The sequence below is a fragment of the Antennarius striatus genome, chromosome 6 (genome assembly GCF_040054535.1).
Source record: "Antennarius striatus isolate MH-2024 chromosome 6, ASM4005453v1, whole genome shotgun sequence".
NCBI classification, from domain to species: domain Eukaryota; kingdom Metazoa; phylum Chordata; class Actinopteri; order Lophiiformes; family Antennariidae; genus Antennarius; species Antennarius striatus.
In genome coordinates this window covers 4598472-4724787 of record NC_090781.1, presented here as the reverse complement: position 1 = coordinate 4724787, position 126316 = coordinate 4598472, and the positions used below count along the sequence as shown (strand labels likewise).

Genomic DNA, 126316 nt, shown 5'->3' with positions numbered 1-126316 from the left:
GTAGCTGTTTTAAATGAACTGTTGGTATTAATCCATGTGGGTGATTTGGATGTGAGTCAGCGCTGAGCTTTGGCCACTATGGCTTACTGGATTACTTTACCTGCTGAGACATTTGGCCTACATACCAGACTATAAATTATGTTACAAAGAAGAAAGGATTCTTTTCATCTATGGGTACATTATCGTAAAGATTAAGCAATCAATGTAAAAAAGTATACGGAAATAAATTGTACTTACAGATTGATTATGGACTATTTCACTGCCTGCCTACCTAAATTTGTGTGTTGTGGGTTTAGTATGAACAAAAATTTGGTCATCTGCGGTGTAGTAGGGGGACCAATTGGTAGGCTGACAGCGAAAAAGACAAAATGAGTTGACTCGCGATATATAATGAGACTGGTAATCTTAGAATTGTTTTGTCGATTAACCACATTTCTATGGATGTCATCACAATAACTCATATCCCTTAGTACAGACAAAAAAACCCCGTAAACAATAGCAAAGCAACAGCTAAGGGACATTGCTTGTCCTTTTCCTTTGTGATCTCTACAGGTTTGTGCCTTCCTGAGTTGTGTGGCATTGAAAAGGGATATTATTTGCAGCCAGGGAGAGATACATTGGGACTATAGACAAACATTGTTTGATAGGTACAAAACCTTGTATTGTATGTGTTTCCTTGAGCAAGTTTTTAGAGCAGCAGGGTTCACTGTTATACTGTACTTCTTATCTGTCATGACTATGGACTGTGTTTATTGTGTTTCTACTAATTAAATTACAAAGTTTGTGTGAAGCATCGGTGGGTGTATAGCTCTATGTACAGTGAAGTATGACTGAATAATCGTTTAGCTCAGAAATCCCCAGGACTGAGCCTCAGACATGGCTTTTTCCCCCTGGGATTCTTCCTGTCTTCGTGGTGAAGGGGCTTGTTGTGCATTCTCAACCAGCCAGGCTGTGCTGATGAGAAGGGTATGGGCATGGGAAAGCTGGCTGATTGGTGAGCTCATGACTCACTGGTGGTGTGAATCTGTTGGCCCAAAAGGCATGGGGGGCCACTTGTTTGAGGGAATCCAATTCAAACAAAAACTAATGCTATAATGAAAACAGATGCAGTCCCAATCCTTTTTTTTTCTCTTTTTCATCTTCTTCCTTTACTGTTCAATGACTTCATCTTTTGCTCATCTCACCTCTCTGTCAGATGAACCAGGCATCTATTGACCCGCTTCTCAGACCTCTTATTTTTAGGCACATATTACCCAAAACATCTTCTACAGTGTTGTGTCGAAGTGATGTGCTGGCTACTGCAGTATATCAACAGTTTATTTAAGAAAAAATTAACAATTTTAAAAGATTCCTGGATTAAGAGAATGGCAGGTTAAAAATATCACACTGACACATCCTCTTTTTCCCCTGATTGCAGGATTTCCTCTTCCTCTACCCGAGGCACTGATTCCCTTTCATCAAAGTTGTCAGGTGACTCCTCCTCTTTGCTTGCTTGCTCTTCCTCTTCCTCGTGAATGGCTGTGATTGGATCGGTGAGGCTGCTGATGCAGTTTGAATCCTCTCTCTGGGACTCTTCATGGACTTCTGCAGCAAGGACTCTTTTCCACATTTCATGGTTTTCCAGCAGATGCTGCGTGATCTGACAAAACACTTTCGTCCTGCTCAGGGTCTTAGTTTCTCGACATTCTAAAAGACACAAAGCCAACAGACAAACTCCTGAGAACAATGATCTTGCATTCTTGCCCACTTAAATGTATATTATAGAATTAAACTATAATTAGTGCAGCTTATTAATAAGAGATCAAACAAAAAAATGCTGGTTGTACAAAGATGAAAATAACATACCCTCCCAAAATGAACAAATTCGTCAGTGTATGACATATCATACAGTCTTTTGGTGATCTCTGAATATGGATATTGTTTTGGATACAAAACACTTCAAACTCACCAAAAACATGTTTGTATCAAAAACAGCACACCATAAAGTTTATTACACTTAAATAATATAAAGACACAACTTATCAGACATGTATATACATCTTAATTTTGGTATAGCCAGAATGTATAGTTGAGGAGATCTGCTCCATGAAGAAATATAATGGACAGAGGGACAGTATGTGCAATATGGAAAAGGAACATTATGATTTTTTATGGATGTTATGGCTTTTGTTCAGCTAGAAGAACCATGTTCTTTATTTGGCTTGACTGTCCGTGGAATGAGGCTAGCTATCCCTATGTTTTTGGTCTTAAGGTTAGGTTAAGGTAATATTCCAGTTTCATATTATTACAGTCACATACTGAATGTCACTTAATCTTCTTGTGCTCATCTTAGAATTCATTTGGAGACTGTGAGACTCCAAAACTACTCCATTGAAAATGAATGGTGGTGTATATGATCAGTAAAGCAGATGTGAGACTGATATTCATTGAGTAACTTGCACTTTTCCTTTCAAAATCAACCAAGCATAAAATTGACAATCAGTACCACTAAAACTCTGAGACCGAGTGCAGTGATTTAATTTCCTTAAATCATCGCAAAAGATGAGAAATCGAATGTCGAATGTGAAATTTCTTAGGATCTCACCAAGGAACAAGCTGTTCACAATGTTAACTCTGATGTGGTGGGACTTAATACATGCTAACAAACCATCAACAGAAGACAAATAACTAAATTTTGAGAAAAGTTAGATAATTTGTATAATGTGAATTATTTAGAACCTGTCGTAGGGGAGTTGTCAGAGATTGTTGATGCGTCTTCATCCACCGTGTCCTCCTCTTCCTCAGTTTCTTGTCCTTCCTTTGCTTCTTCCGGATCCGTTTTTCCCTCAGGTGAGCCGACCCAGTATCCCGGCATAAGAGCAGCAGAGTTGTATGAAGAGCACAGAGGTCCCACTATGTGTGTGATAAACGATTCTTGCAGTTTAGCCAGTTGTGGAGCAGAACGGTCCATGAATGGGCTGATGGGAAGGCCAAGGCTTGCTTCTTCATCACCCTAGAAAGGTACAAATGAGTAAGATGTCAAATGCACAAAATAATGGCATTTGTTTTGAAAGAAGAACACATATTTTAAATTATTTTGAGATTTAAAGAGAGAACATCTTTCACCTCTGCTCTGTAGTTGAACAGCTAAATAGCAAAAAAAAGCATTGTTTACTTTAACTATACTGATTATAACTTTTATTAATTTGAATATGTCTACCATACATATTTGAAAATGATGATGAAACTCTTGGTGGGGAGAGGTGGGGTTGGCTGGGAGTTAATGTGTTTGCTCTGCTCTCAGTAAGACCCTCAGTTCCATTCTTGTGATTTATGAATGAGTGTGATCAAAGCCCCTTAAGGCAACTGTGATTCATGATATTGCATCGCATAAATAACCTTGATGTGATCTGTCTCCTCTATACTGCAAAACAACAATTTACACATTCTGTCTTTCATCCACTCTGTCATACTTCACCCTCCCAGAATTGTACGGAAGAGAATTCAAGCTGCGTCACAGTGGCTTGATATTATTTGTGGTCACCTAGAAATGGACTGGAATACATTATGAACACTAATAAAGAGACTGCTAATTTTAAAAGGAACCCTTTGATAACAAACATCTGTTGGAAAAAATGAATATTAAAGTACTACTGACTGCAGTAGCAAAATAGCCTTGATGAAGCCTTAAAAATGTAAATTGAGAGCAATTATTTCCACAAAATGTTATTACTAGGCATGTATCATATCTCAGAGGGTAATCAGACTTGATCTTTATCAACTTGCTCTGCACTAATTGCACTGACAATATGAGCCATTCTTGGTCGAGGACAGTATCTGTTGCTGAGCATTCATCTAAAACACTGGTAAACAAATGCATGAGCTAGTAGCTAAGTGCTCGGACTCCCGTATTCTATAAGGACCAAGGTGTATCAATGACAGAGCTGATGTTATGCATCTGACTTTGATGTTGGAGAAATCTTAGACAGAAGATAATTATAGGGTTGTTGTTTCTATCAAGGCTCCAGCGTACCCCTGAAACTGTAAGGTAGAAAAGCGTCTATAGAGATTACGGTTGTCTCGTCTACAAGAAAAATGGATGGATATATGGATGTTTCCTATTACTGTAATCAAGCATAACAGCAAATTCTTAACAAATAATATACAACAGACATCTTTTTGATTCATTTGGAAGTTTTTAACATAAAAAAAAATACTATAGAAATGAAAAAACAGGGCTTTGAACCAGAATTTTTTGCAAATCGGTTCGTTCCGAACAGAAACGGAATTATAACGTTTCCGGTTTTGCGCTCCACCCATAAACTGACATTCCGGGTTAGAACGAAATAATAAAGTTCCTGAACCGGTTAATAATGTACCTTGTAAATATAAATATGTAGGTGCCGTATTTTGCGCACCATATGACGCGCTTAAAAACCTTAAAATTTCTCAAAAATTAATGCTGCGCCTTTTAACATCAAGCGTCTTACGTGTACCCTGAGTTCCAAAATCTGTAAAAATGTTTTTGTGTGATTTTCGTCAGCGATTCGCCAGATTGGCCATTGTCCGCCGACATAGGACGTATTACGTCACTACGTACGCCGGCAGCGATAAACCAATTAGAGCACATGACACGAGGCTACGTCCGGCACACCTCCGGTAGGTAAAGGTATACAGTACAGTGTATGCCGGTGCTGTACCGCACAATTGTTTGGCTAAAGACCCCCGACGACAATGGAGTCAGCGAGGAGACACGCTTACAACGCAACATGTAAACTCCAGGTTATCAGTTCAGGTTGTTCCGGTTCACATAGAGAGACCGGGGGGCTTTTTTCACGCTTCACCATCTCTCTTGGTCTGTGACTCCATGCCCCCCCACACCACCACTTCTGTCAAGCAGCTGAATTCGAAGCTTGCCATCATTCTGGAGGATTAACGAAATAACTCCAACCTCTGGACATCGGTGTGAACAGAGCCTTTAAAGTTAAGCTGGGGCGTCGTGGAGTGATGGATGAGAGACGTGAACACACGTTTATCAGGACTGGAGGCAGTGCCAAGCGAGTTACACCCCCACAATATGTGGTGGATTGTGGATCCTGGACTAATGTGTCTGCTTCGACTTTTGTCTGATGTTTCGATAAAGCCAGCAAACGTGACGGTCAGCGATAGTGAAACTACTGAGATATTCAATGCAGACCGAAGATGAGGACTTCGAAGGATTTAGCACAGATTTATCAAAAAAATAAAGAAATAAAAACATATTTAAAAAATAATGTCGGTGTATTTTTTTTATTTAAATACATACTACAACACAGTTCAACTACAGTCACCTTTTTGCTTCTGTTAGCTAGCATGCACAGAACAATAAGGAGCGCTGTGTGTCCGGTTAAAGTACAGAAATATACTCTTTTATTTAGACTGCAACTCTTTGTACAATGAGCCGAATGGTGCGCAGAATACAGTAATTTAAGGACTTTAAATAGGCAACTAAAGCAATTAGTTTATATACTATAGACTATAATTATAGATATGTCCCTGCCCTACAGTAAACAGTCCCACAGCACTACACCTCTGCTTTATGACAGTTATATTACTGTAGTTAAGGCTTATGCCTCCTACTTAAACACTACATGAAATAAGACAAGAATAACTTCCACCATGTCATTTATTGCTGAACATCAGATCTTCATTGTGCTTCTCCCATAGCTCAATATTGCTACAAAGCGCTGGCAGTACGGGGACACACTGCTCGGAAAATGACTGCAGCCAATGAGTTAATGTCTAAATCAAACATTTTTAAGATTGACATACTGCAATGTTTACCTGTTATTAATAAATGGTGACTGGGAGACTGCCCTTTTTTAACTGCTGCTGATAGCCGCTACTTCTGTCTGCTCTCATCCCGCCTCCAGTGAATGACAGGAAGTGAAACATGAGCTCAAATATTTTTTTCAAGAACAAAAAAAACCCGGTATTCACCAGTTTACAATTGTTTTCTGTTCCGATTCTATTCCGGAACAAAAATACCAAATACTGTTCCTGCCAAAATACCAAAAATTTCCAGTTTTCATTTTCGTATTTGAAACCCAACTGACCCGTCCTCTGTTGCAGAGGCAGAGCTGGAGGATGATGGGGGTTCAGAGTCAATCTCTCGGGGCGAAGTCACTAAGGTAGTTAAACAACTGCACGGTGGCAAAGCCCCGGGTGTTGATGAGATTCGCCCGGAAATGCTGAAGGCTCTGGGTGTTGAGGGGCTGTCGTGGATGACACGCCTCTTTAACATTGCGTGGAAGTCTGGGACAGTGCTGAAAGAGTGGCAGACTGGGGTGGTGGTTCCTCTTTTTAAAAAGGGGGACCAGAGGGTGTGTGCCAACTACAGGGGCATCACACTCCTCATCCTCCCTGGGAAAGTTTACTCCAAGGTGCTGGAAAGGAGGGTCTGGCTGATTGTCGAGCCTCAGATTGAGGAGGAACAATGTGGGTTCCGTCCCGGTCGTGGAACAATGGACCAGCTTTTTACTCTCACAGGGATCCTAGAGGGGGCTTGGGACTATGCCCATCCAGTCTACATGTGTTTTGTAGACTTGGAGAAGGCGTATGATCGAGTCCCCAGGGATATACTGTGGGAAGTACTGCGGGAGTATGGGGTGAGGGGGCCTCTCCTCAGGACCATCCAATCCCTGTACGCCCAAAGTGAGAGCTGCGTTCGGGTTCTCGGCAGTAAGTCGAACTTGTTCCGAGTAGCTGTTGGCCTTTGCCAGGGCTGCGCTTTATCACCAGTTCTGTTTGTGATTTTCATGGACAGGATATCGAGGCGTAGTCGTGGTGAGGAGGCTTTACAGTTTGGTGGCCTGAGGATTGCATCGCTGCTTTTTGCAGGTGATGTGGTCCTGTTTGCGTCATCAGCCTGTGACCTACAGCACTCACGGGTCCGGTTTGCAGCCAAGTGTGAAGCGGCGGGGATGAGGATTAGCACCTCCAAATCTGAGGCCATGGTCCTCAGCAGGAAACCGGTGGACTGCCTTCTCCGAGTGGGGAATGAGGTCCTTCCACAAGTGAAGGAGTTTAAGTATCTTGGGGTCCTGTTCACGAGTGAGGGAACAATGGAGCGTAAGATTAGACGGAGAATTGGGGCAGCAGGAGCGGTATTGCAGTCGCTTTACTGCACTGTTGTCACAAAGAGGGAGCTAAGCCAAGAGGCAAAGCTCTCCATCTACCGTTCAATCTTCGTTCCTACCCTCACCTATGGTTATGAGTGATGGGTCATGACCGAAAGAACGACATCGCGGATACAAGCAGCCAAAATGGGCTTTCTCAGGTGGGTAGCTGGTGTCTCCCTTAGAGATAAGGTGAGAAACACTGCTGTTCGCGAGGGGCTCAGAGTAGAGTCGCTGCTCCTTCGCGTGGAAAGGAGTCAGTTGAGGTGGTTTGGGTGTCTGGTGTGGATGCCTGCAGGGCGCCTCCCTAAGGAGGTGTTTCTGGCACGTCCAGCTGGGAAGAGACCTCGGGGCAGACCCAGGACCAGGTGGAGGGATTATATCTCAACACTGGCCTGGGAACGCCTTGGGATCCCCCAGTCAGAGCTAGTGGATGTGGCCGGGGAAAGGGAAGTTTGGGGCTCCCTGTTGAAGCTGCTGCCCCCGCGACCCGACTACGGATAAGCAGTGGAAGATGGATGGATGGATTTGAATTTTGCCTTTGAATTTGTTTGTTTTACACATTTTTTTCAATTATGTTAGCAGCAATTCCACCACGAAATTTTAGTGTGTATTGGTAAGTACTTAATCACAGTAAATTTTAATCTAACAATAAGGTACTGTAGGTATACCTCAGATAACTTTGTTAATGAGGAGTCGAAAAACAACGTAACTAAAACAAAAATAACCATTCTCAATTCTGTAATGTATTTTATTTATGAATGCATTTTCAGTAATATATGGTGAATACTAATCTATTTCAATCTTACAAAATATCTTTTTTTTAATATATTACAGAAAAAACATTGCGGTCTTGTCACTTTTTCTGCATTGCGGGTCATTTATTTATTTATTTTACATTAACATGATATTATGCGCTTTTACCCTTTACTAGTGATTTTACCACTTCAATGTTTGTGGCAGACAGATGTAAAGTCAAGTAAAACAATGTAAACTTGATTTTTATTTTTCCATGTATGATTTTTTTAAAACCAATATGTAATTGACGTAACTCCAAACGACGCAAGCCATGGCATACCTAAATATGTTTAGTTAACTTTGAGAATGTGGTTTTTCTCCACAGAACACCTGTTCCGGTGAGAATATAGAGATTTATAATGTTACCTGTTCATAGAACTCGTTCACGATCCCCTCTGTCCACTGCAAGTGCAGTTCTTTACACTTGAGTGGTCCATTGACATCAGCCAGCTTGATGCACATCTGACACACCAGCAATCGGTCATTTTCATTTGTCCAGTCGATACCAGAAACTCCATCATCACCAACCTAGAGAATTGTGCAAACAAAGGTTTGCATACTGACAAATCCAGACATGGACTGTAAAGAACTCTCAACTGGTTGGTCGTCAAATTTCGTTAAGCAAAGGAGTAAGGAACATTTCTATTAGAACAGTACAAAAAATTGACAAGAGATGAGACAAAATAACCAGTTGGATGATGTATGCTCTCTTTACCTTTGCATTAAACTCTGCTAAGAAGTCGAAGTGCTTTTTGAGGTCAGTGGCCAGTATGGCTTCAATAACTAGGAAACGGAAGCGCTTGAACTCCACGTGTTCAAGGTTAACCAGGAAGTTATACTCAGGTCGAGACATGAAGAGGTTCCATGCAGAGGCTGCATGGTGATTTTCCAAGACTGAACGATCGTTGTATAGAAGAGCCTAGATTGGGTGACCAAGAGGAGAAACCATCTAAGCTTGTTTGCTTTCCACACAGGTTGGGTAACATTCATTTAAGTACTGAAGTTTACAACAATTGCAATTTACATTACAGTAGTATGATGTTGATGGTTTGTGCAGCTGTAATTTAGTTCACAGTAATGTTTTCACTATTACTTGCAGCCTTTATAAACACTTCATAACATTTAAAAAATAGAAATGTTCATCCTTAAGCCATGTTGTGAGCTTAATGTGCTGAAGATGATGAAGCTTGCTGTTGTGGTTAGTTAACTTTATGTAAATTTCTGCATCTACTCTAGATGAAAATGTGACATCCCTCAGTTGATTCATCCCCACCACCCCTGCTAACATTCATTTACCTGTGGTGCACTGGTAGCTACAAGAAAGGCGTTGGTTCTTCCAGGATGGTCATAGTCATGCATGGCAGCAGCTACATAAAGGGCCATTAACTCTAGGCTAGGAATAAGCCCAGCCAGGGAGCCATAACCTTCTTCCTGCACAGAGCTCATCTTGGATACCAGGTAGCCTGTTGAACCAGGCATTATGCCATTCTCTGAGTCTACAAGGAAAAAGAAACAGCTCAGCTGTTTGTCAATGTTTTCTTACTAATTTTACATCATGTAAAAAGCCATCTTCTTACTTGATGTAAATTTAGTTTTTGGGAAGATAATTTCAACAATTCATCTTCTGTATATTTGACGCCAGTGTTGTTGACTGTGAAATAGGTCATAAAAAGAAAGCGTACTAAATACTAAATCACTGAAAACAGAAATGAGAATATTTAACAGACCAACATGTGTTAACTATTTAAGAATTAACTTAACTAGTTATTCTCTGTCCGTCTGTCTCTCTGTCTGTCTGTCTTTTAGCCTTCTTTATGTATTTGCCTGTGCCTTAAAATAAATGTCTGTTCAGTTATCTTTTGTCATTTATTCATTGTCTTGAAAGCAATCCCTGTGAATGTTTTTGACACTTATTTGACTACTGTATTATTTTTTTTTTTTTTTTTTTTTATTTGGGTCAGCAGTGGCTCAGTAGAAGAGCGGGTCTTGCAATGATCACAAGGTCGGCGGTTCGATTTCTGCTCCTGACCACTCACCCAGAGTGTGAGCTGACACCTCCCACTGTCAGCTCACACTCTTCCCAAGCAATGCAGAGGCATCCTCGAGCAAGGCACCACCCCCCTTTACAAGTTGCTCATTAGGGCGCATTTATTTTGTCACTTATTCGTTGTCTTGAAAGCAACAAATGTGCGAGAGACAGGCTAAAAAACTTCATTCAGAGTTTAAACCACACACATGTAATTTAATGTAATTTATTGAACCCTTGCGACACAAGGGTGTGGCAAGGGTATATTTATTTGACAGTAAAGGGAGAAATTTTTTTTAAAAATAGTCTGTCCATAATTGACACCACTCAAGCCAACAATTAAATCGTCAATCAGAGAGAATGACAGAATGCATCTAAAGAGTGAATGTTTTTGTGCAGTTGTCTAAAGCCGTTGCTAAATGTATTAAAAGCTCTTACCAGTGTGTATTCCATTCTCAGTCAGCAAGAGGGGCAGGCCTGGCACAGGTTGTGTGGTGAGGTACCACACAGCATGCAGCACGTCAGTGGCATGGATCCGGTTGTGGTCTGAGAAGAGCAAAACATGCTTATTCCCACCAGTGGAGGGCAGTAAGACAACAGTGGAACTAGATGAATACACAACACAGTACACCTAAGCAAGTAGACAGACCAAAAAAATTAATAAGAGCTTATATTTTAACATGACCAGATATTAAACTGATAGAACCCTGTTCTTGGGTAGCTGTACTAAATTAAGGACTGGCCTCATCAACCTCTCAAAGCAAGCCAGCACTTACTCATTCAGACAATGGCAGTAGATTACATGAATGGTAGGTTATGTGTCTCAGGAGTGATACAGATTCACACAATCTAACCAATCAATAAAATACCCACAGGAAAAACTTCAGTTCAAAATCCTGCCCAAACACACAGACTGCAGGGACGATTGTTCAAGCAGAACCTCACCACAGTAGATTTAGTGAACAAGAGTATGTTTTCATCATGAGCCTGAAGCATCGTAGTTCTGCCATCACATCAATGATCAGGTATGTTGATGACACAGTATGACTCATGTAAGGCTGTGTTCTCTTCTTCAGGATGCACAGTGTTGGAAATTTGCAGATCTGATGTGTGAGTGATTTCAAACTCATTTTGGCCCATTGTTGATGCAGATATGTGGAAAAATATTTTTACATAATGAAGAGAACCTTTTCTGATGTTGTGTATTCAGGATATTATTGTACTTTCTACTCAATCTGCATCTTTTTCAGTCATTTCATCACAAATTTAAAAGGAAATTCTGAAATTGTATGTTAAAAGCCTCTCTAATATAATGCAGACTATATGCTGTTATGGTACTGTGTATCCCTCTTATAGCTCTTCCGAATGTGCTGCAAGGCAGTAGCTTTCCCTTTCAAAGTATAGAAAGTTTATTGATTGATTGATTTATATTTTTCACATTGGTTCATATTTATTATAAAAGCAGGGTCACCATGAAAAGTCTGTAGTTTTCTCATTAAAACTGAACTTAGTGAATATTAACTTCCATGAGTGACATAAGCATACAAACACAAATGACTGAAACAGGGAGACAAAGAACTTTTAGAGGGCTTGATTTCACTGATAATGTGATGCATCCACCTTGTGGTAGAAAAGAGTAACGCTAAACATCAACAATTCACTCAACTAGAATGGCACTCAGCAGACATCATGCCTCCACTAAAAGCCTGAGGACCCACCCTACCACAAAGATTTGTGGAAACTGGTTAATTAATTATGGCACAGTTCTGCTGATGAATAAACAACCAAAACCAGCAAACCATTGGATGGACATAGTGGAATTATAACCTCCTTGGCAGACGTTATGGAAGGAAAATATTTACTCACAAGGGATGACCCTGTATCCATTCTCCAAAGCTTGGAAGTAGTTCATGAACTCTTGCACTGGAATTTTAAAGGTCTCAAACAGACCTGTGTCTTTAAAGAGCCTATAGGAAACCTGGAATATGATATGATATGAATCAAATCTCATTTCCGTACATATTATCATTTACATTTAGTGTTGTTGTTTCAAGCAATACAAATTTAATCTCAGTACCAGAATCAGAGCTAATGCTAATTACATATGCTGTATATGATCACCACTGACTCCTTTTTAATGCATCCAGTGTTGATATGTTCACAAGACATAAATGTCACACCGTTGTTACCATTTACTCATTTGTTTGTGCGTACCTGACTGAGGATGCAGCCTTTTTCATTGTTGGTCTTCTCAACAAGACTGAAAATGGGAAAGTTCCATTTGTTGAGTTGAGTCATCAGTGGCTCCAGCCCTGGCATCACTATAGGGTCCAGGGCCAAGTTTGTTTTTTCCTGTCAGGTAAAGATACAGAGAGAACAACACTCTCTAAGAGCCACTGCTCTTTGCTCAGGCTGCATTTGTAAATAAGAACCTGTTCTTAATTGCTTGCCTGGTTAAATAAAGGTTAATAAAATAGAGACTGCATTGTTGCTTGTGGTTTATTAAATATATAAAGGTTAAAAACCATGACAACTTAAAATAACTATGGTAATTCGTACGTACTGTGAGTCAGAATAAAATGAGCTGCCATCTGTTCTTATTGCTGTTTTATGAGGGATTTTTGGCACATAACAACACGTTAAAGATAAAATTAACTACTCATCACCAAACTGTACCTGAACATTTGCCTACCTCTGGTGATGACAGGATCGGCTGAAGAATGATGTCCTCTGTCAGATATTTCCTGCCACGTTCTCTTGCTTCAGACTGCTTCTTCCCTCCCTCTCCATCGTCCTCATTCTGTGCAAAGTCGCTGCTGTCACTGTGGTTGGTCTCATAGGTGCTGTCATAGGTGCTGTCGTAGTCTGAAGACACTATGGCACGTTCATCTGGGAAATGTCACACATGATACACATTCATGAAACCATTTTATATGGTTATCCAATGAATCAGAGAGGGAAGCTGCTAAGATGGTTGGCATAAGTGAGTGGAAATATCAGCCTGGGAAATCAGCTGGAAACAGAGTCTACATTTATCAATCAGGTTACATTCTGATGATTTTCTTTGATATCACTTCAAGAAGATTCACAAATCAGTTCCTCGTGCTGGATTGCTCAATTATAACAGATTACAGTATAACTAAATCTCTCTTTTTTATAGAATGCGAATGAGGTTAGAATGTGAACATCAGGTTTTCTAGCTCAACCAGATGAACATGTCTAGTGTCACCAACTTGCTCTAGTTTACCTGGATGTGATATTCTATCTCCTATGTCAGAAGATTCCACACCATGACCCAGTCGGTTGTTGAAAGGCCTCCCACAGCTGAGAGAAAGATATTTAAAAAAATGTTGACACACTGAGAGGATACACTCTAATTTGATCAGCCAATCTCATCTAATTATTGAAGCAGCCCTGAGGACAAATAAGGACACACATGCAGTTAATATAGTTCATTTTGGGAATTTGAGTATCCAAATTGCTAATCAGAAGGTAACAGGAAATTAATTAAAGTCCAGGGCATCACCTGCCGCAGAGTGATGGAGGGCGCCAGTGTGGGGTGGTGGAGCTTGGGGCGCTCTGGCTATGAGTTAAGGCTCTGTGGTGACTTGTGGGGCCCACAAAGCCAGGGGTCTGCTCTGTCTGAACCCCGGCCAGCTCAGGAAGCTGCACTGAACATGTCTTTGTAGTGGGGCTTGACAGGGGAGTGCACTGGATGGAAGGAGAAGGGCACGGAGAGCCCAGAGGTGACACGTTGGAAGGGGGGAAACCTGAAAATAACGCAACACACATTAAAGTAGGTGTCAGACCGCACCTTCAAATACAAGTTTGATTTATCATTAAGAACAGAAAAATGAGAAGACAAGGGACAACAAGAAAAAGAAACACTGATTTTTTTTTATAATGACATCTAACCTGCTGCACATCCGTTTATTTTAAAAAAAATAGTTTCAGCGGACAGCACATTAGTAACGTGCAGTAGTTGAAGTTTTAGATATTTCTATAGTGATATGACATTAAATCATCGGTCCATGCTGATCACATCTTAGTCTTTTTTACCCTCATGCATTAACAACAAAAAGCAATTTTTCAAATGTGGAACTTGATAAGTGCAATGAATAGTCAACGTCATATTCAAAAACAAAATATATGTAAATGCAGACCTCTTTTATTCAACATACTCAACATACATAGATGTGCACACACACACACACACACACACACACACACACACACACACACACACACACACACACACACACACACACACACACACACACACACACACACACACACACACCTGGTCTGCCCAGTGGTTTGTTGTAGAGATGGTTGGAGGCAGTACAGGAGGAAGACATGGAGCGGCTCTTTGAAATGGTCATCAATGAGTTGTTCCATGTTTCACTGAATTAATATAAAAAACCATCACATAATGAATAAAAGGCTATGTTCTTGGTCTGTTACTGTTCAAAATTATTTTGCTAGGATTCACTGAAGCGAGTGAATGAGGCTTACCCGTCTGAATTGTGTTTGATGCTGGCTGATCGGTCTCGACGTGGAGGGCCAGGCTCGATGGTGGGCAGACCCGTGGCGGAGGTGGTCGTGGTCCAAGTTGATGAGATTCTTCTGAGCAATCCTGGGGGCAGACTCCGTCTTAGACGCTGTGATGCAGATAAATACATCCATTACACACTCACAGAAGCTTTAAAGAGATGGAAGGAAGGAAGATGCCATTAATACCACAGGGCTTTGGAATAGGCATCAAAAATGATAGAACACTACGTTGTACTTTTGAGTGATTACAATATGAAATATGTGTTTACTAGACACACATAAGACAGAATGTGATTTATTGCTCATAACTGGACATAAATTCAACAAGCAGACAGAACAATTGCAGTCAGACATCTATTTAAAGAAATGAAACAAAACTTCCAACTAGACAAAACTCAATGTGCCTCAGTCTTCAAAATTTCTTTATACCTTCCACACACAGACTCATGAATCCACAATCAGCTAGACAGAAGCAGCATCTCTGGATTTCAATACATTGGTCAGTCCTCTGAATGCCCTCACATGCTGTTAAAACTACTTGTCACTTTCTTGATATACTACCCTGGATTGCATCACACGCTTTACTTAGTTGCCAGGCCGCCTTAAGTGTCCACATACAGTACATGTTGAAAATATGGTCTTGTAAGACATTAAAAAAATAAAAAAAGCTCTTCTGGAGCTTGTGCATCATTGTTAGCTGCACGACAAGCAGCAAGGAAGAAAATGAGGCCAATATACGAAGTGACAGATTAATATGTGTGTGTGTGTGTGTGTGTGTGTGTGTGTGTGTGTGTGTGTGTGTGTGTGTGTGTGTGTGTGTGTGTGTGTGTGTGTGTGTGTATGTCTGCATGTATGCTTGTGTGAGTGGTTGTTTGTCTTTAGTGTGACCCTACGATGTGCTGGCAACTCATCCGGGGTGTGCCCCACCTCTCACCCATAGTAAGCTGGGATAGGCTCCAGCAGACCCACGGCCCGCAAAGTAGAAAAGCGGCTGTAATGACACAACTACAGTTGGCTTGTATACAAGAAAATGGATGGATGTATGTTCTAAAGCAGTTTTTATTCTGTATAGTGTTCCTTTGAAAGGTAATCAGATCAGTATTGTTTATTACAACCTGTTTTTGTTTGTTTTTTCCAAGGGGATCTAAGTGATGCTTTTAATTAATTAATCTTTCCTATGAGCTGGTTTGTGAACCTTCAGTTTATATCTTTAGGTTTTTGTAATTGAAGTTAGATGTTATTTGAAAACCAAAAACACATTTTAAATACAGGCACGTTACCTTTGGAATGGCCAATCTCTCTTTTTCTGGCCCCTCTTCTGAGTCAGAGCAGGTATGTGTGTCGGCAGGGATGCGAGGCCGGTGGAGTGGCTGGAGGCTGATCTGAGTGCCAAGAAGGTTTCTGACAGCTTTCAGAGAACTGCAGGTGTTTGGGGGCAGTGAAGGGTCTGCCAACAGGTCTGTGATCAAACCGTGGGCCTCACCCATCACTGCAATGTCCACGACCACACTGGTGCCTGTAGACTGGAGAGAGAAGACCGGAAAGGGGAAGTGATAGAATGAGCGTCTTTATCTCAGAACTGAGGAAAGGAAAGAAAAGCTAAATTTGACTGTGTATTGGAAGCTATCTTTGTAATAAACATTTCATAATCCTTCTATAGTGGAACTTCCTGCCTGTCATTGTATTCTATATGTTGTATTGTAAGTGTAAAAGTTTAGAATTTGAGCGGATGACTTAAGATTAAATTGTAACCTTCATTTATGAATCACTGTGTTACAAATGTCATGAAGAAAATAAATACCACATGCCTAGTGTATATTTGTTGTTATGTGCTACCATACATCATTGATTCAGATTATTGACCAATGTCCCTAAAGGCTGGTCTGTCAAAGGTCAACCGTGAATGTTTTCAACAATGGATTCCAGAGATAATGTCAACATGGGCTAATCAGCTCTTTAATTTAATATTGATTTTCTAACATTTTGAAAGACATGTACGCATAAACATACACACAACACACTCACACATACACATAGATATAGACAGTCTATGCATGTTTTCATCATAGGTCACTTTTTATGAATCTGGGAGAAAGAATACACAATTTCTAAATGAAAAAGAGCACAAATGATGCTGTAGGTTTTGAATTTGATCACAAATCAATGAACAATTCAGTACCAAAATAAAACATAGTCATTTTTAGCAGGTGTAAAATGATGTTAGTGTGCTCCTGATGAAGCGTAAGTGCTTAGCTATGACTCAGTAGTACAGCATCTGTTCACTTATCACAAGGTCAGGGGTCCGATCCCCAGCTCCTGCAGTCTATATACCAAAGTATGTAATGAACAGGTGGTGCCTTGCATGGTATGAATGCTACCACTGTGAATGGATGGATGCTGGCTTGTGTTTAAAGCACTTTAAGTGATAAGTTAGACTACAAAAACATTTATGTACAGTCCATTTACCATTAAAATCTAAAATAATAAACTGCTAATATTTCCAAAAGAACAAAATACAGACAATTGTACGTATCAGCAAAAGGTGATGATATAGTTAGTCTTTGAACACATAAAGCTGAGAAAAGATATGAATTACCTGACTGTTAATAGTACAGCAATAGTGAATATGTGAAAATGAACAAAAACGGATGTTTTTGCAGCTGAATTTAAAAAAAAAATTGGTACACGTTGGATTACAATCCATCAAATTGTGTTGCCTTGCAACACAATGTCTTTCTCTCTTAAAGAAACATGTGGTTTGCTTTGTTGTTTCATTTATAGAGGGATTCTTTAAATATTAAACGGATTTAATTCAGATATTGTATGAATATTCCAAAGGAATTGTCCGATGTCTGACAACTGTACTCTACATGAGTCCTCAATTAACTCATGCTACTGTGTCCATTGTTTACATACCTACAGCCTACAGTACATGATTGTTCTGTTTGTGGCAGAGCTTAATCCTGTTGAACCCCCACCCCTACCTCCACCTAATGCACTCAAACAAAGACAAAGAACATTTGCATAATTTGTTTTGTTTGACAGAATTATTAGCTCTGAATGTCAGAGCTAACATGTCAGAGCTCAGGGCTGTGAGTAGATGTCTCAAGTGAATATAAAGAATTCCTGGAAGAGTGTGTCTGTATATGTGCACCTGTGAGGATGTGCATGTGTGACCTCAACCTGAACAAAACCCATTAGACCACTACAGAGCTTTATGACATCCTGCTATTGTGACATTCAGCCATTACCTGGCAGTAATGGACTCTGTTCAGCTAATGTCAGGGACAGTGAGATAAAGGGAGCTTGGATGTGTGTGTGCGTGTGTGTGTGTGTGTGTGTGTGTGTGTGTGCGCTCGCACGCGTGTGCGTGTATCTGTGTTATTGTTGTTGTTGCTTTTATTGCACTTACTGTATCTCTGTTAGACTTCTGAATTTTTGACATAGAAAACAGCCTGGGAAATTTATGTTTTTGAAAGTACATTCTTTGTGACATCCTTACGCCTTTGTGCTAATGGAGTGCTACAGAACATGTCTATCGGAAACACAATGGACAGACCAGACAAATGGGAAGGTTATTGATTCCTCCAAGCAAAAGCGTACACAAGCAACAGCAGAGGGTGCGATGGTCAATGAGTAAATCAACATTAGACACGCACTCACACACGCACACAGACCTCTTTTATCCAACATACTCAACATACATAGATGTGCACAGACACACAGACACACAGACACACACAGACAGACACACACAGACACACACAGACACACACACACACACACACACACACACACACACACACACACACACACACACACACACACACACACACACACACAGGGACATCAGAATTGTCCCTCGGGTCCAGTCTGTCTGTCTTCTGGGTTATACAGTACATGCTGCACAAAGAAATCTGGATTCCAGTCCCTCGACAAAAGCAGTACACTGTAAGAGATTGAGAGGCTAAACACTGTTAGTTAGTAACAGCTGAAGCAAGATCTACAGTAAGTAAGTTTTAATTAATTTTTTAAAGAATAAAACACTGTTCCTATTCTTAAGTGGAAAGAACTGATTCCACTAAGTGGAATCAGTTGTTAAGCAACATCACACAATTTTTATCAATTAAACTCAATCAACTCAAAGCAGATAAGGCTAAATATGAAACATAATTATAAATGATAAAGAATAAAATGATCGTACTCACATCTACATACAATACAATACAATGACAATATGACACTGAGTGCTCTGGTACCAATTACTGAATAGTAAATACCCACAGTACAGTCTAAGATGTTAGATCGGGTGTTGTCGATGCACTGCTCTGTAATCATTTAACTAATTAACCCCCAAAATGTGAGAATGCTACTTCTAACCCTACCAACCCTAAACCTAGCCCTAACCCTAAACCTAACTCCAAACTTAACCCTAACTCTAACAGCATCCACTGGCCCTTCAAGAAACTTAAAGTTTGACTTCACACATAACAGCATTCTATACATAACAGCAAGTGACTTGTGTAGCATTTGTTGTTTGTTCTCTCTTATAAACATGACTATCAAAGAAGATGATTAATAGAAAATGATGTGGCATGAAAAAATATTTTTAAGCATTGATATATATTTATAAATTCTTATTGGATCATAATGTGGCAGACATGCAAGTTTAGGAATTAAAATCAGTATGAGGATGGAATTGAATGAATCATCACATTCATGGTATTGGGGTCAATATCTTTTAAAGAATCAATGAAGTCAGCTTTATTAAAGCTATTGCTGGACTATTTTATTGAATATACATTTTGTCTTTGATAAATACAAAAGACAACAGTAGTAAAGCGAAGTCATTCATTCCTTGAAAACCTATAGGCTTTAATTTTTTATCACTGAACCACAAACAATATTCCTGTCCAGTATATATATCATAGGGATGATGCTGCCACCAAATTCAGACATGAAGCTTATTCCAGATATAATTATTAAAAACGGAGATGACTCAGGGGGCAAATCAAATTCAGCTGACACTGGTTCAGAGAAACGATGATAGTTCATCATACTCTCCCTCCCTCTCTTGTTTTTTTTGTCACATTTCCAATTTCTCCTTTTCTTCCTCTCATATTTGCTATTTCCCACTTTACCCCCAACCCCCAGCCTATCTCCTGAGAAACAGTTAGAAGCTATGTAGGCAGATGGTGAGAGCAGAGAGAGAGAATGAGAGAAAGAGAACCAGAAAAAGAGAGATAAACATAAAAAGAGTGAGACAGAGTGAGAGAAAGATAGCATTGGACACAGAATGAGAGAAGCGGAGTCCACAGGCAGGCCGTGATCATTCAAGTGAAAAGGAGAACAGCTAGCATTAGTAGGCCAGCTGAGCTCCACAACCAAATCTCCAACAACTGTAAATACAGCATAACAGTGGGTCACTGCCCGTTATAAATAATCTGTAGTAGAGAAAAGTCTAAAATATGTATAATATTTAAATATGTATCCACCTCTGTTAGTGTTAGAATTGGTGGAGGCCAACATACTGTACCAAAGCCAGGGGACAAGTTTGTTTTCTGGATGCAGATATTAAAATTGCAAATAAATACAAAGCACCAACCGATTGGGCAATCATGATTAGAAGAACATATGCATATTTGGAACAAAAGTTAGCTGTTGCTATTTTTGATCAAAATGCATTAATCATATAATACATTTAATGAATTACACAAAGCAGCGATGAAACAAAATTTTGAAAAAAAATTAACCCTAATACATCCACATTTACAGGAGATTCTGCTCCACAACCCATTTATGAGCAATAGTGACACTGAATCTGGTAACAGTGGTTTCACTCTCCTACTTACTCTCACATGCATAACCTGACCTAAAAACTAGGCTGTATCAAGAAGCTTAATTTAGACATTGCTTCAAGTTTGTCCTATTTAAACCACCTCAGCATTCCTGTTAAATGGCTTTACTTTTTTTGTGACAAAGCTCAGGCACATACAACAGCATACAACCAGTCAGAAAGGGAGAGATTTCCATTAAATAAATACTGAACCTGTTTGCGAGGATGTGTTCTGTCCTGATGGTGACCCATGATACTCGTTGAGTGCCTTCTCTGCATCATGAACAAGACAATACAATACCTGGCTTCGTATCTAAATTCCAATGTTACCAAACACCTGCTTAATTCTCTTTCTTTAAGTCTGTTTAAATCTCACAGTCCCAAGAACCTCTTTCAAAAGCAACCATCATTTCAATAATGTAGCCCTGACACATTTCCTCACCCTTTCCTCTTGTCTGTTCTCTTCACTGCAGCTTCATGAACCTCCCTTTATCCCCTCACCCTCCCCTGCCTCTGTATCTACCGATTGCAATTGTTCACAAGTGCCTAGGAGAAAATCTGTGTTACACAGACATCAGATGTATAGAAAATACCTTGTTTCTAGGATACATTGGGACAAAGATCATAGTGACTTGTCTATGAATCATAAAATACTTGAGTGGGGCTAAGTTATCCATGGCTCTACTACGCCCACTACTTGTCAAGTATTTCTTCCTGTGATAGCAGATGATGCATGATAACCGGGAAGGAAGTAGCATGGATAAAACCGTTTTTTATTTTAATTTAATAGAACATTTGTGGCTGATACTGGTACACACATAAACACACACACACGCACGCACGCACGCACGCACGCACACACACACACACACACACACACACACACACACACACACTTGATTTTTGTGATTTTCTTTCTGGCAGATAAAATGATGTATATGTGTATCCCACAGTAACTCATATGATGCTACTACACCATACTGTAAAAAAAAGAAAACATATATGGGTGCATTCTTTCTGTCCTTCCCCTCTGGCCTGCACTGACCTGAGATCTGCTCAGTGCTCTCTTGTAGTCCCACTCTGGCTGGCATGTAGTCTGGAGATGACAAATAAAAACAGAAGCCTCTGTCAAAAAAATCGGATTTTTGAACGCTATAGAATGGTATTGAAGCACAGAACTTTTTTTCTCTATTACTGCTGTCCTTCTTTTCCCTCCTCCCCTCATCCCCCCCTCTGTCAAGCCATCTAAAAATAAAAGAACAGGCGCTGCTGATGAAGGAGAAAAGAACACGTCACATTTAAAGCTGGAAGGCTGATCTACACATAGTACAACGCCGCTCCTCAGCCAATCTGCAACTATTTCCCATGTTTGTGCAATATCAGAACTGCATATGTAATTTTAATTTTAGTAAGATGCCTTTAACAAAGTTATCTGTGTCAACCTGCTACCAATATTTGCATTGAGCTGGATGGCACATAATATTTCAGACCAATCTCTCTACTGGACAAGAAGACAGAGAAAATTTGATTTGAAATCCACTAATATTTTATGTGGTTTGTTTGAACCTCAGTGGCAGCAGGGAGTTAGTTTAAATTGTTCAAATAATGGTCTCTTATATATCAAAAGTTCACTGTCCTTTAATTAAAACAAAGGGACTGGGGACTGACCTGCACCACTTCTTTATAAAAAAAAACAGTAAAGATAATCCTGAGTTTTGGTTCACATCACGTAAAAAGATGTCGCATGAACCCACTCAAGTGTTTGACTCAGGAGAACCCACGCAAAGCAACTGAACTGTTACAGTGATATTTCCCAAAATGTTTATGGGGCCATTGAGAACTGGTTGAACCACATGACAGCAATACTTTTCTGTTTAATTTATGACACATTAAGGAATCATGGATCAAGGAAGAGGAAACATTAAACAACAAATTCTTTGAAAAGGATAAATATTTGGAACTTGAATAATTAAAGAAATTATTTTGTGTAAACAGACCTTTTTATGTATTCGTAAGTGTAATGGCATCTCGGTTGGACGCCTTTTTCTTCTGCATCCCCTCTGTGTGGTTCAGATTCATAAATACATTTATTTTTGTTTAGAAATCATCACAGCACAATCAGAACATTTTTTTGTTCATTGCCTTCAACAGCCTGTCACCAGAATGGAATACACAATTGGAATAATAACTGGTATGCGATCTTGTTGGGGTTCTGCCAGGAATTTCAGATGGAAATCACACTAAGAGCCTAAGACAAGTAATGTGTTTTTGCAGCTGAACAGATGCCGGGACATTTACCAAACCAGTGTGAGGGACTCAACACACGCACATGCAACTGTACACACATACATGCATGTGTGTGTGACGTAGCATATGTAGCCCATTACACACAAGTGCATGCACGCATGTGTGTGATGAGCTACATATACCACGACAATATCTTTTTATATGTACAGTTTGTATTGTTCCAAACTCTGACTATAGATAGAGTTAGGAACAATAATCAATACATTTCCTTTTCTGTGCTTTAAAATTATATCTCTCAGGTATAAATTCATTTTATATTATTATAGCAGGGCACCTCTTGTCCAATCTTTCTTTTTCTTTTTTTTATCATGTGTCAAATTTAGTCAGTGAAATGTTAACTGGATTCTCAGACCTTTTTATCGTTATGCCGCATATAAGAAAATAGACCCAAAGTTAGTGGGATTTTGTCACAATCTAAAATAATATCTGAAGTGAATTTTGCCTTTAATGTTTTTCTAATAAACAAATAGTCAGATATTGTTATTGTTTCCACAGTTGAACTGTTTCGTGGTTTTCTGGAAACAAAATGCTATAGTACAAAATGGTATTTGTATTTAAATAATATTTCTTGATTATTCCTCATAATAAATAATATGCATTAATGATGATAACTGGTCTAGGCCGAGGAATGTTTTGCATGTGAATGTGATGTCTGTGGACAGTGCTACTTATATACTTGTAGTCTATAGACCGTTGCGCAAAATGGCCTAAAATTACTGTACAACTGTCATCCTCTGGAGAGGACTTTGCATCATGAATGACAGATGAGATAATCTGCCTAATACTGCAGATTCAATATTATGTGAGGCTGTCAGGATGGGAGGAAGATTGTCTGGGGGAATAGAAAACACTGCTGAGTCACACTCAACTGACCATGTAAAATATGTATAATTCACCTTGAAATGCCTCACTACGTGTATATGAATATAAAGACAGCAGCCAGCCAGAAAAAAAGGTCAGAAATATGTTTCTGCAAACCACAAATGTGTTAGTTATGTGAACAGTTCTGAGGAGATGCTTCAAATTACTTGTATATGAGCTACTGATCTGTAGTAGAAGGGCATGGTGATGGTGTAACACCTAGAAATGACAGGTGCCAAGTATCTGACTGCTATTCTGTTCATGGTAATAGAAGAGGGCAGTTTTACAGTAATGACTGTCAGATCAGAGGCAGATGTAATTTGTAAGAATATCAAGTTGTTACATTTAGTCTCTTTCGTGAACTCCACACATCAGTTTCTTTCATTTACCCAAGCCTTTTAAAGTCTCCTTAAAATCCTATTGAGGTGCAAGGAGCTTGGTTCGCCTGAGACAAGTTACCAGTTTATCAGGGTGTCTTAAACAAAGAACCATAGTGCATATGAGCCGAATATTCTGCCAACTCTGCATAACAATGATTTCATTAATTTCTAATAAGCTCCTGCTTACTCCTGCCTGCACATACTAACATATAAAGTATATGCATGTGTTTGTTCAAACTAGAGTGTGCTCTTAATTTCCTTTCGGGGATTACTAAAGTATACTAAATTATCAGAGTTAAAATTAATGGTGTGCTGTCTTTCACCTTTAGTCCATCTTTACAGCTTTTTTTCAGTCGCTAACAAGCGCTTACCTATACTTCAAATACTTTTTCTAAACTCTTAACACAGACTCACACCTACAAAACGCAATTGACCAAATGGATAATTTTCTTCTCAAAAACACAGTTTGTTAAATATATACTAATTCTTCATTTCAAAATAGAACACATCTTTCTCTGCATACACTAACTTATATTTTATTTATTTTTTTGTTTTAGTCAGTTTATTTTTTTATTTCCAGACATGTTATTCCAGCTTCACTTCACTTTCATCAGTTTTGGAACATCAACAACATCCGAAAAGAAGGGTTCCCTTCAGCTGAATCAACAACATCTCTTTCATTACAACAGATCATCAACCAGATTCATACAGTCAGTCAGTCATCTTCAGATTACCACCGCTGTATCCGCCACAGCCGGAGCCGGGGGACACTCCGGGCACGACGCCAGTGCACCGCGGAGCCATCACATTTAAATTATTTGATTTTGGTACATTGTTGTTTTGAATCGTCCATTCATTCCAGTGGAAGGAACAGACATACCAGTCTTGGTTGGACGTCAAACCATGCTATTACTGCTTGTGAATGATGGAAAACCACATTGTCTCAGGTGATCGCAAAGGTCCTCATGTTTTCTCCCTCCTGATCCTGCTCTGGAACCAGGCGCTGGTGGAGATCACTGAGAAAATCAAGGAGGCGCTCGGTATTGTAGGGTCTAACCTGGCATCTGTGTAGGAGTAATCCTGCATTTGCCATTGCTGCACACATGGTAATGTTGGACCCTCTCTGTCCTGGCACATCAACTGTGGCTTTTTTCCCCAATTACATCACTCCCATGTCGACACCTTTTGGCCGAATTGAATCCTGCCTCATCGATGTACATGAATTCATGAGGGGTCTTGTTGGGCTCCAATTCCGTAACTCTCTGAAACAAAGTTTATGCAAATCTCATTACTGTATACCATACTGTGCTGTAACCTATTACTGTTTAGGTCACACATTTGCAAAGCGCAAAACTTATAGAACTGATCATTGAACTGCATATAGAGTACTATAGCTGGATATATTGTACCTTCTTTACTCTCACTGTTCCTCACAAAGGGAACCGTGTAGAGCTGCTTCATCTGGACTCTATTTTTGGACAATGTCCACGTAATGGTTGTTGGGCTGATGCTATTGATATTTTCAAATACCTCACGGTCCTCCACAATTCTGGTTTGAATATCATGCACTTTTATTGAATTATTTGCAACAACCATTCCTACAATGGGAAGTTCTTGATCATTATTGAGAGGCTTTCCTCTTCCCCCAGAGGAAGGAAGTCATTGCATTCTTTACAGGGACAAAAAAAAATCAATACATGCATTACTGTATGGCCTTATTTGCATGTCATGTCTACTCTAATTGTGTTTAGAAATTTGAAAATGTGACTACTGGTTGGACAAACGCTTGTAAGTGACTGAAAAAAACTGGAAATCACTCAGATCTAGAAACCACATAGTTAACTTCTGAACCTCTTGGTTCTCTTTTCTGCTACAGAGATTAGTCAGTTTATTTTGATATTCTCCTTATCTAAATCATTCAACGGCCTCATAGACCCAGTTGCCACAAAGCTCATCATAAAAGCTTTAGCTTTACATAGTAGCCACCGCCTTAATGTAATTAACCTGTCATTATCAGCAGGATACATACCACAGCGCTTTTAGGTAGCTGTAATCAAACCTCTTCTTAAAAAACAACAACAACCAGTTCTAACGAAGTACAGACCCATATCAAATCTCCAATTCATATCTAAGATCTTGGAAAAAATAGTAGCTAATCATTTACCGTATTGGCCCAAATATAAGATGGTGTTTTTTGCATTGAAATAAGACTGAAAAAGTGGGGGTCGTCTTACATTCGGGGTTTAGACATTATACCCATTCACAACGCTAGATGGCGCCAGATATCTTTAAAGCGAATGCTGAACTGAACTCCACAGGCCAAAGCGAACCCCTGTCACAAAGAAGAAAAATAAAAATAGCCGTAGCACGAAGAAGAACAATAAAAAATAGTGGTAAGAAAGAAAAGAGAAGAAAATAAGAGAAGAGATAACAGAAAATGGAGAAACGTAGCGACAATCTAGAGAAAAGTGGTAATAAAAGAATTTGGATTATTTTTGTTGTTGTGAGACAAACAATTTTAGATAAACAACAGAATGGTTGTTTAGTGTGTATTAAGTCTAATTGAATGAAGGCAATCACTAACATTTGATAAGAAAGTAATTTTGAATGGCCTTTTCTGCATAAAAATTAAATTTGGTGTTCAGTCTTTTTTCAAACTTGAGTGTTGAAAAAGGGGGTTGTCTTATAATCAGGGTCATCTTATATTCGGCCCAATACGGTATATGCCTTTAATCCACCATATTCACGATTATACGCTGGTTTAAAAAAATATATGGAAAAATTATACTGAAGTTTACATTTCATTCACCCTAAAGTCTATGCTCCACAAATACTGGACTCTTAAAATCGCTAAAACAACCATTAAAAGCACACAATACCATGTTGCTTAGTGTTCTCGTTGCGTGCGTCCTTGCGTCTTTGATGCACATCTTTTGACAGGGACGAAAGATCGTCAGATAGCGTGACTCCCTTCCTAAACGCACTTCCATTCATGAAAAATATTTCCACTTAAATTCCAAACCCGGAAGTTGCCATTATGTTTTGATCTTGCACTAGTTTCTCGTCTTGAGACTCACCTGCTAGATTCTGCCTTATTAAAATCGACCAAATGGCAACACGATATCTGCTTGTTTTACATGATGCAGAGAACGAGGAGTTAGTTAGACCCTCTGTCATGATTATGTTTTTGCTCTGGTCATGTTTCTCTGCTGTGCTCTCCCTCTCCCTCTCTTCAGTGCTGAAGCATGGCGGGAGGCGGGTCTGGGCTCATGGGCAGAGCCTGATCTGAGCTTCATCGGGCTGATTACCTGGGGCCTATTTAGCCACCCTTTCCCTTTTGTTCAGCGTTGGAAGATAACCTAGTCATGCACTTTGTGTCTCGCCACGTTGCTGACCTTTAGTGATGTCCGAATGGCCCCCCATGGGGTTTTAAACCGTCTGCGACAATTGTGCCAAAAACTGTTTCATTACTCGGTGCCTCATTCATTGGGAATGTGCTCCTTGGCAGGGTGTCTGTACTGCAAAAACACAACGGTCAATAAGCCCAGAAAACAGCGCTTTAACATTTCCTGTATTGCATATATTTTCTGAATAAAACCAAATATAATCTAACTCAATGTGTTAATCCTTGCTTGCTATATTGTAGCCACATATTATAGCAAATTGTTTTATGATCGTTGGCAAAGCAATAAGAGATATAGATAACATGTTCATGCATGTATATTTATATAAATATATAAATATGTGTTTGTGTTTGTGAGTTACAGAGGATGATTAGTGTCACTGGAAAAAACAAGATCTATGTTGTGAGATAAAAGTCGGGATTCTGAGACATCATCACAGCAGCACTACCGGCTTCATTCAATCCATCTACAGCACTGCGCTCAACATACAGGCTTTCTGATGGTTCCTAGAATTTGCAAATGTAACATAGCCTTCAACTTTCAAGTTCCTCTGTTGTGGAGCCACCTCCCTACCTCTGTCCTGGAGGCAGACAACCTCTCTTTATTTAAGAGTGGCTTAAAACTTTCCTTTTTGATAAGCTTATAGTTAGAGCAGCTTCTTCTTTTTTGATGAAGCTTATACGTATTTAGGCTCAGGCCGCTCTTAGTTATGCCACTATAGGCCTTGAATACTGAGAGACTTGTCATGATACACTGAGCTCCTCTTTGCTCCTCCTTCTCTCTGACCCTCTCCCCTAATCGTCTCCACTATACTGAGCTCTGCTCCGCTCCTAGCCCTGTTTGGTCTCCTCTCTACTGCTCCTGCTCCTCTTTGACCTCGTACTCTCCTAATCGTCTCCCTTTACTTCCCAGAAATTGCATTTTACTGACTTGACTTCTTCCCCAGAGTCTCTGGCTCTATGTCATCACAGGTTTTCTTCGCTTCATCCGTCATCTTTCCATCTGCTGTGGACCTGCTCCTCTAATGCCTCTAGGATCATCCTTCATTTATCTATTGACTGGGGTCCTGCTTCCTTCCTTTCTCCATCACCATCATGCAGCTACCACTGTTTTAGCCCCTACTCCCCCCTTTCCAATCTTTCTTTCCCTCTTTCACTCTGTCTCTACCTCTCAGTTACCCCAACTGGTCAAGGCGGACCACCATCCTCCAGGATTTGGCATCTGCTCGAAGTTTGTGCCTTATAAAAGGTGTTTCCTCACCACTGTTTGTTTCTGTTGGGTTTTTGCAAATTCTTGACTGGCCCTATATGTTAAATGCAATTAGATGACTTCCGTTATGATTTAGCACTATATAAATAAATTGGATTTGATTTGTCCACAAAGAAGTAGAACATCTTGCAGTCATGACATTAACTGTTCTGACATAAAGAGGGAAAACTACTGTATATCTACTCCGCATCTGCTTCACTCACTCGTACTGTGCCCTTTCTTTTAAGCACTTGAACAGACTCTTACTAAAGGGTTTGTGGATATATTGCTAAAGAAGTGAACTGATCATGTAATAATTACAAAGAATGGCCAAGTTTCCTAAAATCAACAATCTGAGTCATTAACTGTGAGTTTTAACACAACAATGTTTTTAAATTATTATGACTTTTTTTTCCTTAGATGAGAACAGTGGCAATTCTGGGGTCATACCTTAGGGGGGTTCAGCCCCCAGAGGTAAGATGATGTGTGCCCATGCATAATTTTTTTATGGCCAGGACTGCGTGAGGTAGGTTAAAACAATGTTAAAACGTTGCCTATTTGTGAATTTTCAGATAGGATCAAACAGGGAAACAATTTCTTAATTTCTCATACAATTATAAATACCACACCTCCTATGCTCTTGAAGTTGACTAGCTTTTACATTAAGTTCATTTGTGATTCTGTTATTCCATGCTCTTTCACCTTCAAATCACCACTATCCTCAAACCCTTATTTAATTAACCTTGTCATTCTAATCAGTCACCAGCCACCATCAGCATCAGTGGGTGAATCTTAGTTAATACTGGCCTGCATATAATTGGTACGAAAACACTGAAACAATGCAAAATATAAAAACAGCATAGACAATAGATTAGTTAAATTTGATGTTAACTAATAAATCAAGGTAAGTTAAGATACTATATAATCATAATTTCTCTCAGATATTGTGACCAGTTCTTGTCTGAAGCTAAAAAAAAGTTTATCAGCAGCCCAAAAATAAAAGATGGCAAAACAACGACATCCTTCCCCTATTTTGTTGAATTTTGCTGAATCAAACCTATTTTGTCAATACAAAACTATTAAAGGAAAAGAGAAACCCTTTCTGGTAATTGTTTAACTGAACATGTAATGGTGCACTATGATGAAGCACAAGCACATACACGGTTTGTCACAATACAGACACTCTGGTCCTGAAAAACCCAGCAAGGGGCAAAACCCCTTCTGGCAACCAACTGTTCTTTTTCAATCCCTGATGAGCCAGAAAAAGAGAGGGAGGGCGACACACACACACACACACACACACACACACACACACACACACACACACACACACACACACACACAAACATTGGTAGAAGACACGGACGTTCAACTGAACATCTCATGTGGTAAAAATCATGTTTCTCACTGGATTTATAACTATTGGTTATTTATTTTTGGTTCTTTGTCTCTGCCCCTTCTATGCAGCATGATGTGCATTTGTAAATTGTAGTACCAAAAAAACTGAAATGCAACCTGCAGGGCATTACTACCCAAGTTGAACCACAACATATCCAAGGGTTCCTAGTCAGACCAATCATATGCAGGTGCAGTATTGCATATTCTACCCATTCTGGCTACAAAGAAAGCCAAAAAGGAATGACTGTAGCACTCGAGGCCTTTAACAGCAGAAAAGGTATGGACTTTTATGCTGTTAATATAAAGACCAGAATTGATTAGCAGCGTTAAATTTCCATCCATCCATCCATCCATCCATCCATCCATCCATCCATCCATTCATCCACCAATCCAACCATCCATGCATCCATTCATCCATTCTCAACTGCTTAGGGCCGGTTCACAGAGGCAACAATGTGAGCAAGGATGCCCATTCTTCCCTCTCTCCAGACACCTTATCTAGCTCTTCCGAGGTATTCACAGGCCAGCAAAGAGACAGAGTCTCTCCAGCATGTCCTAGGTCTTCCCTGAGGCCTCCGTCTGGTGCGACATGTCCAAAACACCTTCCCAAGGAGGCGTCAAGGAGGCATCCGAAACATATCCGAGCCAGCTGACTCCGGTCGATATGGAGGAACAGCAGCTGTACTCCAAGTTTCTCCCTTATGATCTCCCTCACCCTTGTACACCTAATCTCCAAGGGTGCGCCCAGCCACTCTATGGTGGAATCTAATTTCAACGGCTTGTATTTGGGATCTTGTCCTTTTTGATTATGACACATAGCTCATGACCATAGGTGAGAGTAAGACCACAGATTGACCTATAAATCGAGAGCTTCGTCTTTCATCTCAGCTCCTTCCTCACCATGACAGACCTAGACCGGGCCGGCACTAGGCTCCGGCTTTGATCATACTGGGATCAGTTAACCCTCAGAAAAGGGCTCTGAACCCCATACTCCCTAAGCACTCCCCGCAAGATACCATGAGGGATGCGGTTGAACACCTTCTCTGGATTCACATAGCACCTATGGATTGGTTGTGCAAATTCCCACAAACCCTTGAGCATTTGATGGACAGTATAAAGCTGGTCCAGTCTTCTATGACAAGGAGGAAAACCAGATGGCTCCACTTGAATCAAAGGTTTGGCTATCGGCTCATCCTCTGGTCCCCCTTCTTGAAAATGGGGACCACCACCTAAGTCTGCAAATCCGGAGGTACTGTCCCCAACTGCCATGTGATGTTTCAGCCAAGACATTCCCTGCACGTCCAGAGACTTGCGATTCCCAGAGTGAATCTCCTCCACCCCTGGTGCCCTGCCACCAAGGAGCTTGGCAACTACCTTGGTGACTTCTCGGGTGACGAACAAGTCCATCTCTGAGACCTCAGCATCTGATTCCTCCATGGAAGACATGGTAATGGAATTGAGGAGATCCTCAGGAGTATTAGTCCTCCTCCATGGCCTCCCCAAACTCCTCCTAGACCCAAGATTTTGCCTCCATGACCACTTGGGCTGCGGTATGCCTGGCTTGCCAGTACCTGTTAGCTGCATCTGGACTCCAACGATGCAAAAAGACTTGGTAAGACTCCTTCTTCCGCTTGACGACATCTCTTACTTCTTGCATCCACACCAGGTTCGGGGGCTGCCACCATGAGAGGCACCATAGACCTTGTGACCATAGCTCTGAGCATCCGCTTCAACAATGGAGGCACAGAACATGGTTCACTTTAACTCAAAGTCTGCAACCTCCTGCGGGATCTGGAAGAAAACTTCCGGAGGTGGGAGTTGAAAACTTTGCTGACAGACAATTCCATCAAATGTTCCTAACAGATTATCAACACATGTTTTGGCCTGCTGAGTCAGTCAGGGCTTCTGCCCTGTGAGCGGATCCAGTTTACCACCAGGTGGTGATCGGTTGACAGACCTGTCCCTCTCTTCAACCAAGTGTTCAAGACACATGGTCAGATGTCCAATGATCCAACAATAAAGTTGATAATTGATCGTCAGCCTTGAGTGTCCTAGTGCCATGTGCAACGGACATCCCTGTGGTTGAACAAGGTGTTCGTTATGAACAAACTGACTAGCACAGAAGTCCAATAACAGGACACCACTCGTGTTCTGATCGGTGAGGCCGTCCATGCTAATCACCCCTCCAGTTACAATGCTGTTGTTTTATGAAGAAAGGACAAGTACCCATACCCTGACTCCACTTATCACTTTTTCATAAGCAATGTCAGTACTTTATTGTCAAATTTAGGTTCCTCACTTTTGAAAAATACAAATTATTTCAAGTTTATTTTTTCTATCGTACCTATCTACAAGTTATCTCATGTGCATTGCACTTTTGAAAAGACCATTGTAGAGTATGCTTTATTTTAAACCAACCCAACAGTCCCCCATAGCCAAGCAAACTTCCTGCACCCACTCTTAGATTGAGCAATTTGGCAGTTAAAATTATATTAATACAAATATTTCACAGTTGAGTTGAGTCATTGTCGTCACATTCCAGTTTCCCAAAATTCAATAATATAGAAATAAGTCATCCTTGCTGTGATAAGGTTATATAATCTGATGGAATATCTCCTTTTTTCCATCTTAATATGGATCGTGATTAGTCAGTGCTTGCAGGATTTCCAGTCTCCTGACAAAGGCTTTTACATTTATTTTCCTGCTGTAGTATTACAGTAGTTTACATAATACAATAAAGGCAGATTCTACAACAATACATGGTTTAGTTCATAATAATGACAGAGTTAGTTTGTCCAACTGCAGTGGTAAAAAAAAACTCATGTGCATGGTTTACCTGTGTGTTTTATGAGAATTTGTGTGAGAGGGAAAGACTTCTGTTGGATGATGATGACTTTCCAACACACAATATCACACTTGAATTAAGCCCTCATCTTCATCAGTGCTTAAAATCAAATGAACAACCTTTTGCATCTACAGTAATTGTTCCCAGTGTATATGTGGTCCTGCAAAGTAAAACCAGACCACACCAGCGATGGCTTATTGATCTTGTTACAAGCGAACATGATCGTTGGTGTTCTGCTGCAGATGTTGACTCCTATGGCATTGACTCCTATGGTGCCCTATGGTTTTCCTACGGTGCGCCGTCCTTCTTTAAAAGTTGTCAGTAGGGAGCACCACGACGGAGCTGCCATGCCACTCTATCTCCCATTGCATGCATACAGGCCCCTTGTGTGTGTGTCTGTGTTCAGGGCCTGTACACACTAAAATATACGTGTGATTTCTTACTAGAGTGTGTTACTAATTTCCCTTTGGGGATTATAATCAGTATTTAAATTTTTTTTTAAAAAGACCCACACGGGAAGTGTGGCATCGGCTAATAATTACGGTATGTGCTGACTCATGGTGGAGATGGTTGGTTTTAGGTGCACATGGTGACATTGATCGTTGGGAAAATTCTCCTCCTTTTGGTTCATGGTGTGGTCGTCCTGTAAAACATGAGCGCGGTACGATAAGGTTTATAACTATTGCCATATATGTGGGACCTGGGGAAGGGACTGTTACAAATACAAATAAAGTGAGGTCCTGATGTACCTTGGTTGGTTTCTCACAGTGAGCTGATGTTTTGTTGCAGGATCATTTAAAAGTGGCTTGTCCATGGGGGATGTGAAAAATCCATCTCGTTATTTCAGGCACAATGAGGTATTAAGGAGGAAGTGGGTGCCTCAGGTGGCACAGTTTGTTAGGGCCTGTATATCATTTAGTTGTGCTTTTCAGGTTTCGGTGTGAAGTATTTCTCTTGATGAGTATTTCTCTTGATGAGTCGGGCCATCTAGGCATCAGTAAGACATGACCGCATTTTGAGGTACGTCTTTTGGCTATGGCTGAAAATGGACGTTTTTACATGTCAAATCATGCCATACATGCCAGCTCACCATTAAACCAAAGCCTAAAACCTGTTCCATTGTCCCCTATACCAGCTTTAAGTCAGCATTTTGAACATCTGGTTATAGATTTTGTCGGCTTATTGCCTCCATCCAAGTCAGGCTTATGTTACTTACTAACTGTGATGTGCCAGAGTAAAGATGTCTAGCTGCATATCATTTGCATACAATTACAGCTAAGTCTTCAGTCCATGCATTATCATAATTTATTTTGAGCTTTGGTTTTCCGAGAATTGTTCAATCAGACCAAGGATCAAACTTTCCATCACCTTTGTTTGCACAAGTGTTGAAGCAGCTGTGGGTAAAGCACAAGCAGGTGCCTGCATACCATGCACAGAGCCAAGGTGCTCTGGAGCATTTTCATTAAATGCTTAAATCCATGTTCCATGGCTACTATACAGAAATGAGTAGAGACTGGGAAAAGGGTTTGCCATGGTTGTTGTTGGTTGCTGGTGAGGTAATCGAGCAGAAGACGGGGTTCAGTCCCAATTACCGCATGTTTGGTCATATGGCATTGTTGTGTGATAATTGGATTCAGTCAAAGCCGCTGCAAAACCTCATTGACTACGTAAATGGTTTTTGGTAACGGCTTTATAAAGTCCAGGAGGTAGCCAAAAACAATTTGTGTGAGTCTGCACAAGCCAAGATTCTCCATTTCAGGCAAAATTCTCGGCCATTCTTCTGTGGTGAAGAAGGTGTCCGAACTGAATTACGTCATAGCAACTCTTATTTGGTGATCATTGACTCAGTTGTCATGTGAGCATGTTGAAAGTATACTATGCTTGGGGGCAACAGTCAGCCAGTCAGGGACAGCGGATGGCTAATGTCCATCCAGCTTGCTCTTAGATGTTTGTTTTCCCTGATGCTGGGGCAGGGTAAGGTGAGCAGGATATGTCAGGACCGAGTGAAGCTGTAGTTTGTGGTCGTCTTAAAAATTCAGAATCACTGCATAATTCCAGGCCAGGGGTCGGCAACCCGTGGCTTCGGAGCCACTCTTTGCCGCCTCCCTTGTGGCTCCCTGGAGATTAATCAAAACATTTTAAAAAAATCATACTTAAAAGAAAAAAATAGATATTCCACTCATAGCTCATTCAATTTATTGTTGAAAATTTCCTACATATTGTTACGTTATCGACTTTATCATGGTGTTTAAAAATTCAGTCAGGCACCTTTCAGGACAGCTCAGATGCGCTGTGGGTTCCTAAGCATAGCCCTAGCTTGAGAAAGCAGTGGTATTTGGTTGGCAGGACAGTGGGCGGGCAATGAGGGCTGTGACAGGAGTCCTGACCAATCGGGTGAGACTCCCGGCATCTTAAGCCACCTGAGGTCAGGTCTACTCCTTGCCGTCAGCCGCAGCACCACCATTTTGTCCTGGAGCGCACGCTGCCGGCCCGTGTCAGAGAGAGAGAGACGAGTATTCCACATTCTATTTAATAAAGGATAGCAGCGATATGGCCATTCAGTGGTGAGTGGAGAAGGTCCGCTGCTTGTTGGTACACATATATGTGCATATACCTGTATATGAGTTCATACAGATTAGACAGGAAATGAAAGTCGCACTGGTCGCGCTAGTCGTGCTCGCTGCGCTAGTGAGTTAATTGCTAATTTCACTGTTAATAGTTGCAACGTGAATTCTGTAGTTATTATTATATTTAATCTAAACAAGTGTGTTTCTGTTTACGTTTGTTCAACCTTTTTATGTGTAATATTATGTATGTATGGCCTGTCTGTAGGTCAAGTGTTTCTGGTAGAGGGTGAAATTGAGTTCAGGACCGGAGAAGCACCTGCTGCTCTGTTGAAGGAAGACACATCCATTGGATAGAGGAGATTCTGGAGAGCGTGGTGAACTACAAAACCGAGTCGTTCACAAAGTTATGTTCTGTAGTGCTACCAGTTACTGATTAAATGCCAGAAATCTGAACTTTTCCCTGTGTGGTGCCTGCGCTCTGACTGGAGTTACCGCTGTGGATAAGATAGTTCCACCCCAATTATATCTCCAATAGATGGTGATTACACAAAGGACTCAAACAGATAATACAGAAAGTTTGACATGCTTCTCTCTGCAAAGACACTAAAGGAAAGGACATGCAACATCACCAGTCAGCAAATCAAGGACATTTAACTCATTTAACGCGATTCAGATATTGAACAGACAGCACTGTTGTGTAGGTATGTAAACTCCGATGAGCCGCAAGAAGAAATGATAAAAGTAATAGCACTGCTTGTTTAGTACATGTTAACTAAACATGCTCAATAAAAGTCTCCAGGAGTAGAAACACTGTTTTGTCATTGGAGTTCAAGCTGACTGTATTCACCAGGAATGTACATCGAGGCTCTCTCACTTCCCCTGCCTGACGGAGTCCAGAGACTCCTTCAGTCTATGGACTCCTTCACCATCACACACTGAACAGGGATTATTTAGGAGCGATCGTTGATATTTGAGCTGCATTTGGGAGCAGATTTAATGAGCAATGCAACAAAACATAATACAGTAATATAGTAATGGAATTTAAACTTAAAGCACCAAATATGGTACAACAGTGTAGTCACGTGGTGCGTCATTCTCTCCAGGATGTGCTGCATGGAAAATAAATAATCATTAATGTCATTGTGCATTTGTAGCCTAGTTAGTCAATTTGATAGTAGGCTAATATAGCTAATATAGACACTTAGAGCCCGTGTTGCCTTCATATAAGGCTTATAATTTTTTGCGACAAGTTGTTTTTAGTTTTTGGTCCAATTAGGCTCTTCGAACGTTTAAGGTTGCCGACCCCTTGTCTACGTAGGCAGATTCAATTGGCGAACTTGATTATCTGGTTCTTACATCTATCGATATAAAAAACCCCTACTGTCAATAATTGATCATTCCTTATAAATAGGTTATGTGCCACAATCTTTTAAAGTGGCTGTGATCAAGCCGCTACTTAAGAAGCCAAACCTAGATGTAAGCCTCTCAAATTACAGGCCAATCTCCAACCTGCTCTTTCTATCTAAGATTCTAGAGAACATACTGTAGCAGCCAAACAGCTAAATGACCATTTATTGAAGAATCATTTGTCAGAGGACTTTCAGTCAGGTTTTAGAAGAAATTACGATACAGGGACAACCCTGCTAAGAGTTGCAAATGGCCTTTCAAGAGCATCACTCTTGATCGTAAAATTGTTCTCAGGAGACTAGAAAATGATGTGGGAATTAAAAACTCAGCATTAAACTGGTTCAGATCATATCTGTCTGACCTATTTCAGTTAAATTATGCCAATTTGTGACATCATGAATTGCTCTCTGTAATTGACGTTATTGAATGGTTGACATGCCAAAGAGCGTGGCCATCCCCGAAGGGGAGTTCATTCAGCCTACAGTAGTGTTGTGTGGTAATGTCCTAGCTCAAAGCTACACACTGAAAATTCCTCACAAACTGTTGAAATCAGCTAGTATTTGGCTAACTAGTTAGCTCCCCTTTGGTCATGTGCGTGTGTATCCGCTAAAGGCGTATCCTCATCGTCATAGTGAACTCAGCTGCGTGTATCCGTATTTACTTACCAGTAAAAAGAAAAAAGAGTTAACTCAGGAAGAAATTAGGAATCCTAAAATAGGTGCAACCTAGGAAAAGAGACTGGTCTAATTAGATTAGCTTTACTAATGTAATTTATGTGAACTAAAGAACTAAAGAGTGAAATACTTTTTCATTTATATTTACAGTATTATATATTATAAGGGGGCGGCAGTGGCTCAGTGGTAAAGCGGGCGGTAGAGCGGGTCGTCCTATGATTTAAGATCGGCGGTTCGATTCCCGCTCCCGCCCCCCCAAATATACCCGGAGGTGAGCTAACAGTGGGAGGTGTCAGCTCATCTCCGGAGCACTGCCGAGGCACCCTTGAGCAAGGTGCCGTCCCCTTTACAAATTGCTCATTTGAGGCGCACCAAGAAGGAGCTGCCTGCCACTCTACCTCCCCTGCATGCCTACAGGCCCCTTTGTGTGTGTGTGTGATACAGGGGCCTGTACTCACAAATATGTATGCATGCGTTTGTAATCAGTAGCTAGAGTGTGCTTTCTTAATTTCCCTTCGGGGATCAAACCAGTATATTAAAAAAAAAAAAAAAAAAAATTAAATAAAAAAAAAAAAATTAAGGCACACTGGACTATAAGGCGCATCCTCAATAATTTGTTTGTTTTATAATTTATTTCATATATAAGGCGCACCGGATTATAAGGCACACACAATAAAAAATAAATACAATTTATTTGATAAACTGCAGTGGCTGTAGTTGCGCAATCCGTCCACTAGAAAGAGCAGCGCTGCTTAGGCAGACATGATTGCATTCATGACTTCCTGACTACCTTTGAATGGCCCCTATTGTTATGTCAATAAGCCATTCTGAGCCTCATCAAGGATACCTGATCACTTGATCACTTTGTCATCTTAGAAAGAAGTCAACCCGCATATTAAAAAACCTGACATATAAAACTGGTTAAATTCATTACGAGTGCAGTCAGTGCGACTATTTCCTGATCTGAAGTTCGAAGCAGATATTTAAGCTCCGACGTTCATCTTCGTTTATTAATTAAATATTGTTTCAATCGATCGGTAGTCCAGTCGGAGGTGAGGTGCAGCTATTTTCTGCTGTGTGTCCTAAACAATTTTTTAACTAGTTTTTAATGTCAGGCTACTAATTTACTGGCAAATATGACGCTGTTTTACTCCTAAAACTGACTTTAACATCGGTGTCTCACCGCCGTGAATCTCACCGCATGTCGCTACAGACAGAATACACAAGCCTGAATGCGCCCCTCCGCCGCCTGCCCAGAGCTACATTTGTAAATCAATTGCAGCACACCCGTTGGCACCTTTGTCTAGCAGTGACTGCTCTTGAAATTTCAGAAAAGGCTGGAGGTTCAGCTTTGAGGAAGCAGATATTTAAGCTCCGACTTTCATCTTCGTTTATTAATTAAATATTGTTTCGATCGATCGGTAGTCCAGTCGGAGGTGAGGTGCAGCTATTTGCTGCTGTGTGTCCTAAACAATTTTTTAACTAGTTTTTAATGTCAGGCTACTAATTTACTGGCAAATATGACGCTGTTTTACTCCTAGAACTGACTTTAACGTCGGTGTCTCACCGCCATGAATCTCACCGCATGTCGCTACAGACAGAATACACAAGCCTGAATGCGCCCCTCCGCCGCCCGCCCAGAGCTACATTTGTAAATCAATTGCAGCACACCCGTTGGCACCTTTGTCTAGCAGTGACTGCTCTTGAAATTTCAGAAAAGGCTGGAAGTTCAGCTTTGAGGGTCTTTCATTCACCTTTATGCCAGTTTCTCCATGTGTTTCCACAGACTAATACAATGGACCGTCACTACATTCCAGATGACAGCACAATGGCATTTTTAAGATCAATTACATTTAAAGTGGGTTATTTGCGACGCCAAATAGTTAGGAAATACTGAGATCAGTCAGTCAGTCAAACTTTATGAATAGAATTGTTGAAAGTTCCTTATGTTTTGCTACGTAATCACCGGTGCTCCTACAGTCTGCTCTACTGTGGGGCCTGGGCCCGAGTGCCTTGTGAGGGGGCTCCTCCAGTGGCGGAGTGCGGCAGGACTGGCGGCCAGACTGCTGGCTTTTTTTCAGCGATCATGTTTTTTACCAATATTAATATGAATATTAATCCATATATAAAACGCACCGGATTATAGGGCACACTACGGGTTTATGAGAAAATTTTAGGCTTTTAGATGCGGCTTATAGTGCGGAAAATATGGTACTTTATTATCGAGAACCTGCAGGGTATTTTCGGTTTTGTGTACTGTGTTTTATATATATATATATATATATATATATATATATATATATATATATATATATATATATATATATATAATGTTCTTGCATTCAGTAAATTGCCGACCTTTTCTATTTAAAACAACGGTCTCTGGTGGAGTTATTCTTGCTCCCCACTCCTTACAACCTGGAACTGGTCCAGTAGCGCAGTTAGTGGTGTGAATCAGTGCTACAATAAACAAACAGCCCCAGCCTTTACTTACAGCCTAACAGATATTCACTGTCACCAGTCAAGGGTTACATACAACTGACATAATCCCTGCATGTGAAATAATCCAGGCAGAAATCAAGAGGTGAAATTAACACTCATTTCCAGCATTGTGACATGGGCTGGATACGTTCACACACACACACACACACACACACACACACACACACACACACACACACACACACACACACACACACACACACACACACACACACACACACACACACACACACACACACACACACACACACACACACACAAATTCACTTTTTATATACCTTTCCGGTGCACCCTCGTTACTTGCAGTTCATGCGTTCCAGGAATCACACATGAATAACGAATTCCGCGATATAGGGACAAACTATTTTTCTTAGTATTTACAGTAATTTAAACATTTACTTTAAATACATAAATATATATTTAAAGATTTAAAGGTGTATTTAAAAGTATAAAACATTAAAATACCATTTAAAGCTGAATGCATTCATGCAACAGCTATCTGTCTTTACTTGTATATAAACATTTTCTAGTCTGACTGACTACTCAAAAAATTCACACTTTCACAGACATTCATGCGGTGTTGGTGACTGAGACCACCTGCTCACACCATCACCCACACACCTAGTGGAAAAGCACTGTGCACTTTGGGGTTCAGTACAGTATAAGGATACTTTAACATGTGGACTGCAGAGCTGGAGATCGAACCTCCAACCGTTCGATAAACGGACTACCACTTCACCACTGAGCCACAGCTGCCCCTATACTTGACCGAATAAACTGTGTTACACAAAAACGGGCCTTGATGCACACAAATCTCATCAAAAAAAAAACCACAAGCAAGCACACACACACGCACGCACGCACGTACGTACACATTTTTTCCCCTTTTGCCTCTCTTCAAAATACATGGCTACGTGGAGTGTTTTTCCCTCATTGTTGTGACCATGTCTGACTACTGACGCCAGCTTGTCATTTTCTACTTCCATTACTATGAGAAAGCAGTGTGTCACAGCTCCCACAATCCACTTCTTTCTGTCAGCTTTGTGCCCTTGCTGATTGACATTGACGTTGGCTTGCGTTAGCAATTCAGGCTCAGTCCCATAAGAGCAATGAGGGCATCCAGACATTGGCCTCTGTTTGGGGCCACATTCACAATGCTGAACATCTCATTTTGTGATGATAACGCTGATAATAACGGTAATCTCTTTCAATAGATACTTGATGACTTATTATGCTGAATCGTAACTTTCTGCCATATTAAGTCTTTAAGTTACATGAACATGTATTTTAATTGGTGTTCCATGCAGAGGTTTGGGAAAAAACATCCCCCACACCCAAAATATCTGTCAGTTCGATTCAAGTCAAAGCAGCTATTAATACTGTATAAATACCCCAAGCAAGATCTCACTAGACATTTCGTTGGGTTTTTATGACCCTTTAATTTATAAGAGCCTCCATACCCATTTCTCTTTTATCCATCTGACTTATAAAATAAATCTTAAAATCAGGGCAGCAGTGGCGCAGTGTGCAGTGCGGTTCGAGTTCTGCTTCCGTGTGGAGTTTGCATGTTCTTCTCATGTCTGCCTGTGTTCTCTACATGTTCTCCAGCTTCCTCCCATTTCCAAAAATATGCAGTTCAGGTGAAATGGCCAGTGTGAAATTTTCTGTAGGCTTCAGTATGCGTGAGGTCTGGGTCTGCGTCTGGCTACATCTAGCTCTGCAGTTCACTGGTGTTGTGCCCGGAGCATCCCCTGCCTCATGCCGCCAGTAGTCTGGGATAGGCTCCACCACTCAGCTACAGCAGAAAAAAGCGGATATAGAAAATGGATGGATGGTTGGACCTTAAAATGAATAAATTCCTCATAACTGTTTCTTAAATCTAAAGAAAGGAGGTGATGTATTTGCAGGTAGAATCAATCATGAATACATTTAAAAAAATCTGAGTTCACCTGATCATTGATTGTGCTTTCACAGCAAAGTTCTGCAACTAAATCCTAGTTTTATGGAAAATTGTTCCCAAAAAATATATTATTCTTGAAGGCAATGGGAAATCTGATCTTTAAACCAAAAAACTTTGGTATAAAAATATTGCCCCAGACACACAAAGGTGTTTTCTATTACTGTACCTAATTAGAACACGAGAGGTGAAAATAGTACATGGTGTCCTGGGAATTACATGATGTCATCAAGCTCTCCTTCTGGAATTTAGCCTATTGCCAAAAGACAAGTTTATGAGAAACCTAAATCTAAATTGTTCAACACAAACTTTGATCAAACAGGTTATGTAATGTCTATGAAAATCGTGTTGGTGTGTTTGTGTGTGCGTGTGTGTGTGAATGTGTGCCTGTGTCCGTGTTTACTATCGGTAAACTCTGGTTAGAGAGACTAACAACAAATGCAGGGTAGATTGACTGAGAATAAATCCATAGTGAGAGAGAGTTGCTCCTCTCGCTGGCCATGTCCTCACATAAAGCAAATATGCTCTCCGGTGGAGAGGGGGGGGGGGGTTCAAATTACGTATTTTCAGCATGTGATCCTGTATATAGGTTATTACCTGGGTATGATGAAATATGTTCTACGGCAACTATTCTATGCTCTATTCTTGGTAAAAAGACCCTGGAAGAAAGGTAATCATAAAATGTGCTGGTAAATAACAGATGGTCCATGACCTTCTGGATTTTGGTCAAACTGCTGCAAAGCGGTGTATTTTTAAATAGAGAAATTTCATTATGTTGTTTTATACTGCATCTTTTATGTTTACTTTCTTTAATCCACGAAGTATAAATTATATTATATATACTGTATATATAAACAATATTAATAGTGATTAATAGTGAGGAATGAGTCATTTAATGTTGCTGAATTCTCATCTCACTTTTTTGCCTGTTCTGCTCCATTGCAGTCACTGTCATTACTGCATGAAAAATGAAAAAAAACAGGTTTAATGTCCGCAAAGCTCATTAATATCTCCAATTAGTGGCCAGTTATACAGTACTCTGTGAAATACACACCGAACCTACCATTAATTGTCAGGAACAGAAACTTGTTCAGTCACATGCTGCCCATTGTATAGTATTTCATTAGCAAGTTAATGCTATCCTTTGACAAACACTAACGATAAATAAAGTAAGTTATTACAAAAAAGATCTTTTTCTTAAGATGTCTGTGTCCTCAGTCATCCAGGGCATGGTTATCCAAAAGCTGTTGACTCCATCCACTGGACGTTAAGAAAGTTCTTGAAGACGTTTCATCTCTCATCCAAGAGACTTCTTCAGTCTGTGAAGAACTGAAGAAGTCTCTTGGATGAGAGACGAAAAGTCTTCAAGATCTTTTTCTTATGTTGTTAAGATTGTGGAATTTTATTTGACAATATTTTTAGAATTAAGTTATCATAAAATTCATAGACAGTTGATGCTTCATTCATTTCCTCCATTAGAAGCTTTAACACTTCAGCTTAGACATTCACTGTGGCCTCCAACCAACGACAAGTGTACAAATTATTTTAGTGCAGAACATTTGACACACGAGGCAGATACTGACTGAGCAAAAAGCTATGGGAAGTCAATAACTATTCTGGCCAATATAAATTACATAAATCCTATTTTTTGAGTACATATATTGGTCGTCCATTTATTAAGTTTGGCTCCAACCAGACCCCTACAGAAACATATTTAAATCAAAAAGTTGAGTTGCACAGTTCTTTTGATTTTTCAGTCAGATAACAAAGGCTACATTGTCCATCCACAATCATTTTTATTTCAAAAGATTAAAACATTGTCTGCTGAATAACAATATGACCAATAAACTTGAGTGAAATAAATTATATTAACGTCAATATCAGGTGTATCACACAATAATTATCTTTTTCACAATAATAAGACTCAGAATGTCTGAGGGAAAAACCAAAACACACACACATGCACACTGCAGACACAAACAGGCACCAGCAGTGTTTTACATAACTCAGTGGGTGATGGCGGCTGACACGAAATAGGGCCTTTGGCATTTGCCCTGTAAAAGTTGGAAAGAGTGAAAATCGTTTGAGTGGCAGAGGAAAAAGGTGGGAGTGGGAATGGCCCACAAAGAAGGGAAAGAGAGAGCAAGTAAAAAAGGGGAAGCCGATAGTAAGGGCCTCAGTCACAATCTTCTTCTTCTTCTTTTCCTTTTGGCTTTTCCATTCAGGGGTCGCCACAGCGAATCAGTTTCCTCCATCTAACCCTGTCTTCTGCATCATCTTCTCTCACACCAACTACCTTGATGTCCTCTTTCACTACATCCGTAAACCTCCTCTTCGGTCTTCCTCTAGGCGTCTTGCCTGGCAGTTCAAAACTCAGCATCCTTCTACCAATATATTCCCTATCTCTCCTCTGGACATGTCCAAACCATCCCAGTCTAGCCTCTCTGACTTTATCTCCAAAACCTCTCACATGTGCTGTCCCTCTGATGTACTCATTCCTGATCACTCCCAAAGAGAACCTCAGTATCTTCATCTCTGCTACCTCCAGCTCTGTCTCCTGTCTTTTCCTCAGTGACACTGTCTCTAGACCAAACAACATCGCTGGTCTCACCACAGTTTTGTACACCTCTCCTTTCATTTTAGCTGAAACTCCACCTTCTTGATCTGTTCTCCCTGTAACCTCACTCTTCCACTTGCTGGGCTTGCACTAGGAGCTAGTATGACTAAGCCACTGTGGCTCAGTGCAAAAGAATTGAGCAAGCCACAAAAAGCCACACTCTGTGTCCAAGACGGTGGCACACGGGCGGACGACCAACGCTCGTCGTGAGGGGGGGGGGCGTGGGGGAGGGGTCTGGGGGGCCTCCCCCGGGAAATCTTTTTGAAAATGGGGTTGTTTTCCTGCATTCTGAGGGCAAAATCTTCTGTTCAGTTTACCTACAAAAATACACTAAAGTCAACAGTTCAAGCTGAACTATCTTTATTTCTGTCCTACTTTATGCAGGTATGAATGTGAGATTCAACAATTGAAAATTTCCATTCACTATGTGAAGATACAGTAAGTCATTTTCATATTACCACCGCTACATCCGTCGCAGCGGGTCACGGGGAGCTGGAGCCTATGCCAGTGGCATAGGGACACTCCGGGCATGACACCAGTGCAACGTGGAGCCACACACAAAGACATACAACCACGCACACACACACTCACTCCTACTGCAATTTGGAACGGCCAATCAACCTGAAGTGCATGCTTTTGGAGGTGGGAGGAAGCCGGAGAACCCGGAGAGAACCCACCCAGACACGGGGGGAGCATGCGAACTCTGCACAGAGCGAGACTCGAACCCGGGTCCGTCGTGTTGTGAGGCAACAGCGCTAACCACTGCGCCACCGTGCCGCCCTGTGAAGATACAGTCATACAAAATATTACTCAATGTTTACTTGTAAGTTTTACTTAGACTAGAAGACATTTCAACTTTGACCACCACCAACACCATTGGTATTCCATAGTTTATTTTATATTTTATTTTTTTTAATTCAATAACATGATTTTTCATTTCAATTTAAAAAGGCATGAAAAATAGCAAGCTAGGTGAATACATATTTACATGCATCGCTGGTTATTCCTGCTGGTCATAGGGAACAAAAGTCTAAGACTGCAAACAACTATTGATAATATCTTTCATTTAACTTCTGATCAGTCTGTCACCACCCCTACCCCCTACCAGCATTCACCATTTGTTTATTAATGAGGACTTTAACACAAAGTCTACTATAAAACACTGGATTCTTTTGATCGATCGTCCTCGCCTTGTCTTACACCAATTCGCGGGTTCAGTTTGTAAAATAACAATATTTTTGTTTTTCATTGGACGAAAGGAGGTGATGACCCGAGTGCATATTTAATGATCGGGAGCGTTCAGGTCACTTCGGCTATTTCCGTCGGAATGCAAAAATAGCGGCGCTATTCTCGCTAGCGCCGCTACTTCTGCTAGCGAGCGGCGCTATTTTCGCTAGCGCCGCTCGCTAGCAGAAGTAGCGGCGCTAGCACCACTAAAGGAAATAGCGCCACTAGCGCCGCTGGCTAGCGGAAATATCGAGTGAAAAAGTTGTAAGTTTTAGCCTTTTTTCCGTAAAAATAAGAACACCACTGGGTCGCAGTCTAAAAACCTTGTAGCCAATCTGGAATTTACTTCGCCTATGGCAAAGGGGCAAATGGCTAGCGCAAGCCCAGACTTGGGTCCCTCTCATTCACACACATGTACTCTGTCGTACTGCGGCTAACCTTCATTCCTCTCCTTTCCAGGACAAACCTCCACCTCTCTAGCTTATCCTCCACCTCTTCCCTACTCTCACTGCAGATCACAATGTCATCTACAAACATGGAGATTCCTGTCGAACCTCGTCTGTCAGCCTGTCCATCACCATAGCGAACAAGAAGGGGCTCAGAGCTGATCCTTGATGCAGTCCCACCTCCACCTTCAACTCCTCTGTCACACCTACAACACACCTCATCACTGTCTTACAGTCCTCATAAATGTCCTGCACCGCTCTAACATACTTCTCTGCCACTCCACACTTCCTCATACAATACCACAGTACCACATACAATACTCTCCTCAGTCCTTTCAGTGTCCCACTTCTTCTTAGCTAACCTCTATCTCTGTATACACTCCTGTACCTCCTCATTCCACCATCAAGTCTCCTTATCTACTTTCCTTCCAGATGACACACCAAGTACTCTCCTACCTGTCTACCTGATCACATTAGCCTACCACTACTTTGCAGTCACAGATCTCTTTCAGGTTACACCGTCTACACAAAATGTAGTCTACCTGTGTGCTCCTACCGCCACTCTTATAGCTCACTCTATGTTCCTGCCTCTTCTGGAAGAAAGTATCCACTACAGCCATTTCCATCCTTTTTGCGAAGTCAACTACCATCTGTCCTTCTGCATTCCTCTCCTGGAAACCAAACCCACCCATCACCTCCTCATCACCTCTGTTTCCTGCACCAACATGTCCATTGAAGTCTGCACCAATGACAACTCTCTCTCTTCTAGGTATACTCTGCATCACTTCATCAAAGTCCAGCCAGAATTTCTTCTTCTCCTCCAGCTCACATCCTACCTGTGGAGCATACCCACTAACAACATTGAACATCACACCTTCGATTTCTAGCTTCAGACTCATCACTCTAGCCGACATTCTTTTTACCTCCAAGACATTCCTAACAAACTCCTCCTTCAAGATAACTCCTACTCCATTTATAGAACAACTTGAACCCTAGCCTTGCTACCTTTCCACCTGGTCTCCTGGACACACAGTATGTCTACCTTCCTCCTCTGCATCACGTCAACCAACTCTCTACCTTTTCCTGTCATAGTTCAAACATTCAACGTCCCTACTCTAAGTCCTATACTCTTGGCGTTCCTCTTCTCTCTCTTTGTGCGAACACACTTTCCTCCTCTCCTTCTTCGACCAACAGTAGTCCAATTTCCACCGGCGCCCTGTAGGTCAACAGTGGCGATGGCGGTCATTATTAACCCTGGCCTCAACCGATCCAGTATGGAAGTCATAGGTTTGATTTGCATCTTTAATTTGGCAAAAGTTTTATGCCGGATACCCTTCCTGATGCAACCCTCTGTAAACGTCAAAATGGAAACAAACCCAGAGGCATCATCATTCAGTTCACCTCGCAACTCAGCAGATATGCCATTTGGAGAGCTGCAAAATCATCTCCCTACCTGATGTGCAACAGCCTAAAGTTTACGGAGGATCTTTCCAAAGACGACAGAGAGCGCAGGAGTAACCTGTGGGCTGACATAAAGAAAGCCCGTGAGGATGGTAAGACGGCCTAATTCATCGGAGGTCGTGGTTTCATTAATGGATCAGAACTTTCTCTCCCTAGTTAAGGAGCAACTTTTCTGCCTTTCTGATGCCTTAATAGACTTATCCTGGTTCAGGCAGCTACTGAAGATTGTTATAAATGAAGCCAGCTGCTTCCCTTCTAAGTCTTCGTTTACCGTTATAATTCATGTTAATAACGCAGATTTCGGTCCCCTTTGATACACTCTAAGTGATCAGAGACTTTATTATTTCCTTATTTGTTCTTGCTTAACACTTAACTGTGTCACTTTCTTTTGTTTCTCTTAATGCCAGGGTTCTAAGACAGACATGTAAACGCAAAGCACTTTTTTTGTTTGCCAGCATCTTAATACTGATTTTTGCTACTTTCAAGAGAGCCATTCAACAACTGCAGAGCACAATTTCTGGAAATCACAATGGGGTAATGATATCTGGTTTTCTCACGGCACAGAGCACTCTGCCGGAGTCAGCACTCTTAAAAACTCTTTCAGTGGATCGTTACTACATTCAGACAGTGATTCTTTAGGTCACTATATTTGCCTTGTGCTTAAGTACGTTGATGTTACCTTAATTACTGTTAACATATATGGATATAGCACCAAACCTGAGAATGACAAACATCTTCATTCCATAGAGAGGCGACTTGACTTTTGGTTATCGAGATTCCCAAATTCTATCCTTTTAATTGGCGGTGATATCAAAATTGCCTTAGATAATGCTGCTGATAGATGGCCCCCAGGACAGCCCTCCTCCCTTAATTTAAATCTTAAAGCATTCATGCAGAAATTTGATGTTATAGATGTATGGAGAGAGAAATTTCCAGACGAAAGAACCTTTTCCTGGAGCAACGGGTCAGGCTCAAGACAATCACGTATTGATTTCTGGTTATTAATCCAGTTTTGTTGAGAAAGATAAAATCACAGTTAAATTCCTTGCTACACCCTTAACTGATCATAGAGCAATTCATATTAATATCCAATTTTCTACTATAGACAATATGCCACTCAGATCTTCCTACTGGAAATTAAACAACTCTTTGTTAGAGCATGATGCAGTTAAATCTGAAATCTGTAAATTGATTTCACATTTTTGGAACAAGGCTGGAAGAGAAAAATTGTACAGCACCAACTGGGAACTGTTCAAATTTGAATAAGGTAAATTCAATTTCTAAACATAAAGAGCAGAGGAAGAAGAAGTTATAACAAAAATCACCTTATTCTTTCAAAGACCCCCTGATGAAATCACTGAAGAGGATAGACTTAATTTTTTAGACCTTTAAAAAAAATTAGATGACATTTATCGTCGCAAGGCAGAAGGTGCATTTGTTGGATCCAGAAAGAGATGGTTAGAAGAAGGGGGACAAAATTCACCGTATTTTTTTAAGCTTGAAAAACTGCGTGCTAAAACCAACTCCATCCATCAATTGAATATAAATGGCGTCATAACTGACAATGCTAAACTAATCTCAAACTATTGCTGTAATTTTTATAGCAACCTTTATAGCTCAAAGTACAACCAAGAGCATGCCTCTTTATTTTTAGCCTCAGGTACTGTGGATAAGGACTTTTGTGACACCTCTTTTACTGTAGAAGAAGTCTCTGATGCCATCGCTGCTCTTAACAATAACAAATCACCAGGTATTGATGGTTTAACTGCAGAATTTTATAAAGCCTTTTCAACACATTTAGCCCCTTTTCTTCTACAGGTTTTCTTAGAAAGTATAGGAAAAAATGCCCTTCCTGCTAGTCTCACACAAGGTCTTATAACCTTAATTCCAAAATCTAAAAAAGATGTGCTGTCTCTCGATAATTGCGCTGAAAAAATGGGAGATTGCAGGTTGTTTATTTTACAGAAATGAATTTGGTATATATAACATGACTGAATTACATACCGCTTCAGCACATATATCAATCTTGTTGAATTTATTTAATTGCGAGGAATGTAAAATCTTTAAATCTGAATCATGTTCAGAGACATAAAAGTAATCATGTTTTGTCATGACCGGATGTAGGAAAAACCGCCAGGAAGACTGAAAAGAAGCAGGAAGATTATCAGTTGTGTTTTCATCCACGGCCATTTTTTATGCGCCACACGACCGGACTTTGGAAGCTATCTGGAGAGAGTAGCTACCTGGAGAAGGTAGAGAAAGAAAGAAAGCGGGGGGGGGGGGCATTTTCAAACAAGAGTTGTACTTATTTGTCATTGTTTTTGCTCGGCTTTAGTTTTATAGATGTTAGAGAGCCATTTCGTGCTTTGACATTTGTAATATTAAGCAACTTGAACTTTAGTTATCCAAGTAAACATTCACTAAGGTATGCTAATAGATATGATAGTTGTTGCCGTCATACAATAATACCGTGAAAACGTTCGTTAATAATGCTTGTAAGATTCACGAAATTCATGCGATTAGGGCATGAATCGTTCTGTAATGTTAACTGTCTGTGTGCCGACGGGAGATGATTCAAACGGTGACACTAATCCTGCAGATCGGCACGTAGCTTATATTTAGACATATTTAGACTTTCAGTGTCAATTTAAGTCAGATAAAGTCACGCTAAGCTACTGCAAGTTACTATCAGGCAAAACTTCCTGTTGACGATTTACATTAAGGCAAGTATGGTTGTTTTGGCCGTAAGGCTTTGACTGTGAAATGCGAAAGGAAGCAGTAACAAGCTGCTAACAGTGTTCGCGTGTTATCATGATGCTTTTGGTCTTAACTGCATTTTGTCGGACAAAAACAGGGCAGGGCACGGTGAGTTGACAACTTAAGTTATCATTTCATATTTATAAGATCGAGTTATGCATGAAATGGACGGACTTTCTTGTCATTATGACAATTCATTATATTTACATAACTTTGGGACTTACTGAATCTTAAATAAAGAAACAGTAATGCTCACAATCTGAATAGCTAACATTAGCTTCGTATATGAGCAGCAGCTAACTTGTTGAAGACATAGCGTCTTATTCTTTTGGACCTCAGATACACCTTATGCTTTAAATCTACATAATATTTAACCAGGGTGTATAAGATGTAAACAAGTAAGCCCAATTCTCTAAAACTTCACCACCCAGTTGCAATAAAATTTGTGAGAAATATTTATTTTTTCCATTTATTTATTTTTGAAAAACACTCAATGTCAAGTGTTGATGTTTAATTTCATCTTTTGCATAGAAATGTTAATAATAACAATAGTACTAAAGGTGCAGTTTATTTGATAGGTCCCTTTCTGAAAAGACAGTGAAGACCATTAGTTGGCTTTTGATGCTTCAAAGGCTCTGTAGTAGTGGTGAGTATTGTGGATTTTGTAATTTGATTTCCTTTCATTTGTTTAAATATATAAATAAATAAAATAAAACAATACTTAGATATTAAAGAGTGAACCTACAGCAAACAAGCCACACGTGTTACCACAGAGTTTCTTGGCTCGAAAAACCATCGGAGGCAATGCTCATGAAAATTGGAGCTTTCTCAGGTTGCTCCCATTCATGATAGGAGGTCTTATACCTGAAAAAAAGCTGGCATGGCTTGTGTTAATGGATTTAAAAGAGATTGTTGAGTTAGTTGTTGCTCCGGTGCATACTGATGAATCCATTTCGTACCTTGAAAGCAAGATTATTGAACACAGATATAGGTACGAAGAGCTTTTCCCTGGTGCTAGACTTCTACCCAAGCACCACTATCTGGAGCATTATCCTCAGATGATGCAATTTTTTGGTCCTCTTGTGGCACACTGGACTATGCGTTTTGAGGCCAAACATGTTTTTTTCAAGAAGATTGTTAAACACACCAGTTGTTTTAAGAACATACCTTTGACTTTGGCGTCAAAACATCTGCTGATGATTTCTTTCCATCTCAACTCACCATCTCATGGGAACTCTGACCTTCATGTATCTCATGTTTCTACTGTTCCAGTTGATGTATTGAAAGATGAAATAGCTCAGGCTATTAGGGAAAATTCCCAAACACTACTGAAGTGCACCTTGCAAAGAATGCCTCAAGCAATGGAATAGCATACAGTAAGGTAATGATAGTTGTCCATGGATCTGAAGGTGGATTCTTCAGATGTGTGTTTTCAGTGAGCGGTTGTTCCTCAATGTAAAAGTGCTGTGAAGGGTGGTATAGTGATCACTACAGAGCCTTTGAACTAAGCTTGTCACCATCAAGAGACATACAACTTGTTCAAAATAACATGCTTGTGTCCATAGTACATTTCCAGCTGTATTTCACATAGGCTTGTTTTAGTTGTATTATTTTCACAGTGGTTTTGCGTTCCTGTCTGATAACTGTTAACAAGTTAAATTAAGTAACTGCACCAGAATTACCATTTTGAAAGGTATTTATGGGTATATTATATGGTTTTTAAACACATGCACACTGGCCAAAGCCTTTGTCACTCTCACTTCTGGGTCACAACCCAGGCTTTTCATTGTTACCCAACCAGTCAATTTTGGCAGATGAAATGACAACTGTTACCAGCGTACTTTATCAGCTGTAGCTAATTAATGGTATGTCCCTGAAGTGGCGAAACTAAAAAATGAAGCTATTGGTTCAAAATAGCGTCTCTTGTTGATTTCTGTGGCTGACTAGTTTGAAAATGAGAAACCTGACATTCTGTTGTAACGACTAGTTAATATTTGTGTTACTGCACATGAAGATATATTGAATCAGATTGCACAGACTGTCTAATTTAATTCCAAGTTGATCATGGACCAGCTGACGATTCCTTTGTCTCATCTTCACAGAGTAAGAAGCTGAAAGATGCCTGCCCCAGTAATACTAAAAATAATACTTAGTGACAACAGCTGCCAGAGGTTGACTTTCCCAGATAGATTACCTGGATCTGTTAGTGACCTCGTTAATGTGGTTCGATGACAGTGTGGCCTCAACTCAAACTTCAGACTTCAATTCATGGATGCACTGTTTGGAAATGAGTTCATGAACCTCACGTCAATGGATGAAATACAGGATAAAGGGACAATTAGAGTGATCCTCACAGAAGCCATAACCTCCCAGTGTGCTAACACTTCCGCGTCAGGCTCTGGACTATTACACTACTCCACTGCTCTCCAGTCCCCTCTTGATGAGGCCTCATCCTTGTCTAGTGGGTCTGTTGACACTGATATTCTTTCCTCACCAGACTTAGAGTCGACTAGCACAAGGTCTTTTTGGCCCGGTGTCATCCCTGTTCCTCAATTTCGCTATGATGCAGAGTTGAAACTTGCAGAGGGCAATGCAGCTTATGGAGAAAAGGGTGTATTGCTTATTCCAGATCCAAAACTGAAGTCCAACATTCTTGAAGGGTTGGTGCAAGAAATTGTCAAGTACAAAGTTTATGTTAGTGACAAGGAGTTCAACACAGTAGGAGAGGCCCTCATCACAAAGCATCCTTACCTGACTGAGAGAGGCTCAGTCACTGGATATGCTGGGTGGAAAGCAAGTTTTAAGAATAAATTGGCAATCTACCGCACTCACCTGAGGAAACTGGGGTGTCCTGAAGTGACGGTAAACTCTCTCAAGCACAAACCAGAGGGTAAATCAAGTGCTGCTTTTGCCATCAAGAAACCAAGGCGGTCTGAAGTGAACTATTGTCCTCCCTATCCTACTGGAGGATCTGATGAGAGCCTTGAGAGTCTGAGGCTGGAACTTCTTTCAGATGTCAAGAAGAAGAACAACAGGGAGGTACTGAAGGTTAAATTGGAAAAGACTTTTGCATATAGGAGGTATGAGTTGGTACGCAACGCACCCATGGTGGAAGACTTCAAGACGCGGTGGCCAGCACTCTTCGATGTACCTGAGGTATATGTAATGAATCAACTGAATTTGTTAAAATGAGATTTTTTAATCCTGCCTTTGATGGTGTTTGTAACAATTAAGTATTCAAATCCAACATCAGCAGATAAAGGGAGAGGGGATGTTACAAGTCTAAATACAATGGGAAAATGAATAAATTGTAGTAAAGAAATTAAACAATACAGGTAATCACTAACCTTTGTGGTAATGCCCTTGGATTTGTTAACCTTTTTTCTTTTTAAAAGCACTGCTTGCCTTGCTGAATTGCTGGACATTTTCACATTTTCCTTTTTTCCATTCCTTTCCTATCCTTTCCTTTTTTTCATTTTACTTTCAGATAAAACCCTGAATTCAAGCGTATCAGCACTGTGCCCCTGTAGTCCAGATTTCTGTCCCAGCTGGGTGTCCACGCCGACAAACTTTTTGAGTTGTTCAAAAAGAGAGGAGGACAGATAGGCAAAAGATTACAGAGCATTATGGTACCAATGGCTCTGGTAAGAATGCATTCCTGGACAACATCTGTATGTGATATTGAACTAATATTATTAAGCAATACCACATATCAGCATGGCTGTGAGCGCTGAATGTAATCCCAGCTACAGTATAACAACACAACGTCACGGGTGATATTTTTCATACAACAGTTCTACAAATAACACCATCAAATAATGGTGATAAGACGCAACAGATAATGATTTACTTATTTAATCAGATTCCGCCTCCACCAATACAGAACAATTCTGTCAGAAGTCAAATACTGTAGCTGAATTGAGCATTAACAGTTTCCTGACTGCAATCTAGCTTGCCTGGAGGTTTCCACCATAGTATCTGCTCATGATTCTTTATAGCCAATAGTCATCCCCAAAACCAGAAACACAGTCTGTGAGACAGCACTGCCAACAGTCAACAATGGGGCAAAAAATGGAAAAAGCGTCCATCGGTATCCAAGCTTTTCCTCCCATATGGTGTCTTCTAACCACCATTAATGCTTTAACTCTGGTTATTTTAGAAAATATATTCATCTTTGCGCTGTTGTGGTGTAAATTTGCAATGTAAGTCCTGACTGTTAATGCAGTTATAAGTTATTACTGAACACTGATAAAGTGGAGTGATACATAGATAACAATTGTACCCTAACTGCTAATCTGAAATATAGAAAAGGGATTCTAATTACATGGCATGTTGTTATGCTTTAACCAGGATGACGACATTGACCTGAGAAGAGAATGTACTATCAAGGGACTCTGCGTGCACCTCAACGAGGACCCAGAAAATCTTGTGAAGGAACATATGGTAAGTACAGTTTAGTTGTTCATAAGTTCACAATATTGAGTTTTTAGATTTTGGTCAAATTTTCTGAAAATCCAAAACTCAACAGTTCAGGAAATCATGTAGAATGCTTGTGTCCCAGGCAGGGCTCTGAAATCTTTTTTACTTGTTAGTGCCACGCTCCCAAAAAGTTAGGAGTGCGACACAAAATTTTGGAGCGTACACACCAAAATCTATAAAGCACAAATAATACAGATTTTTAATGTTAAAAAAAAAAACCCCGATAATATAACACTCCACATTAACAACACAACTGTCTCCAACAAATGAACTTTCTTAAACAATATGACAGTCTTTAGTTCATTCATTAACAAACATTTCAACTACTTTGGCTTTAAGCCATATCCTGAGGCCAGGATTTAAAATTTGGTCTCCTGGCTCTCTGCCCTTCCACCCATCTCTTCATGCCTGTGAGGTATCAAACATGTCACCATTTCCCACCAAAACCAAAATTTTACAAGATTACATTTGAACACATCATAATTTACTTTCGCCTAATGCTTATTTTTCCTGAGCAGACCGTGAACGAGTCATAATGTAACTCAATGAAACCTACTCACGGAATGATGCCTATTTTATACTGAAGCGCTGCGGTTGTGCTGTTGTGATTGGCTGGTTCTTTTTTACAGTAGACACACTGTACAGAGTTTTCAGTTTGTTTCAGCTTGAAAGGGTTAATACTGATGGGTAGAAACTGAACAGTGCATCCGTGGAAGTATGTAGCCCTTAACTGGATCAAGTAAACGAGTGGAGCTGGCACAAAAATATGTACGGTTTTTGAGGACTGGTTTGGGCACGTCGGAAGAACAGCTGATCAGAAAATTGGATTGACTAACCTGACACTTTCATCTCTGGCGGACAAATGAAGATTATAGTTCACCATTTTTTTTCAAAGTTTGAAATAACTTCATCTGTTCTGCAACCACTTGTGACTCTAATGGTGTATTCCAGTAATAAATTGAGAAGCCCTGATTGCTTTCCCCTCATCACATGCCATCTTGGGAGTCCCTGCTGTTGTCTTGCCATTCCACTACTCTGAAAATCGAACTGGACTCAAGTGACATCAACCCTTAAAGGGGGATGTCTTACCCAAAATGCATTTTGGTTTTCATCATTTCTTCTGCACAACATATGATAGAAGATCAAGTGATTACCAGTGCAAGTAAGCAAACAATATTTAGAGATTTTAGCATGTGCAGTATTAACACTTGAGTAGTATAAGTCAGTGGTTCTCAACTGGTCTTGCCTCAGGGTCCACTTGCACTATGTGGACAAATGTATCGGGACACACATCTGCAAAGGGGGACCAACTCCATATGAATGCCTCTGGATTTAGAATGGGATGTCATAGAAGCTCCTGTAGGTGTAATGTGTAGGTGGCCCATTGCTTTTGTCTATACAGTGTGTGTTCTTATTCATTAAGTCATAGTCCACACACTAATTTAGGAGCTTTTAAGAGCTTAAGAGATTTTAACATGAGCAACAGACTGTATTTTCATTTTAAATTAAAATGTCCTCTACAGGCTGCCGACGAAGCCCGCATCCAGGAGGCCATTGAGGAGACCACTGTGGGAATCTATGTGATCAAACAAAATGCCAGTGATAAACCAGAGGACATCGGGATCGTCCTTGATGGCCAAACTGTGTTGCAGGATTTGGACAATCTGGCTTTTGCAGCTTCAATGTTGTTTGAACTGCTGTATGCTTTGAACCTAAACTATCCTGCTGAACTGAAGTACACCTCTGAAGTCCTCCAGAAGATTGTCATGAAGCTGGAAGGCAATACACTCTCCAAGAAAGCCAAGGCTGTCAAAAACAGACTCTGTCAGTGAACTGTTTGAACAATTTGTTCATGGGTAGGGGAACACTATGCAGTTGTCCATGTTAGCCATTGCTTCCATTGTAGCGATCAGGGATTCAGTATGTTACTCTTACAGATACCTTTGGACATGTCTTTCACTTAATCTCACTGGACTGTCTTGCTTTTTGTTCACCTCCCCCCTTCCCATTCAGCATTTACTTATTTATTTTTTTGGGTCCATTTTGGCTGTTTTTGTAAAATTGCATTGACAAGGACAGTTTCTTGTAGCATTCAACCAAGTGAGTGTTTTGGCACAGTAAACATAGAGACATATTGTAGTTATCAGGGAATAACTCAGTAGTTTGCTGTATTGAATTTAACAAGTTGCACCTACAGGAGCTGTAGTTAAATTTGTGAAGGTTTTGTGTGATTTTATTTTCTGACAAGGAAAGACATTTAGCAGTGATGGGTAAATATTCTAGTAGCTACACTTAATCACGATGGTATTGCAATTTTGATTTACATGATGCCTGATATTAAAACTGCTCAGAGTCTGCCTCATTTCAGTTTTATAGTAGTATTTGCTTGTAAATGCTTTCACAATTTAAACACACAAAATTTGATCCAGTATCACTGATGTTACCTGTAGCACCTTGTTCATTAGAAATATTTTTTTTGTCATTTTTTTCCCTTTTCCCATGTTTTTCAAAGAAATTAATTTAATTTGTACATCATTTTATCAACAAAGAAATGATTTTTTTTTAGTCCTTTTTAGATAAGGCAGATGTTCTAAAGAGGTGTATTGTGTTGCAGATGTAAAACTTGTATTATGATTGATTTTATTATCAAAATAAAGATCTTTTGGTTTAAAAAGATATATTCTTGTTTTGTATTATGAATATAATCATTTCATTAGATAACAAAAAAATCAGGTTATAGAAATGATAATAAATCAAGTAGAATAACTAGAATTAAATTATGTTGAAGTGATATAACTCAATGGTGTGCAATGTGATTTAATAGCTTATATTGATTTAACATTAACACATTGTGTGTAATGTATATGAAAAGGTCATTTTGGTTTAACAAGTGATAATTATGTATACTGAAAATGAATAACCCTTTTAGAGTAAACATAATTTTAATATGTGCAACCGATGTACATATTTTTTTTATGTTTATCCAACAGACTTTTTTTTTCAGTGTGGATACCCATCTGTTTACTCAACAATGACTACACAATTATTGCCCTTATTCTCGCCGAAAGAATTAAGGAGGTCTTAGATACAATAATAGATGAGACTCAGTCGGGCTTTATGAGAAATAGACATACATCTAACAATATTAGACTTGTCCTAGACATCTTTGACTATTCTGAGTTGATTTCTGATGAAAGTTTTATCCTCTTCCTCAATTTCTATAAGGCCTTCGACACAATTGAACACCAATTCATCTTTCACTGCTTAAAGAAGTTAGGTTTTCGTGAATTTTTGCACGGCTATTAAGACTCTGTATGCCCATGGCAACAGCTCAATCAAAATGAAAAATGGCACGACTCCAAGGTTTAATTTGAAACGAGGCATCCGCCAGGGATGCCCCATCTCCCTCTACCTCTTCTTACTCTGTACTCAAATTCTCACAAACCGTATCACTAACAGTCCTGTGCAAGGAATCTCTATAGCTGATAAAAATATTATTATTAGCCAACTGGCTGATGATACTACTCTCTTCCTAAAAAATGCTAACTAAGTCCCTGTTGCTCTTCATGTAATTACTGATTTCTCTAAGGCCTCTGGACTATGCCTTAATTTGCATAAGTGTGAGCTATTAGCTGTTAAAAACAGTAACGCAAATTCCACTTGTAATATTCCTGTCAAAGAAGAAGTCACCTATTTAGGGCTCCTGATCTCTAAAAACCAGAATTTGAGATGTATTTTGAACTTTGATCCGATCATTCAAAAAACAAAAGTTAAACTAAATCAGTGGTTGCAGAGGGACCTGTCCCTTAAAGGCCTTCTCACTAAAGCTGAAGGTATTTCTCGGCTCACCTATGCAGCTCTCTCCATACATCTGGATAATAAAACTATCAAAAATATTGACCGTTTACTTTTTGGTTTTATTTGCAAAAATCGTACGCATTATATTAAGAAAGGAGTTGTTATTAACGCCTATGAACATGGGGGGCTTAACTTCCTAGATTTTGCTACTCTTAATAATACATTTAAAATAAATTGGGCTCAACACTTTCTCAAAAATCCTGTCTCAATTTGGAACTTCATTATTCAGTACATCTCAGTACAAACATAATTTCTCCATTGTGTGGACAAATAAAGTGGATTTAATCTTAATCTTTAATCTTCTCTCGCTATGGTGTTTTAAATTTTATTTTCAGTTGTAATTATAATGTAGACAAACTTCCTGTAAAATTGTCAGCTTTTCACAGGCAAGTTCTTCTATCTTGCTCTCTAATCTATAAACATAACTTCTCGCCTCACAGGTACTTAACATGGAATAATAGAGACATTCTTTTCAAGAATAAATCACTTTTTATGGAAAGATGGGTTCAGAACAAAATTCTTCTGGTAAGTCAGCTGTTTAATGGAGAGGGACTTTTGCTTTCTTATAAAGACTTTTTATCTAAGTATGATTTTCCTGTTACTACCAGGGAATTTGTCATAGTGTTTGACGCTATCCCATCAGGTACTCTAATGCTTTTCAGAAATCTTCCCAATCCACCCCCCTCAATCTCCGTACCTAATCCAATTGATTCTCATATAGGGAAAATTTGTTTTTTGACCTAACAGACATAAACATGCTCTATTCCAGAAAGATGTTGTTTCTGTTTCATATGTTGTTTCATATTGGAATCGTTTTGTGAATGACATTGATTGGAACAGGGTTTGGATGATTCCACATAAATATCTCATCTCCAATAGGTGAAGGAAGTTTCCTTCAGAATTATTCATAAATACTATCCTGCAAATAATGTAGCCGCAAGAGGACACAAGCCAGTGTCTTATTGTGCCGGTCCCAAGCCCGGATAAATACAGAGGGTTGCGTCAGGAAGGGCATCCGGCGTAAAACTTTTGCCAAATCAAAGATGCGAATCAAACCTATGACTTCCATACCGGATCGGTCGAGGCCCGGGTTAACAACGACCGCCATCGGCGCTGTTGACCTACAGGGTGCCGGTGGAAATTGTATTACTGTTGGTCGAAGAAGGAGAGGAGGAAAGTGCGTTCGCTCGAAGAAAGAGAAGAGGAACACCAAGAGTGTAGGACTAAGACTAGGGACGTTGAATGTTGGAACTATGACAGGAAAAGGTAGAGAGTTGGTTGACATGATGTAGAGAAGGAAGGTAGACATACTGTGTGTCCAGGAGACCAGGTGGAAAGGTAGCAAGGCTAGAAGTTTAGGAGCAGGGTTCAAGTTGTTATATCATGGTATAGATGGGAAGAGAAATGGAGTAGGAGTTATCTTGAAGGAGGAGTTTGTTAGGAATGTCCTGGAAGTAAATGTCCTGGACTTTGCAAAAAGGATGGAAATGGCTGTAGTGAATACTTTCTTCCAGAAGAGGCAGGAACATAGAGTGACATATAAGAGTGGCGGTAGGAGCACACAGGTAGACTACATCTTGTGTAGACGGTGTAACCTGAAGGAGATCAGTGACTGCAAAGTAGTGGTAGGTGAGAGTGTAGCCAAACAGCATAGGATGGTGGTGTGTAGGATGACTCTGGTGGTGAGGAAGATCAAGAGGGCAAAGGCAGAGCAGAAGACGAAATGGTGGAAGCTGAAAAAGGAAGAGTGTTGCGTGACTTTCAGGAGGGTGTTAAGACAGGCTCTGGGTGGTCAGGAGGTGCTTCCAGATGACTGGACAACTGCGGCTAATGTGATCAGGGAGACAGGTAAGAGAATACTTGGTGTGTCATCTGGAAGGAAAGTAGATAAAGAGACTTGGTGGTGGAATGAGGAGGTACAGGAGTGTATACAGAGAAAGAGGTTAGCTAAGAGGAAGTGGGACACTGAGAGGACTGAGGAGAGTAGACAGGAGTACAGGGAGATGCAGCGTAAGGTGAAGGTAGAGGTAGCAAAGGCCAAACAAGAAGCTTATGATGACTTGTATGCTAGGTTGGACAGTAAGGAGGGAGAGACTGATCTATACCGGTTGGCAAAACAGAGAGATAGAGATGGGAAGGACGTGCAGCAGGTTAGGGTGATTAAGGATAGGGATGGAAGTCTATTGACAGGTGCCAGTAGTGTGATGGGAAGATGGAAAGAGTACTTTGAAGAGTTGATGAACATGGAAAATGAGAGAGAACAAAGACTAGAAGAGGCGACTGTTGTGGACCAGGATATAGCAAAGATTAGTTAGGATGAAGTGAGGAGGGCATTGAAGAGGATGAAGAGTGAAAAGGCAGTCGGTCCTGATGATATACCTGTAGAGGTATGGAAGTGTGTAGGAGAGGTGGCAGTTGAGTTTCTGACTGGGTTGTTCAACAGGATCTTAGATAGTGAGAAGATGCCTGAGGAATGGAGGAGAAGTGTGCTGGTGCCCCTTTTTAAGTCAAGGGAGATGTGCAAAGTTGTGGCAACTACAGAGGAATAAAGCTGATGAGCCATACAATGAAGTTATGGGAGAGAGTAGTGGAAGCTAGACTAAGGGCAGAAGTGAACATTTGTGAGCAGCAGTATGGTTTCATGCCAAAAAAGAGTACTACAGATGCAGTATTTGCTTTGAGGATGTTGATAGAGAAGTACAGAGAAGGCCATAGGGAGCTGCATTGTGTTTTTGTAGATATGGAGAAAGCTTACGACAGGGTGCCCAGAGAGGAACTGTGGTATTGTATGAGGAAGTCTGGAGTGGCAGAGAAGTATGTTAGAGCGGTGCAGGACATGTATGAGGACTGTAAGACAGTGGTGAGGTGTGCTGTAGGTGTGACAGAGGAGTTCAAGGTGGAGGTGGGACTGCATCAGGGATCAGCTCTGAGCCCCTTCTTGTTCGCTATGGTGATGGACAGGCTGACAGACGAGGTTAGACAGGAATCTCCATGGACTATGATGTTTGCAGATGACATTGTGATATGTAGTGAGAGCAGGGAACAGGTGGAGAAGAAGCTAGAGAGGTGGAGGTTTGTCCTGGAAAGGAGAGGAATGAAGGTTAGCCGCAGTAAGACAGAATACATGTGTGTGAATGAGAGGGACCCAAGTGTAAGAGTGAGGTTACAGGGAGAAGAGATCAAGAAGGTGGAGGATTTTAAGTACTTAGGGTCAACAGTCCAGAGCAATGGAGAGTGTGGAAAAGAGGTGAAGAAGCATGTACAGGCAGGATGGAACGGGTGGAGGAAAGTGTCAGGTGTGATGTGTGATGGAAGAGTTTCAGCTAAAATGAAAGGAAAGATGTACAAAACTGTGGTGAGACCAGCGATGTTGTTTGGTCTAGAGACAGTGTCACTGAAGAAAAGACAGGAGACAGAGCTGGAGGTAGCAGAGATGAAGATGCTGAGGTTCTCTCTGGGAGTGACCAGGAAGGATAGGATCAGGAATGAGTACATCAGAGGGACAGCACATGTTAGAGGTTTTGGAGATAAAGTCAGAGAGGCCAGACTGAGATGGTTTGGACATGTCCAGAGGAGAGATAGTGAATATATTGGTAGAAGGATGCTGAGTTTTTTACTGCCAGGCAGGAGGCCTAGAGGAAGACCAAAGAGGAGGTTTATGGATGTAATGAGGGAAGACACGAAGGTAGTTGGTGTGAGAGAAGAGGATTCAAAGGACAGGGCTAGATGGAGGAAATTGATTCGCTGTGGCGACCCCTGAAGGGAAAAGCCGAAAGGAAAAGAAGAAGACTATCCTGCAAATCACTACATGGTTAAATTCAAACGGGACATAAATACCGACTGTTCTTTCTGTGAGGACTACCCAGAGACTGTGTTACATCTATTTTGGCATTGCCCTTATACAAAAAAACTTTGGAAGGATTTCAGCAGATTCATTATAGACTATGTTTCCAAAGACTTTAATCTATCTTGGTAAAATGTTGTTTTCTGTTTTTACAAGTGCTCTAAGAAAGAGGAAAAGGCTTTTTTTCTTATAAATCTGTTAATAATTTTGGCTAAATTCTTTATTCATAAATGTAAATTCAGCAACAAAAAAACTAATTTTATTCATTTTCTCAAAGATGTTCAACAATATATACAGCTTATTGATAGCTCTGACACCAAAAATTGTAAAGACCTTATGCATATGTTCTGCTCTAGATGTTTTAGTGTAATGTAAGGACATGTGGTCATACCCCCTGGCAACTCTCTTATATGTTCTTTGTTTGTATTGTATACTGTTTTTGTATACTTTACTGAATCTTCTTTAATAAATTTTATTTTTTTTTAAAAAAAGCCATAAGAAACAATGCAATTCTAGACGCGATTAACACCAAAAGTACCATGGTTACCTGCACGGTTAATAGTTGTGTCAACAGAACAGAAAAAAGACACGAAGAGAAGGACCTGTCGTTCTTTAGAATACCTTTTGGGAATGTATCGCGAAGGTAACGCGCTAGCCCCTCAATGGGATTGTTCATATTAAGTTAGCATTGAGCTAACCGCTATTTATTACTATTGGACTGTGTGGAATTAATAACAACTCTAGTTGTTATTAATTCCACAGTCAATTTATTTGAAAGTCGCGCCTTTTTGCTGTTCTGTTGACACAAACGATCACTGCGCAGGTAACCATGATACTTTTAGTGTTAATCGCGTCTAGAATTGCATTGTTTCTTATGGCTGCTAAGCTATGTTTGGCCCCAGTGACGTATGACACCCACGTGACCACTGAATGCGGAAGCTGCTGTGGCGCAGATTTTAAGCTTTTTTGACCAAACGAATGATGCTACACATATAAAAAAAAGTTTTTTCTATTTTTCATGATGATGAATAACATATATGTCACTTAAAATTAACTTCACTGTCCCTTTAAACTTTACTGAGTCATGGGGGATCTAGAATATAACTCAGTAATATATCTTTCGGCCCACAAATTGACTAATTTATTACATTTGTAGAGCCTATTGTGGGAAAAAACCATTTACATTATTATATATAGACTCCGTAGATCATGCAGCAACACTGAAACATTGTATTCTCACTGGGCAGTTCACAATTAGGACAGTACGTGTCAAATTAGGTGATTAAAACATTTTGTCCAAATTGCTCCTGTAACCCAGAAGATTCTTTGGTTGGCAGCTGCCCACTGAGTCATGGCTTGATCAAATCTGAGGATTTCTGAGAAATGGGACTCGTGTTATTCTTTAAATGTCGCACTGACAAATAGGATATTTGAATCAGGGCAATCCTTCAGACTGACTACCTAAGAGTCCTTGGTATTGGCAAGACTGTTTACTGTACAGCACAAGAGTGAAGTAGGCAGATGTATGGGCAGACCCTGATTCTGCTCATTCATGGTGCCCCCTGACCAGGGTAACTATACACACTCCTTCTCTCTCACCTCTCACCAAGCATATTTTGGAGCAAAAAACACCATTGAACTGAGTAACAAGGCAATCCTTGTCCAAGGCCACCAAACCTCATTTGGATGGCCAGCAGGGAAGCCACTGAGTGTGTGTGTGTGTGTGTGTGTGTGTGTGTGTGTGTGTGTGTGTGTGTGTGTGTGTGTGTGTGTGTGTGTGTGTGTGTGTGTGTGTGTGTGTGTGTGTGTGTGTGTGTGTGTGTGTGTGTGTGTGTGTGTTTGTGAATTTTTGAGCCCATGTATACAGTAGTGGCCAGGCCAGGTTAAAATTATGTGCTGCTGCCTTTCAGAAGCAAACTGTGGAGACCAGTCTTTCACACTCAAACATGTTTTGCTCTTTCTCTCTGTCCCCGCCCCTCTCTCCTCTGTGGGAGCCCTTGGCACATACCCATTTTCACATTACATGGAGACAAACATTCACATGCAATATCTGTCACATGCACCATATGCAATCATCACAGTGCGCCTCAACAGTGTGTCTGCGAAACCATGTATGACCTCAGAATGGTATATTTTGAATGGCAGGAGTTGCCCTGAACACAAGGTCCAGATAGTTGTTCTTTTAGCATCAACACATCCACAAGGTCCAGATAGTTGTTCTTTTAGCATCAACACATCTACTATGCTTCACAGCGATACTCATATCACTCCCCCTTTTGTCTTAACTTTCCTCACCAAGTCTTTCAACACTGTTTCTCCTCCCTTCTCTGACTCGTTGCTCCTCTCTCAAGCAATAGCTACCGCATTAGGTCCCCTCAAGCCAGTTCTCTCCTGCTCTCTCTCTCAGTCTGAAAAAGGCCGTAACAGAAAAATATGATTCGCAAAAGATAAAAAAAAATTCCTGCAAGACACAAAAGGTTTGAGGGCAAAAGTAGAAAACATTTTTCCTCACCTCAACATGAAAAGTAAAACCAGAATTGGTGAACCAGTTTTTACAGACAAAGAGTTTTAAATTTGAAAATATATAGGAAAAAAAAGTAAAAGACATGATTGTAGAAGAGAGGATTCTGGAGAACAGATCATTGTTTTTTTTTCTTAATTTTGTCTTTTTTTAGTTTGATAAATGTTAAATGGTTAGATGTTTCTTTGTTCAGAAAATGCACAGTATTATTGAAAATCCTCTTTACATGAATCTGAGATTATTTTGCAATTTGACTTTATGAATAAACATGATGTTAAAAATCAAAAATGAAGTCTCTCTCTCTCATGTTCAGTCAGTGTTTGGTTAAATTCAAGTATATTTTGCCCACATTTCATATGATAGGTTTTTTTTAAGTGTGTTCATGTTTGACTGAATCTCTCTTGGATGTTGTTAACATAACTATATTGTAATATCGACTTCATGAATAAATGTGATTTTAAAAATAAAAAAAATCTGTCTCTCTCTCTTTCTCTGTTACTCTCCCTCTCTAACATGCAACATGCACCGACACAGGCTAGATATGGCTCATTTTCCTTTTTCATGCCTTTTCTCAAGCCATCTTTCATTCAGCATATGCCTACCTCATCTTCTTTTTTCTCAGTGTGTTTTTGTATGAACTTCTCCATTCAAGACAGCAGCCTCTGGTAATGCCAGCCTCTGGTAATGCAGCACTTTCAATTATTTTGTTCTGGATCCATATCTCATTTCCTGCATGTTTTCTTCAAGGACCATCTCTTTTTCTTCCAATGAATGCAACTCTTTGAAGGGTCACTTTTATTCATTGCTCTCTAAAAGCAGTAAAAAATGAATTGTCCCTCATAATAGGACAGTTAATGTTTCATGTGATGATGCACTCGAGACATTCCACTGATTGAATTTGCATCTGCTGCATCTTCACTGTATTGTCAAAACGATTTTTATCTGTAATTGATTAGATTCCTATCAGTGCCTCTGATGTCCGGTATTTTGAGCACCACACACACACTGTGCTGTTTGATAAGATGTGCATGCATTCACACCTCCAGTCTACGGCTTACAGGTCTATGTTTAGTCCTATTGTTGTGTTTCTACACACCATCACCTGGTAACAAACACACACAGGTTAAAGACGTTTAAATGGTTATTCGTGTGGTTTTGATACGTGGTTTTCTTATACATTGAGAAAAAGTGACAGTTTATGCAACTTGGCAAATAATGCAGTTTTGATTATTTGTCTACACAGCTTTGCAATCGGAGATGTCAGTAACAGTGCAGTCTCCTTCTTCTTTTCCTTTCGGTGTGTCATCCTTTTCCATGTCATCCTATCTCCTACATCCTCCTGTCTAACACCAACTGCCCTCATGTCTGCCCTCACTGCATACATCACTTTCTCTTTGGTCTTCCTCTTGCCATCTTGTCTGGTAGCTCCATCCTCATCACCCTTTTACCAATAAACTCATGATCTGGATGTGTTCTACTCTCTCTAACTTTGTCTTCAAAAAATCACACCTTGGCTGTTTCTCTGTTGAAACTTATTTCTGATACTATCCAACTTGGTCACTCAGAGAGAACCTCAACATATTTATTTCCACCACCACCAGCTTGGTTTATTTTCTTCTTTTCAGCGCCACTGTCTCTAATCTGTCCATCATGGCTGACCTCACCACAATCTTATAAAATGTGTCCTTCACTCTAGCAGAGACTCCTCTGTCACAGACACCTGAAACTTTCTTCCACCCCTTCCAGCTTGCTTGGATACATTTTCCCCACCTCCTTACCACATTCACTGTTGCTCAGAACTGTTGGCCCCAAGTTTATTAAGTCCTCCTTCTTCGCTATTTCTTCTTCCTGTAGCCTCACTATTCCTTCTCCACTCCTCTCAAATATTCTATTGTACTTTGACTAATCTTCATTTCTTTCTGCTCCAATGCGTGCTACAACCTTTATAAATGTTCCTCCACCTGCTCGCTGCTTTTGCTACAGATTATGACATCATCTACGAACATCATGGTCCATGGGGATTCTAGTGTAACGTCATATTTCAGCCTGTCCATCACCATTGCAAACAGGAAAGGGCTCAGAGCTGATCCCTAATGTAATCCCACCTCTACCTTGAACTCCTTTGTCACATCTGCAGGACAACTCACCACTGTTCTGCTGCCCTCTTACATATTCTGTACTATTCAAATGTATTTCTATGCCACTCCAGACTTCTTCGTGCAGCACCACAGTTCCTCTCTGGGTACCCTGCCATAGTCTTTCTCTAGATTTACAAAGACACAATGTAGCCCCCTCTGACCTTCTCTGTACTTCTCTATCACCATCCTCAAAGCAAACAATGCATTGGTGGTAATCTTCCTAGGCATGAAACCATATTGTTGCTCACAAATACTCTCTTTTGTCCGTGTCTATCTTCTACTTCACATTCCCATAACGTCATTATGTGACTCATCAACTTGATCAACTTTATAAAATGTATCCCTTTATGTCAACCTTGTTCTTAAAACGGGCATAAGCAAACTCTTTCCCCATTTCTCTGGCATCTTCTCACCATCTAGAGTTCTGTTGAACAACCTGGTCAAAAACTCCACAGCCACCTCATCTACATGTTTCCATACCTCCACAGGAATGTCATCCAGACCTACTGCCTTCCCATTCTTCATCCTCTGTAGTGCCCTTCTAACTTCACCTTTGCTAGTCACTGCTACTTCCTGGTTCACCACACTTGCATTTTCTACTCTACCTTCCCTCTCATTTTCCTCATTCATCAACTCCTCAAAGTTTTCCTTCCATCTATTTTGCACACTACTGGCAGTATTGCACACATTCCCATCTCTATCCTTAATATCCGTAACCAAGTTCTTTCCCTCTCAATCCCTCTGTCTGGCCAACCTGCAAAGATCTTTCTCTCTATCCAAAGTGTCAAACCTGGCGTGCATGTCATCACATGCCTGTTGTTTGGTCTTTGCCACCTCCACTTTGGCTCTACATCGCATCTAAATGTATTCTAGTCTCATCTTCTCTGTCCTTTCTGTGTCCCACCTCTTCTGCGATAGCCTCTTCCCTTGTATGTTTTCCTTTACTTCAGGGTTCCACCACCAAGTATCCTTCTCCCCCTTTCCTACCAAAAGACACCCCTAGCACTCTCCAGCCTTTTTTCTCTGATTACCTTGGCTGTAATGGTCCAATCGTCTGGGAGCCTCACCTTTTCAACAATATCCTGTATCACTTCTGGTTTATAAATCACACAACAGTCTTTCTCACCTTTTACCACACAATTTTCTGCTCTGCCTTTGTCTTCTAATCTTCTTCCCCACCAGCCAGTCTCACTTTACGTAACCACCATCCTATGATTTCTAGCTACACTCTCCCCTGCCATTCCCTTACAGTCAGTGACTTCCAAAATATGGCAACATGTCAGGTTATAAACCATTTAATGATCTGCAAGAGACAATATGTACATGGTTTGCTCATGGCTGATTTTATAATGTCCTGTATGCAAGTAGACAAAATAGAAGCAGCTGTTATTGAAGGTGGCTCAAATATGTCAGAGTTTAGGCACTGAGTAGCCAGTCCTTGCAACTCTGGCCTTGCGATACATTCTGTACTAATGTCTACAAGATATAAAAGATGAGATATGAATGTAACTTGCTGAGTTAAAATTACACTTCCTCAATGTCATGGTTACTTAAACATGGTTTACTTGTCCCAATCATAGTTCACCTCTTAACATAACATTTGCTAGGAAAGGCATTGAAAATTAAATACAAAAGGCAAAACTCCTCAAAAAACCAGTTCTAAATATAATTATCATTAGTGTATATGATGATAATAATAATAATAATAATAATAATAATAATAATCCACCTTTATTCATCCACACAATGGGGAAATTATGTTTTCCACTCCAGTTTTTTTTTGTACATACATATAATTTATATATATATATATATATATATATATATATATATATATATATATATATATATATATATATATATACACATATACATATAATTTATATATATATATATAATGTGTGTGTTAGTCAGAACATACACACACAAAGATTGTATACAGGTCCCTGAACACAACACACACTAGGGGCCTGTAGGCATGCAGTTAATGACAACGAGTACAAGAGAGGTGGAGGGACGGGTCGCAACTTCGGGGGTGCGCCCCAATGAGCAGCTTGTGGGGGGGGACGGCTCAGGTTTTGATACGTGGTTTTCAAGGGCGCCTCAGCAGTGGCTGGGAGGTGAGCTGACACCTCCCACTGTCAGCTCACACTCCGAAGATGTCTGGCTGGAGCGGGAATCGAACCGCCGATGGCTGGGCGCTGTCTGGTTCCATCCAAGACGTCAGCTCTACCGCTGAGCCACTGCCGCCCCCAGTGATAGATATATTTATAAATTCTTTACTGATCCTGAGGGGAATTTAAGCTGATTATGGGATGTTGAACATGCCACACAAAAAAGTAGCATCTCTCAGGTATGGCTTCAATTATACCAAAGATTTTATAATTACAAGAAAGCTAGTATTGCTTGTTTTTGCAAAACGAATGACTGAATGCTCACATTTCTTTAATACTCTGCTGTTACTGTATAATACAGAGACACGAAATCCATTATAAATCATTAAAAAAAGAAAACTTAAAAGACCAGTGTTTTTCTTAGATATATGAACTCAATTACTGTACTAATACAAGCTTTTATTATCTTATACAGACCAACTGCTTTTCAACATTTGCTACACAAACACAAACAACTTCTGCCAAAACATGAGGCCCCTGGCTGGAGCTCATAGATAAAGATAATCAATCCTCCAGTGTTAAGACAAAGCAGTTATTTACATTGATATTGATCAATTGAGGCTAATTTATTCTATACAGCAACTCTAGATCAAAACATATCCTGTTCACCTAATAGAGAAAAAATAAAGAAATATGGCCACAAAGCTACACCCGTGCTATTTTCCGGCTTCCCATTCCGCAGTGTCTGTCTTCCCTCTGGGTTGGCAAGCTGCACAAGCTTGGTTCATAAATACTGCAGAACAAACGCTTGATGAAAACCCCCACTTCTCTCAGGTACAACTGGACTCTAGAGAGCTTCATTATTTACTGTGTGGATAAACTGTAACTACAAAGTGTGTATTTGCATCACACGCTATAAGACAGGAATAAAGAGAGGATTAAGTAAAGGAAAACTTGAGTAACTGGTTTGATTTTAATTTTTTCAATATCTTAAATCACCTGTTCTGCAATACCTCGAGTGAGTAGACCCAAGGCAGGTTCCCAAAAAGGTCATCACTAGCAAAACCTCAGAAACGGACTGTGTTCATTCAGAGTCATTTCCTTAACCCTAATACGGAACACTTTCCAGTTTACTCCACATTGAGCACTGACACTAAATATTACATGTTAATATTGATTTTTCAATACATTACTTTGCTTTACATTGTTTTACTTTTTCAGGATGATATGCTGTAATTTATATAATAATAATAATAATAATAATAATAATAATAATAATAATAATAATAATAATAAACCTTTATTGTCCAACAGTGGGGAAATTTGTGCGATCCTGGCAGCTGGGGGGTCATACATAAATACTTAAATTACATACATATTAACATTTGCAACATATGAAATTTACATATTCACGTATTGTAAATATATTAACATATATCATATTATCAGAAATTTACAGTTATATTTACACATCAAAAATATACACTACAGACTGAAGATTACATTGTTCATCCAGAATTACAATGTTTTGTTCTTTGAGTTCTGTGAGTTCTTTGAGTTCTTTGAGTGGTCTGCTGGGAGGATTGCTGGTTGTAGACTCTAACGGCCGTGGGCAGGAAGGACCTGCGATAGCGTTCCTTCACGCATCTTGGGTGAAGCAACCTATGGCTGAAGGAGCTCTCCAGTGATCTTAGTGTGCCCTGTAAGGGTGGGAGTTGTTCTTCATCATCGATGACAGTTTGGCTGTCATCCTCCTCTCCACCACCACCTCCACTGAGTCCAGGGAGCATCCTAAGACAGAACCTGCCCTCCTAATCAGCCTATCCAGTCTCTTCCTGTCAGCCGCAGTGATGCTGCTGCCCCAGCAGACCACCCAATGAAAAATAGCTGAGGCTACTACGGTGTCATAAAAAAGTCTTTAGGAGTGGCCCCGGCACTCCAAAAGACCTCAGCCTCCTGAGCAGCTAGAGTCTGTTCTGACCCTTTTTATAAAGTGAGTGACTGTTGGTACTCCAGTCCAGTTTATTGTTCAGGTGAACACCCAGGTACTTGTACGAGGACACCACCTCGATGTCCGTACCCTGGATATTCACCGATGTAACCGGGCAGAGTGATCGCCTGCGAAAATCCACCACCAGCTCCTTGGTTTTACCCACGTTGATCTGGAGGCGGTTCCGCTGGCACCAGTCCACAAAGTCCTGGGTCAGTTCTCTGTATTCTCTGTCGTCCCCATCGGTGATGAGGCCGAAGATTGCAGAGTCATCAGAGAACTTCTGCAGGTGACATGTGGGGGAGTTGTAGGAGAAGTCTGCAGTGTAGAGAGTGAACAGGAACGGAGCCAGAACAGTTCCCTGTGGTGCTCCCGAGCTGCAGACAACCGTGTTCGACACACAGTCCCGGGTCCTCACAAACTGCAGGCAATTGGTCAAACAGTCCAATATCCAGTCCGTGAGGTGGTGGTCCAACCCGGTGATCTCCAGTTTGTCCCTCAACATTGCCGGTTGTATTGAAAGCACTGTATTGTGAATTACTGGAGAAATCAAAAAACATGATCCTCACAGTGCTCCCAGGCCTTTCCAGGTGAGACAGTGCTCGATGGTGAAGGAAAATGACGGCGTCATCCACCCCGATGGCAGGCTGGTAAGCAAACTGGAGTGGATCCAGTGATGAGCTCACCAGGGGGCGTAGATGACAGAGGACCAGACGCTCCAGGGTCTTCATAAGGTGGGATGTTAGCGCAACCGGCCTGTAGCTGTTAAGGTCCTTGGGGTGCAGAGTCTTGGGCACGGAAACCAAGCAGGATGTTTTCCACAGCTGTGGAACCCTTCCCAGCTTCACACTCATGTTGAACATGTGTCCAACAATCCCACACAGCTGGTCTGCGCAGGATTTCAGGAGCCTGGAGCTGATGCCGTCTGGGCAGCCTTCCTCGTCTTTATCCTCCGGAGCTGGTTTCTCACCCGGGACTCAGTGAGGGACAGGGTAGAGCAGGGGGACTGTGTGCTGGGGGGTGTGGGTGAGGGGAGTGGGTTGAAGAGGTGAACTGTAGGGGGTGGCTGTAACATGACCTGAGCAGTGGGGGTTAGCCATGAGTTGATTGTTGTAGAGGGGGAGGGGGAGGGGATGTGGTAGTGTTGGAGAGGGGCAGGGGCAGGGGGGAGAGGAGGAGGGGGCCTAAGCGTGGAGGGCAGGGAGAGGGGTTGGATGCCTGATCGAATCTATTGAAAAATTCGTTCAGGTTATATATTTATTATAATAATACATCAATCTGTCTACCTACCTACCTACTTACCTATGGTCAAACAAAAAATAAATAACTTGGTTGCCCCTTTAGCAATAAATACTGACTAATATAATATATACGAACAGTGCATGAGCCAACAAAAATGTATCACCCAACTCTGCACCTTTATATAGTACTGCAGTAATAACATTAAACAGCAATACAACAATATGTTTCTTGTTTTGCTATGCAGAAAAAAACGCTAACAAAGTATTTGATGAATATAGATAAAGAAAGTTAATTGAACACCAAAACAAGAAAAAAGAGACATGATTTCCATTTCCAATGTACAACTACAAGTCTAATAATTCAAAACTCAAGACCATTTATCTCTCTTTATGTGCCCTACGTCACTTTTGGTTTCTTCCACTTGTCCTACAGACCACAGGAGGACACGCTGTCCATAGCATCTGGTCAACTGAGGGTTTTTTTGTGTGTGTTTTTTTTTTGTTTCAAAGTTCAATCTGTCATCAGTCCTGTTCCAGACATGATGGGGTAGAACAGGTAATGAAGCCCTTCTAATAGTACAGATAGTCCACTAACTGAGTGTTCCTAGGATACCAATTAGCAGTGAACAACCAAGAGTCAGGCTGTTGATATGGGGTCAGCTTTAGCTACATAAGATAGAATGAAATTTCAGGGATGGGACAATATGTGTAATTCTAGATCAGGACACTCTGAAAGGTGAATGTGATGTGCTGTGATAAGGCCATGGCGACTCACTGTCACGCAGACAATGTAAAGACCACTTTAATCTCTGGTGACTCTGGTGAGCTGCAGGTTAAATGACAACAATGACATTGACACTTTAACTACTTCTGCTGTTATGAACATCAGCAACAATGTGATTAACTGAAGAATTGCCTATCTATGGCAAGACAACCAACCATTCACTTTTCTGCCCTTGGATCACTAGTTCCATTCCAACCAATTTATATTAAATTCATGAACTGTTGGAGAAAGCCAGAGAACCACACATCAGCCGACAAAGAAATGTCCTGTGGTGGACTTCAATCCGGGAATTCTTCCATTCTATGAAGTAACAGTTTTACCCTATGTCTCCATACCTCCTTCAATATTTCCTTACCCTCCTAACATTGTAAAGTCTATCCTAATTTCATTTGTAAATTTTCACACCACATAGGTGGTAAAGAATCTTCAAGAAACAAGTGCATAATTGCAGTAATGAAATGGTTCATCGGTTCTCTCTGTAATTTGTTGTGTAGTAATAGTTAACAAGGTAAATACCCAGAGGTACATATTGTACTGTACATGTCAAGTATAGGTGATGTGTGGCATGATAATGGCCCATTTCTAAAAGGTGGTACCATGCACCTACATGCATACTAACAGTTTAGGACTACTTTAATGCTTTTCTAAAGCCTTGTAATTTCCTTGGAAGCAAATCAAATTTTGTATGATAAGCTTGGTTTAATCCAAATGAGAGGTGTTCCATAATTTTGTCAACTTCCAAAACATGAGAAAACTGAGTCACGGTTAAAAATGCACCTCCCCATGACCTCCCACTGTTTTTCTGAGTTTGTTGCAGTAGGGCATGAGCATATACTTTAGGGCAATATCCTATGATGGGATGTTCAGTTAAAACATCACTTGTTCAAGTAAGCAGACTTTGCTTCTAAAGAACAACATGCACCTACAATTATCAGAACAGATAATTCTTGAAGTCAGTTTCATCCTGTGGGCATGCAACATCTCCAAAATTCTTTAAATTATGTGCCACTTCATTATCACAACTTCCTTTCAAGTTTTGATGTAGAAATAAAAATAAAATAAAAATACACTTTCAGTTGTTATCTGTAGTAAAACCAGTAGTCAGTTGATGTTCAGCGAGGTCTTACAACAGAGATTCAGCAAAGCACCTGCCTGTTTACAGCCTAAGTACATGCATAATACAAGTAGACAATGAAAATGCCTAAGATAGGATTTTCAACTCTGGTTATAATCAAAACAAGAATATTGCTTTATCAAATTCTACAGAACATTCAACTTTCATAGGCTGAATTGTCTCCATAAACCATGAAAGTGTGTTGGACGTTGGATGTTTGATTAAAGAATCCTCTGTAAGATATGCTCATCTGTGCATCACGGTATATCCACAGCATGAACATTAATGCTGAAATGGAAGCATCACAGTACAAGTCAAAAATAATCAATTTTCAAGAAGAATAAATGAACCTGCTAAAAAATGTCCTGTATATACCTGTAAATGTTTAGGAGTGGAATGAGTGCTATTTTGGCATGTGAGAAGCTTAAGTTGAATGAATAAACAGGGACATGTTTGCAGCTGCAGCTCAGTGAAGCAGCATTTGGGATAGAAAACCTCATTCATGGTTTTTTGGTAACATCCAGCTAATCATTATGGCCAATCTTTAAACCTTTCTTTGTATCCAAATACCTCTATTAACCCACTCTGTGTTATCTGCTGTTGTTTCTACTGACACAACTGCAATAATTATACCAATCAACACAAGAAGAGGATATTTTGAGGACACAGTCCTATCAGACCTGGTTTGGTCGTGTGTAAATTCTAGGGACACGTGCACCAAGGCATTGGTCAGGACCGTTGATAAACAGAGGCTCTCAAAATATTTAGATGTGACCTCACACCTATGAATACATGCACACAGACAAACACACACACGCAAACACACACACAGAGAGAGAGAGAGAGAGAGAGAGATTTTGAGAGAGAGAGAGAGATTTGTTTTTTAAAATCACATTTATTCACAAAGTCAATATTACAAGATAATTATGTTAACAACATCCAAGGGAGATTCACACAAACAGGAACACACACTTCAAAAAAACACATCATATGAAATGTGGGCAAAATATACTTGAATTAAACCAAACACTGACTACACTCAAGTTCCTCATTTAACACAGAACATAAGACACCTTTGACACAACATAGGTTCGTAAAGGTATCTAAATTTTTCATAGCTCTGAAATAGTTAAAATCGATTATAATTCTTGTTTGACACATTCTTCTTAAAATGGCATCTGCACTACATTCAGACAAACCTTCAACCTCTTCGTTCCTGCTTAGATAAATCGCTATATTTGCTTGGCCCAGAAGAAAATTTAGAATCTGCCAATCCTTTTTAAAAAAAATTTCTACGTTTCAGACCAATACTGTATTCCTGTTTGTCAAAAAAAAAAGACCAAATGAGAGAAAGATTCCCTCTACAAACAGGAATAGATTGTCGAGTCTCTAACAGTCTAGGAAGCGCTGAAAAATAGTTTCCTTGTGAGAACAGAACGGACAGTTTTCCGACATATTTGGATTCAAAACTGCAATTAAATTATTGACGGCTGTAGCGCAGTCTAAAATCCTCCATTGGAAATCACCAACCCTCTTTGTTAACGGCGGCTTGTAGAAAGACTCCCATGGAGGGTTCACATTTGCCATCAGCCAAAAGTGAACCCTCCAAGGTGAGTCAACCCAATGTTTATCATTGTTTAGAACCTTTACCATCAATTTATACATGTTTTTTCCATTACTGTCACTGAGATTGATCGGGTCTGACACAGAGTTAGTACAGCAAAGAGACAAACTCTTTACAAGGAAAGGGTCATAATGATTCGGATTTGATAGGCCTCTACAATAAGAATTTATCAGTCAGTTGCTGTGGGGTGAGAGAGAGAGAGAGAGAGAGAGAGAGAGAGAGAGAGAGAGAGAGAGAGAGAGAGAGAGAGAGAGAGAGAGATTCATGGCACACAGAAACTTGGTATGCTAAGTGCACCATCCAATTGCTTATCAGCAGAACAAACAGCGCGCACAGCACGATGATGATGATAATGATGATGATCAGAATAAAGGAATAAAGGACTAGAGGTAAATAGAGTAGGGTGTTGCAATTCAAAGCACCATATTGGAACTATATGACAAAAATCTCTGTCAGTACGAAACTGTACGTAGTGACCCGAAGAGCTGACGACACACTCTCTGTCAAGCATCAAATCGTTTTCAAAGCGTTGTCTTGATTAGTTTTGTGCCACGAAGAAGACGCGCGTAAAGCTGTCACGCATGCGTAAGAGACAATTGTGTACCAAAAGCAGACCAAAAACCAAACTACAGTAATTTAAATAACCGAAGTAAAGAAATCAATCATCGAGTTCAGAAGTACAAAGTTGGCACGTCTTACCTGGTCCCGCGGAATGCAAGGCAGTGAAGTCCTGCGGTGGGACTTGCTGTTGCTCTGACAGTGAGCCATTATTTCCGAGGCCGCTGTGGAGCTGGACCTCCGTCTCCTTTTGAAGACAGGGATGTCCTCCTCCTTCGCCCCGGTCACAGAGCCACAGCACCCCGTCCCGCTGGTCCCTGAGGCCGGCAAGAGCCGGTCAGCATACCTTGCAAGCAAAACCCCCAGCAGCCCCAGCAGGTAGGCCAAGTAGGGTCTCCAGCTGGCCCGTACCCTGCTCAAAGAGACAAGCGAGACGGTCCTGATGACGCTAATGAAGACGAGGATGGACACTCCCTGGCGCAGCTGGAAGACCAGCAGAGCCCCGCTCAGACAGCCGAGGACTACCAGGGTTGTGGTGAATGAGAGCAGCTGGTCCTCGGCGCCGCGCAGTAGAGACTGCGCTGCTGTTTCGCCCAAGTGACACACCGCTAACAAAAAAAAAGCGGTGCGGACGAGCACCCCGCAGCGAATCAGATACAGTCCGATCCAAAAGAAGGCACATACAAGTGTGAAAATGGGTGAGACGCAGCAACACGCAGTAAAAAGCAGTTCCACCGCGCAGCCTGCCGCGAAATGAAGATGAGAATCGTTGGAGTCGCCGCTATTTCCGTTGCTGCTGCTGGTGCCTACATCCCAGTCGACCAATCTGAGAAGCACAGCGAGAATAACAGAGACGTAGGCAACGCAAACCGCAGACGACACTCTCCGACAAGTCCATGTCACGGCGAGTATCAGCCACGAATGACTCTCTGCGTCCTGGCTCAACGGGGTGACACATGTCTTCACGTAGCCGTTGCGCTCTAACGCCGCCCGGGGATCTTTCTCATGAGCGCTTTTCGATGAACCTCTATCGCTGCCTGCCTCCAAGGCCATCGCTATCACTCAAACGGAATGCTGACAGTCCGTGAGTATAATGGGTTTCTCTATTTGGCAGTGTTTCACATGTTCCATCTCTGTCTTATGTCCCATCATCATTAAAGTTTCCTGTGCGCAGCTGCCTCTAAATCACGAGCAGCTGACGCTTCTAACACTTTTTCAAAGCGTCCATATCAATAAAATGAGCTGAAGTGTTGGATTCTCAACTTTTCTTGAAGTTTTGTGATCCCGAACTTTCCCGTTACACTTGTTCTATTGAGTTCTAACGGTTCTATTTACTGTAGATGCCTCCTTCCCTCTTCCACATAACCTCTCTCTTTCTCACCACTCCCACTAGACACGACCCCTTTTTTTGTGCAGCACCGGTGATTCTTTTGGGAAGTTCCAACATTTTGTACTTCAATTCGGGTCCAGATTGCCCTGGATGAGACTCTTGGCTCTAAATACATGTGACGTTCACCTTGGTTTTACTGGCTTGTAAAAATGGAGCTCTGCATTTTGTGAACTCATAATACATTTTAGAATGACTCCAATGTATAAATGCTTCCAAATGCCAAATACTTTTGACAGATATTAATTTAATTTTTTAAATTTTATTCATTTATCTTTTACTATTATTTATCTGTTAAAATTCACTCAGATATCAAAGATAGTTTACATTAATATGCTCGTTTTCATGGACACACTGTAAAAACTGACCGCATAAAATTAAAAGCGCAGTCACACGAACTACAAACAGCAACAATAATCATTGTGCTGTCAATGCTTTTTTTAAATTCTGCATTCAATTCTGAAATCACATTGTTCTTTGCTCCCTTTGTTTCAGACTGAATTTAGAACCCTTCACCGGTTTGCCCTACTCGTTTTGACAGGATTTAAAAACCATTAGAAGCCTTCATTGCACTGGTATAGCAGTGCAATGGAAGGCTTCTAATGGTTCAGAATATGCTAAGTGGAATTTAACTAAAGCAACAAATATTAACTACATTACACCAGTTTTAGACTTCCCCCACTGCCTGCCTATCCATATCAAATTGGACTTGAACTGCATTAGCAGCTTATTGATTGACTTTTAACTTTTCAGGCCATGTACATAACCATTCTGCTTCAGAATGGTTGGTCTTCTCAGCACACCAATTAAAACCACTGTAGTCCATCTTTGTCCTGCTGAGGAAGGTCCTGATAACCTTTCCATCTCTTTAAACATTTAGATGCACCAATCTTGGTGCAGATAATGCCATGTGTTTCAGGACTGTTAGGTAACAACTGAATTTACTCAATACCCCCTGATTCCATCCATCCATTAATTTTTCTTCACTGCTGTCACAGGGGAGCTGCAGCCTATCCCAGCTGGCTTAAGGCGTGAGGCGGGGGAAACTCCATGCACGACGCCAGTGCGCCGCTCCCTGATTCCATATGCTTAATTTATATTTACAATACCCATCAGTAATTTTGCAATCCATATAGGTTATGTTTCAATTTTGCAATGCAGGTCTACATAGTGCACACATAATCCATCACCTCATCCCATCCCCCATCTCTTTTCCATTGTGACAACCAATCCAGTCGCACTCTCCTTCTTTCTCTGTTGGCTTCTCTCTGCTTTTTCCTCTTTTAAATTTTTGGGAGACTTTCCATGTCAAATTGATGAAATGAAAGTACATGTTGGTCTGCATTTGTAATTTGTAATAACCGGTTATGTAAATATAAGTGACTTGTCCTGGTTGTATAATGATGGGAGTCCTGACAAACAAGTCAAAAACAACAGTCTAATAGATCAGGTGCTGACATTTATGCAGTCATTAAATGTCCTTAGTCATCCAAACAATTACCATTGAACAATCACTAATATGATCTGTTTATTCTTATTCAAGATCAGTAGAAGAACTTTTCATGCTGGATGATAACTTTTTATTGACATAAATTTGCAGTCACAAGCCTGAACTATGATTTGGTCCTACAAATGTCGCAATAAAGGAGCAGACTGGTTGAGATACTACAGTAGTGTTCAGCCCTGCCTTTGCAGCATATCATTATTAAAACTGGTAATCACATTTTGGCAAAGTTAGAAATGACTATAACGTTCTCTGAACTTTGAGCTGAAAGATGTTTTCCAGACACACTTCTCCAGTTGTACTGAGGAAGTGTTTCGATCGTGTTGTTTATCATTGCAAAGTGCTTACGTTAAGTAGATGTGTGTCTATGTTTAGTTTTTGACTTTCAACACATTATCTGGTTGTGGTTGCTGACACAATCACACTTATACATCCTGACTATATATATTTATACTCTTGTTATACACACATACACAGCTTGGAATAACAGTACATGCAGGCGTGTGTGTCTGTGCTGCGTCTTTGTTGATGTCAATAAACTCCTGGCTGTGTCCGTATAGCATGGCATCACCGTTCATTTTACTATTCTTATCTTGGAGTTTATTTCATGTTTGATAACACCTGAAAACAATTATTGAATATTACTCTTTTTTGCTGCAGAAACTGAGAAACCAATGTTGTTTGTTGTTTTGCATATTGACATTTCAAAATAATAAGCTAGTGATGGGCTGTTAAAATTAGTTCTATTATGATCCAAAAAGCTGTTTTACTCTTACTAGCTTAGGTGTATTTTATTGCTAATTGTATTTTTTAAAACAGTAAACATTCGTAAGCATGAATATTACTATAAGATCTAAATAGTCATAGTATATCAATTACTTTTTATGGCAACCTTAAATTGCTGTAGTGGTGTGGAACAGCAATCTTCTAGAAGCTGCTAAGGAGCAAATGAATTTCTCATGCATATTAAATCATATTCATGCACACTTCATTGTTATTTATTTTACGATGATTATAATTTAGAGTGAAATGCATGTCTCCTTTGTACTGACAGCCTTGTGTCAACAGCCAGCTTACAGCCATACTGGTTGTGTCTTGAATAAGCTTCTCTTATTGAGACATTTTAGCACGTTTTCTTGTTGTCACAACCTTTTTGGATAATCACACATTAAACTATTCATAATGCTCTGAGACGCAACACCAGGGGGAGGTCACTGGCCAGTTGTTTGGTCGCCAGGCTGCTAATGTTTGTAAAGGAGTGCAACTGCTTAATACTATATACAGTATATACAGCACACAAACACGTATGTATATGTATATGTATTTGTATATGTAAATATACTCAACAAAAATATAAACGCAACACTTTTGTTTTTGCTCCCATTTTTTCATGAGACGGACTTAAAGATCTATAATCCATTCCAGATACACAATATTACCATTTCTGTCAAACATTGTTTTTACATTCTTCAGGGCAAATGGCAGACAGCGTGTGTGTCGTCGTGTGGGTGTGCGCTTTGCTGATGTCAATATTGTGGATTGAGTGGCCCATGGTCGTGGTGGGTTTATGGTATGGGCAGGCATCTGTTATGGACGAAGAACACAGATGCATTTTATTGATGGCATTTTGAATGCACAGAGATACGTGATGAGATCCTGAGGCCCATTGTTGTGCCATATATCCATGAACATCACCTCATGTTTCAGCAAGATAATGCACGGCTCCATGTTGCAAGGATCTGTACACAATTCTTGGAAGCTGAAAATGTCCCAGGTCTTGCATGGCCAGCATACTCACCGGACATGTCACCCATTGAGCATGTTTGGGATGTGCTTGACCGGCATATACGACAGCGTGTACCAGTTCCCACTGATATCCAGCAACTTCACACAGCCATTGAAGAGGAGTGGACCAACATTCCACAGGCCACAATTGACAATCTGATAAACTGATAAATCTGATAAAAAAGATGTGTGGCACTGCATGAGGCAAATGGTGGTCACACCAGATACTGACTGGTTTTGAGTCCCCAGAGCCCCAATAAAGCAACAATATATATGTGTGTGTGTGTGTGTGGTGTGTGTGTGTGTGCGTGCGTGCGTGCGTGCGTGCGTGCGTGCGTGTGTTTGTGGGTGTGTGTGCGTAAACGCAAGGAGGGAGGAAAAGACTGTCTCTCTGATGGCTGTGCTGTAGTCATATGACTGTTCTACAGTTTTCTCACTTCCTCCCACTGCCTCTCCCCATTTTGCTGAACACCAGAAATGTTATTTGAAGGTGCCACTCTGACCTTCTCTTTTAGAGCGGGAAATTTCTACCTGAGGCCATCTACAAATCTCCAAAAGTTGGATCTGTATTTCAAGGACACACGAATAACTGCACTGAACGAAGCAAACCAAATAAGTGGTCATGTGCAGATGTAAGAAGGAAAAGGTTGTCAGAAAAAACCTTATATTACTTTGAGAGGAAAATAACTGCACTTCAAAATACGTTTTTTTCTGTGGATGAGGAAAAAAGACAGGGGTAAATATTATGAGAAAATACACATTGGTAAAAGACACAGAGCCAGCAGGGTGAACTCCATAGCCTGTACTCCTCAGATCACCTGAAAATAGCAAAAAGGAATTTGTGTATAAGAAACGTATTTGGACCACCATCTCATATTTGGAACTTTTATAATAAAAGCATTGTTGATTAACTGCTTCATTCTTCATCACGAAAAATTAAACAAAATCTAAGGTCATTGTTCAATAGCTATCAACATAGAATAAATATCAAAGTTGTAGTTTCTGCACAGACTGGTTATTCATGTGACCAGTGCAGCAATATATCATATCATGCTAAAAATGCTAAGGAATGCTAAAGCCTTTTTATGGGGTGAACATATCAGGTGACTTGCGAAAAAAGTCAGAGTATTATTAGTCAGAGTATTATTGGTCAGAGTATTATAAGTCACAGTTTTGAAGTCAGCTACAATTACCAGATAATACTGTCAAGGCTGGTGTGGGATGGAAAATAAAAATCTCGTTTGTCAAAATAAATTGTGTCAAAAATATTATCAGCTCTGGGAACTTAAAAAGATCTCTCCGCATGAAACCTTACATATTTCATTGACATTAATAACGTTCATGCAATAACTCCTGCTTTATGTATTAGCAAGAAATTTTATTTTATCGTCAAATTGTATAAAAGGCTGCAAAATGAAAACAAAATGATTTGATTTCGTTTTTCATATTTTGCGACATGAATTGTCACTAATCCTGTTTGTGATTTTAATCGACAGGATATGGAGGCGTAGTCGTGGTGAGGTGCAGTTTGTTGGGCTGAGGATCATAAAGTTGCTTTTTTCAGATGATGTGGTCCTGTTTACATCATCGGCCTGTGACCTGCAGCACTCACTGGTTTACAGCCGAGTGTGAAGCGGCGGAGATGAAGATCATCACCTCCAAATCTGAGGCCATGGTTCTTAGCAGGAATCCGGTGGACTGCCTTCTCCGAGTGGGGAATAAGGTCCATCCACAATTGAAGGAGTTTAAGTATCTTGGGGATCCTGTTCACGATTGAGGGAACAATGGAATGTGAGATTGGACGGAGAATTGAGGCAGCAGGAGTGGCATTGCAATCGCTTTACCACACTGTTGCCACAAAGAGGACTCTAAGCCGAGAGGCAAAGCTCTCCATCTACTGTTCAGTGTTTGTTCCTACCCTCACCTATGGTCATGAGCGATGTGTCATGATTGAAAGAACGAGATCGCGGATACAAGCAGCCAAAATGGGCTTTCTCAAGTGGGTAGCTGGTGTCTCTCTTAGAGATAGGGTGAGAAACACTACTATTCACGAGAAGCTTGGAGTAGAGCCGCTGCTCCTTTGGGTAGAAAGGAGCCAGCTGAGGTGGTTTGGGCATCTGTTAAGGATGCCTATCCGGCGCTTCCCTAGGGATGTGTTCCTTGCACGTCCAGCTGGGAAGAGACCCCGGGGCCAACCCAGGCCCAGGTGGAGAATTACGTTAGGGGCGGCAGTGGCTCAGCGGTAGAGCAGATGTCTTGAAGACGGATCGCCCGGCCATCAGTGGATCGATTCCTGCTCCCGCCATGACATCCCTTGGAGTGTGAGCTGACAGTGGGAGGTGTCAGCTCACCTCCCAGCCACTGCCAAGGCTTCCTTGAGCAAGGTGCCGTCCCCACCACAAGCTGCTCATTTGGGGCACGACCTCCGAGCGCGACCCGTCACTCTTCCTCCCCTGGACTAACTGCATGATTACAGGCCCCTAGTATGCTGAGTTTCAGGGGCCTTGTTCACAACACAGTGTGTGATGTGCTAAAAACTAACAAAAATGCATGTACTGTGAGTGTAAAGAGAATTTCCCCTCTGGGGATCAATAAAGTTTGAATTATTATTATTTTTATTATTATTATAGAGACAGTGTCAATATGGTTAAAGTTATGTTTCCCAATGCTAAAGTCAAGGCACAATTACAGCCGAGTGGATGACTGTATGGCGGCACGGAGGAAGAAAGGAAGCAGGACCCCAGCCAATGGATAGATGAGGGGTGGTACTGGTGGGCTTAGAGGAGAAGGTCCACAGCACATGGATAGATGGGGGTGATATTGGTGGGCTTGGAGGTGCAGGTCCACAGACGAAGGTCCACAGGGGATGGGCAGATGAGGGGTGGAACAGTATGATGACACGAAGGAAGAGAGGCAGCATGCAATGGTGGTAATTAAGCTGTCAATAACTTACACTATGCATTCTGTTTTTACCCTCCACCAGGTATAAATCTCCAGCAGTGATTTATATGCACAAGCAATGCCTTGAAACCTGTGGGAAAATGCCTTTGAGTTTCAGCGTGTGCAGTAGTGTTGTGAAATTTGCAATGAAAAAAATAAATCCTCTTAACAGAAAAAGCCATGACATTTTGTGCTTAATGTCCTTTCTTTAGACTTTCAACAGGTGTTCAGACTCAGAAAGACTCCTGTGCTGCTTGAGGTCATTAGATCACACAAGAAACCAGACCAGCCAGTCCCTGTTTTTCAAACTAGAAAGAGTCTCTTAACTGGGCAGCAGGATGGCATTGCGTCAGCAGCATGATAAGATGTGTCTACTAACCCTTCAGGAATCCATGGATAAAAATGTGCTTATCAGGGCTGTGATAGTGAACACAGTGTGTGTTTGTGTGTGCATGACTTGAATGTAGTTAAAGGGCCAGACTATGAAACATTCAGAGTATTGTTGTAAATGTTTACATGTTGGGAGGTATGTGGCTGCGTGTGCTGTATCTATGGGATTACAGGTGAAAAGAGATGTGGTAAAGTATACATTCACTCTTCTATTTGTGGACAAGGTACTGTGTAACATCACCATATAAAGGTATCAAGAAAAGGGCAGATGTCTTATCAGGAGTTCAACCTGTGCTTCACCACTGGTCCCAGTCCAATTTAGTTGCACACAGTCCCTCTAGTGTGTCTCCAACTCACAACTGATCTGTTCATCTGTCACCTCTGACTGACCCTCGCTTTTTGTTTGTATACCTATCTAGGAATCACTGTGATCTGCTGGTATAACACACACACACACAAGCAGACACACACACACAAACATATACACACACACACACAGACACACACACGCATACACAAACACATCAGGGGTGATGTTTATAGAAAGGCATGTCTCCTTATATATTCAACAGATCCTCATGTCTGAACTGATTATCTGATTGACATTATCAATATCAATCAACTTTGATTTATATAGCGCTTGATCACATCTGAAGACATTTCAAAGCGCTTTACAGATAGAAAGCCAACAATGCCCTCCAGACCAAGCATAAGTGACAGTGGTGGGGATAAACCCTCTCATTGAGGAAGAAGCTCCCGTCAGGACCCAGGCTCTGGAGGGCGTTCATCCACCTTGACCTGTTTGTTGGGAAATACACTGGGGATAGAGATAGGTCAAGTAAAAGAGACAGAGGGAGAGAAAGAGAGAGTGAGTAGCAGATAGGCCAGTTCGAGTTTAATGTCCATACTGCGCTGTCGCTGAATTGGGGGCGGGATTTCCAGGCTTTTGGATATCCTGTCTCATCAACAGCGGCAGTATCGTGCAGATAAAGAGTGTGATTTGAATATGACCATATGACAATATGACCATTTAATAGTACCAGTGAGGGATACCTTTGTCAGATCTTTGTTTTCACTGCACCTTTTTTGCCAGAGTCAGTTTAGTTTGAGGCACAAAATTGCTTCAGCCAAATGTCTGGTTTTGTTTTTGCTTATTTAAGGTACATTGTTGTATACATGGTGGGCGACACGGTGGAGTAGTAGGTAGCGATGTTGCCAAACTGCAAGGCGGTTCCAGGTGCGAGTCCTGCTCTGTGTGGAGTTTGCATGTTCTCCCCGTGTCTGCGTGGGTTCTCTCTGGATTTTCCAGCTTTCTCCCACCTCCAAAAACATGCGCTTCAGGTAAATTGGCCAATATGGAATTGCCTGTAGGTGTGAGTGTGTGTGTGCGTTTGTGTGTGTCTACGTGGTGCACTGGCATTGTGCCCGGAGAGTCCCCTGCCTCATGACAGCAGAAGAAGTGGGTATTGAAGATTGAGGAATGAATGAACGTTGAAACAAGGTTCATTTTCACGGCAGTTTGCTGAACTCAAACTGATTCTGAAACTTCTGATTCTGGATATTTTCAGAATCAGAAAAAATCCAGAGATATTGGCCAAGAGATCAGGCCCTTAAGTTTCAAGTTTAATCATTCTTATATAGCCCAGATACACAGAAATGTCTCAAAGGGCTTCACAATGTGAGCAGTACGATCCTCACATCGGATAAGGAACAACTCTCCCCAAAACCCTTTTATCGGGGAAAAAAAATGGAGAAACCTCAAGAAGACTATAGAGGAGGGACTCCTCTTCCAGGAGTGGACAGACAAAGCAATAGATATCGCATATAGAGATATCTATCTAACCCTAACAATAACAGTAACAATGACAAGTGTATGACAAAAGCATGTTGATCCATCCAGTAGAGTGAGTCACTACCAGCCGATGAAGCAGACAGAGGTCACCAATTGCCCAGGATCCACCACTCTGAGGACAGACCAAACAAATGCCTAAGTCATTGTTTTTAAACAAAATACAGTGTATGATTACCCCTGCCAAAACCCAAACCCTAGCTGAACCAAATGAAATGCAACCAGACTCCCTTAATAGATGGTGATGCAGATCCAATCGTTCTCACTGCTGCTTTTACAAGTTTTCTCTTTGCGCACTTTTCATGTAGTAAAACAACCCACCCTTGTGTTACGTCGACGCATCTCTGTTTCGGTCCTCCTTCTGCTGTGTCAGAAGTGGAGCGAAACAATGACTCCAGTTTGTGGAATATAAATCCTCAACATTTAACCTTTGATTTTGATTTTCAGTGTGTATGATACTGCCAACATTGGTTGCTATACATTCAAACAGACCATGAAAAGTCATGGTGACTGCATGACATGTTTTCTGGTCTTTCAATGTGCCTGCCTTCCTGAGTGTTCTCTGTCTTATAATTGAAATCAATTCCTGTTGAACCTTAATGAAGATGAGCTGGAAGTGAAGTAAATGGATCTTTACATTTGCCCTCTCCACCCCTATCATCTCCATGCAAGTATGAACTTTGCCATAAACAGACAGCCAGAAATGAAATTTCTGTCTCTTCACACATGATACCTGATACTGTTTTGTGGATTAAATCTTTTTCTGAGACAAGCTCTTCCTCATGATGCAAATTCTACACCAGGACAGCACAGACAATCTAAACAAAGGCACAGCTCACATTGTAGAATATTTTTTACCTGTCCTCTCTGCTCTTTATCAGTTCTACACAAAACAATTTTATCTTTCTCTATTCGCCGAGAGATATGTAGAATCTGGTAAACATGCAGGAGGTATACACTTTCTGCTCTACTATGGTCAAGACATCTCCAAAATGAAAAATGTTGCCAAAACCTTCAAGAAAGGGCTTTTCTCACACAAAAAATATAAGGAAGTGTGTCTGATTTGACTATTTCATTGGATAATGAGTTCAGAATGTTTTTCTTGCTTTAACAGTTTACCTTGATACAGATTTTGATTGGCTGCTCTGAACAAGAACCTCTGAAAAGTAGCCAATCAAAACTGAGGAACTCAGAACGACATTTGCAGAGATATGCACTCCATGTGCCAAATTGCTAGAACTGGTGATTCTCATTAATTGTCTTACACACAGTAGTTTGTTCAAGTATGTCTACTCGGAACAGTTCTCTACTTCTGAGGCAGTGCTAAAGGGAGCTATAGTGGCCATTCAAATTTCTTGTAGATCTCTGATGAGAGATGTAATCTGACAGACTTTGTTACAATATTTGAGAAAGGATGTTGCTTTGTCTTGGTGGTTGTCAAAAATCAAACTTGCCACAAATACTGGAGTTTTAAATCATTAGTAAACCATTAAAAGCACATAATATCATGTTACTGTACAATAAATAATGACTTTGCAAAAAGGATGGAAATGGCTGTAGTGAATACTTTCTTCCAGAAGAGGCAGGAACATAGAGTGACCTATAAGAGTGGCGGTAGGAGCACACAGGTAGACTACATCTTGTGTAGACGGTGTAACCTGAAGGAGATCAGTGACTGTAAAGTAGTGGTAGGTGAGAGTGTAGCCAAACAGCATTGGATGGTGGTGTGTAGGATGACTCTGGTGGTGAGGAAGATCAAGAGGGCAAAGGCAGAGCAGAGGACGAAATGGTGGAAGCTGAAAAAGGAAGAGTGTTGCTTGACTTTTAGGAAGGAGTTAAGACATGCTCTGGGTGTTCAGGAGGTGCTTCCAGATGACTGGACAACTACAGCTAATGTGATCAGGGACACAGGTAAGAGAGTACTTGGTGTGTCATCTGGAAGGAAAGTAGATAAGGAGACTTGGTGGTGGAATGAGGAGGTACAGGAGTGCATACAGAGAAAGAGGTTAGCTAAGAAGAAGTGGGACACTGAGAGGACTGAGGAGAGTAGACAGGAGTACAGGGAGATGCAGCGTAAGGTGAAGGTAGAGGTAGCAAAGGCCAAACAAGAAGCTTATGATGACTTGTATGCTAGGTTGGACAGTAAGGAGGGAGAGACTGATCTATACAGGTTGGCAAGACAGAGAGACAGAGATGGGAAGGACGTGCAGCAGGTTAGGGTGATTAAGGATAGGGATGGAAGTCTATTGACAGGTGCCAGTAGTGTGATGGGAAGATGGAAAGAGTACTTTGAAGAGTTGATGAATGTGGAAAATGAGAGAGAACAAAGACTAGAAGAGGTGACTGTTGTGGACCAGGATGTAGCAAAGATTAGTCAGGATGAAGTGAGGAGGGCATTGAAGAGGATGAAGAGTGGAAAGGCAGTTGGTCATGATGATATACCTGTAGAGGTATGGAAGTGTCTAGGAGAGGTGGCATTAGAGTTTCTGACTGGGTTGTTCAACAGGATCTTAGATAGTGAGAAGATGCCTGAGGAATGGAGGAGAAGTGTGCTGGTGCCCATTTTTAAGAACAAGGGAGATGTGCAGACTTGTAGCAACTACAGAGGAATAAAGCTGATGAGCCATACAATGAAGTTAGCTAGACTAAGGGCAGAAGTGAGTATTTGTGAGCAGCAGTATGGTTTCATGCCAAAAAAGAGTACTACAGATGCAGTATTTGCTTTGAGGATGTTGATAGAGAAGTACAGGGAAGGCCAGATGGAGCAGCATTTTGTTTTTGTAGATCTGGAGAAAGCTTATGACAGGGTGCCCAGAGAGGAACTGTGGTATTGTATGCGGAGGTCTGGAGTGGCAGAGAAGTATGTTAGAGCGGTGCAGGACACGTATGAGGACTGTAAGACAGTGGTGAGGTGTGCTGTAGGTGTGACAGAGGAGTTCAAGGTGCAGGTGGGACTGCATCAGGGATCAGCTCTGAGCCCCTTCTTGTTTGCTATGGTGACGGACAGACTGACAGATGAGGTTAGACAGGAATCTCCATGGACTATGATGTTTGCAGATGGCATTGTGATCTGCAGTGAGAGCAGGGAACAGGTGGAGGAGAAGCTAGAGGGGTGGAGGTTTGTCCTGGAAAGGAGAGGAATGAAGGTTAGCCGCAGTAAGACAGAATACATGTGTGTGAATGAGAGGGACCCAAGTGGAAGAGTGAGGTTACGGGGAGAAGAGATCAAGAAGGTGGAAGATTTTAAGTAGTTAGGGTCAACAGTCCAGAGCAATGGAGAGTGTGGAAAAGAGGTGAAGAAGCGTGTACAGGCAGGATGGAACGGGTGGAGAAAAGTGTCAGGTGTGATGTGTGATAGAAGAGTTTCAGCTAAAATGAAAGGAAAGGTGTACAAAACTGTGGTGAGACCAGCGATGTTGTTTGGTCTAGAGACAGTGTCACTGAGGAAAAGACAGGAGACAGAGCTGGAGGTAGCAGAGATGAAGATGCTGAGGTTCTCTCTGGGAGTGACCAGGAAGGATAGGATCAGGAATGAGTACATCAGAGGGACAGCACATGTTAGAGGTTTTGGAGATAAAGTCAGAGAGGCCAGACTGAGATGGTTTGGACATGTCCAGAGGAGAGATAGTGAATATATTGGTAGAAGGATGCTGAGTTTTGAACTGCCAGGCAAGAGACCTAGAGGAAGACCAAAGAGGAGGTTTATGGATGTAGTGAAAGAGGACATGAAGGTAGTTGGTGTGAGAGAAGAGGATGCAGAAGATAGGGTTAGATGGAGGCAACTGATTCGCTGTGGCGACCCCTGAAGGGAAAAGCCGAAAGGAAAAGAGGAAGATCCACATGGATGGCATGACCCAAGGTTTTCTAGCAGAATATTACCCAAAGTGTCACACTGACTCATTACGCTTTCCTTCTTCCCGTAGTGGATCCTGTTGCCATATGTGCCCCTGGGTAACCAATGCCCATGCACATGGCTATTCAAGTGATGTGAAAAAAAAATGGAATTCATCAGACCAGGCCACCTTCTTCTATTGCTCTGTGGTCCAGTTCTGATACTCATGGGTCTATTGTTGGTGCCTTTGGCAGTGATCAGTGGTCAGCACCGGCCCCCTCACTGGTCTGTGGTTACACAGCCTCATACAAAACAAACAACAATGCATTGTGTGGTCTGACACCTTTCTATTAGATCCAAAGTAAGAGGAATTTGCTTTCTTTAGTTTCCCTCAGACTACTCAATACTTAAAATGTAATGATGCCACACTTTTTATTGATTTGAACTTGTATGATATAAAACATTTATTTCCTGTGCGGTAAGTTCACAACTTAGTACTTTAAAAAAAAAAAAAAACTTAAATTTGGCTAGAAGTGTCAATTCACATTTTGCTTGGACATGAGTTATTCTGGTTGTGAGTTGCCTGTCAGAGGATTTAACACATTAGATTCTGTGATTTTTTAATTTAAACTCTACTAAACATCAGCTTTTCTTTGATTTTCTGTCTTACATATTTGAATGCATGGATTTGATTAAAAACAAGAATTTCCATTAAATTACAAATATTTCATTAAAATGTTATAATCCCAAAAATTATCAGCTGTAGTTTCAGGTCCAGATTGTGTTGGTCTGCCATCCATCACATGTAGAGAGTGAGGAATGTGATATTAACAAGCAAGGACACAAAATATAACTGTCTCACAACGCTGTGATTGTTTTTATTGATGGAAAATTTTCATTAGGTGAATTACGTATATCATTCCTAAAAAAGAAGATGGAGTCACTAGATCTGCTACATTTAGCTTGTTAGCAAGTCATAATGTGTTTCACACCTAAATCACAGCAACCAATCACATCACTTTACTCTGGTTAATGTTAGCCTGCAATTCCCTGAACCACTTTGCAAAGCTTGTGATGAGATTCAAGAATAACTTGTTAAACCCACCGTACACAGATTTGCATTGTTCCTTTGTTTTGGTTTGCAAGATAAAAAGATGTGTTCTCTTGAAAATCTTTCTTACTTGAATGTCTTTTAGATTTTGTAATTATAATTCGTAATTATTTTAGAATTTGACATTTATGAATAAATGTGATGTGAAAAATCAAAATCAAATCTGTCTCTCTCACTCTGTCATTTTTTGCTTTTGTGTATCCGTGCATCTTCACTTTCAGTGAGTGACAGTTACTTCGCATTTGCGTTGTTTGTGAGAGTTTTGCGGAGATTAGGAGGCACTATGGTAGCCCCGAGATGGGCTACCGCGGAGGAGAAAGCCATCCTGGCGAACCTCACACAGCAGCATAGGATAAAGTTAACACCCCCCCGCATGGTGGAGCAGGTGTGTTTAGCGGTAAGAGAGCATGTCGGTTATGACAGCATTAAACCAGGCTCCCGAATGAACAAAGCAGTGGTAGTTTTTCTTGACGAAATCGAAAAGGTGCACCAGGCGGTTGTGAGCGGTGTGGTGATTAAAAATACCTTCATCCCCATCCACCCCCCGGCTAGCCCGATTAAAACGGTGATCATATCGAATGCACAGCCGTCCCTCAACGACAACCTCCTGGAGAAGGAGCTGTCGCGACATGGTCGGTTCCGGAGTCCTATCAATATGTTCCTGGTCGGCAATACCACTCACGCATGTTATGCCTTCCGGAGACAAGATATGATGATCCCTTACCGGTCGATGAAGAGCTGAATTTCACGCTCACATTTACAATTGATCACTATGACTACATGATTTATGTCACTAGTGAGAGTGTGAAATGTTTCAAGTGCGGATGGGAGGGACGTCTCATGTGTAACTGTGCAAACGGAGAGGATTACGGCTGTGCCTGCGGGGGGCCGGCAGCGGGTGTCGTGGAGCCGGTAGTTGCAGCTACTTACGTGGCTGTGGTTGCATCAGGCGCTGTGGCCCGGGCTCCGAGACCGTGACCTTGTGGGTTTTCGACTCCTTTATCTGCTGGGTCGCTGACTACCAACCCGGAACAGCAACCCTAACCCTAACCCTAAGGACACAGGTGACAACACAAAGGTTAAACAACCGGGAGCCGAAAATCCCTCTGGTGTCTTCCAGTACTGCAGTCCTGATTTCACAATCACAACCTTGTGAGGTTCCAACTCCACCCCACGGAGAATCTCCTGGAGAAGGACGAGGAGGAGGATGATATTGTGAGATATTGTGAGATGATATTGAAAGAAAGCTCTTCAAAGGAAAAACACTAACACAAGAGTGAATAAAGTTAAGAAAATTGCAAAAGAAACACCTGAGACACCTCCTGATGCAAGTAGCTCTGAGAACGAAAATGACAACAGTCTGAAAGAGGCCATAACAGAAAAATATGATTTGCAAATGATAGAAAAAATTCCTGCAAGACACAAAAGGTTCGAGGGCATAAGTAGAAATATTTTTTCCTGACCTCAACATGTTTCTGGATAGTGTCAGCTTTTATATGAAAAGTAAAACAAGTGGTGAGCCAGTTTTTACAGACCAAGAGTTTTTTTAATTTTTTAATTTTTTTTAAATTTTGTTTGGTTTTTTTAATTTGAAAAATGTTAAAAGGTTAGATGTTTCTTTGTTCAGAAAACGTACAGTACTATTGAAAATCTTCCTTACGTGAATCTCTTTTGGATTTTGTGTCAACGTGATTATTTTGTAAGTTGACTTTTATGAATGAAAGTGATGTTAAAAATCAAAAATTAAATCTCTCTCTCTCTCTCTCTCTCTCTCTCTCTCTCTCTCTCTCTCTCTCTCTCTCTCTCTCTAAAATATTCTGAAATCTAGTTATTAATGTTACATATCCCACACACATGCTGACTGACAACAGGTAATGGTCACTGTTGTGACCATTACCAGATTTTACTCAAGAGAATATTTCAGTGTAATGTTTCAAGTTGTAGTACCTTATTTTTCAGGAAGGCCCATTGATACCACATTTCTCTTTTACAAGGAAGACCTGGCAGCAGCCATACAAAATCAAGTTAAAATAAGACTCATGCATGATGCAGAAATAGAGAGTAAATTAAATAATAGTTATTCTATTTCATTAGCCTTTCAAGAAAACAAAGAACAAAAAAACAAGCCATATCTCTGTTTTTATTCATATGTACAGATCTTCAAGGACCTAGAAACCATATAAATCTTGAACCTTTAGAAATGAAATTTGAAGATATTGCATCCAAGTGATTGTGATAAAATGACATCATGATAGGTTCCCTCACCACATCCGTACAGCTCAAGCACTTATCCACTTATACAGTGGAAAAACATAATTACTAGCACTTTTTTTTTCATTGATCAGCTTTTGTAATAGCCAGTGAAAGCACTTTCATTTGCGTCACATCGCTCCATCAGACAATGACTATTTCCCACTATAGAACTGGGACAAATAGATGGAAATATATTCTGAATACCAAACATTAGCGATGCAATTTTTTTCCTCTTACTTCCCTTATATCTCTGTCATCAATGAAGAAGTGCCTTTGACAAGCACCCAAGAGGGGGCAAAAATATCTTTGTAAAACCTCCATGTAAATGTGGGTCATATAATATAATACAAACATAGCAATTAAATAAAGATCAGTTGTATTTTGTGATGAATACTAAATGTAAATACATACCAATATGTATTGAGGCAAACAGGGAGACCCTTGTACACAGTAATGCATGGTGGCACATAATTTAACCATGACAATAGCACACACAGATACCCAACCAAAGAAACACAAATGGACCTAGAAGAAAACACACAGAAAAAATACAGTAACCGCATGAAAACAACAACCACAAATAGCCAAAGGCTTGTATGCTTAACATTTAAGTCTCTTTAACGATTTTCCTTACAGAGCTGGCTTACATGGGAATCTGAATATATTTGTGTTGTTGTGTATGTGTGCCAGAGAGAGAGAAAGAGGGGAGGGGCGGTTCATACAACATTCATTTGAAGTGAGAAGGCCCAACCTCACATTAGTGCTGATCTTACTGTAACTGACAGAACCAGTCCGTCTAGCATTCCCCCTCTCTTCTTAACATCATGCCTCACATTCTGGTTGCCCCCAGATAAACTCATGAGCTTCTCATTTATCTTCTTGTTCTGCCAGCATGGTCACTCAGTGGTTAGTACTTTTGCATCACATTAAGAAAGTCTATTCCCAACTGGGACTGGGTGTGTATTTCTCATGCTAGCATGCATTTCTTCTGGATTCTCTAAAGTTAGGTTCATTTTAGTCTAACTTCACATATGCTGCTGGATGCAAAACAATGATGACAAATAGCTTCATGGGCTGTTATTACTAATTCACAAACTAATTCCTCCTGAAAGTTCTATTATACTCATATGAAATGAAGGAGTGACAACAGAAATCTTGAAAGACAAGAACAACGCATAACTGCAATCATAAAGATTCCGAGTTAATGTACACTGACAATCTTCATTTTCATCCACTCATCCGCGAGGGCAGCAGCTTCAACAGAGAACCCCAACTTCCCTTTCCCCTCTCACATCAACCAGCTCTGACTGGGGGATTCCAAGGCATTCCCACGCCAGTGTTGAGGTATAATCCCTCCACCCTCCTTCCAGCTGCACATGCCACGAACACCTCCGTCAGGAAGCGCCAAGGTGGCAACTGTACCAGATGCCCAAAGTACCTCAACTGAGTCCTTTCTACATGAAGGAGCAGCAGCTTTACTCTGAGCCTCTCACGAATAGCAGTGTTTCTCACCCTATTTCTAAGGGTAATGCCAGCTACCTGCCGAAGAAAACCCATAGTCACCTATGGTCATGGCTCATTGCTCATGATGATAGGGGAGGGTAGGAACGAAGACCAAACAATAGATGGAGAACTTTGCCTCTAGGCTTAGTTTCTTCTTTGTTGAAAAAGTGTGATAAAGCGACTGCAATAGCCCTCCTCCTGCCCCTTTTCTCAATCCAATCCCACGCTCCTTGTTCCCTCACTCGTAATCAAGACCTTGAGATACTCCTTCAATTGGGCCAGAACCTTCCTGCCAAAAACCTCCTCAGATTTGTAGGTGCTGATCCTCATCCCCCCACTTCACAAACCGGACAAGTGACCACACCTCGATATCCTGGCATAAAAATCACAAACAGGATTGGTGACAAAGCACAACCCTGGTGAAGACTTCCTGCCGAGAACTTTCACTTTGGGCATACAGGGATTTGATGACCCTGAGGAGTGACCCCCTCATCCCATACTCCTGCAGTATTCTTCTCTCACAGTATATACCTGGGGACCCAATCATATGCCTTTTCCAAGTCCACAAAACACACTGGATGAGTATAGTTCCAAGCCCCTTTCAGGATCCCTTCAAGAGAAAGGAGGTGGACCATTGTTCCTCCTCAATCTGATGTTTGACAATCAGCCAGATCCTCCTTTCCAGCACCTTGTAGTAAACATCCCCACAGACGCTGAGGACTGTGATGGCCCTGTAGTCGGCACACACCCTCTGGTATCCCTTTTTAAAAAGAGGAACCACCACCCCAGTCTGCCACTATTTAGGTACTGTCCCAGAGCTCCACACAATGTTAAAGAGGCGTGTCATCCACGACAGCCCCTCAACACCCAGGGCCTTCAGCATTGCAGGGCGAATCTCATCAACACCCAGGGCTTTGCTACCATGTAGTTGTTTAACCACCTCGGTGACTTCACCCAGAGAGATTGATTCAAGTTCCATATCATCCTCCAGCTCTGAAACAGAGCATGGGTCTTGTGGGGTAGTTGGATTTAGGATTTCCTCAACTTGTTCCTTCCCCCGACCGACAACCTACTTATCCGAGGTCAACAGTGGACCATTCTTGCTGTACACTGCTTGGATGGTCTTCCCATTTACCGAGGTGTCGGACAGTCATCCAGAACAATTTTGGTGCAGTCCGAAAGTCCTTCTGCGTCTCGTCTCTGAACTCCTCCCACACCCTCTGTTTTGCCTCCATCACAGCCGAGGTTGCTGTCCTCCTGGCCTGTTGGTACCTGGCAACTGCCTCAGGAGTCCCCAGGGAGACCATGTCCTTTAAGGTCTCCTTCTTCAGTCGGGCGGCTTCCCTGACCACCGGAGTCCACCACAGTGTTACTGCCAGTTGAGGCACCCAATACCATGAGACAACATTTCTCAGCTGCAGCTTCAGCAACGGAATATTTGAACATCAACCACAGGTTCAATGTTCTTAGACTCCAACAGGGATGCAAGAGAAGCTCCTTCAGAGCTGAGAGTTGAATCCAATCCAATCCAATCTTTATTTGTTGAGCACTATACCACAACCGCAGTCGACCAAAGTGCTGTACAGGCAAATAAATAAATAAAAAGAACAAAGTTGAAGGCTTTGCAGAGTCTTGTTCCAGACATTTGTTTGGGCTTAAAAGGTTGGAGGCAGGCTTCCTTCCTGCAATGTACCCATTTCACCCCCAAATGGTGATCATCTGACAGCTCTACCCCTTTCTTCACCCAAGTGTCCAAAACACACGGTCCAAGGTCAGATGATGCAATCACAAGATCGATCATTGACCTCTGACCCAGGGTACCTCCGACCTAGGGTACTCTGGTAATCTGGTATCCTGGGTGTTCAAGAGTACCCTGGGTGTTCGAGAGTACCCTGGGTGTTCGAGAGTACCCTGGGTGTTCAAGCATCCTTGTGTTCAAACATGCTGTTAGTTATGGACAATCCATGACTAGCACAGAAGTCCAACTACATAATCCTGCTTAAATCCATTATCAACATGTGCATTGAAGTCAGCAGAACAATGGAGTCCCTGACAGGGGTCAAGTCAAAGTCAAAGTCAGCTTTATTGTCAAGTGTGCTATGTATACAAAACATACAGCACAGATGAAATTGCAGTCCTCTCCGACCCACAGTAAACAGGAAGTACAACAGGCAGTGCAACACAGGTTGCACTACCTGCAACACAGGTAGTACAACACAGACAGGACAACACAGGCAGGACAACACAGGCAGTACAACGCAGGCAGGACAACACAGGCAGTACAACACAAGCAGTACAACAGGCAGTACAACACAGACAGTACAGCACGAAGTATTGGACGAAACACTAGGGATGGTAAACATCTATGTACACTCTTTAATCCCGTAGGGGAAGTGCGTTGATGGGGGGAGAGAGAAAGGTAGTCAGGTGCTGGGGGGAGGGCAAGGCAGTGTGAGGGTAGAGTTCAAGGCTATGGCAGGGGGCAGAGCAGGGAGGGAGTTGAGCCTCCTGACCGCCTGGTAAAAGAAACTGTCCTTGAGCCTGCTGGTTCTGGCCCGCAGGCTCTGCAGTCTCCTACCTGATGGCAGCAGGCTGAAAAGGCTGTGAGAGGGGTGGGTGGGATCACCTGCAATGCTGATGGCTTTGCGGGTAAGGCGGGTGTTATAAATGTCTGTGAGGGAAGGGAGAGAGGCACCAGTGATCTTTACAGCTGCTCACATGATGTGCTGCAGGGTCTTACGGCAGGAAACAGTGCAAGCGCCGTACCACACTGTGATGCAGCTGGTTAAGATGCTCTCAATGGTGCCTCTGTAGAAGGTGAGTATGATGGGAGGTGGGGCTCTTGCTCTCCTCAGTTTGCAGAGGAAGTAGAGGTGCTGTTGGGCTTTTTTGGCCAGCGATGTGGTGTTGTGGTCCCAGGACAGGTCCTCCTGAAGCCCACAACAATCTCCTTCGTCTTCTCCACATTCAGATGGAAATTGTTGTCCTAGCACCACATAGCCAGGAGACTCACCTCATTTCTGTAGACTGTCTCATCGTTGTTGATGATGAGACCCACCACAGTCGTGTCGTCTGCAAACTTGATGAAGAGGTTGGAGCTGGAAGTCGGTGTGCAGTCATGGGTTAGCTGAGTGAAGAGGAGGGGGCTCAGAACACATCCTTGGGGGTCTCCCGTGTTCAGCATGATGGTGCTGGAGGTGTTGTTGCCAACTAGAACTGCCTGTGGTCTCCCTGTCAGGAAGTCCAGCAGCCAGTTGCGTATGGAACTGGGTCCCATTAGGGACAAATACTCTGAGGACAGCAGCACACAGCCGGGAGGTAGTGATGATCCCCACACCCATGCTCCAGCTCACACCTGGTGGAACTCTGGAAAATAACAAGGTCCAACCCCTGTCCAGGAGTTTGGTTTCAGAACCGAAGCTATGTAAGGAGATAAGCCCACCAGATTCAAATAGCACTGCTCCACCTCCTACAAAAGCTCCAGCTCCTCCCCCGCAAGTGTGGTGACATTCCACGTCCCCAAAACCAGCTTCTGCCACCCAGGCCAGGTTTGTTGGGAGTTGGGACCCCCCTGTCTTCAATGCCACCTATATGGCAGCACAGCGGACCCCTCCCCATTGGTGTGCCCTGCGGGCGGTGGGCCTCCAGCATAGGGGAAAAGCCACATTGCTTTGTTGGGCTGAGCCCTACCGCACCCGCACGCCCAACCACCAGGCGCTCACTGACAGACTTAACTCCTGTTCTGTGTTGATTGTTGGATGCATTAGTGGAGTCATCAAATTCTCAGATGTAGCGTTGCTTCTGATAGTTAATGCAACAGCAGTGAAAAGACCCTTTGAAAAATATGTATGGATGTAATCCTCGTCATGACTGATAAACCAGCTGGCCTGAGAAAAAAAAACTTGTGAAGAATGGATTTATTTACTATTTATTTACAATTTATTTCAATTAAGTTGACATTTCCTGTAGGGTGATCATAGGATGGAGCTACTGTACTGTAAATACAATATAAGAACATGATTATGAAAAATGTTGTATTCTCCCTCTGTCCAGATTTGAAACCTCAGATTTCAAAATTGATGGCACTGACTCAGTCCAGATACTGCATGTTTAAAGTGGCCATCAGGAATGTTGACAGGAACTTTCACCTTTCTGTCATGATGCTGAAATTCAGAGTAACCAGATAAGGTGCAGATAAGGTCAGCAGACTCAATTTTGGAAGGTGACGTCATCTGTCTTACATTTGAATAATAATAAAACAAGTTAAAGAGCAGCTCCAAGAGCCTCAAGTGAGAAAACTAACCTTTCCCATTTGATGAAGTCAAGGTAAATCAGTCAAGTGAGATAGAGTGGGATCTTTGAAAATACAGGGGCCATTAATCTACTGACGTGCTTGTTGGATGCTAGGACATTTTTAGAACTGCTTGGTAGGACACTGCATTGTTTGAACAACCTTTTTCAAAGAGAAAGTGAGAAATTGCTATTTCAATTATCAGTTAAGTGCATTAACTAGAGTTTAAGTAGGTGGTGTCCAAAATAATGACCCCATTTGTGCATACTGACAGATTTTCAGGGCAGGATTGCTGGTCCATTTATTGCCTTACAGGAATTACATAAAAAGAATTTATCTGATGTTTTGCACGGCAGGTATAGAAAGTACAACCATGTGGGAGGAAATGCAAGGTAAAATGAATGGCCAAGATACTGTGTGATATGAATCTGCAAGTTTCTATTCAAAAAGTCATCTGGGCTGCTCAGTTAGTCTGTTGCTCTGTTATTCCTTTTTTCTAGACTATGTCCATGTATGCTTCAGCACATGCACACGTAAACATGGATTACACATAGATTTATGCACAAGTTCATAGAATTAGTCAATACAGGACAGAGAAAGAAAATTTGTTGAGGAGGCACATTAGAAGAAGCATGGGCTATTTATTCATCATTCTTATGGGCTTATTGCCCAGGGAGCAATGCAACGAAACACTTACTGTCCCATTGTACCAGTGTCACGGTGAGCAGAAACATCTGGATATAACTGGATTCATTTGTAAAATATAAACATGGAAGGAGGCACCAAAGTGTGAGCAGAGAGGTGGTCTTTTAACTGCATGGCTTCTTATTTTGCCTAATATTTAATGGAAGATCTGTCCATCCATCCATCCATCCATCCATCATGATGTCATGTAGAGTACACCAAACCAGGATTTGAACAAACATCTGGGATTGATGAGAACAAAGCACCGGACAGAGCTATAAAGGCCTGAAGTCCTCCAGTCCCCCGTTCTCTTCCTGCCTCTCCCTCCTTTCCAGACTGTCTGTTTCTTATCATCCCAACACCTTCCCACAGGATCTGTGGGTTTAGAGCAGAAGGCGGGAGAGCAGAGGAGACATCAAGTGTGAAAATAGCTGAAAATTGAGTTTAATGTACAGATAAGTGTCAGGGGACTTTCACAGTGACATCAACTTGTGCAACGGCGTCGCGTCATTATTCTGCATAGTGAGTTGGACTTTGATGGCTTTAACCTGTGTAGTTGCGATAAGACATTATTCATGTGAAAAGGCCTATTCCGTTTTGGATAGCAATACAAACTAATGTGTTGATATGTTTTGTACATTTGGCTGTCATATCTTTATAAAAAGTATGACACAGAGAAGTGAATTGAGAAGTGCCCAAACAATTGTGTATCACATCAGCAACGTGGGAACATATAACTGGATTATATTTTCCCACTAGCCACATCCCACTAGCCACATCCCGGCCTCACATTGTACAAGTCCCCTCTGGAGAAGAAAGATTTGTTCAGAATAGTATGTCATGACGTCAAGAATTCCCACAATTCCCAGAGATATATCCATATAGATTTCGAGAATTTTTGGGTTGTTGTTGCTTTCAACAAGGAATAGAGTAAATGAATGCTGTTCTGCACGATTGAATAGTCACCACTGTAATTAGCACACTGTACCCCCTCCGTAAGGTTATGTACAGTATGTGGTGGTTTGTGTACTATCATATACAATTACCTTAACGCAAAGACAAACATTGTTGGTGTCTGAAAGTCTCTGCTCCTTTTAAAATGACAGAATGAAAGAAGAGTGATGCGTTTTTATTTCATTGTCTTTAACATGATACTGAAAGCTCTTCCAAGCCATGTTGTTATGCAGATGGTTAATCCATCACATTCATTTCACAACCAAAGCTTAATCCTCCCATGGGGGTCACTTAGGCCAGAAAACTACAACTGGGTCTGTTTGTGAGCATAAATTATGTGCCTAGACAAAATTGAAAACTGTGACTAACCTCATCATAACAAGTGGGATTTAGAACTCGTTGCTAGAGATTAACATACAAGTGTGAAGGTCTTCAATCAGTCAGAGCTCATACACAATGTGTGGTTGTGCTTGTGAATGAGAATGTGTCCTCTCACATCCTCCTGTGTGGGATCAATAAAGTTTTACCATTACCAGTGGTGATGCTGAGTTGTCAAACACATATACATTTGTGCTATACACATACTATACACATACTAATCTAAATCTACACTAATCCATAAGTGTTCATGAAATATGCATGTGCACACATTCATGCTTGTAGATTTACATTACATACAGACAAGCAATGCATTTGGTTGGATAGGAGTGGGAGTAGAGGGAGAATCATGCTTCTGCACCTAAATATAATCTTAAGTGTTACTTTGCCTGATTAAATCAGGGACCATATCATATAAACAATTTGTTCAAATTCTTTAATACTAAAAAATATCATTATGAGATTCTGCAACTAGTGATCAATAGCTAAGGCGGATACATAAGACAGTTGAAAAAAACTACGACAATTAACACTCATACATAACGGTAACAGTGATCATAGATTTCTTTTCTGGAGTGACATAAGTGAAATATGAAAGGCAGCAGCCTGTTTGTGTTATTTGTGTAAGAGGTAAATTGAGATACCACAAGAGTTCTTAGCTTAGAAAGGAAACAATCTGACAACTATGATTGATCCATGGGCTTTGTGTGTATAAATAAGGAAATATTTATTTCAAAATCAAGAAATGTTTGTGGTCTTTAGCTATATTTGTGTCCATTTGTACAAACACATTTCAAAGCTGAATCAGAGAACTGGAACTTTTTTAGAGGGAACAAAAACAAACGAACAAAAAAAAGCTGACATCTAATCCTATCTGCTGAAGGTTTCCAAAGTACAGTATAATTTACTTTAAGTTAGAGGTAAGATAGACTAATGGGGAAATGACTATGCCTATGTTCACATATGAATGTCATATCTAATAAAAATAATTTAAAAAAAGTTATGAAATTTTATTTATGCATTTGTCAAATGAGAGTAGATTTTGGATTTTCATTTAATTAATTTTTCAATTTGAAATTGCTCTCTGTATCTCTAAATGGAAATGGAAAAAAAAGGCTTTGGTTGTACAAAATGTGCCAGAGATTGTGAAGAGGAAGCATGTGTGTCTGGGTTTTTTTTCTCTCCTTGTAGTATCAGTGTATGCACATTTTCGTCTGTCTGCTGATTGTAAAGCTCCCTCATGCGGGCAATGCTCATGCCAGCAATGATGTCATAAGTGGCCCCATTTCTCTGCATCGTATTGGTCCATCTAGTGTGACACAGCTCTCCTGTTTGACGTACATTCAACAACTCACGTCACTATAGTAAGTGCTCTCATCTCTCTCCCTCACACACCTTGCAGCATTTTTCACCCATTTTCAGTCATTCTTTTCTTTCCTGCTCCTCTTTACTCAACACACACACACACACACACACACACACACACACACACACACAGACACACACACACACACACACAGATGCACAGTGAATCATTTGCTGATTGGCTCAGACAAAACCAGCCAGTGATGCATCAGCTGTCATAAACAGGCATAGACCTTGTTATTTCTGGAACAAATTTATTTATATTTGTTTATATCACAGTTCCATTCACAAGGGAGAGGACGCCTTGAGTGTGAATGGTGAAAATTGCATATGTCATACCTCGCAATCAGAGTGAATATGTAGGTGTTTTACTATGAGTCCTGTTGAATGACTCATCTTTTATTTTTTATTTATTCAGTTCATTTTTCTTATTTCCAGACATGTTATTGTATGTAACATATTTCACTTTCATCAGTGTTGAAACATCATCAACAACATCCGAAAAGAAAAAAAAACGGTTAACGGGTAGAAGCCATTGGCTTGTAAGATTCCCATCCCCTAAATTATCAACAAAACATCTCTCTCATTAGAATATGTAATTAACAAACTCAGACATTAAAAGTCTTCAACCAGCTCATACATTGAATTCTGACAGACGTTCACACCCTTATCCACTTCCAGATATTAGCCTTTTACCCTAGAGTATAAAAATGTTTACATTCTTCCTAGGAACACAAGGTTTGTTAACATCATAGATAGTCAAAACAAGAAGCTGACCTTGCCATTGTTCTCCACAAGAATATAATGATCATATTAACCTCTTTCAGCAGTGTTTATACAAGAATTAACCAGTTTGTTGCAGACACTTTAACAGTTCCACATGGTATTATATTGTCAAATCACAACCGCTGTCTTTTTATTCGACTCTCATCTCATATAGGTGAAGCAGATCTGTTCATCAACTGCTGCATTGTTTCTTTGTTTCATTTTATAAAGACTCCTTAAAAACCTAGATGTCACATGATCCTGTAGAGAAATTAAAAATCACACAAACATTATTTGTGCATTTGATTAAAACTCCACAAAATGTGGTGGAAATAGGCAGAGATAAGGAATGTTACTGACTTAATTTGTTGTTACCGACTTTAAATTTCTGCATCCAAACCGATCACTCTGCATTCAGATCATTCAAAAACAAAATAAAACAATAATTTAATAATTACCAACTGATGAATGCACAATATCAACAGAAATAATTTGCAAAATTCTGAAACAGTCTAGTCACCTTTTGAAAAACAGCACATATACAGTTGTGTTCAAAATAATAGCAGTCTGTTTAAAAAATTGAGTAAAGCCCAAAATCCTTATAATGATTTTTATTTCCATGTATTGGGAACACTGCACATTATATTCTGAATCAAGACATGAAGAAAAAGGCAGAAATTCTTTAATTACTTTACAGAAAATGAAGCAAAATGAACATTGGGCTGTTCAAAAAAATAGCAGTGTCTGCATTTTACTTTACAAACTCAAATATTTACTGTATAAACTGGAAAATATTCAGGATTCAGCATTCCTATGACTCACTAAACTAATATTTAGTTGTATAGCCACTGTTTCTGGGAACCGCTTCACATCTGTGTTGCATGGAGTCGACCAACTTCTGGCATCTGTGAACAGGTATTCCAGCCCAGGATGATTTGACAACGTTCCATAATTCCTCTGCATTTCTTGGTTTTACCTCAGAAACAGCATTTTTAATGTCACCCCACAAGTTTTCTATCGGATTAAGGTCCGGGTATCGGTCTGGCCACTCCATGACTTTAATTTTGTTGGTCTGGGACCAAGAAGCTGCTCGCTTACTAGTGTGTTTGGAGTCGTTGTCTCGTTGAAACACCCATTTCAAAGGCATTTACTCTTCAGTATAAGGAAACATGACCTCTTCAAACTGATCCATGATCCCTGGTATGTGATAAATAGGCCCGACACCATAGTAAGAGAAACATCCCCATATCATGATACTTGCAACACCATGCTTCACTGTCTTCAGAGTGTACTGTGGCTTGAATTCAGTGTTTGGGAGTCGTCTGACAAACTGTCTGCGGCCCTTAGACCCAAAGAGAACAATCTTACTCTCATCCATCCACAAAATGTTTCTCCATTTCTCTTTTGGCCAGTCAATGTGTTCTTTGGCAAATTGTATCCTCTTCAGCACGTCTTTTATTTTTAACAGTGGGACTTTGCGGGGGCTTCTTGCTGATACATTAGCTTCACACAGGCGTCTTCTAATTCTCACAGTACTCACAGGTAACTTCAGACTGTCTGTGATCATCCTGGAGCTGATCATTGGCTGAGTTTTCACCATTCTGGCTATTCTTCGATCCATTCCAATGGTAGTCTTCTGTTTTCTTCCACGTCGCTCTGGTTTTGCTTTCCATTTTAAAGCATTGGAGATCATTTTAGCCGAGCAGCCCATCATTTTCTGCACTTCTTTATACGTTTTCCCTTCATTAATCAATATTTTAATCAAAGTACATTTTTCTCTGGACAATGTCTGGAACGACCCGTTTTTCTCAGGTTTTCAGAGAGAAATGCATGAGCAATATGTGCTGGCTTCATCCTTAAATAAGTGCCACCTGATTGACACCTGTTTTTTCACAGATTGAATGACTTGTGTAATTGAACTCCACACTGCCATTTTTTTGAACACACCCCTTCAATTCATTATTCAATTACATAGACTCATGAGCATACATATCATGAACGTTGGCTCTGTTGGTTTTCTATGACCCTGCTACAGCAACTGGTAAATTATTTGCCATGCAGTAATATAATTTCTACCCAAAACTGGTCATTCATGTTGGACTGCTATTATTTTGAACACAACTGTACCATTATTACTAATCTTTTTAAGTTTCAGATGAAATCATCTGTCAGGCTTTCATGTTTGGTATTAAAGGGTATGGAAACAATTTTTGCAGAGGTGTGCTTTGTACTGGTTACAAATGAACCTTCATCTAGGGAATTAAATTAAAAAACGTACAGTTTCAACACAAAACACAATGCATTACATGTTGCAACTGTGCAATTGACACTCTGGCTGCAGGAATTCCAAGCAGATTTGCTGTCTCCAACTGAAAGCTCATTTCAATAAAAGAAACCCATCTCTTTGTTGTTTCACAGAGTTTCACATCTAATTGCAACCTATGTGTAGCTACACCAGCCCAGGAACCCCACACATGGCTTCTTGAGAGATGGATTCAACCTTAAGTGACATCTGATTCCTATGATAGTGTTCTCTATTCCTGATGTTGGTGATGATACAATAGTATGAGCAAGAATATGTTTCAGAAAATGAACACAGGTTTGATAATTTGATAAAGTGAATGCACAAGAACACCCTTATGAGATCCTGAGGTGTAATATTCTTGCCACCACATTGCAGCCTGAGCATTATGGCACCATGTTGTAGAAAGAAATTTATTTTTGTTTGTAAGATAAAATATGATTCAAGTTAAAATTATATTTAATGGCCCCAATTAACACATCAAAACAGGAAAAAATAAGTGTATTCCATTACTGGCCCTAACATATGAAATCTACTACTGTATTTTTAAGTACAGCTCTTATCTGTATTGTTACAATGGACTGCACAAAGGTATGATCTTCCTTTTAATGGAAGCACAGCAGTGGAAACTGTTAGTGCCTCCAATTCAAACTCACACTTCTGTTTTCCCTAGTGTCTCAGTAAAGGTCATTCTTCCAGTTGGCACAAGCTAAAGACACACAAGCGGGCAAAAATATTGATCATGTTCAGCCACTGTATCATGTTTTTCCGGTACATTGGGTCCCTTTTTAGAGGAGGAGTCACGCATGAATGCCACACAGCATCTTAAATGAATTATTATTTAACGATTAAATTGGGCAGCATGGTGGCGCAGCAAGAAGGTTCTGAGTTTGATTGCGTTCTGTGCAGTTTGAATATTCTTTCTGCGTCTGCATGACTTCTCTCCGTGTTCTCCGGCTTCATCCCACTTCCAAAACCATGCAGCTAAGGTGAACCGGTCACTTCAAATTGTCGTAGGTGTGAGCGTGTGCATTTGTCTGTCTGTCAGTGAGCTGGGGTCTTATCTGGGGTGTAGCCCCTCTTTCGCACGTAACCAGCTGGGATAGGGTCCAGCAGACCTGTGATACGCAAGACGGGTAGGTGGCTGCAGACAGAACGGTCGCAATCTTCTCATCTACAAGAACATTGATTGATGATTAGATAATTGTTGCAACTGTTTTGTCTTATTGTCCAAAAATGTCAGTCTGTCCCAGGGCAGCTGTGGCTACACACATGGCATACCATCACCATGTGTGAATGAGGAGTGAATGAATAATGGATTCAATTATTATTATTATTATTATTATTATTACTACTACTATATGGATGTAAATAGTTATGCTGATTCACAATAAATTCCAGCAGAATTTTAAACACTTTCATATTCTACTAAGGTTCTAATTTCAATGGTTCATATTGTCCTGGGAAACATTTTCATGTCATATGGTCTGACTCAGTGTCCTATTTTTTCAAATGCTGATGAGGAAGATCACATTATTTTGCTTCAGTGGAATTCCACATAATTTACCCCTCATGTTGAGCACATGGAGCAGACGGCTGCTGTGGATTTGCATAGTTGAACTTTAGAAGTTACATGAGAGGTGCATCGCACGTGGTTCTATTTTAGCATTTATGCACATGTGAGTTAATGTTTGCATGTCACAAAATAAGGACATGCATGAGGAAATTCTTGCCTGCAAACTGCAACATGTAAATTTGTCATTATCTTTTGTTACATATCATCTCACAATGTCATTTGCATATTAATTAACTACACGGACAAAAAACTGCATAGCTGTTTTTGCATGACTTTGGTTACTTTATTTTCAGGAAAATCCAGTGTAACAAGGAATTATACAAAATTTTGTTAGGTCATTCCATTTGACTTTGATGAACTTGCAATAAGAAGGGAGACGGCACCAATTAACCTTTTAACCTATGGAATCTTCCAAGTTGTTGTTTGTTGTTTTTATTGTTGTTTCGCATTTTATAGCAATAATTGTATTCTTTTTCTTCTTACACAGCCCATATTAATGTTTGATTTAAAGCCAATTCCTCTCTCTCTCTCTCTCTCTCTCTCTCTCTCTCTCTCTCTCTCTCTCTCTCTCTCTCTCTCTCTCTCTCTCTCTCTCTCTCCATATATATATATATATATATATATATATATATATATATATATATATATATATATATATACACACACACACACACACACACACACACACACACACACACACACACACACACACACACACACACAGCAAGGAGCACATGTTTTCTGCTTTATGGAGGCCCTAGCGAGAAACAATTGAGCAGCATTGCACTAAGCCAGTGATAACCACTAGATGGTGGCAGAGGATAAATAATACTGATTGAGGTCTGTACATCACCCTGATGTGGACAAAGGCAAGCAACCCAAATCATTTGGCTGTAGCCGTCACAACGAGGTGTTACTTTTCTATTACTGCTTTTGTTGCTGTGAAAATTCAATGAAAAACAATGAAATCATTGACTGTGACACTTAATCCATAACGCAATCATGCTCCAGCCTCTTAGACTGCCTTCAGAACAGAAACAGGTCTGTGACCCAATTTTCTCCAGCGAGCAGTTTCAGAACAGCTCATTTGAGTTCTCTCCATAGATGACCTCTTTAAACTCATCTTCTGTTTTTAATTCTGAATTTCAAAGGTAAATTTGTGTTCATGACAAAAATATATGTTTCCTCTGAACAAAAGTCAGTGCACATTTATGCAATGAAAAGTTTTATATTTGAGGGTCTTTATCCATGTTTAGAACTTCTACTTCTTTTCCTTTCGGCTTTTCCCTTCAGGGGTCGCCACAGCGAATCAATTGCCTCCATCTAACCCTGTCCTTTGCCTCCTCCTCCTTCACATCAACTACCTTCATGTCCTCTTTCACTACATCCATAAACCTCCTCTTTGGTCTTCCTCTAGGCCTCCTGCCTGGCAGTTCAATATATATATATATATATACCAATATATTCACTATCTCTCCTCTGGACATGTCCAAACCATCTCAGTCTGGCCTCTCTGACTTTATCTCCAAAACCTCTAACATGTGCTGTCCCTCTGATGTACTCATTCCTGATCCTTTCCTTCCTGGTCACTCCCAGAGAGAACCTCAGCATCTTCATCTCTGCTACCTCCAGCTCTGCCTCTTGGCTTTTCCTCAGTGACACTGTCTCTAGACCAAACAACATTGCTGGTCTCACCATAGTTTTATACACCTTTCCTTTCATTTTAGCTGAAACTCTTCTATCACACATCACACCTGACACTTTCCTCCACCCGTTCCATCCTGCCTGTACACACTTCTTCACCTCTTTTCCACACTCTCCACATTCTCCCTGTAACCTCACTCTTCCACTTGGGTCCCTCTCATTCACACACATGTATTCTGTCTTACTGCGGCTAACCTTCATTCCTCTCCTTTCCAGGACAAACCTCCACCTCTCTAGCTTCTCCTCCACCTGTTCCCTGCTCTCACTACAGATCACAATGTCATCTGCAAACATCATACTCCATGGAGATTCCTGTCTAACCTCGTCTGTCAGCCTGTCCGTCACCATAGCAAACAAGAAGAGGCTCAGAGCTGATCCCTGATGCAGTCCCACCTCCACCTTGAACTCCTCTGTCACACCTACAGCACACCTCAACACTGTCTTACAGTCCTCATACATGTCCTGCACCGCTCTAACATACTTCTCTGCAACTCCAGACTTCCGCATACAATACCACAGTTCCTCTCCAAGTACCCTGTCATAAGCTTTCTCCAGATCTATAAAACACAATGCAGTTCTGTTTGGCCTTCTCTGTACTTCTCTATCAACATCCTCAAACCAAATACTGCATCTGTAGTACTCTTTTTTTGGCATGAAACCATACTGTTGCTCACAAATGCTCACTTCTGCCCTTAGTCTAGCTTCCACTACTCTCTCCCATAACTTCATTGTATGGCTCATCAGCTTTATTCCTCTGTAGTTGCCACAATTCTGCACATCTCCCTTGTTCTTAAAAATGGGCACCAGCACACTTCTCCTCCATTCCTCAGGCATCTTCTCACTATCTAAGATCCTGTTGAACAACCCAGTCAGAAACTCTACTGCCACCTCTCCTAGACACTTCCAAACCTCTACAGGTATATCATCAGGACCGACTGCCTTTCCACTCTTCATCCTCTTCAATGCCCTCCTCACTTCATCCTGACTAATCTTTGCAAAATCCTGGTCAACAACAGTCACCTCTTCTAGTCTTTGCTCTCTCTTATTTTCCAAGTTCATCAACTCTTCAAAGTACTCTTTCCATCTTCCCATCACACTACTGGCACCTGTCATTAGACTTCCATCCCTATCCTTAATCACCCTAACCTGCTACACGTCCTTCCCATCTCTGTCTCTCTGTCTTGCCAACCGGTATAGATCAGTCTCTCCCTCCTTACTGTCCAACCTAGCATACAAGTCATCATAAGCTTCTTGTTTGTCCTTTGCTACCTCTACGTTCACCTTATGCTTTATCTCCCTGTACTCCTGTCTACTCTCCTCAGTCCTCTCAGTGTCCCACTTCTTCTTAGCTAACCTCTTTCTCTGTATTCACTCCTGTACCTCTTCATTCCACCACCAAGTCTCATTATCTACTTTCTTTCCAGATGACACACCAAGTACTCTCCTACCTGTCTCCCTGATCACATTTGCTGTGGTTTTCCAGTCATCTGGATGCACCTCCTGGCCTCCCAGAGCCTGTCTTAACCCCTTCCTAAAAGTCATGCAACACTCTTCCTTTTTTTTAGCTTCCACCATTTCGTCTTCTGCTATGCTTTTGCCCTCTTCATCTTCCTCACCACCAGAGTCATCCTACACACCACCATCCTATGCTGTTTGGCTACACTCTCGCCTACCACTACTTTGCAGTCACTGATCTCCTTGAGGTTACACCGTCTACACAAGATGTAGTCTACCTGTGTGCTCCTACCACCACTCTTATAGGTCACCCTATGTTCCTGCCTCTTCTGGAAGAAAGTATTCACTGTAGCCATTTCCATCCTTTTTGCAAAGTCAACTACCATTTGTCCTTCTGCGTTCCTCTCCTGGATACCAAACCTATCCATCACCTCCTCATCACCTCTGTTTCCTGCACCAACATGTCCATTGAAGTCTGCACCAATGACAACTCTCTCACTTCCAGGTATGCTCTGCATCACTTCATCAAAGTCCAGCCAGAATTTCTCCTTCTCCTATAGCTCACATCCTACCTGTGGAGCATACCCTCTAACAACATTGAGCATCACACTTTCTATTTCTAGCTTCAGACTCATCACTCTATCCGACACTCTTTTTACCTCCAGGACATTCATAAAAAACTTCTCCTTCAAGATAACTCCTACTCCATTTCTCTTTCCATATACACCATGATAGAACAACTTGAACCCTGCTCCTAAACTTCTAGCCTTGCTACCTTTCCACCTGGTCTCCTGGACACACAGTATGTCTACCTTCCTCCTCTGCATCATGTCAACCAACTCTCTACCTTTTCCTGTCACAGTTCCAACATTCAACGTCCCTACTCTCAGTCCTATACTCTTGGTGTTCCTCTTCTCTCTCTTCGTGCGAGCACACTTTCCACCTCTCCTTCTTCGACCAACAGTTATCCAATTTCAACCGGTGCCCTGTAGGTCAACAGCCCCGATGGCGGTCGTTGTTAACCCGGGCCTCAACCAATCCGGTATGGAACTCAGGTTTGATTCGCATGTTTGATTTGGCAAAAGTTTTACGCCGGATGCCCTTCCTGATGCAACTCTCTGTATTTATGGGGCCGGCACAATAAGACACTGGCTTGTGTCCTCTTGTGGCTACATTATTCATGTTTAGAACTATAGTAATACCTCTGTACTCGACCATAATCCGTTCTGAGGTGGTGGTTGAGCACTGATTTGTTTGAACACCGAAACCAATTTTCCCATAAGAAATAATGGAAAGTATTTTAATCCGTTCTTACCATTTAGAAAAATACCTAAAATATTATAAGAACGTGTATCTAAACAACAATGAAGATGTAAATGTGCACAAGCAGTACATGATAAAGATAAAGCATTATAAACCATTTTGTATAATTTACTTTACGTTTTTGAGAGCGGTTGATGGCACTAGCGTCATCATGGAAGGGGAATCCTTCCCTCTATTCTTTAAGAAGGAACCTGTCCATTGTCAGTTGCTTCTGCTTCAAGATAGTGGAAATGGTTGACTTTGCCATTTCGTACTGCGACGCGAGGTCGGACACTCGTACACCACTTTCATATTTTGCTATAATTTCCGTACATCTTTACGTACGCAATTTGCGTACGTGTTACTCCGCTGGCGGTCTGAGTCGAACTGACGCTTACCCGCTGGCCGAGGAGCGCAGCCGAGGAGCGCATTCGGGTCTACTCGGCTAGTCGAGTACCGAAAATCTGTTCGGGGTCCGATACATTTTCTACTCAAATTTTTTGGTCGAGCACCGATTTGGTCGAGTATAGAGGCGGTCGAGTACAGAGGTATCACTGTATCTCCTATTCATTTGAGACTAATTATATTCTGAGGCCTCGTCCACACGATGACGGATTTTTTGAAAACCTAACTTTTCTGTTGCGTTTACGCCTTCCGTCCACACGACAACGCAGATATCCGGAACGAAAACGTAACTTTTCAAAAACACCGGCCGAGGTGGATTTTTAAAAAAAACGCTGGGTCTGCGTTGTCGTGTGGATGGTCTATCCGCAACTTTTTAAAAACGCTGACGTCTTGCCTGCGACGAAAACCGCTGTGACGTCATATTTATGGGCCCGTATGTTGTGACAGCAATGTAATCTTCCATGCTTGATTTTTCGTTTTATTTTAATTCTGCATATTATAATTGAGGCGGCACGGTGGCGCAGTGGTTAGCGCTGCCACCTCACAACATGGCGGACCCGGGTTCGAGTCCCGCTCTGTGCGGAGTTCGCATGCTCTCCGGATTCTCCGGCTTCCTCCCGCCTCCAAAAGCATGCGCTTTTATGTGGCTCCGCGGTACACTGGCGTCGTGCACGGAGTGTCCCCCGCCACACGCCCTGAGACTGCCAGGATAGGCACTGGCTCCCCCGCGACCTGCGTTAGTGGATTAAGCGGGTTGGAAGATGAATGAATATTATAATTGAATAAAAAATTAAATGTAAATATTTTTAGCGGCACGGTGGCGCAGTGGGTAGCGCTGTCGCAGAACAGCAAGGCGGTTACCGGTTTGTATCCTGCTGTGTGTGGAGTTTCCATGTGCTCCTCGCGTCTGTGTGGATTCTCTCCGGGTTCTCCGGCATCCTCCCACCCCCAAAAGAAAACATGCACTTCAGGTTAATTGGCTGGTTCCAAATTGCCCATAGGAGTGAGTGTGTGTGTGCATGCTTGTCTGTGTGGCTCCACGGTGCACTGGCGTAGCGCCCGGAGCTACCCCCGCCTCACGTCCTCAGTCAGCTGGGATAGGCTCCAGCTCCCCGTGACCCACCACAGCAGATGAACCGGTAGACGATGAATGAATGAATGACTGAATGAACGAATGAATATTTTTAGCGCAGTAATAAAATTATATTTTTCTGAGCAGCCTCTTGTAGCATCACGAGTCCAGATCACTGACCGTCCTCTCCTATGGCTGCAGAAAATGGTTTAATGAGCTTGTCCAACAAACTAATGTAAATATTAAAAGTCCTCTGAGACTCTGACACTGATGCACAAAAACACAAAAGCAGATGTGATCAACACAGTCACACGGCTAAATGATCCAAATAGCCTTGGTAATCACACGGCAATCTGCATCCACTTTATGTCTCAGAGGAGGCAGGTGGCAGGAACTCTAATTGCTTGTTTGGCTGCATATGGGAACGCTCCCCCCCATGCCCCCTCCCTTGAGTCCCCCACTACTCCTCACCTGCTTCCACTGCTATCTAGGGAAGCTAATGAAGTTATGCCACCCTTCATTCAAGCTCTAAAAAGCTCCAACAGCCGCTCTAATGGCAGACCAAAGTGCTCCTCATTGCTTTTCCTTTGCCTCAGTTAACAAGCCTGTCATTTCTAATCAGTCAGAGAACTCACGGCCCGCTCGTGGACTTCCTGTTGGCTTTTCTGTTTTAGTACCTCAGGCTTTTTCTTCATTCGGCTGATTCTGTCCATCTTTTTCTGATTTTAACACATTTCACATCTATTACATTTTATAAATTGACCATCTTTCTGTGGAAATTATACTGAACCTCAAATCTCTCTCAGTGGGCAGATCCACTGGTGTGTGAGAGATGGTGTAATAGTAACCACTCCCAAAGAGCAGTTACTGCCTGCCTCACTTGTGTGAAAGTGTGTGTGTGAAAGGGTGAATGCTCCGACTTTTAAAAAAAATAAATCATAAAAAAATATTTAAAAATTCAGAATTGTTGTTCATTTTTTGTCTGAAACTATTGTTATGTGGGGAGTGTGTTTCTTCTTACTGCATCAACAACAACTGTCCTCGTAGAGCAGGTTAATGGACATTTGTTTTGTTTTGGGGCTTTTTACAATGTATGGCCCAATCCACCAATCCATCTTCTTGACTATTGAGCCCTTTCAGGCTGGATGGAGATTCTGCAGTAAAGAGGATGTCTGGATCATTGCCCATTTGTGAGTAAAGCTCTTAGTGAGCTATACTGTAGCCTCATTCCAGTTCATTACCTCAACCTCTGTGGTACTGACTAACCAAAGGATTGATTTAGCAGCACACCAGAGAAGTTAGCCTTTGTGACGGAGCTGTTCCAAGAAGATGAAGAGAATACTGCTGTCTGTGTGACAGCTTTCAACATAACTTGATACAAATATATTTAAACAGTGAATATTAGAATCTGAGTTATTTTTTCTGCTGCATGTGAAAGAGAAAGCAGTAGAAGCTGTTACACAACAGACGTCTACAACCGCTGCATGTCTAAATGATTTTTTCTTCCTTTGTGCATAGTTGCCATTGTTAGTTTATACATTATTATCAGTCACATGATGGCTGCTTTTATTTGTAAATTAGAGGTTTGTGGAAAATAGCTTATTTTGCAGAAATCAACAGGCAGCTGATGATTCACAGTTGAATAAAAGAGGATTTGTAGGAATCTCAGTAAATATAATATATTAATGAACAGCTGCTTCTGGTTTCTACTTTAGTGCTGGAGACTGTTTTGAGATTTCCAGCACAACGTTTTTTATTTAGTTGAATGTTCTGTACTTTTCATGAGGTGAGTGTTTTACTTCTGTCATCTCTCTTTCTTTCTCTCTCTCAGAAACACACATACAAACATGCACGCATGCACGCACACACACACACACACACACACACACACACACACACACACACACACACACACACAAAAACGCATATACCGCATCTGACTTCGTTTTTTATTTTTGGAAAGCTGATCCTGTCAGCCAGCACTCATTCTCCTTGAGTTAAAAAGCAGTGGATTAGTTTGATGTAGAAATCCTACATACAGGAAAAGTCTGTTTTAAAGAAAAACTGTGCAGAATTACAGATACATGCATTTAAACATAGCAGGTTTCCATGGCAGTGTAGCAAAAATTTAAACAATATGTATCCACTACGGTTTATAAACACTACACCATGTGAACATCCCAGCTGAGTTCATTGGGATTAAAAACTGACTCATGAAAGAATCACTTTTTTTTTTCGGTTGTTAATTGAAGTTACTTTTTTAGAACTTTCTACATGTATCCGAGTCAAACAATGCAAACAGTTTGACTCAGATACATGTAGCCTATGCTTTACCACATGGTCAATTTATCCACATCAGTGTTAACCTGTCCCAGTCAGGAAGCAAACACTGGTGCCATTAATACATTGAACTACACAAAATTACCAACAAGGAACAGTTAAAAAAGAAACATGCACTTCTTTATAGAATAAAACATTTGTACTGTATTTCATTGAGTTAATTAAATTACTTTGTCGTTTTGTATTTTCAACTGTAACAAGAATGAATAGGCAATGGAGCAATTCACTTCAATTACATTTCTGTTTTTGACGTTTGTATAAAAAGTTCAATGTAAAAAAAAAAGCAGAAAATTCCAGAACTATAACATAAGGAGAAAGAATATAAGAAAAAAAGTCCTGTCCTCTCCTGCATTTGGCATCCAGTCCTCATCAAAGTCACATCATCATGGCGAGGCACCTTGAAAAAGATCTTTTAGAATATCTTATCCAGTGCTGGAGAAATATCTCCCAACACCTGCACAGGATCAGGCCCGTCTGTCACGCCCTGTGTTGGTGACTGCTCCAGCCTCTCCTCCTAGTCCTGTGTTCACAGGTGTGGGGGTGTGGGCGGAGTCGTCCTGGGAGCAGCTTCACCTGGATCCCATCTGCAATCAGCCGGCTTCTTAGACCCAGCTCTCCACGCAGACATTGCCAGATTGTTGCTCCATTTTGATGTTGGTGATTCTGGTCTCCCTGCTGCTGCCTCCTTTTACCACAACGTGCTGTGGTCCTCCGCCTGCTTTTGTTTGAATAAACGCAGCTTTTTGGATTTTTGGACTCTGGTGTCACTAATTGGGTTCCACTCTATAGTGTGCCGTAACAGAACAATCTGGCCATGACTAACCCAAGTGACCTAGATGCTTTTAAACAAGCTTTGTCCTCACAAGGGATTCTTGTGGGCCAACATGAACAGACGTTACGGGGAGTAGTGGAGAAGCTTCACGACCTGTCTTCAACTATCTCCGAGCTCACTAACCAGATGAACCAGCTCCCTGCTCTTCTCGCCTCCTCTGCTGCTGCTGCTGCTGCTGCTGCTTCTCCTGGACCAAGTAATTCTTCTGACCCTGCTGTACCACCATCGGGCCCACCTCTTCAGCCTTCCTCCTCCCGGGAACCCCTCATGCCCATTCCTGAGAGATACTCTGGTGATTTGGGCGCTTGTGGTCGCTTCCTCCTCCAGTGCTTTCTGGTGTTCCAGCAACAACCCTCCACATACAACTCAGATAAGTCCCGCATTGCATTCATTTTAAGTTTACTTACTGGCGAGGCTGCTCAATGGGCTATGGCCTTGTGGGACAGTAATGCACCTACATGTCAATCATATGTGGTATTTTCCCGAGAAATGAGGAGAGTGTTTGATCATCCTGTCAAAGGAAAGGAGGCTTCTAAGCGTTTGCTAGCTCTTAGCCAAGGTTCCTCCTCAGTAGCCCAATATGCCATAGACTTCCGTATTTTGGCTGCTGAGAGTGGATGGGACAATGAGGCTCTCCAAGGTGTCTTTTTACGGGGATTAGCTGAGAATATTAAAGATGAATTGGCAGCCCGGGATGAAACCAATAATCTTGAAGAGCTCATAACTCTGACTATCCGTCTTGATAACCGGCTTAGGGAGAGGCGCAGAGAGAAGGCCAATCGTCCACCTACTCCTCGGGGCCACATCTTTTCTCAAATGCCTGTGTTTAATGTTCCAACCAGTTCTCCTGTGCCGTCTAACCCTTTGGAAGTACTGCCTACGGAGGAACCTATGCAATTGGGTCGAGCCCACCTTTCTCCTGATGAACCGACTACGACGCCGGAGATCGGGCCTGTGCATTTACTGCGGTGAGGCCGGCCACTACATTAGCACCTGCCCGAAACGGCCAAAAGAGGGCTCACCAGTGAGGGGAGAGGTCATGGTGAGCCAAATCTCCTCTCCCCAGTCCAACTGCCCTGATCGCCTCCAAATCCCGTCATCTCTCTCCTGGCTGAGTGAGTCTGTTCCCGTCTTCTCGTTCATTGACTCTGGTGCAGACGATAATTTCATTGATGCAGCCCTAGTTCAGCAAGCCAATATTCCCACTGTTTTAATTGAGGCACCTCGCAATGTTAATGCATTAAATGGAGACACCCTAGCCAAAATTACTCACCGCACTGTGCCCTTAACCCTCCTACTGTCTGGGAATCATAGTGAAACTATACAACTTTTGGTTATCAGCTACCCCCATGCCCCAGTTGTCCTTGGTCTTCCCTGGCTTAAGATCCATAACCCTCACATTGATTGGGCAGTTAACATGATAACCAGTTGGAGTATTTTTTGCCATTCCCATTGCCTCAACTCGGCTGTAACTTCCAATGTCCGACCCCCTACTCCACCACTCAGTCCTCCAGATTTGTCTTTAGTTCCTGAGGATTATCACGATTTAGGAGAGGTTTTTAGTAAGCAAGGGGCTCTGTCTTTACCCCCACACAGACCATATGACTGTGCTATTGACTTGTTGCCTGGCGCCCCCTTGCCTTCAAGCCGTCTGTACAAGTTATCACGCCCTGAAAGGGAAGCAATGGAGATGTATATCAAAGACTCATTAACAGCTGGGTTGATTCGTCCATCATCGTCTCCATTTGCTGCAGGATTCTTTTTTGTTGACAAGAAAGACAAGTCATTGCGCCCATGTATTGATTATCGTGGATTAAATGAAATTACAGTGAAAAACAAGTATCCCCTGCCTCTCAGACACGGCTTTCCAGCCACTCCACCAGGCTACCATTTTCACCAAATTAGACCTCAGGAATGCATACCATCTTGTTCGCATCAGAACTGGAGATGAATGGAAAACTGCCTTTAACACACCTATTGGACATTTTGAATATCTAGTTATGCCATTTGGGTTAACCAATGCCCCTGCGGTTTTTCAGACATTAGTCAATGACGTTCTCAGGGACATGATCAACAAGTTTGTTTTTGTCTATTTAGATGACATCCTGATTTTTTCCAAAGACCTTCCGCAACATAGACAACATGTCCGCACTGTTCTTCAGCGTCTGCTCGAAAACAAACTCTTTAAGGCCGAGAAATGTCAGTTTCATGCAACTTCAGTTAATTTTCTTGGTTTTGTTATTGAGCAGGATCAAGTCAAAGCAGACCCCGAAAAAGTTAAAGCAGTGGCCGAGTGGCCGAGACCTGAGACCCGCAAACAACTCCAACGTTTTCTTGGTTTCGCGAACTTTTATCGCAGATTCATTAAAGACTACAGCAGGAAAGCAGCCCCTCTTACCCAACTCACCTCCACATCTATCCCATATAAGTGGTCCTCTGAAGCAGATGCTGCATTCAATATGCTTAAGACTCTTTTTGTTTCAGCTCCAGTTCTCTCTCACCCAGATCCCACCAGGCAATTTATTGTGGAGGTTGATGCTTCTGACTCTGGAGTAGGTGCCGTCCTTTCTCAACGCTCTGCTTTGGACCAAAAACTTCACCCGTGTGCTTTCTTTTCCCGCCGACTCTCTCCAGCAGAAAGGAATTACGATATTGGTAACAGAGAACTGTTAGCTGTGGTTTTGGCTCTCCAAGAATGGCGTCATTGGTTAGAGGGAGCTGAGCATCCCTTCATTATCTGGACGGACCATAAAAATCTTTCCTACCTGCGGGCAGCTAAAAGGTTAAACTCTCGGCAAGCTAGATGGGCTCTTTTCATGGGGAGATTTAACTTTACCCTTACCTACCGGCCTGGCTCTCGGAATATTAAACCAGACGCTCTATCCCGTCAGTCGGTTGTTGATGAATCCGATTCTCGGCCTGAGACCATTCTCCTTCCAGCACAAATTGTGGATTACCCGGTGACCATGCCTGCCTGCATGATTGGGTCCTTGCACTGGGAGATTGAGAAGGCAGTTCAGGCAGCTCAGCGCTCTCAGCCAGACCCAGGTAATGGCCCACCAAATTGTTTATTTGTCCCAGACTCTGTCCGGTCCAAAGTTCTTCAATGGGGCCATTCATCTAAACTTACCTGTCACCCTGGTTATAACCGCACACTTTCATTTCTGCAACAAAGGTTTTGGTGGCCCACCATGAAGCAGGATACTCGATCCTTTGTTTCATCTTGTACTGTTTGTGCTCACAGCAAGTCCTCTCATCAGCAGCCAGCTGGTCTCCTTCACCCACTCCCAATTCCCAGCAGGCCATGGTCTCACATCGCCATAGACTTTGTCACGGGTCTTCCTCCTTCAGAGAGTAATACCTGTATACTTACAATAGTAGATCGATTCTCCAAGTCCGTGCATTTTGTTCCCCTAACTAAATTACCTTCTGCTACAGAAACTGCTAACCTTCTCGTCAATAATGTATATAGGTTGCATGGAATTCCCCTTGACATAGTCTCTGATAGAGGACCTCAATTTACATCTCAAGTGTGGAAAGCTTTTTGCCTTGCTCTGGGGACATCTGTCAGTCTCTCTTCAGGTTACCATCCACAATCGAATGGACAAGCAGAGCGGGTGAATCAGGACTTGGGGTCTGCCTTGCGTTGCGTGACCTCACGCCATCCATCCTCCTGGAGTACATACCTGCCATGGATTGAATACGCACACAACTCCCTTGTCTCTTCTGCTACTGGGATGTCTCCCTTCATGTCCTGTCTGGGCTACCAACCGCCTCTGTTCCCTGACCAGGAGAGGGATGTCTCTGTACCCTCTGTCCAAGCTCACCTCAGACGTTGCCGCCTCGTGTGGAAGACCACTCAAGCTGCTCTACGCCGCACGGCAACTCGGAATCAGGAGCTTGCGGATAAGCGTCGTAAGCCAGCCCCTGCTTATAAACCTGGTCAGAAGGTGTGGCTTTCCTCTCGGGATCTCCCTCTCCAGGTGGAGTCACGTAAGCTGGCACCCAAATTCGTTGGCCCGTATGTCATTGACAAAGTGATTAACCCTTCTGTGGTCCGCCTTAAGTTGCCGTCCTCTCTAAATGTCCACCCTTCGTTCCATGTCTCCCTCCTCAAGCCTGTCTCTTGCAGCCCTCTGTGCCCTCCGTCCGTTCCCCCTCCTCCCCCCCGGTTGGTGGATGGGCATCCGGCCTTTACTGTCCGTCGCGTCCTGGACGTCCGGCGGAGGGGTAGGGGGTTCCAGTATCTGGTGGACTGGGAGGGGTATGGTCCGGAGGAGCGTTCCTGGATTCCACGGGGCCACATCCTTGATGCTTCACTCCTCCGTGACTTCTACAGGGCTTTTCCTGATAAGCCTGGTAGGGCGCCTGGAGTCGCCCTCTAGAGGGGGGGGTACTGTCACGCCCTGTGTTGGTGACTGCTCCAGCCTCTCCTCCTAGTCCTGTGTTCACAGGTGTGGGGGTGTGGGCGGAGTCGTCCTGGGAGCAGCTTCACCTGGATCCCATCTGCAATCAGCCGGCTTCTTGGACCCAGCTCTCCACGCAGACATTGCCAGATTGTTGCTCCATTTTGATGTTGGTGATTCTGGTCTCCCTGCTGCTGCCTCCTTTTACCACACACGTGCTGTGATCCTTCGCCTGCTTTTGTTTGAATAAACGCAGCTTTTTGGATTTTTGGACTCTGGTGTCACTAATTGGGTTCCACTCTATAGTGTGCCGTAACACAGTCACTCCTGTAGTTTTCACTGAGAGTTCAGAACATTGACTTTGGATTCAGCCTCCCTTAAAGAAAGCTTATGTTTTACCACATGGTCAATGGTTGTGGCCCTCATCTCACAGCTCTGGGTCTTTTCATCCTTACTCTTCAGCTCTTTCTCTTCCTGCAACTTTTTTCTCCAACCTGTTTTCTTCTATCCATATTTCCAAAAAGAAAGAAAAAAGAATCATACAGATTGTATCTAAAGGCGTGTTGTCTATTCATTATTTACATACTATGCTATACAATAGAAATATGATATATGTATGGTATGCATTTCAAATACACAACTACTAGATATTGACACACACACACACACACACACACAAACACATATGCATATATAAGTTGTTAATTGGTTCCAGTAGACAAAACTTGCGTCAAAAGACAGCATACTGTATGTCGGAGTACCTTGTCTTTAGGTTAACCCAAAAAACAGACATTCCCAATTCTATACTGTACTTTATTTATTTATAATATGAACTTATGTATTTATGAATGCATTTTAATAGTATATGGTTAATACCAATTTATTTTAAGCTTACAAATAATTTTTATTCTACAAAAACTCATATAGTACATAAAAAAGTCTAAAGTAAATCTATAGAACACATTCTCAAATACAATTTCTGTGTGTGTGTGTGTGTGTGTGTGTGTGCGCGCGCGTGTATGTGTGTGTGGGGGTCCAAAATGAGAGAATATCTTTGACAGTTCCTGGGTGTGTTCTGGTGGATCAAGTCGAGTTGAGCCCAGACTTAGCCACACAAACATAGTTTGAACATAGTTTGAGGTTGTTTGTTTGTTTGTTTGTTTGTTTTTTGCTGATACCATTTTCAACTGATCAGGATTTTAGAATTTTGTCCAAATATTTAGCACAAGTTTCACAGGGTGGCTTTAAAGCTTCAACCAAATCCCAATTGTTTATTCTGCATGGTTTTTGTGCAGTAATGTTAATTGCTCCACTAAAAAATAAGACTATAAAACAGGGGATGCGAGCTCCCTGGTTTAATTCTCATACCCACCAATTAAAGCAAGAATCCCGACAACTTGAGAGGAAATGGCGTTCTACTAAATTAGAAGAATACTGCACTGCGTGGCGTGATGGTTTACATAAATACAGGAAGGCACTTCGTTTCGCTAGAGCAGCCTATTATTCATCATTAATCGAGGACAATAGAAACAATCACAGATTCTTGTTCAGTACTGTATCCAGACTGACAAAGAACCACAGTGCATTTGTGCCTAGTATTCCATCAAGTCTCCACAGCAATGATTTTATGAATTTCTTCAATAATAAGATCCTGCTCATCAGAGACAAAATTAATGGTGTCCTATCCTCAAACTCTGGTCCTTCTTTAGGTCCCTTAGAAAACACACAGTTGACTCCTGAACCCTTTGGTTCCATGGATGTCTTTTCTCCAATACAGATTAGTCAGCTGATTAAAATAATCTCCTCAGCTAAACCATCCTCCTGTCTGTTAGATCCAATTCCAACTAAACTCATCAAAGAAGCCTTACCTTTACTTGGCAACCACTTCCTTAATATAATTAACATGTCTTTATCTACTGGATATGTACCACGGTCCTTTAAAGTAGCTGTAATTAAGCCACTTCTCAAAAAACCTAACCTGGACCCTACTGTTCTAAATAATTATCGACCCATCTCAAATCTCCCGTTTTTATCTAAGATCTTGGAGAAAATAGTCGCTAATCAGTTATGTGATTTCCTTAAATCCAACAGTTTATTCGAGAATTTCCAGTCAGGTTTCAGTGAACATCATAGTACGGAAACAGCACTTGTCAAGGTTAGCAACGACCTTCTAACCGCTTCAGACAGAGGACTTGTTTCTATACTGGTTCTCTTGGACCTCAGTGCGGCGTTTGACACAATTGACCACAATATTCTTCTGGCATGTCTGGACCAAACAATTGGTATTAAGGGATCAGCACTGATGTGGTTTAAGTCCTATTTAACTGACCGTTCCCAGTTTGTTCACGTTAATAACAACTCCTCTCAGTCAACTACAGTTAGTTATGGAGTTCCTCAAGGCTCGGTTCTTGGTCCAATACTGTTTATCTTGTACATGCTTCCTCTGGGTAATTTGATAAGGAAACACTCCATCAACTTCCATTGTTATGCCGATGATACGCAATTATATCCCTCGATTAAACCTGACAAAGTCAGCCAGTTATGCAAATTACAGGCGTGTATCAAAGGGATTAAAGATTGGATGACGAATAACTTTTTGCATCTCAATTCTGATAAAACTGAGGTTGTTGTGCTCGGCCCAAAAACTGTTAGGGATGTAGTGCCCAGTGATGTAATTACCTTGGATGGCATCACGTTTGAGGCCAAAACCACTGCGAGGAACCTAGGTGTCATCTTTGATCAGGATCTCTCGTTTAACACACACATTAAGCAGGTTTCTAGAACGGCCTTTTTCCATCTCCGAAACATTGCTAAAATCAGGCATATTTTAAAACAGAGTGATGCAGAGAAATTAATCCACGCTTTCATCACTTCCAGACTAGATTACTGTAACGCACTTTTTTCAGGCTGCCCCAAAAAGTCGCTGGAGAGTCTTCAACTAATTCAGAATGCTGCCGCCCGTGTTCTGACCAGGACCAGTGCCAGGGACCATATTTCTCCTGTGCTGGCTTCTCTGCACTGGCTTCCTGTGAAAGCTAGGATAGATTTTAAAATACTCCTCCTCACTTACAAAGCCCTTCGTGGCCAGGCACCGACCTACCTGAAGGAACTTTTAGTTCCTTATAATCCATCTAGAGCATTACGCTCTCAGCATACTGGCCTACTGGTGGTTCCTAGAATTTATAAAAGTAGGACGGGGGCTAGAGCCTTTTGCTATCAAGCCCCTCTATTGTGGAACCACCTCCCTACCTCAGTTCGGGGGGCAGACACCCTCTCACTATTTAAGACTAGACTTAAAACTTTTCTTTTTCATAAATTTTACAATTAATGGCAACTTAGGTTACTACGTTTATATTCATATAGACCTACACTGCTGGAGACTCAACATCCAGACTCACTGAGTTCCTCTCTCCTCTCCCTTCTCTCCAACCATCTCTGTTACTCCTCCTCCTCTCTGACCTCACTCTTCAAGTCTCCAATCACACCGTACTAACTAAACTTCTTCCCTGGAGTCTCTGTGCTCTATGTTCTCCCAGGTTTTTCTCAGGTTCACCCCTCATCCGCCCATCTGCTATGGACCTGCTCTTCCCATCCCACCAGTACCACCCCTACCCTAATTATCGGCTGGGGTCCGGCTTCCTTTTTCCTCCGCGCCACCATACTGTTCCACCCCTCATCCACCCATCCGCTGTGGACCATCTGCTGTGGACCTGCACCTCCCATCCACCAGTATCACCCCCCACCTATCCATCGACTGGGGTCCTGCTGCCTGTCTTCCTTGGTGTCATCTTACTTTTCCACCCCTCATCCGCCCAGCCGCCGTGGACCTTCCTCTGTGGACCAGCACCTCCGAGCCCACCAGTATCACCCCCATATCTCCATGTGCTGTGCACCTTATCCTCCAAGCCCACCAGTACCACCCCTCAACCATCCATCGGCTGGGGTCCTGCTTCCTTTCTTCCTCCGTGCCGCCATACAGTCATCCACACAGCTGTAATTGTGCCTTGACTTTAGCAACCTTAACCATATTGATACTGTCTCTATCTGGCCTATCTGTCACTCTCTCTCTGTCTCTCTCTCTCTGATGCTGTTCTTGTCTTCCTTTGATTTCTTTTCCACCCAACCGGTCGAGGCGGATGGCCGCCCAAAAGAGTCTGGGTCCTGCCCGGAGTTTCTTCCTCATGGAGGGAGTTTTTCCCCGCCACTGTCGCTTATGCTTGCTCTGGAGGGTTCAGTTGGGTTTCTCTGTCTGTTAAAGCGCTTTGAAATGTCTGCTGTCATGATTAAGTGCTATATAAATAAAACTTGATTGACTTGATTGATAATGTGTGCTGTAAAAGAGATCAAATTTAGACACTGATTTGAATTTACAGTCAGTTTTAAATCTTTCACTTTTGTTTCCAAGGTTCAAAGATGTTGCCAAGTACTGTGGAACAAACTCCCAGATTTTGTTTCTTTTACTTGTTGCATTCTTACACAGATATTACAGAACAAGGGAGATAAACTGCAGACTCATTCCTGAGGGAATGTTGTTATCTTTATTTGCTTTCATGTGCCTGTTCTGTCCTATACTTTAAATGATTTGGCTAGGTTCTTAGCCTTTCTCTGTATATGGAGGGTAGTATGATTTGTTTGTCCAATAATGATAACATAATAATCACGAGAACTGAACTCCCACGACCTAAGACAAGTCCTTCCCTCTCACCTGTTTTTGCTAAATTGTGCATTTTTCCATGGACATGTTAACCATGTTTGTTGTATTATTTATTTATTTATTTCTTTCTTTCTTTCTTTTTTACAACTAGTACATTTAAATAAAAACATTTAGGGTCAGATGTTACATGTATAATGTATTCATTTATTATCCCCAGCCTTAACCATGACTGGTAATCAAGATCAGGTTCGCTGTGAATATTTGGCAGTGTCAGTGCATGCTTATGTCCATGTAAGGCCACATTGTAAGTCTCTGTTTTATACTTCTGAAAAGCCAGTTAATCTTTTAAATGACTGCAAAGCAAGACACTGACCCAGATATGAATAATTTTTAAAAGCCTAGGTCAGGACATCTCTGCACACACAGTAATTGACCCAGTGTAACCCAAAACATGGATGAGTCACATTTTAATGCCTTTGTTTACAATCTTCAAAAAGGACTGTGCGGAAATTCTGTTAACTCTAACAACAGTTTACAGTATATATATTATATGATCATGTTTAGCTTCATGCAATGGATGATGCAGGACAATATGCTTTGAATT

The 126316-nt window shown here is 41.3% G+C and overlaps 1 protein-coding gene across 1 annotated transcript; it reads right to left on the bottom strand.

The window, feature by feature from the left end:
• Positions 1–6430: 6430 nt before the first annotated feature.
• On the bottom strand, positions 6431–77697 carry LOC137596578 (cGMP-inhibited 3',5'-cyclic phosphodiesterase 3A-like). The gene is made up of 15 exons (XM_068317232.1): positions 76815–77697; positions 21396–21446; positions 15795–16037; positions 14476–14621; positions 14261–14364; positions 13487–13730; positions 13208–13284; positions 12653–12849; positions 12175–12312; positions 11827–11938; positions 10399–10506; positions 9231–9430; positions 8650–8853; positions 8301–8462; positions 6431–7061 (listed from the first exon to the last, which is right to left on the bottom strand). Exons 1-15 carry the CDS (start codon positions 76881–76883, stop codon positions 6903–6905), a joined length of 2214 nt encoding a protein of 737 aa, XP_068173333.1. The 5' UTR covers positions 76884–77697; the 3' UTR covers positions 6431–6902.
• Positions 77698–126316: the final 48619 nt, after the last annotated feature.

What these genes read in the sequence shown, in the direction of transcription:
- LOC137596578 (XM_068317232.1), bottom strand. Translation starts at nt 76,883, where the DNA reads ATGGCTCACTGTCAGAGCAACAGCAAGTCCCACCGCAGGACTTCACTG. An exon ending in CTTGCATTCCGCGGGACCAG is followed by an intron (nt 21,447 to 76,814) that starts GTAAGACGTGCC and finishes TGTCATCTCCAG; the next exon opens with ACTACATGCCAGCCAGAGTG. An exon ending in ATCAAACACAATTCAGACGG is followed by an intron (nt 14,365 to 14,475) that starts GTAAGCCTCATT and finishes ATATTAATTCAG; the next exon opens with TGAAACATGGAACAACTCAT.